The sequence below is a fragment of the Ovis canadensis genome, chromosome 1 (assembly GCF_042477335.2).
Source record: "Ovis canadensis isolate MfBH-ARS-UI-01 breed Bighorn chromosome 1, ARS-UI_OviCan_v2, whole genome shotgun sequence".
Classification (NCBI taxonomy): domain Eukaryota; kingdom Metazoa; phylum Chordata; class Mammalia; order Artiodactyla; family Bovidae; genus Ovis; species Ovis canadensis.
The window spans coordinates 210849078-210970973 of NC_091245.1; the positions used below are offsets into that span (position 1 = coordinate 210849078).

The 121896-nt window shown below is 38.4% G+C and overlaps 2 protein-coding genes across 5 annotated transcripts; one reads left to right on the top strand and one right to left on the bottom strand.

Moving 5' to 3' along the window:
• The first annotated feature begins 5418 nt into the window (after positions 1-5418).
• GNB4 (G protein subunit beta 4) lies at positions 5419-76010 on the top strand. 3 transcript variants are annotated; one of them, XM_069579760.1, is made up of 11 exons: positions 5419-5721; positions 6050-6401; positions 39704-39800; positions 54120-54158; positions 54695-54801; positions 57533-57596; positions 58986-59148; positions 60155-60221; positions 60329-60530; positions 67982-68198; positions 71552-76010. In XM_069579760.1, exons 3-11 carry the CDS (start codon positions 39744-39746, stop codon positions 71656-71658), a joined length of 1023 nt encoding a protein of 340 aa, XP_069435861.1. In that variant the 5' UTR covers positions 5419-5721; positions 6050-6401; positions 39704-39743; the 3' UTR covers positions 71659-76010. The 3 variants fall into 3 exon arrangements, with proteins under 3 accessions (XP_069435861.1, XP_069435851.1, XP_069435871.1); XM_069579750.1 differs by lacking the exon at positions 5419-5721 and having other exon boundaries at positions 5798-6401; XM_069579770.1 differs by lacking the exons at positions 5419-5721; positions 54120-54158; positions 54695-54801; positions 57533-57596 and having other exon boundaries at positions 6060-6401.
• A 371-nt stretch (positions 76011-76381) lies between these two features.
• MFN1 (mitofusin 1) lies at positions 76382-112357 on the bottom strand. Of its 2 annotated transcripts, XR_011255025.1 has the most exons (19): positions 111879-112355; positions 108406-108521; positions 106695-106830; positions 104944-105106; positions 101307-101431; positions 98912-99020; positions 97473-97580; positions 94759-94912; positions 94575-94642; positions 89297-89418; positions 87512-87638; positions 87235-87339; positions 86835-86937; positions 86457-86686; positions 84529-84681; positions 82658-82854; positions 80570-80704; positions 79341-79524; positions 76382-78521 (listed from the first exon to the last, which is right to left on the bottom strand). XR_011255025.1 is itself a non-coding variant. In XM_069579738.1 (18 exons), the coding sequence occupies exons 2-18, from the start codon at positions 108515-108517 to the stop codon at positions 78440-78442; spliced, it is 2229 nt and encodes a 742-aa protein (XP_069435839.1). In that variant the 5' UTR covers positions 108518-108521; positions 111879-112357; the 3' UTR covers positions 76382-78439. The 2 variants fall into 2 exon arrangements, 1 of the variants encoding a protein (XP_069435839.1); XM_069579738.1 differs by lacking the exon at positions 79341-79524 and having other exon boundaries at positions 111879-112357.
• Positions 112358-121896: the final 9539 nt, after the last annotated feature.

Genomic DNA, 121896 nt, shown 5'->3' on the forward strand with positions numbered 1-121896 from the left:
GTATAGCCCAGGGAACTATATTTAATATCTTGTGATCAACCAAAATGAAAAAGGATCTAAAAAAGAATGTGTATATGTAAATAATTGCGTCACTTTGCGGTAAAACAGAGATTGGCACAAAATTGTAAATCAACTATACTTCAATCAAAAATTTTTTTTTCTTAAAAAGAGATTTATGTTCCTTTGACTTGAATTTGTGACTATTCAGACCAAGAGAGAATGCTGAATGCTACACTATGTGCTTCCCAAAGTTGAGTCATAGAAATTCTATACATTTCCTCATTCTCTTAAAAGACTTGCTCTTGGAACCAAGCCACTGTAGCGTAAGGAATTCCAAGTAGCCCACAGAAAGGCCTAACTTTAGAGGAACAAAGACCCTGGCTGCTCTTCTAACCAACAGCTAGCCCAATAGTGCCAGCCATATCACCCAGCCATCTTGAACGTAGAGTCAAACTAACTGACACTGTCCAGAAAAGAGCAGACAGCGTCAGCAGAGCCCTGCCTAAGTCGGCTTTTGTGAGCAATATAAACAATTGCTGTTGTGGTAATCCACTAAGTTTGGAGAAGGCTGGTCACACAGCATGCATGCATGAGTGCTAAGTCGCTTCAGTTGTGCCCAACTTTTTGCGACCCCATAGACTGTAGCCCACCAGGCTCCTCTGTCCACGGGATTCTCCAGGCAAGAACAGTGGAGTGTGTTGCCATGCCCGTCTCCAGGGGATCTTTTGGACCCAGGGATCAAACTCACATCTCTAAATCTCCTGCATTGGCAGGTGGGTTCTTTAACCACTAGCACCACCTGGGATGTCCCCCACTAGTGCTACCTGGGAAGCCCCCTAATTCAATGCTTTTTCTCACTTATAAGCCAGTAGATCAGAGTGCCTTCCTGGTGCGTGGTACAGGTTACCCCCACTATTCAAAAGCAGAACCTTCTTAGGAAACCATTTGTAAGCCAAAATGGTCTAAAGTGAAGAAGTAATTATGTCAGGACCAGTCTTGCTAATGGAAGCACAAAATAAACCAAGATAAAGCCCAGATGTTCACAGACACAGTTCAAAGCTATGGAGGCTGGATGCTGAGTGTGTTTCTCAGGAAAGGAGCTGGGTGGTGCCGCGCTCCCTGCTGCTCTGGGTGTGCACTCCCTCTGCCAGGGCTGTTGGAAAACAAATGCTGAATGCTATTTTCGCCTTTTGCCTTTTTTCCCCCATAAAAGCAAAAATCATTCTTGGATTTCTTTCAGTTAGTAAAAAAACAGATTCTAATATATGTCTTTCATAAATGTGAAGTGGTATTAACTGTTGAAAAGGTTGGGGGATACCTGTATTCAGAAGAATTTGGGGGATGGTAATGAGGCTTAGAGGGAAAAAGTCCTTTTCTGATTAGTGAAATTATATGTAGGGCACAGTACTGAGTGATGGCATCACTGCTATTTGCCAATCCTGTTAAGATCCAGCACTCCCATTTTGTATACTGAAGAAGTCAGAATGCAGGCAGGTTATGACCTGCTCACACGGATATTTAGTACAAGAGCCAAAGCTCTAAATCAGGTCTTCTGATGTGCAGTTTAGTATTCTTTCCACTTTGCCTGTCCATTTTCAATAACAGATTCCAGAGACATGAACCATAGGACCTAGTGCGGCAAATATACACTTGGGTGATCCTGTTTCCCCTCCTATGCCTGAGACAGACATTATTAATCAAATACAGTGACTAAGGTCACTGATGTGCATATAGACAATAGACCCAAATTGCCATTAGAGAACCTGAGAAGAAAGATGCAAGAGCTTTAACTTATTTGTATTAGGAGAACAGATCAGAAGAACACGGTAAAGGCGGGTTCAAAATATAAACTGTAAAAAGAGCTGATATCAAAATGCAATGTGTGTGAGCAAGAGGGAAGGGTTTGGACATGACTGCCCAGGATTAAGGATGTCCGAGACAACACATCAACTCACTTCTTAGAGACTAAGGATTTGCTTCTTACATCCTTAAGGAACTCTGCTGCAAATCCTATTAAAAATTTTCCATTAACATTTTTGAACTATTTAGTTGTAGTTAGAAGAAAACCTGTTACTTTAGTTCTATAAAGTATATGCCATTTATAGAACTTGGTGTCATCCTGAATACAATATTGGAATGTATACAACACATACAACAGTCCTGTACTGGGATATTGTACACTTTGACTGTTGTGTTCTTCATAATGTACTTGGCATTGTCTGACAGCAAAGTAGGCTCAGAAAAAAAAAAAAAACTAGACTATTTCTAAAAGGCAGAGGAACCAGAAATCAAATTGCCAACATCCATTGGATCACTGAAAAAGCAAAAGAGTTCCAGAAAAACATATATTTCTGCTTTATTGACTATGCCAAAGCCTTTGACTGTGTGGATCACAATAAACTGTGCAAAATTCTGAAAGAGATGGGAATACCAGACCACCTGACCTGCCTCTTGTGAAACCTGTATGCAGGTCAGGAAGCAACAGTTAGAACTGGACATGGAACAACAGATTGGTTCCAAATAGGAAAAGGAGTACTTCAAGGCTGTATATTGTCACCCTGCTTATTTAACTTCTATGCAGCGTACATCATGAGAAACACTGGGCTGGAAGAAGCACAAGCTGGAATCAAGATTGCTGGGAGAAATATCAATAACCTCAGATATGCAGATGACACCACCCTTATGGCAGAAAGTGAAGAACTAAAGAGCCTCTTGATGAAAGTGAGAATGAAAAAGTTGGCTTAAAGTTCAACATTCAGAAAACTAAGATCATTGCATCCGGTCCCATCACTTCATGGGAAATAGATGGGGAAACAGTGGAAACAGTGGCTGACTTTATTTTGGGGGGCTCCAAAATCACTGCAGATGGTGACTGCAGCCATGAAATTAAAAGACACTTACTCATTGGGAGAAAAGTTATGGCCAACCTAGACAGTATATTAATAAGCAGAAACATCACTTTGTCAACAAAGGTCCATCTAGTCAAGGCTATGGTTTTTCCCGTGGTCATGTGTGGATGTGAGAGTTGGACTATAAAGAAAGCTGAGCACCGAAGAATTGATGCTTTTGAACTGTGGTGCTGGAGCAGACTCTTGAGAGTCCCTTGGACTGAGATCAAAGAAGTCCATCCTAAAGGAAATCAGTCCTGGGTGTTCACTGGAAGGACTGATGTTAAAGCTGAAACTCCAGCACTTTGGCTATCTGAGGCTAAGAGCTGACTCATTTGAAAAGACCCTGACGCTGGGAAAGATTGAAGGCACAAGGAAAAGGGGATGACAGGATGAGATGGTTGGATGACATCACTGACTCAATGGACACAAGTTTGAGTAAGCTCTGGGAGTCGGTGATAGACAAGGAGGCCTGGCATGCTGCAGTTCATTGGGTTGCAAAGAGTTGAACACGACTGAGTGACTGAACAGAACTGAACTGAGGGTATGATTTAAAAGCCGAGGTTATGAACCTATGCACTGTGGATTCTACCGTAGCTTGCTGAGAATGGGTTTCAGATTCATCCAATATAGAACCAACAGCAGAGCTTCTCTGAATTTGATTATAAGCGAGCAAAACACCCTGCAGAGGCAACGACAACTGAACTCCCAGAAAAATAGTGATCCCTCTTCTCCTTTCTATGATTCTGAGTAGGGGCCTGAGGAGGCAGGTATGAAGGCTGAGTAAAAGAAGTAGCCAGGTGCCTTTATTTATTCATTTGTCCACCGTGTACTTAGAATCTACAAGGTATTCTGTTAAACATCACAAAGAACACAAGGATGAAACAGACAGGAATTTTGTCTTCCAAGGTTCTCTAGGGGAGACCCCCTCTCCATCCTCTTTTAATAGAATAGGATTTGCCAACATGGGCTTAATGAGTTAGAAACCTAAATACCAGCCAGTGGAATCCAAACACAAGAACACTGGATTTAATTATTAGAAGCAGGCAGGATACATCATTACACAGTTGTCTACACAAATCCACAGGCTTGAAGAATATTAATAATACCTACCTTTCTTTCTCTCTCTCTTCCTTCTCTCTCTCTCTTCCTTCTGCCTCTCTTTCCTTCTCTCTCTGTCTTTCTACATGGATTACATTAGCATGTGAAAGATTACTAATTGCTGGATCAGTTAGATGTATCGCTGTGTTTTTAGAAAATTATTCCTGCTAAAGAAATTCTTTTCATCATTTCCACTTTCAGATTTATAATACAGGCTTGTCCTTTAACAAGTAAGTATTCTTTTCAGGGAAATGTGCAGCAGATGTGGCAAAACAAATGTAATATTCTTGGACGTGGACTAGTTTGGATAATAATTAAACTTTTCTTTCTTGTACTTGGACTTTATTCTTTCAGTAATTTCTCGGTCCACATCAAATTTTCAGGAAGGTTGAAGTGATCATTTTATGTAGCTTATTCATAAATCTCCAAATAATTGGCAATAAAATTCTTGTAACTTTTTTTTTTCAGGTTTTTGTGTTTAGGAGCTGTTGATTTATATTTCCCCTAATCTTTCCTGGAAGAGAATAACTCAGTATTTTCCATTGGGTTTTCCTAAATACCAGTAACTTGCTTTTCAACTGATAATCTTAACCCAACCACCTCTCAAAGAACTATAATATCTGTTAAGTGCCAGTGCACAGGCAGGGGACAGAAAAGAATCTGAAAGAAGGTGGGCATTGGAGTCGATCCAATCTGAATTCCATATAAAGTCTGTGACACTGTGTAATTCTATATAAATTACTTAATCTCACTGACCCTTATGTTTTTTTTTGATCTGTAAAACAAAGATAGACTGCACATTGAAAAATTAGTATGAGAATTAAGTACAATTCTCTAAGTACAAAAGAAAGCAGGGAGCCTGGTACATAATAGGAGTTCCTTAAATAATAATTTCCCTTTGCTTCCTCTTAAACATGACAATGATAATGCTCAGGATTTGATTAATAAAACATAAATAGTTACGGCTGCAAACTATTCAGGTCCCAATCAACTTTTCAGACACATATATGTAGAAGATTTGGCATGTCTCCTCCTTTTTCTTAATGGAAACAAGCACCCCACATTAAGGAAAATAAAAATCTGGTGGTGGGGGGTGGGGAACCACCTATAATTTCATCGTCCTAGCACCACAGCTGTTTCCATTTTTGTCATGGTCTGGCTTTTCTACAAAGCGGTCACATCTCCACTGCTGCAGTCAGGGTGTGCTCATCATGAAGGTACTAAAAAATTTATTTCAGGGAGCTGCTGAAGAAGAAATCGAAGGCTGCGGAGGTGTTAAAGTTCTCTCAGGATATTGTTCGAACGTTTCTTCACAGAAACTCCACAAAGAACTCCTCTGCAGTTTTCGCTACCCGGGGCTGTTTCTTTAAATTGTTTGACGTCAGAGAAGGAATGCTATAGCAACAGTCTGTCAAACTGGATTTAACTCAGAAGAAAGATGGGGGTGGGGGGAGAGGAAAATTGCTCCCGGGCGGCACTGACTTCAGAGGAAGCAAACTGGGTAGATGCATTCATTTTATGACATTTTAAACATAAAACAGCCCTAGAAATCTGGAAAAAGTCGGTTGCATGTGGTTTAACTCATGCAGAGATGAGAGAATTGACAGGGTTATCTGGAAGGCCCGGTTTCATCAACGAGAGCAGTAACAATAACTTCCAAGCGTTGATCATTTATTCAGAGGCAGGCTCTGTGCAACCGTTACCTCATTAAAAAATTTCGCACCTTCACGAGGTAGGTACACTAGCCCTACTTTGCCCACGATGAAACAGTCCATGAGACGGTACACGGTCACACAACTAGCGACAATAGAGCTGGGATCCCAAGGCAATTTTGGAAGTCTCAGGGCTTCAGTTCACAGAATGTGAAACCTAAATGGAACCTTGAGGTCTCCTAAGTCAGCCCCTCTATCCAGCCCAAGAGCAAGCTGAGGCCTGCGCGGTGGCAGGAAGGAAACTGGCCACATCACTTGGGCGCTCCTCAGAAGTGTGCTCCGGAGTCCAGGCGCCTCACCAAGAAAACGAAACTGCCCGGGGAATTAATGTTTTTCTTCTCCTTCTAGCAGGAAACGAGAGAAAAAATAGGAAGCAAAAGCTGCGCGCCGCGCCAGCAGCTTTCGCCCCCCGACCCCGGACGCGCAAGCTCCAGGATCTGCGCGCGCCCGGGGCGCGTCCCCGCCGAGTCCGCGCGCCTCGTGCCTCGTGCCTTGCGCCTCGAGCCACGTCCCCGCCCCGGCCCCGCGCGCCGCGGAGTTGGCTGCTGGGCGGCGCGGGCCTGGGTGTGGTCGGCGGATCTTCGCGGCGCTGGTCTTCGCGGTGCACTGCGCTCTGCACGCTGGCTTCGCGCGCCAGGGGCTGCTGAGCGCCCAGCCGACCTCCGCACCCACAGTCTACGCGGGCCCCAGGTCCCTCCAGGTAGGCGGCGGCTGCGCGAGCTGCAGCTCGTCGGTGCGTCCCGCTGGGGCAGGAGTCGCCGCGGTTCCGCTCTGGCGGAACCCGGCCCGAGAGGCGGCGCGGGGCCGCCCGGGCGGAACCCGGCTCTGGAAGGCGGCGCGGGGTCGGCGAGGTCCCTCCTGACTCGAAGACTGGGGACTCCGGGAGGCGGACCTTGCCTGGGAGGGACGGGGCGGGTGCGCCTCGATGGCACTCTGCTCGGGTGCGGGGACCGCCGCTCGGCCGCCGCTTCAGGCACTTCCTGGGCGGCTCGGACCGCTGGCTCTGGGCAGCGAGGGGCGGTCAGTGGTCCTTGGCCTCCAGACCCCTAGTTTCTCTCCGCGCCCGGAGGCCCCTCCAGGGTATTGGAACGCGAGTTCTTGTTTGTCCCGAGAATAGCGGTTATTCAGGGCTGCCCAGAAGGGTTATTGGGTGGTGAGCGCTGGGAGAGAGGAAAGTTCTCTACCGAGTGCTAAAAATGAGTCCAGTATTTTCATGTTAGATTTATTTTGAAAAGGATGTGATGATCAATATTTGGTGGATATTTGGTGGAGGTGGAGATTAAGGATTTTGAATACTTGTAAGTTCAGTACATGATAAAATGTTTTTTCCTTTTCTCTCCGTAGTCTTTTTCTGCTTGGCGGATTCATGTTGATGTATGGCAAAACCAATACAATATTGTAAAGTAATTAACTTCCAATTAAAACAAATAAATTTATATTTAAAAATAAAAAAAGATTGCCTTGTAGTTTTATTGCTATTTGGTAGAGGAAGATAGAATTTCCCAAAGTTTAAGAACAGACTTTCATTTGTTTATGGAAGCAGTGCTTTGTTATTGTGCGTCTCTCTCTCTCTCTTCCTTTTTTTCCCCACTCCTTCCTTTTCTCTTAGTAAAGGGTGTGGATGCGTCTTTCTCCCTCCACAAGCAAAATAGCTCTGTCTGTGGATTAGCACCCTGCTGGAAAGTTTTCTTAAGACATTCTGCATTGCGTTGTTGATGCATTCTAATCATCTTAGTATTGCAAATTGAGATTGTGACCTTTAAGCGCATCTTCTAGAACAGAAGTAGACCACACACCGATTTACTAAGATGAAAGAGAAATCATTACTAGTTGTCAAGGAAAACGACGGTCTATAGGATAAAATTGTATGCTTTGAGTCTCATTGCCATTGCACATATTAAGACTCTTATGTGGGGCTTTGGGGTTATTACTGATTCTAGGCACTGAAAGTTTATTGTATTTTTCAGTATTTAGTTAAAGGTCATTTAAGACTTTCCATGTTACATTTTGGTTTGTAGATTACTTTGAAAGTAAAATAGAAACTTAGAATACTGCTTTATTCAGTGTCCTTAATTCTCTTGTGTGTATACGAATTTATAAAATTATAAGATTGGGTAATATTGCTTGTAATACATTTATGTTCATTTCTTTGTGAGCTGTAGGCATTCCTTAGTTTACTCTGAGTTATTACTTTCTCCAGCTTTATTGAGATATAATTGATACAATTAACATATAACATTGTGTAAGTTTAAAGTGTACAAAGTGATCATTTGATATATAAATTGCAAAATGATTGTGGAAGTTAAGGTTAGTTAATACATCTATCACCTGCTATAATTAGCTCTGTGTGTGTGTGTGTGTGTGTGTGTGTATAGGATATTTAAGATCTGTTCTACGGAGCTTTCAAGTATGCAGTGAAAGTGTTAGTTGCCCAGTTGTGTCTGACTGTTTGCCTCCCCATGGACTGTAGCCCACCAGGCTCCTCTGTCCATGGGATTTTCCAGGCAGGAATGTGGGAGTGGGTTGTCATTTTCTTCTCTAGAGGATTTTCCTGATCCATGGATTGAACCTGGGTTACTCCCGCATTGTAGGCAGATTCTTTACCATCTGAACCACACTGTAGTCACCATGTTGTACATTAAATGCCCAGAAGGTATTCATCTTATAACTAGAGGTTTTTAACGTTTGATCAACATCTCCCTAGAATGGTTTCTTTTAAATCACTGGCACTTTAGTATGTCAGCATATATTTTTATACCTTTAAAAATAGATTCTGGGACATTCTGAAAATTGAGAATTGGAATTACGTGGACATTTTTTTTTCTCTTACCAAGTACCACCTGCGTATGTGCATGATCAGTTGGGTCCCACTCTTTGTGACCCCGTGGACTAAGTAGCCCACCAGGCTCCTTGTCCTTGGAATTTTCCTGGCAAGAATACTGGAGTGGATTACTATGACCTCCTCCAGGGTATCTTCCTGACCCAGGAATTGAACCCAAGTCTCCTATGTTTCCTGCACTGCAGGCGAATTCTTCACTGCTGAGCTACCCAGAAAGCCCCAAATACTGCCTGAGATGGTGTGATTTCACAGATTCCTTTCAGGCATGTTATTGTAGCACTTTACGTTGTTAATCTGCGTTTATCATAGGAACTACTTATTAAACATATGTTCTGGGCCAGGTGCAAGAGGCACAAATTCGATCCCTGGTTCAGGAAGGTCTCCTGGAGAAGGAAATGGCGACCCACTCCATTATTCTTGCCTGAAAAATTCCATGGACAAAGGAGCCTGGCATGCTACAGTCCATAGGGTCACAAAGAGTTGAACACGCCTGAGTGTGCGCACTCATCTGGGCCAGGGGCAGTGCTGTACGTTACTCTGTTTATGTCCTATGTTAACATGGTAAAAAGGACATTATCCATTTCTACAGGTAAGAAAACTGTGGCTCTGAGATGTTAAGTAATAACTTGCCAGTGGTTATGTAGCTATTAGGTAATTCATTTGGGATTTAAGGCCAGACCTCTCTGTGAAGTTTATGTTCTTCCCTCTGTGCCACACTGATAGCATCATGAGGAATAACCCTGTTACTCATTAGCATATAAGTAAAATTTCCAAGATGTTCCTAGAGATGTGAGCTTATTTTTCTAGTGCGATCATTGTTGTCTGTCAGTGCTATTATACAGGTCCTCGTCTTAGCCATTCTCTTCTCACCTCTTTTCCTCTTAAATGTCGTCTTAGCCATTCTCTTCTCACCTCTTTTCCTCTTAAATGTCTAGCTCAAGTTTGAAACTTCCCTCTTGCCAGGGCAGAATTTCTCCTACTGCCATTGATAGGTTGTAATTGTTTAGTTGCTAAGTTGTGTCCAACTCTTTTGTGAGACTCCTCTGTCCATGGGATTTCCCAGGCAAAAATACTGGAGTGGGTTGCCATTTCTTTCTTTAGGGGATTTTCCTGACCCAGGGATTGAGCCCATATCTCCTGCATTAGCAGGTGGATTCATTATTACTGAGCCACCAGGGAAGCCCAACATTAGTAGGTAGGGTTAGCTTAATTATCCTTCTAAATAATAACCCTATTTTTATGTGAGTTCTCTAGAGCCATAGATATTAGTAATTTGGAAGGTTTCAAACAGTATGGCAGTCTATTTTGGATTATGGGACTTCTTCGATGTCCCTCAAATTAAGCCAGAAAGAATTTTGATGGATATTTCCTTCTGTAATTATCCTGTCCCTTCTACATCTTCACTTTCAGTTTCTGTGGAATTATTTACAAAATAATTCAAACATTCTGTTATGTCTTCCATCTTAAAATTCTTTCTTGATCCAGTATTCTGTCCCATTTCTCTGTTCCATATGGAGAAAACATAATATTTTGATATAGCAAAAGTAAATAGAGAAGAGATAACCGTAAATTAATTAGTTATCTGTGGGAAATGGGTAAGAACAGAGTAAAAGGGATGGTGGAGGGAGTGGCTATGCTCTGTCACACCTTTTTGTGTAGTTATGAGTTTTGGAAACTTTTTAATATTTTATATATTTCTTAAATGAAATTAACAAGGTTGGGAAGGAAAAAACTTCTAAAACTGAATACAGACAGCAGCAGATGAACTGACTGTACTTTAATAACAAATTCTCAGAATAAAAAGAAAATGAATCCAAGTAAACTTTTAACACAGAATTTGATTAGATACCTTTAACCTAACATAAAAGGACTTACAAAAATAAAAACAAGAAATCTTGAACCAAGTGTAGTAGGCTGTTATGTATAGTGGTAGAGAAATAGCAGTTTTACAATTGTTCTGTGTGTATTGTAGGACTGAGCAAATGAGTAAATTCCTTGCTATGTTGGGAACTAGGATTTTCACTATAGAAGAAGGGAAATAAAAATAGGAAATAGAAGAGGGCAGTGAAGACCTCGGCAATGTTGGATGGGAATTAGAGTTATCCATATGAACTTGTGATTAAAATATCCATTCATACAGACATGCATATAATTGCTAATTCTGTGTAATGAAAGGGCTAGAACTAATGACACCCTAGTAGCAGTGAACGCAGCTAGTTTGCCCAAAGCTAAATGGCAAATTCTAGGGCTCAGTTCAGTTCAGTCACTCAGTTGTGTCCGACTCTGCGACCCCATGGACTGCCAGGCTTCCCTGTCCGTCACCAACTCCCAGAACTTACTCAAACTCATGTCCATTGAGTCAGTGATACCATCCAAACATCTCATCCTCTCGTCCCCTTCTCCTCCTTCCTTCAGTCTTTCCCAGCATCAGGGTCTTTTCAAATGAGTCAGTTCTTCACATCAGGTGGCCAAGGATTGGAGTTTCAGCTTCAGTATCAGTCCTTCCAATGAATATTCAGGACTGATTTCCTTTAGGATGGACTGGTTGAATCTCCTTGCTGTCCAAGGGACTCTCAAGAATCTTCTCCACCACCAGAGTTCAAAAGCATCAATTCTTCAGGGCTCAGCTTTCTTCATAGTCCAGCTCCGACATCCATACATAACTACTGGAAAAACCATAGCCTTGCCTAGAAGGACCTTTGTTGGCAAAGTAATGTCTCTGCTTTTTAATATGCTGTCTAGGTTGGTCATAGCTTTTCTTCCAAGGAGCAAGCCGTCTTTTAATTTCATGGTTGCAGTCACCATCTGCAGTGATTTGGAGTCCCTCAAAATAAAGTCTCTCATTGTTTCCATTGTTTCCCCATCAGTTTGCCTTGAGTCATGGGACCGGATGCCATATTAGTTTTCTGAATGCCAAGTTTTAAGCCAGCTTTTTAACTCTCCTCTTTTACTTTCATCAGTTCAGTTCAGTTCAGTTCAGTTCAGTTGCTCAGTTGTGTCTACCTCTTTGCGACCCCATGAATTGCAGCACGCTAGGCCTCCCTGTCCATCACCATCTCCCGGACTTCACTCAGATTCACGTTCATCGAGTCAGTGATGCCATCCAGCCATCTCATCCTCTGTTGTCCCCTTCGCCTCCTGCCCCCAATCCCTCCCAGCATCAAAGTCTTTTCCAGTGAGTCAACTCTTCCCATGAGATGACCTAAGTACTGGAGCTTCAGCTTTAGCATCATTCCTTCCAAAGAAATCCCAGGGTTGATCTCCTTCAGAATGGACTGGTTGGATCTCCTTGCAGTCCAAGGAACTCTCAAGAGTCTTCTCCAACACCACAGTTCAAAAGCATCAATTCTTTGGCGCTCAGCCTTCATCACAGTCCAACTCTCACATCCATACATGACCACTGGAAAAACCATAGCCCTGACTAGACAGACTTTAGTCGGCAAAGTAATGTCTCTGCTTTTTAATATGGTGTCTATGTTGGTCATAACTTTTCTTCCAAGGAGTAAGCGTCTTTTAATTTCATGGCTGCAGTCACCATCTGCAGTGATTTTGGAGCCCCAAAAAATAAAGTCTGATACTGTTTCCACTGTTTCCCCATCTATTTCCCATGAAATGATGGAAACGGATGCCATGATCTTTGTTTTCTGAATGTTGAGCTTTAAGCCAACTTTTTCACTTTCCTTTTTCACTTTCATCAAGAGGCTTTTTAGTTCCTCTTCACTTTCTGCCATAAGGGTGGTGTCATCTGCATATCTGAGGTTATTGATATTTCTCCTGGCAATCTTGATTCCAGCTTGTTTCTTCCAGTCCAGCATTTCTCATGATGTACTCTACATATAAGTTAAATAAGCAGGGTGACAATATACAGCCTTGACATACTCCTTTTCCTATTTGGAACCAGTCTGTTGTTCCATGTCCAGTTGTAACTGTTGCTTCCTGACCTGCATACAGATTTCTCAAGAGGCAGGTCAGGTGGTCTGGTATTCCCATCTCTTTCAGAATTTTCCACAGTTTATTGTGATCCACACAGTCAAAGGCTTTGGCATAGTCAATAAAGCAGAAATAGATGTTTTTCTGGAACTCTCTTGCTTTTTCCATGATCCAGTGGATGTTGGCAATTTGATCTCTGGTTCCTCTGCCTTTTCTAAAACCAGCTTGAACCTCAGGAAGTTCATGGTTCACGTATTGCTGAAGCCGGGCTTGGAGAATTTTGAGTATTACTTAACTAGCGTGTGAGATGAGTGCAATTGTGCAGTAGTTTGAGCATTCTTTGACATTGCCTTTCTTTGGGATTGGAATGAAAACTGACCTTTTCCAGTCCTGTGGCCACTGCTGAGTTTTCCAAATTTGCTGGCATATTGAGTGCAGCACTTTCACAGCATCATCTTTCAGGATTTGAAATAGCTCAACTAGAATTCCATTACCTCCACTAGCTTTATTCGTAGTGATGCTTTCTAAGGCCCACTTGACTTCACATTCCAGGATGTCTAGCTCTAGATGAGTGATCACACCATCATGATTATCCAGGTCATGAAGATCTTTTTTGTATAGTTCTTCTGTGTATTCTTTCTATCCCATCTTCTGCTTCTGTTAGGTCTATACCATTTCTGCCCTTTATTGAGCCCATCTTTGCAGGAAATGTTGCCTTGGTATCTCTAATTTTCTTGAAGAGATCTCTAGTCTTTCCCATTCTACTGTTTTCCTCTATTTCTTTGCACTGATCACTGAGGAAGGCTTTCTTATCTCTCCTTGCTATTCTTTGCAACTCTGCATTCAAATGGGTATATCTTTCCTTTTCTCCTTTGCTTTTTGCATCTTTTCTTTCTCAGCCATTTGTAAGGCCTCCTCAGGCAACCATTTTGCCTTTTTGCCTTTCTTATGCTTGGGGATGGTCTTGATCACTGCCTCCTGTACAGTGTCACAGACCTCCGTCCGTAGTTTTTCAGGCACTCTGTCTATCAGATCTAAGCCCTTGAATCTCCTTGTCACTTCCACTGTATAATCATAAGGGATTTGATTTAGGTCATACCTGAATGGTCTAGTGATTTTCCCTACTTTCTTCAATTTGAGTCTGAATTTGGCACTAAGGAGTTCATGATCTGAACAGTCAGCTCCCGGTATTGTTTTTGCTGACTGTATAGAGCCATCTTTGGCTGCAAAGAATATAATCAATCTGATTTTGGTGTTGACCATCTGGTGATGTCCATGTGTAGAGTCTTCTCTTGTGTTGTTGGAAGAGGGTGTTTGCTATGACCAGTGCATTGTCTTGGCAGAACTCTGTTAACCTTTGCCCTGTTTCATTCTGTACTCCAAGGCCAAATTTGCCTGTTACTCCAGGTGTTTCTTGACTTCCTACTTTTGCATTCCAGTCCCCTATAATGTCCAATAATGAAAAGGACATCTTTTTTGGGTGTTAGTTCTAGAAGGTCTTGTAAGTCTTCATAGAACTGTTCAAGTTCAGCTTCTTCAGCATTACTGTTGGAGCATAGACTTGAATTACCATGATATTGAATGGTTTGCCTTGGAAACGAACAGAGATCATTCTGTCGTTTTTGAGATTGCATCTAAGTACTGCATTTCGGACTCTTGTTGACCATGATGGCTACTCCATTTCTTCTAAGGGATTCTTGCCCACAGTAGTAGATATAATGGTCATCTGAGTTAAATTCTCCCATTCCAGTCCATTTTAGTTTACTGATTCCTATAATGTCAGTGTTCATTCTTGCCATCTCCTGTTTGACCACTTCCAGTTTGCTTGATTCATGGACCTAACATTCCAGGTTTCTATGCAATATTGCTCTTTTCAGCATCAGACTTTACTTTCAGTTCCAGGGCTGGAGAAGGGAAAATACAAGATGAGGATGGAACACAAAGTAAGGAAGTGTTTTTTAAGAAAATGGGGGCATGTCAAATCTGAGAGAATTGGGGCATCACAATGAGTAATATCAGTAATGGATTATAACTGATTGAATACAATCAGAATCCCCAAGTCCATAAAAATAAATAAGAAAAAGGGAAAAATTCTTCCTGGTGGACAGCCAATAAAAACTGTAGAAGGAACAGTAGGTAGAAAAGTCACTAGTTTGCAACCATTATGGTAATACTGAGTCAGGCAGATGTTACTAGTGGAGGAAGTTGGATGGAGGAAAGGATATCACCAGTTTCCAGTGGACTCTCTTGAGATTAATGACCAAGGGGGATACAGTAACTTCACAGTGGAGAAGTCTGTCAGGCATCAATCACCACAACCAAGTGATCAAAATTAATATCACCAGTAGTGGGAAAAACATGTTCTTCTTGACGCACTTGAACTAGGGAATGGCGTTACTTTCCTGTGGTATTTATAAAATGCATAACCAAAATCTAATCACAAGGAATCAATAGACGAATTTTAATTGAGGATTGTTCTAAGTAACTGGCTTGTACTCTTCCAACATGCTAATGTTGTGAAAGACAAAGAAAGGCAAAGGAACAGTTTCAGATTAAAGGAAAGAGACCTGCGAATTAAATTCAGTGCAGAATCCTGGATTGGATCTTGAATTGGAAAATCCACTCTAAGAACATTGTTGGGTTGTTGGCAAAATTTGCATACGTACTGAATATTAAATAATAGGATATCAATGTTAAATTTCCTGAATTTGTTCATTGTACTGTAGTTACAGGGCTTCTCAGGGGGCGCTAGTCATAAGGACCCCGCCTGCCAATGCAGGAGACGTAAGTAACGTGAGTTCGATCCCTGGGTTGGGAAGATCCCCTGGAGGAGGGCATGGCAACCCAATCCAGTATTCTTGCCTAGAGAATCCCATAGACAGAGGAGCCTGGTGGGCCACAGTCCATAGGGTCACGAAGAGTCAGACACAACTGAAGTGACTTAGCACAGCACTGTAGTTGCATAGGAAAATGCCCTTGTTCTTGGAAGGATACACAGTGAATTATTTAGGAGTAAAGGGTCAAAATACCTTCAGTTTACTCTCAAATGAATAAGCAATAATGATTATTACATATAAAGAGAGCAATGAAGCAAAGGTGGCAAATGTTAACGGTAAATCTAGGTGAGTGGAATAAGAGTGTTCACTGTGGTAGGTGGTGGTTTAGTAGTGAAATCAATGTCTGACTCTTTCTGACGCCATGGGCTATAATCCACTAGTCTCCTCTGTTCCATAGGATTCTCCAAACAAGAATACTAGAGTGGGTTATCATTTCCTCCTCCAGAGGATCTTCCCCATCCAGGGATTGAACTTGAGTCTCCTGCATTGCACACAGAGAGTGAGCCACCAAAATTTTTCGACTTTAAGTTTGAAATTTCAAAAACAGGCAAGTTAAAACTTCGAAAACTAATAAAGCTACCTTGTGTTCAGAACTTTTTCAAAGGTTGCATTTCGCCTGTGTCTGCTTCTCAACTCCTCACTTCCCATTTTCTTCTGAACCTGTTCCAGAGACTTTATCTTTCCTGTGCCCCAGAACCATTCTTCTCAGTGTCAGCAGGGGTGGCAGATCTCTGAACCACGCAACTCCTTCCTTGTAGAAACATTCTTTCCCTTGACTTCCGGGACACTAATTCTGATCTTCATCTGGCCTCACTGGCTATGGCTTGTAATTCTTTTCCAGCTCAGTTAATGGTATCACCGTCCACCCAGATGCTCAAGTTTAAAACTCCTAAGAGTAATCCTGATTCACTCCTCCTATGTTTATTGGCAAGTATTATGGGCTCTATCCTAAAGAAAATCAACCCCGAACACTCATTGGAAGGACTGATGTGGAAGCTCCAATACACTGGCCACCTGATGCAAAGAGCTGACTCATTAGAAAAGACCCTGTTGCTGGGAAAGATTGAAGGCCAGAGGAGAAAGGGACGACAGAGGGCAAGATGGTTGGATGGCATCACCGGCTCAATGGACGTGAGTTTGAGCAAGCTCTGGGAGGTGGTAAAGGACAGGAGAGCCTGGCGTGCTGCAGTTCATGGGGTCACAGAGTCAGACATAACTTAACGACTGAACAATGGGCTCTAACTTAAAAATTATTCCAAATTTGTCTTATATTTTAATCACTTCCACTACCACCATCCTTGTGTCAAACCACCATCTTTCCTGGCCCAGACAACTGTAGTAGCACCTAACTGGTCTTTCAGCTTCCAGTCGTGTGTCTCCTGGCAACCAGCACGAACTTTAAAAGGTATGAGTCAAATTAGATTGTCTCCCAGTTATCAAAACCCATTAGTGTTAGATAAAATATGAAGTTTTTATTATGGTCTAGAGGCCCATGTATCATGTAGTTGGCTCCTGCCTACCTCTGTATAGCTTCTGCTTTGTTCAATCCCCTCCAGTCTTCACCCCTGTCTCCTGTGGATTCAGCTTGCTAAATTAGTTTCTACCTCAGGGCCTTTGCATTTTACTGTTTCGTGTGTTTGGAGTGCTTTTCCCCTTTTAAGGCATGGCTCATTCACTCATTTCATTCAGGTCTTTAAAGATTAAATTATTTAGAAATACCCTTCCTGGTCATCCTGTAGCTTCTTTTTCCCCCCTGCACAGTGCTTTACTTGAAATTGTTATTTATTCACATGCTTTATTATCCTCTCCTGGGCATATGTAGAATAAAGCTCCATGACCACAGGAAACTTCGTTTTGTTTACGGCTGAATCCCTGGAGCCTGGAATGTGCCCTGCATGTGGTTGGAACCCAGATATTTGTTGATGAATGAATAAATGCATTAATATTGCCACCTTTCTGGCTGTAGTTTATTTAACGCTTTTGCCATTGAAGACTGTCTCAGAAAACATCAGTGCTGTTTAAAGTCTTTTGGTGGCATCGCTCAAGATTCTCTGGAAGCGAATAAGTTATCAGCTTTGTATTTCACGACTTCATCTTTCTTTTGTCTGCCCTCTGGTGGAGGGAATACTCATAACCAAGAGATGAGTAGAACAGGTAGGAAGAAGTAAAAATGGACCAACCTTGATTACAAGCTGGACAATTAATTTTTAAACTACAAAGATTTGAAAATTTTAAGTAAGCCTCAAACTTAACCATAATAAGACTGGAAAGAATGAAAAGAAAATAGGCAATAGTTAAAGAAATATCTGGCTTAGGATGAAAAATGAAACTAGCTCCAAAATGGTTTGATTACTTAAAATAATTTCTGCTTAAATATACTTCCTCTCTTAAAATATTTTTAACATTTGTCCATCTTTAGTTCAAAGACATCTTTTTTCCAACTGTGCTAATATTTTCAGCTAACCTTTGTAAACTTTTCCAATTGTCAGTAAACATGTGCTAGAGGAAAAGCCATATTCAAATCCGAACAGCTGGGTACTAGAGGCAGCGCTTTAACTACTGTGCTTTGCTACAGCCACCCTACAAATGTCCTGTGAATGGTGCGGGTACCAAAGACTTTCCTTTGGTGTAATAGTTACGAACAAAAAAATGCTTGGTAAGTTCACAGCTTGTGTTCCTCAGTACCGTTTTCCTGGTTTGCGTTATGGGGAGCCTCCTCTAGAATTGCTGAGAATTTTATCTTAATTTGTTTTGACATAGAAATCACATTAAAAGAGTTCAACACTTTGAACTTTAGGAACTGTTGACTTCCTAAAATAATATGAAGTTAATGTCCATAGTTAATATTTAAGGCAGTATACAGCTTAAAATGTTTTCCCAGTTTTGCCTTTGTCTGGCCAGTTGATTTATATTTATAATTTTGGGTTATATGAACAGTTGGATAATAACTGTCTGTAAACATTCGTTCTTTTTCTTGTTTTAATCTTTGTTGCTGCACAGGCTTTTCTCTAGTTTGTGGTGCTTGGGGGCCGCTCTCCGGCTGTGGTGTGCAGGCTTCTCGTTGCGGTGGCTTCTGTTGTGGAGCATGGGCTCCAGGGCGAAAGGGCATCAGTAGCTGCAGCTCCTGGGCTGTAGAACAGAACAGAGGCTCAGCAGTGATGCGCGCGCTTGGTTGCTTCTCACAATGTGGGATTTTCCTGGACCAGGGATGGAACCTGTGTCTCCTGCATTGGCAGGTGGGTTCTTTACCCCTGAGCCACAAGGAAAGCCCTAAACATTGATTCTTAGTCTTCAAAAATGCCATGTTTTTAGAAGCTTTACTCTTTCTTCTTCATCTAACTTGTAACACATGTTTAGCTATAGAGAAATAGAATCTGTACCATAAAGTGCACACTCTACTTTGGGAGGGACAAAGATGAGAATAGTGGTCTCCATGCCCAAAGAACTAATAACCTCTGGGCTCTTCCATAGGAATTTTTGGTGTTTTTTGTTATGATGACTTTTACCAATGGCTTGAGTCAGTTTTTATGAGTTCCCCACCTAAACACCTTTACCCAGGAACTGTTTAAAATACAAAAATTGGGTATTAATTCCTTGGTTTGTGAAATTAAAAACCCAGTAATGCAACTAAAGCTGAATGAGGCTTTATTTTTCCAACTGGTATGTGACATAGATGATACATTGTATTTAGGATAATTAACATGGTTTATGGTGACCAGTTTTTATAAGAAAATGATTTTGAAACATTTTTTACTTTCTGGGCTTCTTTAAATGATTTTGAAACATTTTTTACTTTTTGGGCTTCTTTAAATGTATTTAAATGGAAAAATGGTAGACAGCTGATTACTTAAGGAAGTTGAAATTTGTCAACAGGGGATCTTCATTATGTGCATTGGTTACTAAATGGGCCTCTAGGGAAGCTGTTAGGAGGGAAAAGACTTTTTCTTTTTTAAAAAAATTTGTTTATTTTTTAATTGAAGGATAATTGCTTTACAGACGGGAATAAACTTTTTGAAAAATGTAGTCTCCTTGTCATTTGATGTAAAAACAAAAGCAGTCGATATTGTAAAAGTTTTAAACTTAGACATTAGTTTTCATGGTTATGTGTTAACCTTTACCTATGGGAATTAAACTTCACCAACAAAGGATTTCATTATGTTTATTAATAATTAATGTGCCACAAGGGAAGATTTGGGGGAGGGAATAACTTTAAAAACACACACACAAAGACTCCTCCATGCCTTAAGATACAAGAAAGGAGAGAAATGTTTGTATGTAAATTCCCCCCATGGTATAACTAATGTTTTCAAGAGGGAGCAACTTTATATATTTCCGGGGATGAGAGGTTATGATGAGATGGTGAAGCACTAGGAATGTGTGTTTCCTTAATGCTGCTGAAGAGCAGTATTGGTATGTGTGATGGTAGGTGTGGCAGGATGAAAACGTCCATAGACAGCAGAGAAGTAGAGTAAAACAGAGTGTGGCTGCGATGTAAATGTAACTAAGAGCAGGATATAGCGTTGAAAGCACTCGGTGGAGATAAACCCTGTATTGACTGATGGATTTTGAAGCCATTTTGTTGTTTAGTCACCAAGTCATGTTGGACTCTGTTACAACTCCATGGATTGTAGCCCTCCAGGCTACTCTGCCCATGGGATTTTCCCAGGCAAGAATACTGAAGTGGGTTGCCATGTCTTTCTCCAAGGTATCTTCCTGACCCAGGGATTGAATCTGTGTCTCCTGTCTAGGCAGGCAGATTCTGTACCACTGAGCCAAGAAAAGCCTTTGAGGATGTTACTTGGGATGGGGAACTGGGAATGGAGTGGAGTTCCAAAGAAGCTAATGTAGGTTATAAATTAGCTCTTGGTCTAAACCCAGGACAGCAATCATACGACATTTTGGTGAAGTATGATCCTGAAGTAGCATTGGTAACCAGTATCATATAAGTATACTTGCCGTTTTGTTTGTTTGTTTGTTTGACCATGCTGTGTGGTTTGTAGAATCTTAGTTCTCTGACCAGGGATCAAACATGTGCCCCCTGCAGTGGAAGCGTGGGGAGTCTTAATCAATGGACCACCAGGGAAGTCTCTTAATTAGTAAAACTTCAATGTTTTATCTCGTGGGTAGGCATAATAGTTTTGCATGCGTCATGCTCAGTCACTTCGGTCATTTCCAACTCTTTGCAGCCCAGTGGACTGTAGCCCACCAGGCTCCTCTGTCCATGGGATTCTCCAGGCAAGAATACTGGAGTGAGTTGCCATGCCCTCCTCCAGGGGATCTTCCCGACCCAGGGATCGAACCAGCATCTCCTGCAGTTCCTGCAGTGCAGGCAGATTTTTTACCGCTGAGCCACTGGGGAATGAAATCTGCACTGGGAGGAAGATACTGAGTGCTATACTCATATTTCTACCTCTTATTGGAAACTTTTAAGAGATTTTATGTTTATAACTCTGAACATATGGAATTGTAGCTACCTGTCTATGAATATGTTAATTAAACAAATCACATTTTGTGCTCTCCAGCCAACTCAGCAAATGAGCTAGATCGTGATTGATGTATGTTGCTGCTGCTGCTGCTAAGTTGCTTCAGTCGTGTCTGACTATGTGCGACCCCATAGACAGCAGCCTACGAGGCTCCTCTGTCCCTGGGATTCTCCAGGCTAGAATACTGGAGTGGGTTGCCATTTCCTTCTCCAGTGCATGATAGTGAAAAGTGAAAGTGAAATTGCTCAGTTGTGCCCGATTCTTTGCAACCCCATGAACTGCAGCACACCAGGCCTCCCTGTCCATCACCAACTCCCGGAGTTCACTCAAACTCACGTCCGTCGAGTCAGTGATGCCATCCAGCCATCTCATCCTCTTGTCGTCCCCTTCTCCTCCTGCCCCCAATCCCTCCCAGCATCAAAGTCGTTTCCTTAGTGGTAAGATTAATTAAAATTCCTTTTATATATAACCAAGAGTAATATGTAACCAAATCTGGTAAATTGAAGGTCTTGTTTCTGGTAAAACAAAAGCAAATTATGTGACTTTAAAGGGTGTAAGACTTTGTGAGTGAGTGATACAGAGATGAACGATGCATGTTCCTATTCAGAAAACCCAAGAGGTGATAACACTTGAGTGAAGTTATATGAGAAAAGACAGGCTGACAAGGTTATGATCTGTAATTTACATAATCATGATTGATTTTCCTAATATTTGGTTCACAAAGCCTTAAAAACACTAAAACTAGAGGAGTCTCAGTTTAGAGAAAATAGTTTGAGGACTAAATAAGAGGAGATACCCTACTAGTTTACATCACTGACAGTGAATTTACAGAACTAGTTACTTTAAGAGGTTGTTGTTGTTTGTTATTTAGTCACTAAGTTGGTCCGACTCTTTCCAACCCCACAGACTGTTGACCACCAGGCTCCTCTGTCCATGGAATTTCCCGAGCAAGAATACTGGAGTCAGTGCCATTTTTTTCTCCAGGGATCTTCCTGACCCAGGGATTGAACCCTGCACTGGCAGATGGATTTTTGATATCTGCGCCACCAAGGAAGTCCAGTACAGCTAAAAAATACAAGCATACTGAAAATGGCTTCAGAATGTATTGCATTAAGTTTAAGGGAAATCCTTAGTGTGTTGAGTCTAGTCACATTCTCTTGAAACATTTGGTTCTGGTGACATACACTAATTATGTGCCTGGTGGCACTTAACATCCTAATATAATTATTCTTAACTTTGTTGTGAGAAGATGAATTTTTCTGATTGGGGTTACTATGTCTGGCCCAGAGTAGATGTTTAATAACATGTTTGTTGAGTGGAAGAATAAATCACTTAATGGTTTGAATTGACAATAGTTGGAATAGTCTCATTTATTATACACTTAGGACTATAGATAAGAATATAAAAAGCAGGAAGAAAATCCTTTTTTTGAAAGTCTTCCCAAAAAGCTAACTGGAAAAAAGCTATACCTATTCATTTAAAACTTCCATTGTGTCTTTATATATGTATGTGGAAATTTGAAAAGGACACCCTGAGAGAATAGAAACATCCACTCTATATTTATTAATATAAGATGTACTGTGCATCAGGTTTTCCTGTAATACTTGATATTACAGTAATTTTGATTTGTGTTAGCTTTGCCTCAAGACTTCTTCCCCTTCTTTTCTATCTCCTTGATTAAGGTTAATTTTTTAATTAAAATTTTAATATAATTTTAATTTAAAAATTAAATTTAAGGAACTTAGGGTTAAATCCTCAGCTTTTATACACGACAAATAGGCTAAGACATTGCATATGTCACATACATTTAATTTATAACACGGATGTAAAAAATATGTAGGAATGAAACAAAAATCCATTTGCTTGTAATTCCATGAATTTCTATTCCTTTAAAACATTTTTATGCATGACATTTTATGGGGTCCTGGAATTTACCATCTCAGTTTAGGTTTCTGCAATGATCACGTAGCCAATTCGATGATAGAGCTGCAAATTGTGATCCAAAGTGTTCAGCCCAAGTGAATCTGTTTGTGACGCTTGGATAAGGAACTTGGTTTCTTGCTCCAGGCAAGAATACTGGAGTGGATAGCCATTACCTTCTCCAGGGGATTTTCCTGACTCAGGGGTTGAACCCTGGTCTCCCACATTGTGGGCAGATTCTTTACTGTCTGAACCACCAGAGAAGCCCCATTGAAAAGAGGTAATGGCTGCCCCCCAAAAAAAGAGAAAATCAAGATTTTGCCAGATGGATAGTTTCCCTTGAGGAAAAGGAAGATAACGCCTGAAATAGATCAAGAAATTGTTAATGATTTCTTTGTAAAAAATGTGTTAAGCTGAGAGTGTTGAAATAGGAAATCTATAGAGAAACTCCTGTTTCCCTTCTAGTGCCTCTTTTCTCACTCTCAGGTTGCCCTTCAGAAAAACCAAAAACATCTTCATGTTTCAAATATGGGAAATAGTTTTGCTCTATTTTAAAACCAATTGGAAGGGGAATTATTTCTTTATTTATGTATTCCATCTATTATCTTTATTTTTAAAAAAGTATTTAGATGTTTTGCTTAACCAGCAAGATAATATAAATGTCATAAGTGCTTTTAGGAACTTCTTCAGGCATGAACGCACATCCTTGAACTTTCCTCCAATCGAGGGGTTTTAGACGAGAGTTTAGACCTGTAGTTCTCAGATTCCAAGAGGTGTCAGAATCACCTGAAGTGCATGTTAAACACTGGTTGCTGGGCTCCACCCTCAGAGTCTCTGATTCTTCAGGCCTAGCAAAGGGCCCACAAGTTTGCATTTCTGGCAAGTTCCTCAGTGATGCTGACGCTTCTGGGCCTTACCTTTTGAGAACCAGTGATTAGGCTATTGGGTTAAATTAGTGGCTGTCAACCGCGTTTCTTTCCTTACACACCTCATGGATAAGACATTAATTAAAATCTGAAATGCCCCAATCTAGTAGTGACAGTATTGGAGTGGGATGGGCAAGGTACTGTTGGAGAGTCAGGTATTGAGATCTTCAGGAGGTGGGTGTAGTTAGAGGTAGCCCTTTAAAGGACTGAATGTTTTCTCTCCTATCCTCTCCCTCTTTGAACCTTTCCCTCCTCCACGCCTGTTAAGAGAATCCTGGTCTGTAAGTAAGAGTGCAGATGGGGTAGGAGTAATGTAGGTCCTCTCCCAGCAAACTTCCAGCCTCTGGAGTCAGTGAGGAAGCAGTGGTGCTTTTCAAGGGGTCGAGAAGACAAAGAAGAGGTGACATGGCAGGAGAATTGAGATGCTGAGGCCTTGAACAGAATTCTTTATGGTGATAATTTTATTTTCCTTCTTTTTTAAAAAAGTATTGTTCTATCTATTGACCCATCAGCAGATGTGAATATGAACCTGAGTCGTGTTTACGATTATAGAAGTGAAGTGAAGTGAAGTTTCTCAGTCATGTCCGACTCTTTGTGATCCCATGGACTGTAGCCTACCAGGGATCACTCTTTGTGATCCCATGGACTGTAGTCTACCAGGTTCCTCTGTCCATGGAATTTTCCAGGCAAGAATACTGGAGTGGGTTGCCATTTCCTTCTCCAGGGGATCTTCCCAACCCAGGGATTGAACCCAGGTCTCCCGCATTGCAGGCAGACGCTTTACTGTCTGATCCACTACGGAAGCCCTCCGATTATAGCTTCTTCATATATTTCCCTCGTTAGGCCAAATTAGCTCTGACTTAAAGTTCTAACGATGTTTGTTTATGTGTGTTATTTAATCCCTAAAACAATCATTTAGAGGTAGATACTAGTGTCTCCCCTGTACAGATGAGGAAATTGAGACTCAGAATTTAAAACAGTTTCTGTGATCACACAGTAAGTGTAATCAGACTCCAACACTTACGAGGTTGTGTGAACTGGGATGAGGTTCATAATCTCCAAAACATGTAGTTTCCTCATCTGTAAAATAAAGATGATATTAGCACTTACCTTCTGAGGTTGAATTGAGGTTGTTAAACGAGTTACTGTGAAGAGTTCTGAACAGTGTGTAAAACATAGTAAGCGCTCAGCAAATGTCATCTCTTAGTTGGCTAAATACTAAGGATCTTTTAAGTTCAGGGGTCATCCAGGTAATCTTTCCCCTATATACTATTACAGGTCAAAAATCTCTTAATCAGCTTACATGGTTGGTGTGCCATGAGAGTTGAGAATCATGAATCTAAATGGGTAGCTTGGCTTTTACAATGAGAAGGTGAAGGCTCAGAATCAGAATTTGGCTGCTTATAATCAAGAAGTTGATTTATGTTACTAGCCATGTGTCTCTCCCTCTCTCTCTGTCTCTGTCTCCATCTGTCTGTCTCTCTCGTAACTACCAATTTTGTAAGAAATTATTTGTTACACTTTAGTGGATTTGCTGTAACTTATAACGAGACAATATGCCAGTAAATTTGGAAAACTCAGCAGTTGCCACAGGACTGGAAAGGGTTAATTTTCACTCCAGTCCCAAAGAAAGGCAATGCCAAGGAATGCTCAGACTAACTCACAGTTGCACTTATCTCACATGCTAGTAAAGTAATGCTCAAAATTCTCCAAGCCAGGCTTCAACAGTACATGAACTGTGAACTTTAAATGTTCAAGCTGGATTTAGTAAAGGCAGAGGAACCAGAGATCAAATTGCCAACATCAGTTGGATTATTGAAAAAGCAAGAGAGTTCCATAAAAACATCTACTTATGCTTTATTGAATGCCAAAGCCTTTGACTGTGTAGATCACAACAAACTGGAAAATTATTCAAGAGATGGGAATACCAGACCGCTTGACCTGCCTCTTGAGAAATCTATATGCAGGTCAGGAAGCAACAGTTAGAACTGGACATGGAACAACAGATGGTTCCAAATTGGGAAAGGAGTATATGTCAAGGCTGTATATTGTCACCCTGCTTGTTTAACTTCTATGCAGAGTACATCATGAGAAACGCTGGGCTGGATGAAGCACAGGCTGAAATCAAGATTGCCGGGAGAAATATCAATAACCTCAGATATGCAGATGAGACCACCCTTATGGAAAAGAAACCAAAGAAGAACTAAAGAGGCTTTTGATGAAAGTGAAAGAGCAGGGTGAAAAAGTTGGCTTAAAACTCAGTATTCAGAAAACTAAGATCATGGCACCTGGTCCTATCACTTCATGGCAAATAGATGGGGAAACAGTGGAAACAGTGGCTGACTTTATTTTGGGGGGCTCCAAAATCACTGCAGATAGTGACTGCAGCCATGAAATTAAAAGATGCTTACTCCTTGAAAGAAAAGTTATGACCAACGTACACAGCATAGTTAAAAGCAGAGACATTACTTTGCCAACAAAGGTCCGTCTAGTCAAAGCTATGGGTTTTCCAGTAGTCACGTATGGATGTGAGAGTTGGACTGTGAAGAAAGCTGAGCGCCAAAGAATTGATACTTTTGAACTGTGGTGTTGGAGAAGACTCTTGAGAGTCCCTTGGACAGCAAGGAGATCCAACCAGTCCATTCTAAAGGAAATCAGTCCTGAATATTCATTGGAAGGACTGATGCTGAAGCTGAAACTAATACTTTGGCCACCTGATGTGAAAAACTGACTCATTGGAAAAGACCCTGATGCTGGAAATGATTGAGGGTGGGAGGAGAAGGGGACAACAGAGTATGAGATGATTGGATGGCATCACCGACTCAGTGGATGTGAGTTTGAGTAAACTCCGGGAGTTGGTGATGGACAGGGAGGCCTAGCTTGCTGCAGTCCATGGGGTCACATAGAGTTGGACCTGACTGAGCAACTGAACTTAGCTGAATTGAACTGAACTGATAATGAGACTGTGATTAATCACTGTATAATAGATTGTACTTACTGGAAAAGTGTTCCTTTCTTGGGAATGCCTCAGACATCTTTTAGATAAACTGTTATTTGCTTTTAAAAGAGAGTCTCTTACCCATAATTTGGAGATCCAAAATGCTTTGAAACCGCAGGGTTTTGTTTTTTTCTTATATCATTAGTGGCAAAACCGTATGTAATTTGAACTCATTTGATGGTACAGCCTAACTTGAACTAATGTGAAACTGTTGCTAGTCCATCTTTTCCCCACTTGATTGTGAAGATACTTATATTTTGCTGCAGAAATATTCCTTCTGGATTATGTGGGTGCTGCCACAAAGTCCAGTTGGGGTGTTATGAAATATGTGTTGATACAATAAGCTCTCAGATTCTGAATTGGCCTTTAGGGTTCAGGATAATGGATTATGGACCTAGGTGAATGTGCACTTAAATTGCTGTTTTCCCTCTTGGACTGCCGACTCCTGGAGAGTAATTCATGTGTAGTCTGGGTTCTTGGCATATAATAGGCATTCAGCAAATGGCTGGTGAGAAAATGAACTTTGCCAGGAATAGCAGTTAGGTGAAGGGAAACAGTGTTGAGAGCAGCATCTTATTTTTTCCTGGAGCACAGACAAAACAGACTGCCTTCAGTTTATAAGAGGCTGAATTGTGTTACTTTGGGGGCACTTATAAATGTTCAGTGTAATGAGAAATTTGGTAGCAAAATAAAAAACTCAGTGCCTGTATTGTGTCAAGCATCTCTTCTGTTTTCTTCTGTGATTCACTTGTCTCTTACAACTCTAGATTTTTGACTCATGAGGAAAGCCACATGGAGTATTTGTAATTGGAAGACTACTTGGGGTGGGTAAGCAAATATGTTTTTAAATTCCTTGGTGAAAATGATTATAAAAACTTCTGATTTTTATATGATTATATGAATAATTATAAAAACAAGTACCTTAACTAATTCATTATGAGCTTATGGGTTTTTTTAAAAAAAATAAAGTATAGGAGTTATGAATCAGGATTACAAAGAAAAGCAGAACATTAGAGAATTTAATTAAAAATAGTAAACTCCAGCCTTTCTGATAAACTCTAGTAAGTAAAAGTAGTTTATACTTAAAATTTTAAAGTACAATTTAAAATATTCTTTCCTGCCTTACATGAGTTTTTAAGATCCATATGAAAATTATTAGTAGCTAAGAAATACTTGTATGTCTTTGTCTCATGTGGGTTAAAATAGCTTTTTGCTAACAGAGCAGTATAATTGTACAGTCTACATAATGCCTTGCTTTAGTAAAAATTCTGTGGACATTTTAAGAAATGGAGAGAGGAGAATGTTTGAATTATACAACTATGTTTTTTTTTTTTTTCATTTCCTTTAATAAATTGGCTTGGGTACAATAACCCATTGGTATTTTTTGATATTTGTTACTGGTACAGCTGAACTTTTAAAAAGATAACTGACAGGCTGCCTTCTGCTCAACTAACAGTGCTTTCACTGTGTGATCAAGTAATTTGAAATGTGTTAAATGAACCAAATATTCATGTTGAAAAAGAACTTAGTCAAGAAGTTATAGTAATTGAAAGAGCACTATGCTTATATCAAACTAATTGCTGTTAAATTATTAGTTTCAAATTGCTTTAGTAACTTCAGTACCATTTCAGAGACTGTGATAAACAACTCTGATTGGACCTTGACCAAAAATCAGCATTAGTGAAATTCCTTGACCATAACCTTCTGATGATTTTTATGTGTTTTTGTAAAGGAAGGTAGAGATGGCTCCTATGTATCTCATACACTTTTGTAACTTCCCTTCCTCCCAAGAGGGAAATTTCTTAACAGTTGGTTGAGGATAGATCTGGAAAAAATAAGTATTTAAGAAATGAATTGGGGAGTGGGGGCAGGAGGGACGAGTCCGCAGTGATGCAGAGAAGGAATAGTCAGTCAAGTACTAGGAAGATCTAGGAAGTGAAGAGTCTGGAAAGCTATTGAAGTAAAGCTTGAATAAGAAGGGAGTGTCATTAGATTCAGCGGAGAGAATTAATGAAATGCCCTTGCATGGAGTCAAAGGAGAGTGGTTAAGACTGGCTTCCAGAGTCACACAGGCTTGGATTCATGTCCTGACTTTGCTTCTAATCTTAGGCAAATCGTTGAACCTAATCTCAGCTTCTTTTTGTCTTTATTTTTATTTCATTCCATTACTTTTATTATTTCACAGTGGACTTAAGGTGTGTTAAAAAGTATAACTGAGTCATACTGAAACGTTTAAGATTATTTTGTTTGTTCTTCTTTTGAGCAAAAATCGATTTAGATTGGGTACTGCCAAACCAGAAGTGGTTAGAGGTGCTCCGCCACCCACCTATGGAGGCAGGGTTAAGACTTGTATAGAGAAGAGGAGGAAGGGGAGCAAGGGTATTATTTGATTGGCTGTAGCTTCTATGGTTTTTCCAGTAGTCACGTATGGATGTGAGAGTTGGACTATAAAGAAAGCTGAGCGCCGAAGAATTGATGCTTTTGAACTACGGTGTTGGAGAAGACTCTTGAGGGTCCCTTGGACTGCAAGGAGATCCAACCAGTCCATCCTAAAGGAAATCAGTCCTGAATATTCATTGGAAGGACTGATGCTGAAGCTGAAACTCCAATACTTTGGCCACCTCATGCAAAGAGCTGACTCATTTGAAAAGACCCTGATGCTGGGAAAGATTGAAGGCACGAGGAGAAGGGGACGACAGAGGATGAGATGGTTGGATGACATCACCAACTCAATGGACATGAGTTTGAGTAAGCTCCGGGAGTTGATGATGGACAGGGAGGCCTGGCGTGCTGCAGTCCATGGGGTCGCAAAGAGTCAGACATGACTTAGCGACTGAACCGAACTGAGCTTACATGGTTGCCTTATTTGGTAAACTAGTTAGCTGTAATTGGTTGTCCTTAGGTTTCGATTTCTTAACCTTGAGGCATTTATATGCTTAGGTTTCAGTTTGCTTACACAGGCTGCTTCCCAGGTGGCTCAGATGGTAAAGTGTCTGCCTGCAATTTGGGAGATGTGGGTTCATTCCCTGGGTCAGGAGGATTCCCTGGAGAAGGAAATGGCAACCCACTCCAGTACTCTTGCCTGGAAAATTCCATGAAGGGAGGAGCCTTGTAGGCTACACTCCACGGGGTCTCAAACAGTCAGACACAACTGAGCAACTTCACTTTCTTTTTCTTCAGACAGGCTGCTAAGATATTAGAATCACCTCAGTCTAATGGCTTCCTTGTTTGATTGAACTTGTCCAAGAGTTGTATTAATTGTAAATATATTCATGGATCCATGTATGATTCACTTTTATGTATTTATATTTGCTTGTTTGTTGATAATATAGAAACACCTATAAAGCAAATACCCAACTCAGGAATTTGTAAAATAACAATTGCTTGCAACTACTTGTGTGTTCCTTCCTCCTATTTTATCATTCTCTTGCTTCAGAAAAGTTTTATTGGATATGTATACACTCCTTGGAAGAAAAGTTATGACCAACCTAGATAGCATATTGAAAAACAGAGACATTACTTTGCCAACAAAGGTCCGTCTGGTAAAAGCTATGGTTTTTCCAGTGGTCATGTATGGATGTGAGAGTTGGACTGTGAAGAAAGCTGAGCGCCAAATAATTGATGATTTTGGACTGTGGTGTTGGAGAAGACTCTTGAGAGTCCCTTGGACTGCAAGGAGATCCAACCAGTCCATTCTGAAGGAGATGAGCCCTGGGATTTCTTTGGAGAAAATGATGCTAAAGCTGAAACTCCAATACTTTGGCCACCTCACACGAAGAGTTGACTCTTTGGAAAAGACTCTGATGCTGGAAGGGATTGGGAGCAGGAGGAGAAGGGGACATCAGAGGATGAGATAGCAAGATGGCATCACTGACTTGATCGACGTGAGTCTGAGTGAACTCCGGGAGTTGGTGATGGACAGGAAGGCCTGGCGTGCTGCGATTCATGGGGTCGCAAAGAGCTGGACACGACTGAGCAACTGAACTAAACTGATAGACTCCTAAACAATGTATTATTTAGTTTTAGTTGCTTATGCATTTTGTAAAAATTGTTACGCTGGTATGTGTCTTCGGGAACTTGCTTTTTTCCTCTTAGCAGAATTTTTCAGATTTGTCTATGTTGTATATACCTATAGCTCATTCATTTTTACTGCAATGTAATAAATCACTGTAAAAACAGTGTAGTTATCCATTTCCCTATTGGCAGGTATTTTATTGCTATTATAGGTAATGCTGTATAAATCCAGCTCTTGAGCACATGAGTATATGTACTTAAGTTTCTTTTAGGGCTCATCTATCCAGAAGTGGAATTAAATTATCAGATTGAAAGGTACACATATCATCACCCATGTTAGATATTGCCAGATTGCTTCCCAAAGAGCTATTCCGTCAGAATGTTATCATTTTCCCACAGCTTTGCCACCTCCTGGATGAGGGGGAAAAATTTTTGTTAATCTGAAAGGTATGAAGTTGTTTATTTTCATTTCCCTCTTAACTTGAGGTTGAGTGTCTTCTTGTTTGTATATTGGCTTCTACTGGTTTTCCTGCTGTGATCTGCTGTTTGTATCTTTGCACATTTTTCTTTTGGGTCGTCAGTCTTTTTTATTACTAGCTTGAAGGAATTGCTTTTAAATTCTAGGTGCTGTGGATGTAAAACAGATTGACTGCCAGATATTTCCCTAAGAGGAGTTTTTTGGATTTATTGTAGAGAATTGCAGTTCAGGGTGTGTAACCTTGGCAAATCATGTGCCAGTCTCACCGGGCAAGGAAAGGGGAACTCTTTTATGGAGTTGAAAAGGAAGTTGAGTAGGCTGTAGTAAACAGAGTCCTTGGCTTTCCATTAGCTGTGTCCTTGCCGGGAAAGAAGAATGCATCTTCCTTGGGGGTTCTGTGATGTCACAGGGTGCGAGAGCTCCCTCTTGCTGTCTCCCAACTCTCCTCTTGCTGTCTCCCAACAATTACTAAATTTCTGTTTGTTAATTCTTTACAATGCTAATCCTTTAGTTAAATTTTAGCTTGCAACTGTCCTTTCTCACTCAATCTATGTCTTGGTTTTTTGTTTTTTTTCTTTCTTTCTCTTTGGTGTAGAGTCTAAGTTCTTCTCATCATGCACACACTGTACTTACACAACTGAAGAGGCTAGCTCTTGTAGCTGACCTTTCCTCCTCTCCTCTGTGCTTTTGTTTATAAAGGTAATTGTTAAAAGCATCGTCAACTCTGTGTGTGTGTGTGTATGCATCAGACTGTTAGACTGTTTAATAAGCCTGGAGGGTGATTCTACTTCCATATGTTGGGAGCTGGTTTTTTTTTTTTTTTAAGTGGTGTGTTTGATTCCTCTTTGTCTTCAGTTTTGGGGCTACTTGCCAGGTCTGAGTCTCTAGGAGAAGCTCTACTCAATTTTCTATTATACATATAACCAGTGGAGATGATATATTTTAATTTCAGTCTATAATCACTTTTTTTTTTTGGTCAGTAACTCAGGAAAAGTCTTATGAGAGAATGTTTTTGGTTTACTCACTTCTCAGGTTGGGATCTTGATTATTTTAAATACTTTAGATTTAAATTATTTTAAATACTTTAGATAAGACTTTTCCTTATCTATTTGTTGTTATTCAGTCACTCAGTCTGTTTAACTCTTTGAACTGAAGCACGCCAGGCTTCCCTGTCCTTCACCATCTCCTGGAGTTTGCTTAAACTCATGTCCATTGAGTTGGTGATGCCATGCAACCGTCTCATCCTCTGTTGTCTCCTTCCTGCCTTCAGTCTTTCCCAGCATCAGGGTCTTTTCCAATTAGTTGGCTCTTTGCATCAGGTGGCCAAAGTATTGGAGCTTCAGCATCAGTCCTTCCAAAGAACACCCAGGACTGATCTCCTTTAGAATGGACTGGTTGAATCTCCTTGCAGTCCAACGGACTCTTAAGATTCTTCTCCAACACCACATTTCAAAAGCATCAATTTTTCGGCGCTCAGCCGCTTTAATGGTCCAACTTTCACATCCATACATGACTAGTGGAAAAACTTTCCACTAGCTTTGACTAGACGGACGTTTGTCGGCAAAGTAATGTCTCTGCTTTTTTAATACACTGTCTAGGTTGGTCATAGCTTTCCTTCCAAGGAGCAAGCATCTTTAAATTTCATGGCTGCAGTCAGCATCTGCAGTGATTTTGGAGCCCAAGAAAATAAGGTCTGTCTCTGTTTCCATTGTTTCCCCATTTATTTGCCATGAAGTGATGGGACTGGATGCTATGATCTTTGTTTTTTGAATGTTGAGCTTTAAGCTAACTGTTTCACTCTCCTCTTTCACCTTCATCATGAGGCTCTTTAGTTCCTCTTCACTTTATGCCATAAGGGTGGTGTCATCTGCATATCTGAGATTATTGACATTTCTCCTGGCAATCTTGATTCCAGCTTGTGTTTCATCCAGCCCAGCATTTTGCATGAGGTACTCTGCATATAAGTTAAATAAGCAAGGTGAAAATATACAGCCTTGACGTATTCCTTTCCCAATTTGGAACCAGTCTGTTGTCCCATGTCTGGTTCTAATTGTTGCTTCTTGACCTGCATACAGATTTCTCAGGAGGCAGGTAAGGTGGTCTGGTATTCCCATCTCTTGAAGAATTTCCCACAATTTGTTGTGATCCACACAGTCAAAGTCTTCAGCATAGTCAGTGAAGCAGAAGTAGATGTTTTTCTGGAATTCTCTGCTCTTAGTCTGCCTAGCTATACCCAGTGAAGACCTTTTCTTTAGTGGATGACTATCTGACTGGTTTTCCATCTCCTGTCATTATTTTCCATATTTTTCTTTTCCCCACATGGGATTCACGATGCTTTATAAAATGGTTTGCCACTTACCTTATTTCTGTCCTTTATTAATGATTGTGGGTGCAAAGGACTACAGGAGGGCAAGTAGTCTGATAACTTTGTTTTCTCCCAACCAAAATAAATGCCCATAGAGACTTTGCCTCTCTGCTTTTGAGCATGCTGTTAGGTGTATAGTTTGAGGGAGCTACTTAGTAAATTATGCCTCATGCAACAATATTGCCCTCCAGAATTCACAATTTTTGTAGCTATATATCCATAGAGCCATTTCCAATAACCAGATTGGCCACTTCTTGAGATCTTCCTCCTTCAAAGCATTTTATTAGGATTTACCATATTAGGTTTCATCTGAGGGTATCCTTTTGCCTCTTTTTACTCTTATCAGCCCCTGGACTTGTCTGGAAGTAGTTTATAATCCACTAGTCTCTTCTGGATGTAGTTTTTTGGTTGGGGGAGGTATATTCTCAGGAATACGACAGTTGTCAGATGAGACAAAAACATCAACAGAAAGTCTGTTTAATCAAAATATTCTCCCTCGTTAGTGACAGAACTAATAAAAATGGATCAGGTAGGGGCTCTCCAAGAAACAGAATCAGGCATGACTTTCTTAACAGAAGAGAATCCACTTTGATCTAAGCCATTTTGTGCTTGAACAGGTCTCAGTAATTGATGCTCTAAGGGAACAAAGTGGTCATTTATGGATGTGAGAGTTGGACTGTGAAGAAAGCCGAGCACCGAAGAATTGATGCTTTTGAACTGTGGTGTTGGAGAAGACTCTTGAGAGTCCTTTGGACTGCAAGGAGATCCAACCAGTCCATTCTAAAGGAGATCAGTCCTGGGTGTTCTTTGGAAGGAATGATGCTAAAGCTGAAACTCCAGTACTTTGGCCACCTCATGTGAAGAGTTGACTCATTGGAAAAGACTTTGATGCTGGGAGGGATTGGGGGCAGGAGGAGAAGGGGACATCAGAGGATGAGATGGCAAGATGGCATCACTGACCTGATGGACGTGAGTTTGAGTGAACTCCGGGAGTTGGTGATGGACAGGGTGGCCTGGCGTGCTGTGATTCATGGGGTCGCAAAGAGTCAGATATAAAGGAGTCTGACACGACTGAGCGACTGAATTGATACTGAACTGATAATGGAACAAATGGCAACCCACTCCAGGTATTTTTGCCTTGAGGGTTCCATGGACAGAGAAGCCTGGAGGGCTGTGTAGTCCACAGGGTCACAAGAGTCAGACACTTAGTGACTAAACCAAGGGAACAAAAGAATGTCAGGCAAGAGAAGTAGCAATAGCAAAGATAATGTATCAGTTTTAAAGACTACCAGTTTTGTTTCATTGGTGAAGATTAGCCCAAAGGGCTCGAGATCAACTAGAACCTAAGGGATGATGATATTGACCTTTTCTGACCCTTGTGACTTTAGTCAACTAAAATTTAGTCTCTGTAGACCAGCCAGGCCCCTTCATGAATCTGCATGAACCCTTAGCTTAAAACTGCCTTAGTTTTGCTGCTGGGGAGATAACTGCTTCGGGAAAGATCCCCTGTGTTCTCCTTACCTGCTGTAAGTAGTAAATCTTCCTTCCAGTTTTTAAGTTGGTTGTGTCTTCTGGTGCAACACCCACCAGGAGGTGAACCCGGTTTTCAAGTAACGCTAATCAGTTTTCATTAAAGAACGAAAAGTTCTTGTTTTTAGCGACAGGCTTGAAAGGCAGGGAAGGCTGCTGTGATATTTTTCAGAGATGAAAATTTTGTGGTTGTTGTTTAGCAGAAGAAAAGTAATTTTCCCTCTTACCTTTCTGAGCTCTCGGCTGGGATGTCCTGTAATAAAAGATGAACAGGAGGAAAACAGAAGTATATTGTGAGATACCCAGGGAAAAATGAGTAACGCCCTGAGGTACCCAGGCCACCAGCTTAAATACCATCTTCAGCTAAAGACAGAAGGAAGTTTGGGAGGTTAGAGGGTGGAAACCAGTCTTGAGAGGTTCCTAGGAAAAGCAAGGGTAAGGTTTGATGTGCAGATTGAAGACCTTGCCTTCTCCAATGATAAGACTTGTCATTTGGAGTCATCCCTCACTTATGATACCAAGAAGTACCCTTAAAGTTGGAGATTCCCTTCGTAGATGTTACTTTCCATTTCAAAGGGGGTAACTTCTACTGTTGTTTTCAGAGTTGCTCTCGTGTCTGTTTTTTCTCAAAATAATCCTCCTGCCCAAGAGGCATATTTTGGGGTGGCATATTTTGCTACCCTTCACTGGGTGCAAGCATCACAAGGGTTCTGATTTTGCTGTTGGGAAATTTTCTCAGAAAGTCCATTGCCTTATAATTGCCCCCTTATTTTCTATTATGCCTTAAACTTATGCTTAAACTTAGCTGAAGTTTAAGTTTTCTATTAAATAGAATATGAAGTTTACTATTAAATATGAAGTTTTCTGTTATGCTTAAACTTAGCTGAAGTCATTGGGCATGAGACTTGAGAATTCAGAATTCCGTATGAGGATATAGACTCAGATAAAGACAAGTCTGTTTGAAAGTTCCTCAAAAAAGGTCTGTAAGTGATGGTGAAACATAGAATCAGGGAGTTTTTTCTTTTTTTTTCTTAAAGGGAGAGACTTGAGTGTGTAGCCCCTAATGGAACGGATGCAGTTAGAAGTGAAATGCTCCCCACAGGGTGTTTGTTGAATGAAAATGAGGATGTATGACTTTACAGTAGACACACTAGCTTTCAAAGCCTGAATACACTGATCAATCGTAGCTTCACTAATAGCAGCATAGACAGTAAGTTCATTCTGATGTAATATGAAGTCTAGTCTCACCTAAGAGTATTCTTGCCAAACACATTTAGCTTGAATATCATCTAGCCTGTAGATGTAACTTCTTCCAATTTATAGATATTACAGAGGATAGAGAAGTGATACCATGAAGAAGTTAACAGAATGTGAGATGTTCTACAGGATAGGTCTCTCCAATAACTCTATTATCATAGAGAAAAAGGAAAGCAGGAGATGGATTCTTCTAGATGGAGAGATTTAGGAAATATAACTAAATGTATTATAGAGTCCTTAGTTGGATCTTGATTTGAACAACTCTGACATAAAAGACCTTGGTGTGATAATGGGGGAAATTTGAAAATGGACTGGGTATTAGTTACTAGATAATTGTTAATATGGGAGGTTTGTTACTGGTATTAAGGTTTAGTAGGAAAATGTCTTGATATTTTTGGAAATGTGTACTGAAATATTTTAAAGTAGTTTGATATCTGTGTTTTAAAAAATTTATGGAAGTATAAAAATTTATTTTATTTATATTTGATTTATAATGTGTTACTTTCTGCTATATAGCACAGTGATTCAGTTATACACAAATGTATATATTGTTTTTCATGTTCTTTCCCATTATAGTTTATCACAGGGTATTGAATATAGTTCCCTATGCTATATAGTAGGACCTTGTTGTTTATCCATATATAGTTTGTGTCTGCTAATCCCTAACTCCCAATCCATCCTACCCACGCCTCTCCCCTTTGGCAGCCACAAGTCTCTTTTCCTTGTCTGCAAGTCTGTTTTTGTTTTGTATTAATAGATAAGTTCATTTCTGTCATATTTTAGATTCCATATATAAGTGATATCTTAAGGTATTGTGATATCTTATGGTATTTGTCTTTCTCTGTCTGACTTATTTCACTTAGTATCATAATCTCTGGGTCCATCCATGTTGCTGCAAATGGCATTACTTTATTCTTTTTTTGGCTGAGTAATATTCCACTGTAGATATGTAGCATATTTTCTTTATCCATTGATGTCTGTGATTGACTTTAAAATACTTCAGCAAAAGGAACAAAAGTTGGAACAAATACAGTAACAATATTAACAATTTGTAAACCTTCATGGTGGACATTATGGATGTCCGTTATACAGATTTCTCTGCCTCTTTCTGTGTTTGCAATTTTTCTAAATAAAAAGACAAAAACAGTTGAGAAAAGTGAGAGTTTCATGAACTAGGTGAAAAGGGATAATCAGAAGTATAAGGTTACTAAAAAGATAGGGATAGATAGAATTTAAATCTCAGGGGGAAGAATTGACCCAAATGACAGAAAACTCAGCTCCTCTATCATGAGGAGGAGGAAGCTCCTTCTGTTAAGGAAGGAAACTCCTTTTGTTAAGCTTCTATTAAAGAAGCTCCTTCTTCCCTTCTATTATGAGAATCGTTGATACTGAGCAGACGCAATGGGTGAAAAGCTGCATAGAGTAGCCAGCTAAAAAGCTTGCTTGTATAAACTTGTAGTAGAACTAATGTGCCCTCCCCTGTTTGACTTTTCAGTCAGTGTTTGGTGGTTTGAGCGCTGACTGAAAGAAAGGAGGGTGTTGGGGTTGTTGAAGCTGTGATTTTTGTCTGTTGAATGTGACCAAATAGAAGGGCAGGGGAAACTAGGGTGCTGGCAGAGTTGTCCGTGAAGTGCTGGACCTGGAATCTAGCCTGAGTGAGAAGGAAAGTGCAACTTGGAACTCGAAGATGAGAAAGTTCTAGAGATCTAATGCACAGCATAGTGATTGCAGTCAGCCATGCTGTGTTATGTACTTTAAAGCTGCTGAGAGACTAGACCTTAAATATTCTCTCCATAAAATAGAAATGATAATTATGTGATGCAAGAGAGGTGTTAATGCTTTGGTGGTGATCATATTGCAAAATACCAAATCAGCACGTTGTACATCTTAGATTTACACAAGGGGTAAAGGGGTCCAGTTGGGTGCATATGTGCTATCAGTGAAGGTTGTTCTGAGAACTAACATTTGAATCGAGGTAAAGGTGCAACAAATGAAAATATCAAGGGCGAGAGGCTTCCAGGCAGAGGTAAGAGCAGGTGCTGAGACTGAAGCTGGAGCCTGCCTAGTGTGTTCACTAAGAAAACTTTGTAATGTTAAGAAGGCTTTTGCGTGTCTGGACCAGAGAGAGGGGGAAGAGGGAGCAGAGATATCATGTTAGAGGGATATATAACAGATTGTGTAAGACTCTGCATTGATGTTGTTGTTTAGTTGCTAAGTTGTGTCCAACTCTTTGTGACCCCATGGACTGTCTCCCACCAGGCTGCTCTGTGCATTGGATTTCCCAAGCAAGGAAACTGGAGCAGGTTACCATTTCCTTCTCCAGGGAATCTTTCTAACCCAGGGATTGAACATGCATCCCCTGCATTGCAGACAGATTCTACTGCTGAGCCACCAGGGAGGCATAAAGCTTTGTAGGTCAAGATAAACAGACTTTACGCTGAGTGGAGTGAAAAGGTATTGTAGAATTTCAAGCAGAAGAGTGACTTGTATTTTCAAAGGATCACTAGTTTGCTGTGTTTAGAATAGACTGGAGAGTGGGCAAGGGAGATAGGAAGGAGACCCGGTGAATGATAGTGGTGACTTAGACCAAGGTTGGAGAAGGCAATGGCACCCCACTCCAGTACTCTTGCCTGGAAAATCCCATGGATGGGAGAGCCTGGTAGGCTGCAGTCCATGGGGTCGTGAAGAGTTGGACACGACTGAGCAACTTCACTTTCACTTTTCACTTTCACGCATTGCAGAAGGAAATGGCAGCCCACTCCAATGTTCTTGCCTGGAGAATCCCAGGGACGGGGAAGCCTGGTGGGCTGCCGTCTATGGGGTCGCACAGAGTCGGCCACCACTGAAGCGACTTAGCAGCAGCAGCAGACCAAGGTAGAGTAGAGGTAATCAGAGTTGGTCAAATCCTGGATGTTTTTTGAAAGAATGCCTGACATGATTTGCTGGTGGATTAGAGGTAGGATATAAAAGAAACCGAACAGAGAAGTTAAGGGTGACTCCCAGGTTTTTGGCTTAAACAATTGAAAGGACAGAATTGCCATTTACAGAGATGAGAAAGACTTCAGGATGGTGGGGGGTTCACTTTTGAAGTAAGTTGAGGTGCCTTTTAGGCATCTAGGTCCGAATGTCTCTTGGTATCTTTGGAACTGTTGTAAAGTGTTTCTCACTGGACTCAGTTCTAGTACTAATTGTCTGTAATTTAGTCTTGAATACTACTACTCAGGGTGTCTCTTCCATCCTCTCATCCCATTCCTCCATAAAATCTTTAGTAAATAATCTAGGTCTGTATTTACTAAGCCATTTTAAGTTCTAGTAGTAATGATTGAATTTGAGATCAGAAGAACCAATTATATGTCAGTATTTAAAAAGTAGGTTAATATGTAAACAGAGAAGTGAATCAGTCTTCCTCTTTCTCTTTTGTACAGGGCTTTGATTTGCTAGTTTCTACCGTGAGGAAATTCAAGGATGAGTGAGCTGGAACAACTGAGGCAGGAAGCCGAGCAGCTACGGAATCAGATCCAGGTAAGAGCAAACTTTTTCATTTTGAAACTGTATTAACACTTTTATGAACTACTAGTGATGAACAGTGGAGAAGGCAATGGCACCCCACTCCTCCTCTTGCCTGGAAAATCCCGTGGATGGAGGAGCCTGGTGGGCTGCAGTCCATAGGGTCGTGAAGCGACTTAGCAGCAGTGATGAACAAAATTTGAATATTAGTTTGCATATATTAAATAATTTTTGAAGTGAGAAATGGTCACTTTGTTTTTATCATGCCTCTAAAGAACACCCCAAAAGTCATTTCTAACAAATACCTATGTGGACCAGTGACCTCTCTGTCCCTAAGAGGTTAATATTGTACATGTAATCCCTGCTGACATCATCCTCTTCTACTCACCTAATTAGTGCTTTTGAACTGTGGTGTTAGAGAAGACTCTTGAGAATCTCTTGGACTGCCACTAAGTCACTTCAGTCATGTCCGACTGCAAGGAGATCAAACCAGTCAATCCTAAAGGAAATCAACCCTGAATATTCATTGTAAGGACTGATGCTGAAGCTGACGCTCCAATACTTTGGCCACCTGATGTGAAGAGCTAACTTATTAGAAAAGACCCTGATGCTGGGAAAGACTGAAGGCAGGAGAAGAGGATGACAGAAGATGAGCTGGTTGGATGGCATCATCAACTCAATGGACACGAGTTTGAGCAAGCTCCAGGACATGTTAAGGACAGGGAAGCCTGGAGTGCTGCAGTCCATGGGGTCTCAAGGAGTCGGACAGACTGAACAACAACAATACAATGAGGCAGATATTATATTGTAATATACTACAAAATTAATCTCTAAAATGTTAGATTGCAGAAAAATATTAAAAGTAATTAGTGGCCAAATGCTGCTTCTAAGTCGCTTTAGTTGTGTCCAACTCTGTGACCCCATGGACTGTAGCCCTTCAGGCTCTTCTGTCCTTGGGGTTCTGCAGGCAAGAATACTGGAGTAGGTTGCTGTTTCCTGCTCCAGGGGATCTTCCTAACCCAGGAATCAAACCCGTGTCTCTTTTGTCTCCTGCATTGTCTGGCGAGTTCTTTACCACTTGCGCCACTTGGGAAGTCCAGTGGCATAATAAAGACAAGTCTGTCTGCTTTACTCTTGGAAGTCAACTCAAAACAGTAACGAGCATGAGGAACAAATACAACTTCATCTTTAACAAAATTTAAAAACACTCAGAACTTCAACCCTAATATAAGGAGGGAAAGTCATCAAATATCAGGGTGTGGACAGGCTCTAAAAGGAGAATTCTGAGGCTGTGAATCTTATATTCCCACAGGGACAGCATCATTCCTTTCTTTTGGAACAATGGAAACATGCTTCTCTGGACTGAGGAATAGCAAGGAAGGCAGAGATAAAAAGGAAAGGGTATAGACATGCCATCTTTTAGGAAGCTCTTGGTGAGCAGGGTAGAGGAGAGACTAAATTGTGTATAGTGTGGTGCTACCTACTTTCCACAGGGAAAAGTAAGAGTTAACTTGTAAATGAAGAACCTCATTATGAAGCAGGAAGAATCCAAGTTATTAGTAACTTGGAACACTCCTGTGATCCTCCAGTATGAGCGATATGAATCTTTTGCAGCAGTAATTTCAGAATACTTACCTAATTTAAAAGTTAAGATTTAAAAAAAAAGGAACAATTATAGGATCTATGCAGAGGTATTACAGGAAGGAGAGGAAGGGAGTAGAAAAAACAAGGGGTGGGTAAAGAACAGTCAGCAGAAAAATGTTGATATGAGTGGATTAAAACTATAACCAGTCTTCAGTTCAATTGCTCAGTTATGTCCGACTCTGCGACCCTGTGGAGCGCAGCATGCCAGGCCTCCCTGTCCATCACCAATTCCCGGAGTTTACCAAACTCATGTCCATTGAGTCGGTGATGCCATCCAACCATCTCATCCTCTGTCATCCCCTTTTCCTCCCGCCTTCAGTCTTTCCCAGCATCAGGGTCTTTTCCAACAAGGCAATTCTTTGCCTCAGGTGGCCAAAGTATTGGAGTTTCAGTTTCAACATCAGTCCTTCCAATGAACACTTAGGACTGATATTCTTTAAGATGTACTGGTTGGATCTCCTTGCAGTCCAAGGGACTCTCAAGAGTCTTCTCCAACACCACAGTTCAAAAGCATCAATTCTTTGGTGCTCAGCTTTCTTTATAGTCCAACTCTCACATCCATACATGACCACTGGAAAAACCATAGCCTTAACGAGATGGACCTTTGTTGGCAAAGTAATGTTTCTGCTTTTTAATATGCTGTCTAGGTTGGTCATAACTTTGCTTCCAAAGAGCAACCAGTCTTATTCCCAGGAATTCAGGAAGTTAATGATTTAGGTGTGAATGAGAACTCTGAGTGGATACCTTAGGTGTCTAAACAAAGCTGTCAAAGGGGGATTTATTTTGCCTGGGATGATCAGAGAAGGCTTCATAGGCTAATCTGTGAGTTAGATGTTGCTGCCACCACCAGAATGGATTTTCCAGCATCTCTTTATCTCACTTGTTCCAGATCCTGAGCAGGAATGACTGACTGGCCAAGCATATTGGTCATATGGCCATCTCATTTTTTAAAATTCTGTTCTCTGTATCTGTAAGCTTGGGTGTTTTTTTGTTTGTTTGATTGAGCGTGTGAGATTGTATGGTATTTGTCTTTCTCTGTCTGACATATTTCTCTTTTAGTGTAATGCCCTCAAAGTCCATCCATGTTGTCAGCACAAGTGGCAAGATATTCTTTTTTATGGCTGAGTAACATTCCACTGTGTGTGTGTGTGTCCTTTCATCTGTCAACAGATACTTGGTTGTTTCCTTATGTTGATTATTATAAATAATCTGCAGTGAACATGGGGATGAGTATATCTTTTTAAGTTAAGGTTTTTGTTTTCTTTAGATAAATACCTAGAAGTGGAACTGCTAGATAATATGGTGGTTCTTTTTATAATTTTCTGAGGAACCTGTATACTAATATACTATTTTCCATAGTGGCTGCACCAATTAACATTCCCTAACTAACAGCACTCAAGTTTTCCTTTTCTCCACATCCTCATTGACACTTGTTATTCTGTCTCTCTTTAAAATTTTTTTTTGTTTTTCTGTTTTTAATTTTTATATTTTGGCTGCACTATGCAGCATGTGGGCTCTTGGTTCCCCAGTCAGGGATGGAACCCATGCCCCCTGCATTGCAAGCACAAAGTCTTAACCTCTGGACCCCTAGGGAAGTCCTTCTCTTCTTTTTGATGATAGCCATTCTGACAGATGTGAGATACTGTCTCATTGTGGTTTAAATTTTCATTTCCCTGGTGATCAGTGATTTGAGCAAGTTTTCACCTATCTGTTGACCCATCTATATGTCTTTTTTGGAAAAATGGTGTAAGATAGTGGTCCAGTTTCATTCTTTTGCATGTAGCTGTCCAGTTTTCCCAACACCACTTATTGAAGAAACTGTCTTTTCCCCACTATATATTCTTGGCTCCTGAGTTGTAAATTAATTGATCATAAATGGGTGGGTGTGTTTCTGTGCTCCCTATTCTGTTTCATTGATCTGTGTGTCTGTTTTTGTGCCAGTATGATATTATTTTGATTACTATAGATTTGTAATATGTTAATGCCTGGAAATCAAGGCATGTGATACCTCCAGCTTTGTTCTTTCTCAAGACTGCATTGGCTGTTTGGGGTCTTTTCTGGTTTTATACAAATCTTCGGATTATATGTTCTGTTCCTTTGAAAAATGGTATTGGGATTTTGATAGAGATTGCATTGGATATAGGTTGTTTCTGGTAGCATGCGCGTTTTAACAGTATTCTTCCAGTCCAAGAGCACAGAATGTCTTTTCACTTATCTGTGTCACCTTCAGTTTCTTTCTCAGTGTCTGAGTTTGCGGGGTACAGGTCTTCTGTGTGCTTAGTCTCTCTGTTGTGTTCGACTCTTTGTGACCCCATGAACTGTAGCCTGCCAGGCCTCTCTATCCATGGGATTTCCCAGGCAAGAATACTGAAGTGGGTTGCCATTTCCTACTCCAGGGCATCTTCCTGACACAAGGATTGAACCTGCATCTCCTGTGCCTCCTGCATTGGCAGGCGGATTCTTTACCATTGCACCCTCTGGGAAGCCCACAGGTCTTTACCTTCTTGGATAAATTTAGGTGATTTATCCTGTTTGATGTATCTGTAAATGGGATTGTTTTTTTAGTTTCTCTTTCTGATGGTTCATTATTAGTGTATAGAAATGCAGCAGATTTCTATATACTTATTTTGTATATTTCTGTGTAATTGTATGTTTATATATTTTTATATATATGCAACTTTACCAAATTCCTTTATTAGTTCTTAGTTTTTGATTGAGTCTTTAGTGTTTTCTGTATGTAATATCATTTTATTTGCAAGTAGTGATAGTTTTACTTCTTCCTATCAAGTTTTAATGCCCTTTGTTGTATTTCTGTTTGGGTTTGCAATACTATGCTGAATCACAGTGGCAAGAGTGGGCATCTTTGTCTTGCTCCTGATCTTAGAGGAAAAGCTTTAAGCTTTCCACCATTGAGTATGATGTTATATATGCATGGTGCTGTATACGTCATATTTATCATGTTGAGGTACATTCCATCCATGTCCACTTTGTTGAGAGGTTTTTTTTAGCCATAAATGGATATTGAATTTTGTCAAAAGCTTTTTCTGCATGTGTTGAGATAACTGTATGACATTTATCCTTCATTTTGTTAATGTAGTTATATCACATTGATTTGTAGGTGTTGAACTGTACGTACATCCCTTGAAGAAATCCCATGTGATCATGGTGTGTGATCCTTTTGATGTATTGTTGAATTCGGTTTGCTAATACTTTGTTGAGGATTTTTGAATCTATATTCATCATGGATGTCAGCGTGCAGTTTTCATTTCTTGTGATGTTCTTGTCTGAAGCGCTTGGCCGATTATTTGGTCACATGTCAATTTCATTTAGTTCTCGTAGCGACCCTGTGAGGTAGATGGTCCTACTTCATTTCGTAGTTGAGGAAACTGAGCCTCAGTGAGATTAAGGAACTTGTGAAGGTGACATAACTTTGAGGTGGTAGGTTCAGGACTCAAGCCAGGTGTATTTTGGTTCCAGAACCGGTGCCATGGGTACCACTATGAACCTGCCTCCCAGCCGGGTCTAACGTCTGGCTTTGTAGCCTGTGCTATAGCCACATGAGTTTCTTGTCATTCCCTGAGCATGCACAGCTCTTTTCCGCTTTCTTGCTTTTTTCCAAATCTTTTACTTTGCTTGCAATTATACTTCCTCTGCTCTAATTTTGCTCCTGGGGCTTCTATTCATTGAATCCTAGTCTTCCTCTAAAAAGCCACCTCAAAGTCCTCCACTTGTATTTCTTTTTCTTTTGCTGGAAGGCAGCATGGCCTGGTGGAAAAGTGCATGGATTCCGTCTTTTAATTATTTTGTGATCAGGACATATTTACAGATTTTTTGATGCTCAGTATCTTTGCTGTAGAGTATGAATACTAAAGCCTGCTATGTAGGTTTATGGAGAAGAGTGAAACAAATGACACGTAAAGGATTTAGACCAGTGCCAGTAAGTGGCAGTTCTTTGTACAGCTTTATAGATTTGTGTTATAGGGTTAATTGCAGCTTGCTTTGTATTATAGTTCCTTGTGCATGTTTGCTTCCACCACCTGTGTCTGACTGGAAAATTCTGTGTCTTAATCATCTTTATATCTCACCAGCATCCAAGTAGAATGTCATGAGCATATAGCTCACTGAATCATCTTACATGATTTCAAGTAACCACATATATGTAAAATACCACATACTTTTCAGTTTAATGTCATGCTATAATTAAAAATCCTTTCTTCCTTCTTTCCTTTTTTTCTCTCTTAATTCCAGAAATATAACTTAACTGTATGTTTAACTAAGATATAAACACATGATGTAATAGAACTGTATGCTATTTGGTACAGTACATGATTCATTAAAAAAGTTTGTGTTTTATATTTGAGTATCATTGATTAACCGTGATTCATTTTAAATTGAAAAAAACAAATAGAAAAAACATAGATTTTCTTTTGTAATTTCTGCTTGTTTGGAGTGAGAAGCAGCACTTTTCTCTTACTTTGCACAAAGATGTTAATATCAGAGCTTGCATTTCTTAAGATGAACAGTAAGAAATTCGGCTGTTAATTGGGAATGAACCCCTTATATTCAGTTTTATAGTGAATATAACTGTTCATTAGACCAAGTTCAATAATGTTCACTTGCAGTGTTTTAATTGTGTTGTTAATATTAAGGCTAGCTCTGTGAGGGCAGGGATTTTTGGTCTGCTGCTGTTTCCATGGTACCTAGAGTAGTACCTGACACAGTGTACAGCAGACATTTTTTATTGAATGACTGAATTAAGAAAAATAACCTAAACAATGATAGTTCATTTTCATAAAGCTTAAAATCAGAGAGTTCTTTTTATAGAATTTAGTCTTCAACTGCACCATTTTTGGACATGGCTCAGGCCATCACTGTCATTTCTGAAAGTTCTTTTCATTGTAGGAGAGTGGGCTAAATTATTCCCTGCCAAATCAGGTTTCTAAACCCATAATTAAACTGAGAATGAGAGAATCAAATCATATGTTTGTGTAACTACTTATGAACACCTTTATATAGAAATATTCTAAGTGTTTATAAATAGGTCAAAGGCCACCAAAAAGATCATATATCCATTTAGCCTTTGTTGTAGGTGATAGGTGGCATTTTTCCCCTGAATGAATGGAACAAGTTGTCCTTTGGGGACATTAATTCAACAAATAGTGCCTGCAAAGCACAGTGGGGAAAAACAGAGTTGAAGACAATACTACCCTAACCTTTAGGGGAAAATGTTTGGAACAAATCTAGTTGGAAAAATGAATTGTGCTCCCCCATGTATATGGGGCTTCCCTGATAAAGAAAGTTGGTAAAGAATCTGCCTGCAATGCAGGAGACCCTGGTTTGATTCCTGGGTGGGGAAGATCTGTTGGAGAAGATCTGGGTTTGATCCCTGGGTTGGGAAGATCCCCTGGAGAAGGGAAAGGCTACCCACTTTAGTACTGGTTGGATCTCCTTGTGGTTCAGGGACTCTCAAGAGTCTTCTCCAACACCACAGTTCAAAAGCATCAATTCTTTGGTGCTCAGCTTTCTTTATAGTCAAATTCTCACATACACAATGACTACTGGAAAAACCATAGCCTTGACTAGACAGACCTTTGTTGGCAAATAGTAATATCTCTGCTTTTTAATATGCTATCTAGGTTGGTCATAACTTTCCTTCCAAGGAGTAAACATCTTTTAATTTCTTGGCTTCAGTCACCATCTGCAGTGATTTTAGAGCCCCCCAAAATAAAGTCAGCCACTGCTTCCACTGTTTCCCCATCTATTTGCCATGAAGTGATGGGACTGGATGCCATGATCTTAGTTTTCTGAATGTTGAGCTTTGAGCTAACTTTTTCACTCTCCTCTTTCATTTTCATCACAAGGCTCTTTAGTTCTTCTTCACTTTCTGCCGTAAGGTGTCATCTGCGTATCTGAGGTTATTGATATTTCTCCCGGCAATCTTGATTCCAGCTTGTGCTTCATACAGCCCAGTGTTTCTCATGATGTACTCTGCATAGAAGTTAAATAAGCAGGGTGACAATATACAGCCTTGAAGTACTCCTTTTCCTATTTGGAACCAGTCTGTTGTTCCATGTCCTGTTCTAACTGTTGCTTCTTGACCTGCATACAGATTTCTCAAGAGGCAGGTTAGGTGGTCTGGTATTCCCATCTCTTTCAGAATTTTCCAGTTTATTGTGATCCACACAGTCAAAGGCTTTGGCATAGTCAGTAAAGCAGAAGTAGATGCTTTTCTGGAACTCTCTTGCTTTTTCAATGATCCAGCGGATGTTGGCAATTTGATCACTGGTTCCTCTGCCTTTTCTAAAACCAGCTTGAACATCTGGAAGTTCATGGTTCACATACTGTTGAAGCCTAGCTTGGAGAATTTTGAGCATTACTTAACTAGCGTGTGAGATGAGTGCAATTGTGCAGTAGTTTGAGCATTCTTTGACATTGCCTTTCTTTGGGATTGGAATGAAAACTGACCTTTTCCAGTCTTGTGGCCACTGCTGAGTTTTCCAAATTTGCTGGCATATTGAGTGCTCAAAGCATCACCTTTCAGGATTTGAAATAGCTCAGCTGGAATTCCATCATCTCCACTAGCTTTGTTCGTAGTGATGCTTCCTAAGGCCCATTTGACTTCGCATTCCAGAATGTCTGGCTCTAGGTGAGTGAACACACTGTCATGATCATCTGGGTCGTGAAGATCTTTTTTGTACAGTTCTCCTGTGTATTCTTGCCACCTCTTCTCCCCACTAGTAGCCGCTAATTTGTTCTTTATTTTTAAGTCTTCCTTTTTGTTGTATTCACTAATTTGTTTTATTCTTTAGATTATACATATAAGTGATATCATGCAGTGTTTCTCTGGCTTATTTCACTTAGCATGATACCACCCAAGTCCATCCATATTATTGCAAATGGCAAAATTTCATTCTTTTTTATGACTGAATAGTATTCCATTATATGTGTATATGTGTGTATGTATTTTCTTTATGCATCTTCTGTTGGCGGGCATTTAGATTGTTTTCATATCTTGGCAATTATAAAGAATGCTGCTATGAACATTGGGATACATGTATCTTTTTAAAGTAGTGTTTTCAGGGGTTTTTTGGGATAAATACTCAGGAATGGAATTGCTGAGTCAAGTGGTGTGTCTGTTTTTAGTTTCAGTTTAATTTTATTATTGGGGTATAGTTGATTTACAGTGACCATGTTAATTCCAGGTATATAGCAAACTGATTATCTTTCTGTCAGGTTAGTTTTTTTCTCTCCCTCTGTTCTTATCTCATTGCAACACAAATTTAGAATGGTAGACTAAGTGGTTTAAAACAACAGGCAAGTTACAGCTCAAGCAGACAGAACTTTTATTAAACAGACACTCCCTAGACATGGGAGCAGGCTGACCCCAGAGTCAAAAGGCTTCCCTTTTTTATACTTTCCCTCTCCTCCTTTTGGTTCTGCCCAATGCAAAATAGGGCTTTAACCACCACCAGTCAGGAAAGGGAATGCAAATGGACATATTCAAGTCTGATTGACAGTTGCAGGCTATATAACAACAGGCTTTGTTGCACATGTCTTCCCATAATTCAGTCTGTTGTTACCAGATGTATGTATGTATGGAACATTAAGTTCAGTTCAGTCCAGTCACTCAGTCGTGTCCAACTCTTTGAGACCCCATGACTCGCAGCATGCCAGGAATCCTTAATGGCTTCCTAGCTGCCTAAGGTTACTTAAGTAAGCCCCTGTGGTTTTTTTGTATCCACTGTGTGCTTAAGGCACTGGTGAGAAGTTGGAAAAGTCTCTGTGGTTGTTTTTGTAGGATATCTGTGAGCTCCCTTGGGCATGTCTGCGATGGGGTTTAAAGGTTAGCTTGCATCCTTTTCACCTAGGCCGCCCCTCATCACTCATGCCTAACTTCCTACCTAACGTATCCAATCATTTTAAGATTCTTTTCCATATAGGTTATTACAGAATAATGAGTAGAGATTCGAGTGCTATGCAGTAGGTCTTTGTTGATGATCTAGTTTATATATAGTAGTGTGTATGTATTAATCTGAAACTCCTGATTTATCCCTCTCCCTTCATCTTTTCTGTTTGGGAAGCATACTTTTTTTTTTAAAGTCTGTGAGTCTTTTTCTGTTTAGTAAATAGGTTCATCTGTAATCATCTTTTTTTTTTTTTTGGGCCAGGCTGTGTAGCATGCAGGATCTTAATTCCCTGACCAGGGATTGAACCCATGTCCCCTGAAGTGGACAATCAGAGTCCTAACCCCTGGACCGCCAGGGGATTCCCTGTAATCTTTTTAGATTCCACGTATCAGTAATTATCATACAATATTTGTCTTTCTCTGTCTGACTTACTTCACTTAGCATGATAATCTCTAATCTCTGGGTCCATTGTTGTTGTTGCAAATGGCCTTATTTCAGTGTTTGTTATGGATGCATAATACTCCATTGTATATATATGTACCATCTCTTCTTTATCCATTTATCTATTGATGGACATCTAGGTTGTTTCCATGTGTTGGCTGTTGTAAATGGTGCTGCAGTGAACATTGACATGCCTGTATCTTTAAAAAAAATTTTTATTTATTTTTGGCTGCACTGGGTCTTTGTTGCTGTGTGCAGGCTTTTTCTCTAGTTGTGGCGAGCAGGGGCTGCTATCTAGTTGCAGTGCGTGGGTTTCTCATTGTGGTGTCTTCTCTTGTTGTGGGGCATAGTGATAGCTTAGGAGAACGATGTCGGATTCTTGATCGCCGAAGATTTAGCTTCAGGACCAGGGACCAGGCTTGATCACTCAGGAACTTTTGTGTAGCAGACTTTAAAAGTATAAAAGGGGACAGAGAAAACTGACATAGACATCAGAAGGGGGACAGAGAGTGCCCTGCTTCGCCCAGTCTGTGCAAGGGAGCTTTATACCTTGTTACAAAAAAGGGTTTTACCAGACCCACTCCCACAGTATAAAATAACAGGATTAGAACTAACAATAGAAAGATGTTACCAGACCCACCCCTCCAACATACATCTTAACAAGATTAGTCAGAAGGTCCTTGTTAAGGAGAAACGTGTCCTTAAGCAAGATATGTTGTTATACTGACTAATACAAAGCAATGTAGAAAAAAAAGCCCTTTTCTCCTCCTTGAGAACCTCAGACCCCTTTCTCCTATTCAAGAGCCCTGGACCTTTTCCTCCTCAAGGGCCCCAGACTACTTATCAACCTACCTAAGGATGAGCTTTGAGATTGGAATGAAAACTGACGTTTTCCAGTCCGGTGGCCACTGCTGAGTTTTCATTTCAATCCCAAAGAAAGGCAGTGCCAAAGAATGTTCAAACTACCATACAGTTGCACTCACCTCACATGCTAGTAAAGTAATGCTCAAAATTCTCCAGGCCAGGCTTCAACAGTACATGAACGATGAACTTCCAGATGTTCAAGCTGGATTTAGAAAAGGCAGAGGAAGCAGAGATCAGATTGCCAACATCTGTTGGATCATCAAAGAAGCAAGAGAGTTCTAGAAAAACATCTATTTCTGCGTTGTTGACTATGTCAAAGCCTTTAACTGTGTAGATCACAACAAACTGGGGGAAAATTCTTCAAGAGATGGGAATACCAACCACCTTACCTGCCTCCTGAGAAATCTGTATGTAGAACTGGACATGGAACAACAGACTGGTTCCAAATAGGGAAAGGAAGGAGTACGTCAAGGCTGTGTATTGTCACTCTGCTTATTTAACTTATATGCAAAGTATACCGTGTGAAATGCTGGGCTGAATGAAGCACATGCTGGAAGTAAGATTGCTCGAGAAATATCAATAACCTCAGCTATGCGGATGACACCACCCTTATGGCAGAAAGTGAAGAGTTAAAGAGCCTCTTGATGAAAGGAAAAGAGGAGAGTGAAAAAGTTGGCTTAAAATTCAACATTCAGAAAACTAAGATCATGGCATATGGTCCCATAACTTCAAGGCAGATGGATGGCTAAACAATGGAAATAATGAGAGACTTTATTTTGGGGGGCTCCAAAATCACTGCAGATGGTGGCTGCAGCCATGAAATTACAAGACGCTTGCTCCTTGGAAGAGAAGCTATGATCAACCTACACAGCATATTAAAAAGCAGAGACATTACTTTGCTGACAAAGGTCTGTCTAGTCGAAGCTATGGTTTTTCCAGTAGTTGTGTATGGATGTGTGAGTTGAACTATAAAGCTGAGCACTGAAGAATTGATGCTTTTGAACTGTGGTGTTTGGAGAAGACTCTTGAGAGTCTCTTGGACTACAAGGAGATTAAACCAGTCAATCCTAAAGGAAATCAGTCCTGAATATTCATTGGAAGGACTGATGCTGAAGCTGAAGCTCCAATACTTTGGCCACCTGATGTGAAGAACTGACTGACTCATTGGAAAAGACCCTGATGCTGAGAAAGATTGAAGGCAGGAGGAGAAGGGGACGACAGAGGATGAGATGGTTGGATGGCATCACTGACTCGATGGCCATGAGTTTGAATAAGCTCCAGGAGTTGATGATGGACGGGGAAGCCTGGTGTGCCACAGTCCGTGGGGGCGCAGAGAGTCGGACATGACTGAGCGAGTGAACTGAACTGAAGGATGAGCTCTCTCAGTATGGTGCACTAGCTTCAGTAGTTGCTGCACGCAGGCTCAGTAGTTGTGGCATGCAGGCTTAGTTACCTCTTGGCATGTAGAATCTTCCCAGAGCAGGGACTGATCCCATGTACCCTGCAGTGGTAGGTGAATTCTTAACGGCTGAACCACCAGGGAAGTCTGTGCATGTATCTTTTTGAATTACAATTTTCTCTGGATATATGTCCAGAAGTGGAATGCTGGATTATTTGCTAGTTCTATTTTTAGTTTTTTAAGGAACCTCCATACTGTTCTCTATCGTGGCTGTACCAATTTATATTCTCACCAACAGTGTAGGAGGGTTCCCTTTTCTCCACACCCACGTCAGCATTCATTGTTTGTGGACTTTTGCACGATGGCCTTTCTTAACTCGTGTGAGGTGGTATCTCATTTTAGTTTTGATTTGCATTTCTCTAAAAATTAATGTACAACAAATGAGGCAAGAATATACAGTGGAGAAAAGACAGCCTCTTCGATAAGTGGTGCTGGAAAGACTTGAAGAGCTACATGGAAAAGAATGAAATTAGAACATTCTGTAACACAAGTGAAACCTAATTAAATTTAAGTTTTGTACAGCAAAAGAAGCCATAAACAAAATGAAAGACAACCCGCAGCATGGGAGAAAATATTTACGAATGAAGCAGTCAACATGGGATTATTCTCCAAATTATATAAACTGCTCTTGTAGCTCAATATGAAAGAAATAAACAACCCATGCAAATGGTGAAAGATCTAAATAGAGATTTCTCCAAAGAAGACAGAGAGATGGCTAAAAGGCACATGATAAGGTGGTCAACATTGCTAATTATTAGAGAAATGCAAATCACAACTACAGTGAGGTATTATCTCGAAACAGTCAGAATGGCCATCATCAAAAAATCTACAAATAACAAATGCTATAAAAGTTATGGAGAAAAGGGAACACTTCTACACTGTTGGTGGGAAGGTAAATGCTCCATAAATATCAGTTAAGTCCATTTGATCTAATGTGTCTTTTAAGGCTTCTTTTTCCTTATTGATTCTCTGTCTGGATGACCTATCCATTGCTGTAATTGAGGTGTTAAAGTTCCCAATGATGATTGTGTTACTGTCGGGTTCTCATTTTATGACTGTTAGCATATTTGGCTTATTTGTTGAAGTTTTCTCATGTTGGGTGCATTTATATTTACAATTATTGTATCTTGTTCTTGGATTGATCCCTTGATCATTATGTAGTGTCCTTCTTTGTCTCTTGTAACAGTCTATATTTTAAAGTCATTTTCTCTGACTTAATACATGATACCATAATACTCCTGCAAGACAGCATGGGCAAAATATTCTCTGACATAAATCATAACAATGTTTTCTTAGGTCAGACTCCTAAAGCAATAGAAATAAAACCACAAATAAAGAGATGAGATGTAAACATAATTACCATATGACCCACCAAGTCTATGTTTAGTTGTATGCCCAGGAGAACTGAAAACATACATACACACAAAAACTTGTATATGAGTAATCACAGCATCATTAATCATAAAACCACAAAGTAGAAACAGCATAAATGTCCATCCAGTTAATTAATGGATAAGCAAAATGTAATATATTCATACAATGAAATATTAGTCATAAAAAGGAATGAAATACTGACACATGATACAATATGAATGAACCTTCAGAACATTACATTTAAATGAAGGAAGCCAGACACACAAAAATCATGTATTGTATGATTCCATTTGTGTGCATTGTCCTGAGTGGGTAAATCCATTAGAAAGTAAATTAGTGATCACCTAGTGGTGGGGGAAGAGGGAATTGGAAAGTATAGGGTTTCTTTTTTGGGGCGTGATGAAAATGTTCTGTAGCTAGGTAGTGATGATGGTTGCCCAACATTGTCAATATCCTAACCAATCCAGCTGCACACGTTAAAATGATTAAAGTGGTTAATTTTATGTTACGTGAATTTTCTCAATAAACCAAAGATTGTGTAGTACACTAAGGAGTGTATTTCAAATCTACATTTCCAATGAAAACCTTATTTTAAATCATATCTAGGGATTTCCATGTCTAAATGTATAATCATCTTTATTTCAGGATGCTAGGAAAGCATGTAATGATGCAACACTTGTTCAGGTAAAGTTTTCTTCTTCCTCAGTTTCTTTTACTAATTGGTATGAAATAGCTTGACAACGATGCAAATGACAGATTCTATTTATTAGTATTTAATTGAAAGAAAAATGAGATCTCTATTAAAAAGGCTTTGTGATTTGTCAGATGCTGTTCAAGAGCCTTTTAAAACATACTTGTGAAAATGAAAGTCTGTGAAAAAGTAAATACTATAAAAATACATAGAAAGTTAAGGATATTTTGTGTGCTATTTAAATGAAAAATTGGCTTTCTTTAAATGGTTAAAATTATAAATATTTTACTATATGATCATATATTAGCTTTTTATTTGTGGCTGTTTTTTTTTTACTAAGGTTGGACGGTATGTCTATTTTTTTACTTGTCTACAGAAGATGTTCTTATTGGAAGGTGTGCAAATAAATCATACGTTTTCTTGAGCATCATAGGAATTATTTATATTAAAATATCTTCAGTAACTGTCCATTTATTTTATGTCTACTTTAGTGCCAGCTAAAGAATAACATTCTCATTACTTCCTAAAGATCACGTCAAATATGGATTCTGTGGGTCGAATACAAATGCGAACGAGACGTACGCTGAGAGGTCACCTAGCTAAAATCTATGCTATGCACTGGGGATATGATTCAAGGTTTGTACCTGCCATTTTCAAACTGCCTGCAAAATTATTTTCTTGACTCACCACTTGCATTGTCCATTAGAAACAACCTGTATCTATGAAGTGTTTGAAAAAAATGCATCTAATATGACTGCCTAGCTCTTAATAAAAATATTCATTGACACTTTAAAAGTTTAAAAACCTTTAATATGGAAAAGAAATTGACCTCTCAGAAATACCGTTTATTGAATGATTTAGGAAAAGTGTTTAGGATTTCTTTTCTTTGCAGTGGGGTATTATACTTTGTTTATTAACATGTCAAGGTAGTTTTATTGCATAATAAACATTGAAATTTCAGGTAATAAGGAAATAGTTGTTGAATATTGCTGTACAAGTTACCAGATATTGCTATAATTTATTCATTACCTAAATTCATGAAGGATGGAATTACAAAAAGACATTTCCATTGAACACATCTTTTATTCCCCAGCCACACCCTGCAAGTGTGCGTAGTGAGAGTCCATGTGCACACACACACAGCAGCCATCTGGATTGCAGTCGAATGGTTGGTCATGACTTGTTCACAGGGTTACAGTATGGTCTGTGCTTTTTCCAGAGTATCTGACAATACTACACAGTGTCTGACCCTGCTTCCATAATGGTTGACTTGTTCCTTTGATTTGGTCCATCTAATTGGGAAAACTTCTTAATTAAGAAATTATTTTGGGGGACTTCCCTGGCGTTCCAGTGGCTAAGACTCTGCACTCCCAATGCAGAGGGCCGAGGTTCGATCCCTGATTAGGGAAGTAGATCCCACATGCTACAGCTAAGAGTTCGCATGCCACAGCTTAAGAGCTGGCATGCCGCCACAAAGACCAGAGATCCCCGGTGCCACGGCTAAGACCTGGCGTAGCCAAATAAATAAACAGTTTTTAAACTAATTTTAAAAAACGTATTTATTTGCCATTGTCCCTGGCTGTGCCGGCTTGTTGCTGCCTGGCTCTTCTCCAGTGGTGGTGCGCGGGGCTCCCCTTCACTGCAGTGTGTGGGCGCCTCACTGCGGTGGCCTCCCATGCAGAGCACAGGCTCTAGGGCACGGAGGCTCAGCAGTTGCAGCTCTCAGGCTCCGGGGCACAAGCTCAGTAGTTGTGGTGCGTGGGCTTCATTGCTCTGTGGCCTGTGAAATGTTCCCCGATCAGGGATTGAACCCATGTCTCCTGCATTGGCAGGTGGATTCTTTACCACTGAGCCACTGGGGAAGCCCAACCAATTAGTTTTTAATAGGCGTTGCACATGTTTTTTCTCTTCTTCCAGGAGAATCTAAAAATGTTGCTACCTGTTCCTAATGGTTCCCACATCTCAGTATAAATAGGATTTTTGAATACAGTAATATAGAACTTCTGCCTCTTCAGAGGGGATAAATGAAAGTATATAACTAACAACCGACATAAAGCTAGGCCAAATTTTTTTTTCTCTTAAATTTAACATAAGAAGTAATCTAACCATTGAGATAGCAAATACATAACTCACAATACAATCACTTGAAAATGTTAATGGTTCTTACGTAAAATTTCCTCAAGACTATTAATCTTCATAGAACACAGAGTGTCAGCAAAGCACCTGTCTCCCCTTGTCTTTCTACCCATTCTGATTATCAGCCTGTTACTTAACTTTTTTCTCAACTCAGTGCTGATGATACCAGTTGTTTTTAAAAAAGCTTTAGTTCCATCCCATACCCTGTGGTTGTAGCTGCCCTTTCATGAAACTTACAGTGATTACTACATAAGAACCTGATAACGTTATTTGCCTATAGTGAAGGGAAATGGGTGGCTGAGTGATAGGAACACAGAACGTGATTCTTTTCTTTGTATATCTATCCTTTTGTATCTTTTGAATTTTATACCAGAGTGAAAAATAAAATTCCAAAAGAAAACAAGAAATCCAGTGGCCTATAACTTCAGTCAAGAGTTCCTAGTTAGCCTGGCAGACAGAGCTTTCTGCTATTTAAGCCCAGTCTGCTTTTCCCAGCTGTTTATTCTATTTCTTGTGAAGTCTGTGTAACTGGGAAATTTTGAAACACCCATTGTATTTTTCCGCCTCTTGCCATGGAACTTGCCCTCTTTATAGAGTACAGATTTCTCCAGCTTTCAAAATTCTGCTTTTCAAGACATGTTTTCTTTCGCCAGGCTACTTGAGTAACTCAGTAGTTATCTGTCCCTCATTTGTTTTCCTGTGGCCTTTATTTTATACTACTCCTTTGACTATTTTCACTTACCTAATTTATTTTAGTAAATGTCCTATCTCCACCAGATGGTAGAGGCCCCAAAGGTAGGAGGTATCGCCTATGTTGTGCCATTAATACAGCCTTTCCATCACAGGCTCTCAAGTGATATTTTTAGATTGAATGAAACGTGGTTGTTAGACTTACATGTACTTCATTGTCATTATATTTAAGTCAGTACATTCTAAGCCAGTCAACTAAGAGCTACCAAAATCGTGAATAATACCTAGAATGTTGTCACCATGAAAAAGTTGGATTATAACCAGAGACATTTTTAGTAAAATCTCTTAAAAAATTTTAATGTTGACAATTTTTGGCATGCAGAATATATTTTTTTAAGTTGAGAATGTTTCCTGGTATCAAGTTTTTTATTAGAAAAATTATTTGTCTTTTCTGAACTGTTCTACATTATTGCAATGCATAATTAATTTAAACTACTTTTTTCCTCTAAGTGTCACATTATTTTTGTGTTTGCTCCTCTAGGCTACTAGTCAGTGCTTCCCAAGATGGAAAATTAATTATTTGGGATAGCTATACAACAAATAAGGTAGAATTTTTTAATCATCCTCTTATATAACCTTTTATTTGGTTTGATAAACCAGTTCTTTCCTTTATTCTATTAATTCAAGGTTACAGTTTCTTCCTGGGATAAATTTATTCCATTAATTTTTACTTAGGTCCTCTCTTTAGGCCTAGTATTTACTTTTAATATTTAGCCCTTTTTTTATTCCCAAAGACAACTCTAGGAATATAGTTCAGTGTGTCTTGAGTCCCATATTTCATACTCAAATATTAAAAGATAGTGTGCATCAGTTTTATATACAAATGATTTTTGTAAAGTTCCCATTTCCTAATGTGACAATGACCTATAGTTTTATTTTTAGTTGTGGATAAGCTGGAATGTTAGGCATTGATTTGTGTTTCTGGGCTGTTCAGAAGATTGAATAGGTTGGAGGCAGATTACAACTTGTTTAGATCCCTTGGTGGTAAAAACTAGTGGGTTCTTCTGATGTCTCCTGGAAAGAATTCCTGATGTAGAGGTGTTGCGTGGTAGTGGAAAAGCTCTGAGAAAACGCTCACAAGTCAAATACTTTTAGATTCTACGTACACTTATACCACTGTTTCCATTAAAGATTTAGAAGTACTATTTTGTGAAGCAAACAGTAACTTCAGCCTGCTTGAGAATTTGAAAGCTAGCTAGGATAGATTTGTAATAAAATAGTTTTCTTAGTTTTTTGGTGTCAATTAATGACTTTCAGCTATATTTTCCTAAAATGAAAAATACTCTTTTGGGTTAAGTGAGAGCATAGTAATCACACAATATATTGACTCTGTGTCTGGGCCATTTAGCCTTGATGTTCCCATTCACATTAAACTGTGCTACCTGATTTGCAAATGCTTGATGTTGGGTAATAAGACATCAGACAGTGGTGTGAGTAGATCAGTGCAAACTATTACCATTGTTCAAATTCAAGCCCAGAATACGAGTCATTAGAAACACATAGTTCTTCGTGGAAGGACCATTCTGTTCAGCTCCAGTTCTTGTATTGTTCACTGTTCTGTTGTGGGAAATTCCTCTTTTGAACACTACGCAAAAAGCCAAGAATTTTATTGTTTTTTTTTTTAACATTTTACACTTAATATTTCAAACAGCTCTATTAGTATTGAAACATTCTCTGTCTTTGTTCTTCCTAAAAGAATACTTTCTGAAAAGAGCACTTAAGTCCAAATGATTTGCAATATGTAGAAAATATAACAGGCATTTTAGTGTGCGTTGTTTTTTTTTATTCAGTTTCTCAGCTCATTGTATTCTTTAGTTTACTTGGCTTATTTTTAAGCTGTATTTACGTTTGAGTGATATCTGCTTCACTGTAAGTAGGTTTGAAAAATCCATGACTTTTGTAATATTAGTTTTGATGCTGTGTTTGTTCTGCAGATGCATGCTATCCCTCTGCGGTCTTCCTGGGTGATGACCTGTGCTTATGCTCCCTCTGGTAATTATGTCGCTTGTGGAGGACTGGACAACATCTGCTCTATATATAACTTAAAAACCAGAGAGGGCAATGTGAGAGTGAGCCGAGAGTTGCCAGGTCACACAGGTAAGCTTCGCTGCATCCTGTCCTTTCCTCCCAAATTTGACTTCTCTGAAGATCAAGGAGAAAGAGGGACAAAAGGGGCTCAACTGACCAAAGGATGCATGTTAGTCAAGTGAGAATGGAAATTACTATCAATCTGAGAAGCACCGACTTTTGATAATTATTCAAATGATGACTCTACTTCTATTTATCTTTTAAAAATAGTATTGTTTTATAAAAATTACTTATTGCAAAAAATTCAAACAATAATGAATACAGAAAGAAAGCAAATATGATTTTCTGTATTCTTTGCAAACCTATGACAATTATGACATTTGGATGCTTCATTAGGTACTTGAAAGTGTGTGTCAAGATACATTTATGAAGTATTTTTTCACTGTGTGATAATGCATTGCTTTATTAGTGTGCACACCATAGTTCATCAGTATTTGGCTAGCAGTGTTCATAGGAATTTGTTGCCACTTACCAGGTTTCAGCCTCTCTGAATTCTTGGAAGTACTGTTTGGCTATAATTTTTATAAAATTTCTATAATGGTATTCCTCCTGCTATTTCCATATTTTGAACAGCTGGTGAATTCTGAGCATTCAAATCCGCCTCTCTTTTTTTGAGTCCACCTTTTTAATGAAGCTTTCACTGAGATTTTTAAAGTATTTCTCCAAGGTACTTAACCCAGTCTGCTATAGATTATAGATAATATTTGTATTAAGGCATATCCTTCTCCTAGGTAATTGTAGTAGGTGGAAGGGACTGGGTCTTTTACTCAAGTTTGTAACTTTCAGAGTCATTGACATAGTAAATACCTAAGAGAGGGTCTGTTGGTAAAATAAAGTTGAAGGCAGCATAGAATTGGAAGTTATTAAAAGTAGAACTAAAAAAAAAGTAGAACTATAGATTTTTCTAACAAACACTTGTTGCCCAGGTATTATATTTTTTAAATACATATTACTGTTTTATATGGTAATCGAATTAATCACTGATAACCTAACATTTGTTATCTCTATGCTGTAGGCTACTTGTCCTGCTGTCGGTTTTTAGATGATAGCCAAATAGTTACAAGTTCAGGAGACACAACTTGGTAAGTTTATTCCAGAAGATTACTAATTTGAGGTTGAGCGTGGTAGTAGGAATTAATGCAAGAGGGGAGAATAGTCATTAATGATTTCTGTCTGTTTTTGACTATAGTGCTTTATGGGACATTGAAACTGCCCAGCAGACCACCACATTCACTGGGCATTCTGGAGATGTGATGAGTCTTTCCCTGAGTCCTGACATGAGAACTTTTGTTTCCGGTGCTTGCGATGCCTCTTCAAAATTATGGGATATTCGAGATGGAATGTGCAGACAGTCTTTCACTGGGCATTTGTCGGATATTAATGCTGTCAGTGTAAGTGAACAGCATTTCTAAGGAAAATTTATTGTGCATATAAAGTGTTGAACTCCATAGTATGATTTTAACAACAAATTCCCTTTAAGGATTCTATAAATAATGTGTTCTTAACAACATTTAATCCCCAAATAATAAGAGTTTGATTTTTTTTTAATGGAAAGGTTTTAATAGGTCTAAGTCTTCATTTTCAGGGGAACAGGAATAAATTTAATTTCTAGATTTACGGGGCAAGATAATCTTGAACAAAAAAGTGGATCCAGAGTATCAGCTGTGTTCAGAGGAGAACAGTGTCCTGTATCTCCACAGTCAGGGGAACAGCCCCAAGAGAGAGCAGTCAGGAAGACAGAGGTGGCTATTTAATGTAGAGAGCATAGCTTTTGAAATCCACCAGACCCTGGATTGAATCTTAGTAATCTGGGAATCAGCTGTGTGAGATCAGGTGGGCTACTTAACCTCTGTGAGCCACACTTTCCTCCATAGGAATAATGCTACCGTGGTGTGGAAACTAAATGAAACGAGATGGATGCTCAGTAAATGGTATAAATTATTTATCAGCTCCTTCATATTAAGGAAAAAACAATTCAGACATGTAGCCACAAGTAGATTAAGCCCAATAATAACTCCATATATATGAGAGTGACCTAGACATACGTGTATAAATTAAAGCCAAAAGGCATTTTGAATGACAATCAAAATGGTTTATCAGTCAGGATTGAGGGGAGGGGTATTAGAAAGTGGGATACTCCTTGACTTAGGTAAATTGTACTATGCAGATCAGATGTCAGAAAGTATACAGGTGACTAGATTTTCCAAAAGTACTGTAATTGCTACTGTATATATGTATAAGATGTACTCTGATTTTGCACTAAGATATTTTGGGGATAAATTTTATTTATCATGTACATGTTGAAAGTCACTTTTATATCATCTTTTAGAGAATATCAGAGAAAGTAAAGGCTCTGTGACCTCCCCTGCTATTAGGCCAGCTTAGCTTGCAGAGTAGAATCTTAGAGCAGGCACATCCAATCCTGTCCATCTCACATCCCACCGCCTTTATCAAGTTGATGATCTCTTCTGTTCCTAGTTTGCTGCAGATTTATCAAGAATGAGTGTTGAAGTTTATCAAATGCCTTTTTTTCATCTGTTGATATGATGATGTGGTTTTATCTTTTTCAGTCTGCTAAATGGTGAATTTACATGAGTTGAATTTCAAATATTAACCTAACCCTACATTTAGCCTCACTTGCCTTTCATACATAATCATTTTTTATTTACTGGTGGATTTTGATATGTTGAAATTTTAAGATTTGCATCCATATTGATGTTATGATATGACTTTTCATTTCTTGAGAAATTTTGTTTCCACTTTGGTATTAGCTTAATGCTAGACTCATAGGAGGAGCTGGGAAGTTAACACTTTGTGTGGAATTGATAAGATTTCATCCTTAGTTGTTTGGTTGACTTTGCTGTCTGGCCAAGGTAGTTTTCTTGTGTGAGAAGAAATTTAACTAAAAATTTAATGTCCTAATTAGATATAGGCCTACTTCAATGGCACCACACTCCAGTACTCTTGCCTGGAAAATCCCATGGATGGAGGAGCCTGGTAGGCTGCAGTCCATGGGGTCGCAAAGAGTAGGACACGACTGAGCGACTTCACTTTCACTTTTCACTTTCATGCATTGGAGAAGGAAATGGCAACCCACTCCAGTGTTCTGGCCTGGAGAATCCCAGGGACGCTGCCGTCTATGGGGTCGCACAGAGTCGGACATGACTGAAGCGATTAGCAGCAGCAGCAGCAGGCTATCCGTTTCTTCGTGAGCAAGCTTTGGTAGAGTTTGCCTTTCAAGAAATTTGGCTCTGTAACCTGTGTTGTCAGATGTGCTAGCTTACAGTTGTTCATAATATTCCCTTAGTTTTCTTTTGATAGCTATGGAATCTATAGGGTATCTCATTCATGATATTGGGAATTTGTCTCTCAGTTTTTTCCTGATTGGTCTTGTGGGTTGAATTGAATACCTCTAAAAATTTACATGTTGAAGTCCTAAACCCCAGTACCTCAGATTGTGACCTTATTTGAAAATAGTTATTGCAGATATAATTAATTAGTTGAGCCATCCTGGAGTGGTGTCCCCCTTAATCCAATATGACTCTTGCTCTTAGAAAAGGGAAATTTAGAGACAAACACACACTGTTAACAGTGTGACGAGACATAGGAAGATAGCCAGCCCATCTGTAAACCAAGGATATTGGCCTAACAGACCCTTTTTAGGCCTCAGACACCTTGATTTCAGACTTCTACCCTCCAGACCTATGAAATGATAAATTTCTGTTGATTAAGCCATTCAGCTTGTGTTCCTTTGTTACAGCAGGTCTAGCAAACTAATGCATTTGGTTAAAGGTTAATCGGGGCTTCCCTGGTAGCTCAGTTGGTAAAGAATCTGCCTGCAATGCAGGAGATCCATCCAGGTTTGATCCCTGGCTGGGGAAGATTCCCCTGGAGAAGGAAATGGCAACTCACTCCAGTATTCTTGCCTGGAAAATCCCATGGACAGAAGAGCCTGGTGGGCTACAGTCCATGGGGTCACAGAGAGTCAGACACAACTTCATCAGTTTTTTAAATTTCTCTTCTCTAAGAACCATTTTTGGCATCAAAGAGTCTCTGTTTTCTGTTTGATTGATTTTTCACTCTTATCTTTATTTCTTTTCTTCTGCTTACATGGGTTTTGTTTGCTTTCCTGTTTCTCATTTCTTAAGGCAGAAGCTGGTATCGCTGGTTTGAAACCTTTCCTCTTTTCTAATATTGGAACTTAAAGTTATAAGTTTCTTTCTAAGCATTGCTTTTTGCTACATTCCACAAATTTTGATTCATTTTCATTTAGTGAAAAATTCTTTATAATTTTCCTTTTGATCTCTTTGACCTATGAAGTTATTTAGAAGTAGCTTCTATAGTTTTGAATATTTGTAGATTTTTAAGATATCTTTATTTTTGTGTTTCCCTGATGATTAGTGATGTCGAGCATCTTTTCGTGTGTCCCTTTGCTGTTTGTATATCTTCTTCGGAAAAATGTCTATTTAGTTCTCCTGTCTGTATTTTAATCAGGTTATTTGGGTTTTTGATACTGAGTTTTGCAGATTGTTTGCATGTTTTGAATATTAACCTTGTTTTGGATATATTGTTTGCAAGTATCTTCTCTCACTTAGGAGGCTGCCTTTTCCTTTTGTCAATAGTTTCTTCATTTTTTCTAGTTTGGTTTAGTTGCATTTGTTTAATTTTGCTTTTGCTTTTCTTGCCTGAAGGGACAGATCCAAAACAAATATTCCTAAGACCTGTGTGAAAGAGCATGCGTGTGTTATTGTGTGTTAGTCACTCAGTCGTGTCCGACTCTTTGTGACCCCACGGACTGTAACCCACCAGGCTCCTCTGTCCATGGGATTCTCCAGGCAAGAATACTGGAGCGGGTTGCCATTTCTTTCTCCAGGGGATCTTCTCGACCCAGGGGTCAAACCCTGGTCTCCTGCATCACAGGTAGAGTCTTTACTGCCTGGGAATTCACTGGCAGTCCAGTGGTTAGGACTCTGTGCTTTCACTGCAAAGGGCCTGAGTTTGATCCCTGGTCTGGGAACTAAAATCCCACAAGCCACACAGTATGGAAAAAAAGAAAAAAGCATACTGCCTATGTTCTAGGAGATTTATGGTTTCAAATTTATAAATCTAAGTATTTAATCCATTTGAGATTATTTTTATATATGTGGTATGAGAAAGTCATCCAGTTTGATGCTTTTGCATGGAGCTGGCCAGTTTTCCCAACACCATTTATTGTCTTTTCCTCATTGTATATTCTTGCCTCCTTTGTTGTTGACTGTGTGTTTTTGGATTTATTTCTGGGCTATTCTATTCCATTGATCTGTGTATCCGTTTTAGTGTCAGTAACATACACTTTTGATTCCTGTAGCTTTGTAGTATAGTTTGAAATCAGGGCCTGTGATACCTACAAAAAATTGCTTTTTTTTTTAATATAAATTTATTTTAATTGGAGGTTAATTACTTTACAATAGTGTATTGGTTTTGCCATACATCATCATGAATCCGCCACAGGTATACACGTGTTCCCCATCCTGAACCCCCCTCCCTCCTCCCTCCCCGTACCATCCCTCTGGGTTGTCTCAGTGCGCCAGCCCAAAGCATCCAGTATCATGCATTGAACCTGGACTGGTGATTCGTTTCATATATGATATTATACATGTTTCAATGCCATTCTCCCAAATTATCTCACCCTCTCCCTCTCCCACAGAGTCCAAAAGACTGTTCTATACATCTGTGTCTCTTTTGCTGTCTCGTATACAGGATTATCATTACCATCTTTCTAAATTCCATATATATGCGTTAGTATACTGTATTGGTGTTTTTCTTTCTGGCTTACTTCACTGTATATAATAGGCTCCAGTTTCATCCACCTCATTAGAACTGATTCAAATGCATTCTTTTTAATGGCTGAGTAATACTCCATTGTGTATATGTACCACAGCTTTCTTATCCATTCATCTGCTGATGGACATCTAGGTTGTCCTGGCTATTATAAACAGTGCCTCTATGAACATTGGGGTACACGTGTCTCTTTCAGTTCTGGTTTGCTCGGTGTGTATGCCCAGCAGTGGGATTGCTGGGTCATAAGGCAGTTCTATTTCCAGTTTTTTAAGGAAATCTCCACACTGTTCTCCATAGTGGCTGTACTAGTTTGCATTCCCACCAACAGCGTAAGAGGATTCCCTTTTCTCCACACCCTCTCCAGCATTTATTGCTTGTAGACTTTAGGATCACAGCCATTCTGACTGGCGTGAAATGGTACCTCATTGTGGTTTTGATTTGCATTTCTCTGATAATGAGTGATATTGAGCATCTTTTCATGTGTTTGTTAGCCATCTGTATGTCTTTGGAGAAATGTCTGTTTAGTTCTGTGGCCCATTTTTTGATTGGGTCATTTATTTTTCTGGAATTGAGCTGCAGGATTTGCTTGTATATTTTTGAGATTAGTTGTTTGTCAGTTGCTTCATTTGCTGTTATTTTCTCCCATTCTGAAGGCTGTCTTTTCACCTTGCTTATAGTTTCCTTTGTTGTGCAGAAGCTTTTAATTTTAATTAGATCCCATTTGTTTATTTTTGCTTTTATTTCCAATATTCTGGGAAGTGGGTCATAGAGGATCCTGCTGTGATTTATGTTGGAGAGTGTTTTGGCTATGTTCTCTAGGAGTTTTATAGTTTCCGGTCTTACGTTTAGATCTTTAATCCATTTTGAGTTTATTTTTGTGTGTGGTGTTAGAAAGTGTTCTAGTTTCATTCTTTTACAAGTGGTTGACCAGTTTTCCCAGCACCACTTGTTAAAGAGATTGTCTTTTCTCCATTGTGTATTCTTGCCTCCTTTGTCAAAGATAAGGTGTCCATAGGTGCGTGAGTTTATCTCTGGGCTTTCTATTTTGTTCCATTGATCTATATTTCTGTCTTTGTGCCAGTACCATACTGTCTTGATGACTGTGGCTTTGTAGTATAGCCTGAAGTCAGGCAGGTTGATTCCTCCAGTTACATTCTTCTTTCTCAAGATTGCTTTGGCTATTTGAGGTTTTTTGTATTTCCATACAAATTGTGAAATTACGTGTTCTAGCTCTGTGAAAAATACCGTTGGTTATATATTTTTTAAAGTAAATGATATTAGAAGGAAAATGATAAGCTATATTTGCCACAAAGAAAACAAATTTATTCTTCATTTTATTCCTGCAGATCAATAGGTCCTAAAAAAGCAATACAGACGACCAGTAGATATATGAAGAGAACTGATTTCTTCTTTGTAAAAAGTGTTGAGTAGTGCCACAATATCTGAGAAATGAGATTCACAAACTAATAATGCATAGTTTTTTTCTGTGTGTGTGTGTGTGTGTGTGTGTGTGTGTGTGTGTGTGTTTGCATGTGCGCACGTGAGAACGTTTAGTCTACTGCTGGCTTCACTTCATAACCTAGCCTAACTGGATGATTTAAGTTCTCTTTTATAAAATGTTTCTATTTATTTCTTATAATGAGGTTTTTGGAACATGTCTTTGAGTCCACATTCATATATGCTAAGTTGCTTCAGTCATGTCCGACTCTGTGCGACCCCATAGACGGCAGCCCACCAGGCTCCGCCGTCCCTGGGATTCTCCAAGCAAGAACACTGGAGTGGGTTGCCATTTCCTTCTCCAATGCATGAAAGTGAAAAGTGAAAGTGAAGCCACTCAGTTGTGTCCGACTCTTTGCGACCCCATGGACTGCAGCCCACCAGGCTCCTCTGTCCATGGGATTTTCCGGCAAGAGTACTGGAGTGGGGTGCCATCGCCTTCTATAAATACTATAACTAGTAATATTTGATTTAAATGTTTTAGTAAAACATATGGAGGATCAGAGGCTTCCCTGGTGACTCAAGGGCTAAGTTTCCACCTGCCAAAGCAGATGTGGGTTGATCCCTGGGTTGGGAAGATCTAGAGAAGGAAGGATTTGCCTGGGAACTTCCATGGACAGAGGAGCCTGGCAGGCTCCAAGTCCAAGGGGTTGCAAAAAAGTGTCTACAACTCAGTGACTAAACAACAGAGGACCCGGAGCCAGGATTTATTGAATATGTGTCTTGTGCAGAACAATGGGTTATGGGTCCTTTGTGTGTGTTATTTCACTCTGCCCTAACCAACATGCTAAAGCTGAAACTAAGGCTTCCCAGGTGGCACTAGTGGTAGAGAACCTGCCTTCCAACTCAGGAGACATAAGAGATGCCAGTTTGATCCCTGGGTCAGAAAGATCCCCCAGAGAGGGGCATATTCTTGTCTGGAGAATCCCATGGACAGAGAAGCCTGGTGGACTACAGTCCATAGGGTTGCAGAGTCAGACACGACTGAAACGACTCAGCACGAAGCATGCATAAGGCCCAAGTGTTCAGGAATCTTCAGGGATTAAAATCACTCACCTGACCCAAATCCTAGTTGAAATTTAAATCTAGGTCTGTCTTACCCACTCCTGAGAGTCCCTTGGACTACAAGGAGATCTATCTAGTCCATCCTAAAGGAAATCAGTCCTGAATATTCATTGGAAGGACTGATACTGAATCTGAAATTCCAGTATTTTGGCCACCTGATGTGAAGAACTGACTCATTGGAAAAGACCCTGATGCTGGGAAGGATTGAAGACAGGAGGAGAAGGGGACAATAGAGGATGAGATGGTTGGATAACATCACTGACTCAATGGACAGGAGTTTGAGCAAGCTCTGGGAGTTTGTGATGGACAGGGAAGCCTGGTGTGCTGCAGTCCCTGGGGTCATAAAAAGTCGGACACAAATGAGCTACTGAACTGTCTTACCCCAGAGTCCATCATTACACTGCCTTAAATAACTTTTGTGTACTTATATGGAATAAGTGTTTGTTGCTTTTCTTTCTAGTTTTTCCCAAATGGATATGCCTTTGCCACTGGCTCTGATGATGCCACTTGCCGGCTCTTTGACCTTCGTGCAGACCAAGAGTTATTATTGTATTCTCATGACAATATCATCTGTGGGATCACTTCCGTAGCTTTCTCAAAAAGTGGGCGTCTCCTGTTAGCTGGCTATGATGACTTCAATTGTAACGTATGGGACACACTCAAAGGAGATCGTGCAGGTCAGTAAATTGATACACATTAGTTTTTTGTCAGGAAACATGAAGTTTCCTATCAGTTGTTCTTGAGGTCTCCTGGATACCCTGGGGAATGGCAACCTGGCAGTTTTCATTCATGGCTGTTGTTAACCTTTGAGTTCAGTCACAGTTCATAAACCGCATTTATGTTTCTATTTTCTAAAGAGTAATATCTGATTATATATTTTCATGTTTGCTAAGTTTTGACATAAAGATGAACAGTGAATATAATTTAGTGTGGTCTTCCAGATTACAGTTTGCTTATAATCTGACAGGAAACAGTGTAATTGCTGTGCATCCTCTTTTTGGTTCAGATCTTGTCTAGGAAAGGGCATAGAATCACTGTCTCCTCTTAATCTCATACTCTGAGTTCTCCCCTGCAGCTTCTGAAATTCTAGCATCAAGTAATACTGGGGACTGTCATTAATAACAAATTACCGAGTGACTTAAAATATTTTTTAGAATCAAAATTATATGCAAAGAATCAACTAGGTCTAATGGGTTATTACTGAAACACAGCAGTCTTCTGACCTCAGCCCATATTTTCTGCTCCTAGAGGTAGCTACTTTTAAGTATTTATTTCTGTATCTTTAAATAACATACCTGTATTGATTTTTTTTTAATTAACATTTAGGCATTATCTCTTGAGGTTTGGCTTTAACATCCTTCCTCCTACCTCAGCTTCCTTCTTCCGATTTTTCCCATGTAGTGAATTGTTTAGAACATCAGTCAGTGTTTATTACACACTTATGAATTTTTAAAACAGTACTTACTGCTGAGCAGTGACGTATGTATGTGACTTCTTTTGCGATGCAGATTCTTAATATTCTCTAGGGTCAAATCATTGGACCTTCTAATTTTTTGGCTCACATTCTTACTTTTGATGTGCTTCTCATTACTCTTCAAACTTTCTGCAAGTTTTGCTATGTCTGGAGGTAGATTCATTTCCATCTATCATTCTGAGTATTCAGTGGACCTTTTCGATCTTGAAACATATACTCTCTAGCACTGGAAAGTTTTAGGGGGCTCATTTAATCAGTTGCACATTTTTCTCCTTTATCATTCTCTTTGTAGGACTCCCATTATTCTGATGTTGGACTTCTTGGACTTTCCTTTGACTTTCTTAGTTTCTCTATTTTCTATCTGTCTTTTTTATGTTCTGGGAGAAATCCTTGCTTTTTCTTTCCATGAACCATCTGTTAAGCTTTGGTTTTCCATTTTTGCTGCTATCTGAGTTTCTTTTTAAGGGCATTCTTTTCTTCATGAATAAGTCTTTTGTTTCTGTAGGGTCATTAACGAAAGCCTCTCTTGAAGTTTTCTTTAAGCATAATCTTTTGTTTTCCAAGTTGCCTTTTCTCCCCCTTATTTTTTTTCAGTCTCCTGTATAGTGTATTTCCTTGAAACTCTGATGATTTTTAGCCCGACTCTCTGAGATCCCATGGACTGTAGCCTACCAGGCTCCTCCGTCCATGGGATTCTCCAGGCAAGAATACTGGAGTGGGTTACCATTTCCTTCTCCAGGGGATCTTCCCAACCCAGGGATCGAACCCAGGTCTCCCGCATTGGAGGCAGACGCTTTAACCTCTGAGCCACCAGGGAAGCCCTAATTATCCTTAAGATTGAGGCATTAAAACTGTCTAAAAGCCCTCTGTGTATGCTTGGGGTGTACTGGCAGTAGGCCTCACTGAACAATGATCTGGCCAGGCTCTCATTAGGGACTTTCTGATATGTCTTATGACCTTTTCCCCCTTGGGTCTGCTGTGTTCTCTGATGTGGGTTTTTCCAGTTTTCTACCTGGAATCTCTCTGACAGTTTAGGGGCTGATTTCAGGAAGAAAGCTGGAGTGCGAAACAGGAAGTAAACTTTCCTTATTCCCCAGCTTTCAGTGGTTGCACTGATCTCAGCTGTGCCTGTTTTCTTCCAGTTAAGAGACCCTCTTGTTCTCTCTCTAGCATGTCTCTAGTCTTGTGTTCTGGGCAGGATGATAAATCATCTGACTCTGCAGAGTGAAGGTAGAGACCTGGAGAGTCTAATCGATGCCCAGATGTTTTCTAATGCAGTCTTTATTTACCCCATCTTTGCTCCTGTGGTTCCGGAGATACTTGGTTCCACTAGTTTCTGACCCCTTTGGAGCTTCTGCAGTCATTTTTGTTGTTGTTGTTGGCTTATCAGATCATTTGAACTCAGCATTTAGGGTCCATTAATAATCACCAGCAGCATACAGCTCACAAACAGGGTGTGTCCTTAGCCTTTTAAATTCCTGTACAGTTTTAAGGTTTCTGAAGTAGAGGCAGTGTCAGCATTACTAGGGATAATTTTCTACAACCTCTTAAGAGACTGCAGAAGAGTTCATGGTTTAGCTGATTAGTTTTTTGAGGTATTAGGTGGGTTTTGCCTGGATTGAATCAGTGTCCATAACAAAATAGAAATGTGTTTGTTTTCCATATTTTTTAACATCTGCTTGAGATTTAGTTTTGCTTTGCTGATAGTTGTTTGGTTTCAGGTTGACTCAACTGGCTACTTTCACCTTAAAATTGAATTGTGACATGAATTGCTAATTCATTCTTCTTTCCAATATGATCTGGAGTATTTAGTCACAGTGGTCATTTTTTGTTACTTCAACCCATAATGGTAAATTTGACTTTTTCCAAACATTGCTATACAGAAGGTACTGCAGATAATATTAAAGAGTCATACAAGATTAACTTCTGTGCCTGAGATTGGGTGAAAATGATATGCTTAATTACATGTGAGAGATATTGCAAACTCAAACAGTATGTTAAAGAAAGATTGAGAATTTGATATAGTCCGATTTTTTAATCTTTACATCTCATTTTCCTCCCAAACAGTTGGGAATATTTAATTTTATCCTGTCTGGTGGTCAGAAGATCAGATAAGCTTAATATTCAGAATAAACTAAAACTAGATGAGTTTGATGGTTTCACAGAGTTATGACCGAAACATTCCAGTGTTAGTGGTTAAAAGAGTAAATTATGTTGGTATTTTTGGTGGTGTATTCTTATGTTTCTGTTGTTCTGGTGGTAAAAGTTCATTGAACTTCATTTAAAATTATTACCAAAATTCAGAAGTATCATGAACTTATTAGTGACATAAAAGTCTACATGTTTTTGAAGAGATGATTTTGAATATAAGAAAGCATAGTTATACATTTTTAAAAAATGAAAAACAATTTGATGCATGTCAGAAATTCCTGTAATACAAAGAAATTTTATTTTATATACATGCCCATAAGTACCCATCTAAGATCTTTCTGCATACACTTGTTTAATCCTAAAACTTGCCCATCGCTAACTTTTCATTGAACTTTTGTCTTTCAGGTGTTCTTGCTGGTCATGACAACCGTGTCAGCTGTTTAGGTGTAACTGATGATGGCATGGCTGTGGCAACAGGGTCTTGGGACAGTTTTCTTAGAATCTGGAATTAACAACACATGCAAATTTTCCATTCTCCACTGATACCTGGAGAAATCAGTACTACAGCCTATAGCTGTGAAAAAGAATTTACCTTATATTTGCAGGTGAAGATTTTTCTATTGAGATTATTATATACAAAAAAGAAGCTTTCAGTAAACTACAAAATAAAAAAGGTGAAAACAAGGTAAAGGTGCTTGCTGAGATCAGGACCAGTGTATTAATCTGAGGAGTTGAGCTCATTTAACCTTGATGAATTCTTGCTTGTATTGTCTAATTCTTTATTTTGTGTAGACAGAAATGTACACATTACAGCAGCCTATCATGTTAGAATGTCTGTTTGCATTTCTTCAGAGTTACATTTTTAACTTTATATAGAAGCATCGCATTTTTGTGTTCTGTAGTGGAGGAACAAGGCACAGTGATACACAGAAGTGAGACCATTCATGTGTGTATTGTTTAAGAGAATATCTCCTTGAATTCCAGCTTTCTTTTTGATCTGGAAGAGATCCTGGTTGCTTATTGTTTAAGAATGCTGACAACAGGGACCTACTGTATAGCTCAGTGTTATGTGGCAGCCTGGATGGAAGTTTGGGGGAGAATGGATACACGTATGTGTGGCTGAGTCCACTTCGCTGTTCGCCTGAAATTATCACAGCATAACCAGCTATACCCCAATACAAAACAAAAAGTTAAAAAAAAAAAACTGCGTCAGACGTAGGTACCGCTGAGGGGAGTCTGTGTGAGTATCAATAGTTTCTGTCTCATCCTCTGCCAGCTTATCAATTTAAGTAAGTGCTTATGTTGAGTCCTTTAAAGGGGACATAATCTAAAGGCCAGGGAATGTCACTCTGGAATTTGAGACGTACATAAGAAACTCATATTCTGTTAACAGGTAGATAGCAGAAATCACATGAATTGTTCTTATTTTTTAAAGTTAGATATGAGTGAATGACATTTAGCATTCTAAATAGGCTTTCCTACTGATTTCATCTTCTAGAGGTGCGTTTGCAGGGTGCACTCTCAACATTTGGACTGTCTTTGCATCTGCAGCAATTTTCCCAGTGTTTCCATCAGTATGTATCTAGGAAGGACACAGTGTGTGAGGGCATGATGATTTAGAAAGAAGTATACAATCTAACAAATCTGTTACAAATAGTTACAATGTAAGGTTGCTTTATGAATGTTCATATAAAATCTGAATTGATGTCAACTCTGTGTCTTCAAATATTTAAAAAGTAAACATTCAAGCTTTTTGATCTTCTGTACCATTTCCTCCCACTAGGACAAAATACTGGTTTCTAAGTGGTTTTGCTTCAAAGGATACCTAGATCAAAGTGATCCCCACTTTAAAGCCAAAAGAAAATTCCAAGAACAGTTCTTAAAGGAGTCAGAGGAAAATACTAAGCCATTTCTCTGCTTGACAATGATATAATGTGTTTATTACTAGAATGAGCCCCCTTGAATTTAAACAAAGATACTTTTGCTCTTGAATTTTCTCTTACAAATAATCTAAATGATTGACAATAGAAGATTAAGTCTTGCTTGATAGTGAAGTCATGGAGTTTTTCTAATATAGAGGTGCATTGTTTTGTACTTAGTAAACTGTGTCAGTTATTGTTGAGCTAGATCTGTTAACTTTTGATCACCTGTAATCCTAAATACTCCCAAATTTTACTTGTAAATTTCCATTTTAATATTGTGGATATGCTAATAAGTACATCAGCCATAAGGAATTAACTGTTTTAGGATACTAAAAAGAGAATAAAATGGAAAAAGGAAGTTAAGATATAGGACCAAAAAAAAAAAGACTTGTAGATGGCAGGCATGAATGTATATACATATAACAGGATTTCTGTGAATTTCTGATGTTAATGTTTGTGGACTATTTAAAAAGTGATATAAAAAGCCGCTCTTTGAGATAAGGCAAGACAATTTTTAAGGGACAGTCATTTCCAAAAACAGGAGTGAGGATTATCGTGTAGTTCAGCAATTTATTCCAAAATCCTGTTGAAGCAAGCACTTGTAGCATGTGCAAAATTGCCTTCTATATATGAAGAGTATCTCCACTAGTTTGAAAATGATTCTCGTAACAAGATAATTTAGAGGCACAGACTGTACGGATTCTGTGGTCTTAAACATGTTAATAAAAATGACAATATTATTAAACTTTTTGTAGGTGGTTAAAAGGCAGTTATCGTAATTAAACATGTACTAGGCTACTGAAAATTAACCACTATCATGGCTGATTATACATATGACCAAATGGTGATACCATATTAACTAACTTACAGGTTAAAACTTTAGTTATCTAGTGATTTGGGTCCCACTTGCTAAATTTGTGTACTTGCAGTCTGAGTTCATCTGATTGTGTATTTAAAACTTCCTGAAATGGGTATATTTTATAGACGCACAGTACAGCTTGAATCTTAGTTTTTCCAAACTTAAAAAAGGCCAAATGTAGTTTTAAGGAATTTGCATCAATATTGCAGTTCTGGTGCCTGATTTTTTTTCTTTTTACCTAAGAAACATTTAAACTTAATGTGCCTCAGTTGGGTTTATTTGTAGATTCTCTAATCATTGCATAAAGAACAGTTAAGATATGGCAGTATTTTAAAGGCAAATATTCTTTTCTGAAAGAGGGGTGATGGCCTTGTGTTCAGCAAATCAACCCATAAACCTCAAAAAAGCACTTCATGCTCTCAGCAAGGACACTGCCTCCACTTTGATGGACCGGCCTCATTTTTGGCAGCTGTGCTATTAGAGATTTAGACTAAATATTCAAGTTTCTTCCCTAGCTCAAATTTTTATAGTTGTGAAACCATGGTTACAACAGCATATTGAGTTCCATCTTTAGAGAGGCAAAGATTTAGGCTTAATATCTCAAGAGATACTTAAGTATCAGATACTTCTTAATTCTGCAAGAGGGCTTACCTGGTAGGCAGTCTCCTTGTTTTAATTTAGACTCATCTGAACTGATTAATATTGCATGATGATAGTAAATTAGTCTCTTTACATAATGGAGGTAGGTGCTTCGGGAATATGTTAAGTAATTTTAAAGTTAACCTATGAAAGAGAAACCTTGGCTTCTTCAGGTGACAAACTGAAATTTTTGAAGTTGCTAAAAAAAAAAAATACTGTGCCAATATTATAAAACTAACTTTCTCCAACACTTTTGATATTTTAGATTTATAAATTACATTCTGTTTTAAAAATGAAGATGTTCAGGGAAATTTATGCTTATTAGTGAGTGTCTCACAGTTTAAATTATAACAGTTGAATACTTGTGGCTTACCTGTTGATGTGTTTAAATGTAATGGAAACTGATTAAAAACAATCTCCCAAATGGGCCTACGATTTTAGTAATAGATTCTTTCTAAAATCTTTAGGGTGTGAGTTAGGCTTAAAAACATTTTCAAATTATTATGTTCAGTTTCTAATTTCCCTTTTGCCATCGTGGAAAGCAAAATTTTAAACTATTTCTTACCTCATTTGAATTTTGAAAAAAACCCACCAGTCAGAGACTATCTTGTGAGAAATGGTAGCACAGTGGATAATACTGGTATTTTAAATTAGACTAAATAGAATGTGACGCACCCTTCGTATTTACTACTTCTCCCATTGTTCATTGTAAGTTGCCTTAAATTCAGTGCTATATTTAAAAGTATTGGTTATAATAGGTACTCAATAAAACGGTCTGTAGTTGAATGTCTAAGCTAGCATTGCTTTAAAAAGTAATTTATTAATCAGAATGATGGTACAACTTGTGTTTAGCAAATTTGTTTGCATGTTGATAAAATTTCCTAAGTCTTTTTTCTTAAAACCAGTTATTGAGCCTATAAAATAGTTGACTAATGCAGCATATGGAAAAACCGGTTAAATTTTAGTTTCAATTGATGTTAAGTGTGCCCGACAAAATCTTACATCATACAGTATTTTTTAATTAATAGAACTTCAGTGATATACTTGGTAGATATTCAAGCCTTTTCTGTCTCTTACACAATGGTGCTCTATCTATTGTTTTCTCAAAGAAGCATCTGAACACTTGCATTTGCATATTCTTATCCAAAGGCATTCACATCTAATGGATTTTTTAAGTTGATTAAAATGTTTTTCTTCACCTAGAGTGGTTTCTACAACACTTGTGGCCAACTGAACCTGAATGTCAGTAGTCTGTGGGAAAGGTGAATGTATTAGATTAAAGCTCTTAGAAAAAAGCTTTAAACCAAACTATGTACTTGTATTATGACTTAACAGTATTCTTGAATCATTCTTGCAGTAATTCATTCCTTTATTTGTATAGTAGCTCTGTGAAATGATGTTGCTGTGAATTGATATTGTAATCAATAAAGTGCTTTTAACCAGATTTCACGTGGCATGTTTTAAATCGTTTTTAGTAGGATTACTTTTTTAAGTCTCACAATTAGAACTCCAAGCCCAGCAGTTCATGCTCAGCTCTGATTCCATTATCTAAGCATTCTCATCATGAAAAACGCATTGGCTGCCAGAAGCAAGGAAGAGATTGGTGGTCCAATGACCTATCCTATAGTAAGTACTGTTTACGCTGGCCTACTGTTAAAAGGCCACAGATTTTAATTAAAAAGCAGAATTTAAGTCATTCTTCCCTTAAAGCTCCCTTAGGATAAATACAAGCCAGTTTCCCCAAGATAGCTTATATCTTGCGGTAAAAATCATCAAAAATAAAAGATTAAAACTCACTAAATGCCAGTATAAATGTTCTATTTATCAACTTTCAGGCAAACAAGTTTTATTTTCACCTTGCATATTATAAAAAGTCTAGGTTTGTAAAAAGCTGAAGGTTATACAAAGTTTATAAATAATCCTGCAAACACACAAGTAAATGTGCAGTAACTTTGAACATCAGCTATGAATCACAATTCTTTATCATTCATGGGCTTGGTCATAGGTGAACTTACCCCAAGCATAAAGGTGGGCTTCATTATTTTAGTGTCCCACTTCCAACATTCATATATTTTCAAACTTGATCAGGCAGAACTGGATTCAAGCTACTGATGGAAAATTTAGTATAAACTTACTATAGTAAAACCACTATTCCACAGTTCCCAAATTTTGGCATGCATCAGCATCACCTTCAGGGCTTGTTAAACCAGAAACTGTTGATCCCCAAACCTAGTATTTGATTCAGTAGGTCTAGGATGAGCCCCAAGAATGTAATTCTTACAACTTCACTAGTGATACTGTTGATTGAGGGACTGAACTGTGAGAGTCACTGTACTTAGCACTCATGGGCTAATACCAAACCACTGTACTATTTCAGAAGTTCAAGTACTGGTGTATAAAGATTAAGGCCTTCAACTTGTAACCTTAATTAGCAGTACCCAGTCTTAAACATCAGTTTTTTCTGTTGCAGCTGTTACTTAGTCCCACTTCTTGGTGACTTGTATAATTTTTTGGTTATAAAGCCACAATGTTAGCTATAAACGAGTATCTGGATTTGAATATTGCATTCTAGTACCTGATCTGCATAAACAAACATTAAAGGCTTCTATGGCCTAAATAATTTTATTTTCTCCTTAAAATAACGTGAAAAAGTGTTGCACCTGTAATGAAAAGACTGAATAGTATCCAAGAGACTTAAACATACAGAAAAAGTACTGAGTATTGAAGAAAAAAAGCCTGAAACATTATCCCTTCCATGGAAGAGCACCATCAGCTCTACCAGCCAAATGCGCTGTCTTCTGGGATTGTGGATTCCTAACATGCACCTGGTGATGTTGATTCAGTGGGCCTCAGAACTATTTTTGCATAGCAAAGCCTTAGACCAGTTTTTCATGTTTCCATATAAGTTTCTATTAGTTTTTTAACATAGAAACAAACACAATATTTTAACTCAAACATTTTCATTAAGGTAAAAAATAAAATCTTTAACCATGCCTTGTCAAATTCATACAATTAAATAAACATAAAAATCACCGTGGGGGACAACCCAGAAGTATCCTTGGCAAATACTTTTCGAAGAACAGCATTTTTGACTGTAGCCACCCAAAATTCAGATCTTCCATCTCTTTGGCTATTTTTATCACTTCAAACTTAACTCTTAAAATAGAAAGCTTTCCTTACTGGAATCACAGCTGAGGCTGAACGTGTTTCTTGAGAAACATGAGCAGACTAGACCCAAATACTTTCATAAAGGACTTTTTCTAATAACAGACCTATACACTGCTTTACATCAGTTTCAGTGGGAATAAAAGGGAGTAAAAATAGCATTGTTTATTAGTGGTTTACATACCTGTCAGGATGGCAAAAGTGATTGTAACCTGCATAAATAATACACTCAAGAATATTCCACACTCCTTTATGGTTACAGCAATACAAACAAAAATAAAACAAAAATCTGATTATCCCCATTAAAGTCAGCATCAAAAATTAGTTTTGAGAAAGAAGGTGAAAGGAGCATTCTCTAACTCCTGGATGCCAGGAAGCAGAGTTTTTCAGAATCAAAAACAAAGAGAGCCCTAATTAAGAGCAAGGCCCCACCCCTCAGGGGTCACAGAGTTGTTTCTTTTGCTTTAAACTAATTCATCATTTTCACATATCAAAGGATTTTTCTTTACCCAAAATTATAGAGACACCATAACACTCTTCAGAAGTGCAAACACCCGGAGATAGATCAATACCAGGATCTACTCAAGGATTTGCTATTTAGGGGTATAGTTAGTATAATTCATACTTAAAATCACTTCATAAAAATAACCGTCCAAATCTTCCAAACTCCATTTTCTCCTATGATGATCACCAAAGCAATCTCTATTGTTAAGATTCTTCTTCTCTGCTTGAATGCAGAAACCGCTTAGTAAAATTCTCCAGCTGGTTTTCAAGTTGAACAGCTTTATTTCTAATTAAAAAAAAAAGAATAAACACCAATCTAATTATCATAAAGGTCAATGAGAAAAAAATGCATCCCATCCAAATCTTGAAAAAAAAAATCACTAGTTAGCTGTTGCTACATTAATCTGAATTCAGATCCACTCTTAAAAAGCATTTACTATATATGCTACTATAACTTAGTAATAAACACAGACTCCACTGGCCAGGAAAGATATACTGAGATAAAATTTTTAACAAGAATGAAAAGCCTACACATACGTATACCCATGGCTGATTCATGTTGAGGTTTGACAGAAAACAAAATTCTGTAAAGCAATTATCCTTCAATTAAAAAATAAATAAACTTAAAAATTGAAAACAAAGAAAAGCTTAAGAGATAGTGGAGTCACACCACCTTACAAAGAAATTTATCCTAAGTCACATGAAGACTTAATTGTTCCTGAATTCCCTTTAAGTATAAAACATAGAATAAGTGGTTTTCTGTATACATACAGTAGCTGGCAGATGTCAGGACCATAGTTGCCAAAAATATATATATTTTTTTAATATTAAAAAACTGTATATAAAGAAACCAAATGCCCATAAAAAGAAAGCAGGTCTGTGTCTCCCATTCTCATAATGTGCCATGGTGTACACACATACTTAAATGAGTCTCTCTTTCCTTCTTGGTCTTGTTTTGTATGTTGCTCAGTGGATATTGTCAAGGTCATATAATTTAAATGTGCTCCACTGTATATTTCTTCAGAAAATGCTCCTGAGATACCTAAGTACCAATAATCTATCATTTTTTTTTTAACTATAGCAAGATGAAAAAATAAAAACATACCTCAGTTAAAAATTGTTTTCTATTGGATACTGTTTCACCAGATTTGAAAGGTTGTATTTGGGATGATCTAATTTAAAATAGGAGCAATGGATCACACGAAATTCGCTTGGGTGGCAGGTGGTGTGTGTGTGTGTGAGAAAGGATGCTGGGGTCTAAGTCACAGGCAGTCACGTTTCCAGAGACTCTGAAACAGAAACGCGATGTGAACGTGACCACTGATGAGACTCAAATATCATGCATGGACAGATTGTGTGTGTGTGTGTGTGTGTGTGTGTGTGTCTGTCTGTCTGTCTGTCTGTCTGTAAGGATGTTGGGGTCTAAGTCACAGGCAGTCACGTTTTCAGAAACTCTGGAACAGAAACGCAATGAGAATGTGACTGGTGATCAGACTGAAATACCATGCATGGATAGATTGTGTGTGTGTGTGTGTGTCTGTCGGTAAGGATGTTGGGGATAAGTCACAGGCAGTCATGTTTTCAGAGACTCTGGAACAGAAACACGATGAGAATGTAACTGCTGATCAGACCAAGATACCATGGACAGATATGTGTGTTCCAAAATTCAGGTCACAAGGACAGCCTCTCCAATTTGCAGACATTGCAAACTGTTTTTATACAGGCAGCTATATGTAGCATGTGCCCTGGTAAGTAGTAGCAGAAATGAAATGATGCTTAGTGATTCTCTCAGACTTGTAGTTGAGCGAGCTAATGCGTAGCAAGTTAAGAACCGTCAAGAAGTATAGACCTTGTGCTAATACTTCTAGTCTTGACTCCCCAAAGCAGAACTTATTTAGGGTCCAAAGAATCCATGACAAATCATATTAAAACCATAATTCCACTTTATATTAGGATATCTTGTTTACTTCTGCTGCTTCAAATTTAAGTATACTTATGAGTCCCCACTGAGATGAGAAGTTATGAATCTTGGATACATAGGACTGAAAACTCATAATTTTAATAACAGAACTGCTCTAAAAAAGGACAAATATAGCTTAACACAGGGCTCTAAGTCTGGATCTAAAAAAGTCGCTTTAATTCATACTTTTTTGCTGTTGAAATTAGTTTTCACTGAAATTATAAAACCTATGGAATTAAATATGGAAAATTATAATTAAGCCAATGCAGAAAGCCAAAAATTTTAACATAAATTTGCTAGCAATTTTACATAATTGTATTTTGGTAATGAGACCAGTAAATGTTCATATTATTGAAAAGAAAAAGTTCAAATACCTTAAGAGCTTTGAATTGTTTTGTATTTTCTCCAATTGATCTATTTCTTTGGACAATCTAGCAATTTCTTCTTCTAGATGACTTTGTGTAATATCAACTTGTTGGCACAGGCGAGCAAAAGTGGTTGCCATTTCCCTTAAAATAAAAAACAATTTTATCAGCAGTCATGAATGTCTTTTTAAAATGAATAAGCTTTAATTTAAAGCTTACATTAAAAAAGTCACAAGATTAAAAAATCCCTAAGACATAAGGTATCAAAGAACATTGCTAAGAATGGTATGAGGGAGGGTAGAGTGTATGGTACTTGTAAGCTTAATATGACTGTGGGCTTGATTTCATCTGGCCTCAAGACAAATGCTCAACAGGTAGTAACTACTCTGCCATTTTGTTGTGAATGTGAATAATCTATAAAAAGGCAAAGGTTGGGTATATTTCTTCAGCAAATATTAAGCCTTACTTTCATCCCCTACCAATAAGAACAAATTACTGGAAACAGGAAAGGAAATTTCATGAACTTCTGTGACTTAGTCAAAAATACTTTATAGCAACATTTAACTACATTTCTAGAGTCAAAGGGTGTATCTGTGTGCTAGTTAATATGTTAACTTTGGCAAATATTGTATATTTGCTATTGGGAGCAAATGCCTAGTAGGTGTGTACCACTGGACTTTGATTGACTGACTTGTTTTTCTCTGCAACTCTTCTCCTATTCTCTTGCCCATCTTCATCTTTCCCATGGTCTTTTCCCTCACCCATCTCTCCTCATCTGACCAAATACCAAGATTAGACAAATGAAGCATCTATTTTAACATTTTACTACATTAATATTTGGCTAGTATTATTTTATTTAACTGGAATAATTATTTGAAGTTGCCTCTGTTAAAGTGTAAAGTCATGTAAGAAAGAATACAACTTTTAATTTACCATAACTTCTAGCTATAGTTATTGTCAGATGGTAGGTGATTAATGTTTGATAATGATGAATGGAAAGCTTCATTCTGTTTTTATGAAATGTGAACCTCAACTGATTTCTTTCGGAGGTCTACATCATCCTCATTAATATAAATAAATCAAAATTAACACCATTAAATAAAATAGGAGCTCATAAATATTTGGGAAATGAATGGACTAAATCACTGGTCTCAATTCTGTGACCTCGTTGTTTCCGTTCCCTACAGCTCTAAATAGGTTATTACAGGCTCTGATCTTGTGTCTGAAACAGTTCAATCTTCTGGCAGTTTTTGTCTCCTGAGTCTAAACCACTTTACACACTATACCACTGCCAAGTTACCTGTTTTAGAGCTTAATATTAATGATGTCACTCCCAAGATTCCTGATTATCCAAACCTGTCCTATCGTTAGGCTTATACTCCAATGGACTCCTCTTATGTACACATCTGCCACACTGAAATTATCTCATGTTTCTGAACACATTCCCTTTCTCCCCGACTTCTTGCCTTTAGTTTGGGCTCTTTTCTCTGTCTGCCTCTTTCTATTCTGCACATTCAAATCTCATCAGGCTACCTCTCCTCCAGGAAACCTTTACTGATCCACTGTCCTTTATGCTTTAAGATTCTAGAGCCTCACATTATGAAGCTCTCATTACCTATCATTTTCCATCTTTTAAAAAAAAATTATGTAAATGTTGCTTCTTCTACTAAATTGCAATTATCTTTAGCTCAGAAAACGTTCTAATTCAGCTGTCAGTAGCACCCTAATACAGAATATTATGCATCGATTTGACTGGGGTCCTATGTATTTTTACTAAATTAACAATAAATAGTTGAGATACATAAAAGAAATTCAGAGGACCCAGGTGTTTATTATTATAATAAAATTCTCTTGGGTTTTTAAAAAAATCATGCCTATAAATCTGGGCTGTAATAGTAAAAACAAATTACATTCACCACCATGCATTTATTTTGAGCCCACTGTTTGATCATTCTATTTTTTCCATTTTGGTGGCAATTATAAAATATGTCCACGTTGTGATAATTATTTGAGTTGTACTCTTATTCATGCATTTCTGCACGTATGTCATACTTCAGTAAAGCTTTAAAACAAAAACAGATGAATCTTTCAACTTACTGTTGTACTTGATGGCTGCAGTTTGCGCTTGTGAAGCTAACAATCATTTGTAGTTTTTCAGTTGCATAATTCACAAATTGCTGTTTAAAGGCTCTCTCCTTGGCACGGGTGGTCCAAGTGAGCCTTTCGTAAAGATACAAAGCTCCATACATACTTAATGAAACAGATATGAGTTTCCAACCTACAGTTTTCCAAATCTGTAAAATAAATTCACAGCTTACTTTGAGAAAGACACTACTAGGGAGACTACTCAAAGGCATTTTAGAAAATGCACTGGCTCTGTACAGATCCTTGAGTTAGATCCATTTTTTAAAAACATTATCTTCCTTTTCTATAAGATAATATGAAATTACTGAAAATCAAGCTGAAAAAGGAGCAGCACAGAAACAGCAGGCAAGAACTTTTATAACCTGCCAAGTATTTGGTAAGTTGATTCAACATGTCTCAAAAAGGGATGTTAATTTTTTCAGGTCAAAAGTTTAAAAAATCAAAACAAACTACATATAAAATAGACTTCCCTGGCAGTTAAACGGTTAAGGTTCTGCACTTCCACTGCAGGGGATACGGGTTTGATCCCTGGTCAGGGAACTATGGGGACTTCCCAGGTGGTGCAGTGGTAAAAGAATCCGCCTGCCAATGCAGGAGACACACATTTGATCCCTGGGTCAGGAAGAACCCCTGGTGTAGGAAACGGCAACCATCCCAGTATTTTTGCCTGGAATATTCCACAGATAGAGGAACCTTGTGGTTCTTCATGTGGCTGCAGAGGCAGATTGCGCGCACACACACACACACACACACACACACACGGCAACCATCCCAGTATTTTTGCCTGGAAACACACACACACACACACACACACGGCAACCATCCCAGTATTTTTGCCTGGAATATTCCACAGATAGAGGAACCTTGTGGGTCTTCATGTGGCTGCAGAGGCAGATTGCGCGCGCGCGCGCGCACACACACACACACACACACACACACACACACACACACAGAACTGTGATCCCACATACCATGCAGTGAGGCCAAAAAAGAAACAAAAGTAGCCAACAAGTACCTACTTATAGCACAGAGAACTATACTCAATATTTTATAATAACCTATAAAAGAATCTGAAAAAAGCTATATATATACGTGTGTAATGTGTGTAAACAATCACTTTGCTGTACATCTAAAACATGATATTGTAAATCAAGCTACATGTCAATTTAAAAAAAGGAAAACAAGTAAACCTATGCTGTTAATGACATAAAAAAAATTTTTTAACATGTAAGAACTACTACAAAAAATAACATTTAATACTTTAAGGTGATCTCTTTGGTATTTGGAGAAGGCTAGATAAGGGCTCTGGATCACTGTTATTCCAATGTATAAGTATTGTTTCTTTGTGTGCTGTGATGGAAATATTACTTAAAAATGTATGTTGTGATAATCATTTCACAATACATACATACATTAAATCCTGTGGTACACCTCAAACTAATACAATTTTATATGTCAACTATTTTTTAATATAAAAATAAATATTTAGGGTGGTGGGAGGGAGGCTTAGGAGGGAGGGGATATATGTATATTATGGCTGATTCACACTGTTGTGTGACAGAAACCAACACAACATTGTAAAGCAATTATCCTCCAATTTAAAAAAATTTAAAAACAAATAAAAATAAATATTAAAAAAATTTTAAAGATTAGGCCCAGTTCACTAATTTTAACCTACAACTTTTCATATCATCTTATAGAACCTGGAAACAGAAGTAAACATATCTTTCTTTTCCTGATCTAGCAGGTAGCTTTGCAAAAATTTCAATTTTAATTACACCAAAAAATACTGTTTCTAAAAAAAACAGGTACTGTTTTCTTACCACTCCTCCAACAACGATGATGCCCATAGACGTTCTAGATGTAAGAGAGGCTAATGTTGTTATTAGGGTAACCATGAGTTCTTCCTGTGATGCATTATCCGGCGTTGCTGGGTTGGAAGGAGCAGTGGGAGTAGAAGCTAGAGATCTAGGGAGCTGATAAGGTTGAGGGGTGAAGAATTAATTCAATTAAACAGCTATACATGGAATAATCATTTACAAAATTCTGTTCTATTCTCTTTTAAAATTATAGCAGTAAAACTACAAAAAGAATGACTCCAACTAATGAGTTTACCATAAATACATGAAGAAAATAAAAATGATCTGAAACCATAAAGAATAGATTTTTATAATATACAATGAGTCTGTCTGTAACAATAGGCCCTCAAGTCTCAAGAGAAATTAAAACTGCATATCAAATTTTTTCACACCAAAAACAGTCTTTTAAAAAAAATACTGGGCTTCAAAATTAAAACCTTGAGAATTTCCTTGTGGTTCAGTAGTTAGGACTTCACACTCACTGCCAAGGGCTTGGGTTCAACCTATGGTCAGGGAACTAAGACCCCACAAGCCATGCAGCCAAAAATAATAAATAAATAGAAATAAAAAATGAAAGCATAACAAAATAAAACTTAAAACCTTTACACTTTAAAACATACCATAAGAAAATTAAAAGGCAAGCTACAGACTAGAAAAACATAAATATTTTGAAATCATATATCTGATAAAGACTTACATCTGGAATATATGTAAAGGACTCTTAAAAGTCAGTAAGAAGTCAAATAACCTAATTTAAAAATGAGCAAAAAATTTGAATAGACATGTTACAAAAAGAAATACAAGAATAAGCATATGAAATGATGTTCAAAATCATCAGTCATTAGGGAAACACAAATCAAAACTATCAATACAATGAGATACAACTTTGTATCTGCCAGAAAAAAAAGCCTTGATTAGAATGTGGAGAAACAGAATGTTAATATATTGCTGGTGGGAATGTAAAACAGTGCATCTGCTTTGGAAAACAGTTTGGCAGTTCCTCAGAAAGTTAAACATGGAGTTACCATATGGCTCAGCAATTTCATTCCTAAATACTCAAGAGAAATGAAAACACATGCCCACATAAAAACAGTATATGGGTATTTATAACATCATTATTCATAATAGCCAAAAAGTACAGCAACTCAAATGTCCATCAGTTGATGAATGGATAAATAAAATGTGTGACAGCCACGGTGGAATATTATTCAGCGATACAAAAGAAATGCTGAATACTGACACATGCTACAACATTCATATAGTATGATGACAAATCTTGAAAACATTACACTAAGTGAAAGTAGCCAGTCACATTTTGTATGATTCCATTCATAGGAAATGTCCAGGAAGAGCAAAAATAATAGCTAAAGAAACCTGACTAGCAGTAGGGCTGGTGGTGGAAATGAAGCCTGACTGCAAATGGGCACAAGCATATCCTCAGGGGTGACAGAAATGTTCTAAAACTAGATTGTGGCAATGGTTTTAAAACCCTGTAATTTTCCTGAAAAATTACTGAGTTGATAAATTCAAAAAAGTTTTTTTTTTAATGATTAAGATTAGAAAATTTACAAAATAAGAGTATCAAAAGTGAATGCAGAGTAACCTACAACAGTATTGAATGAAAATCTGGGGATTGGCTTTCCCTTAAATATAGTAGTATACCTAATTCTAAAATGGCTCTATATCATAAATATTACCGTACAAAAAAGCAAAGCTGACACAGCTAATTCTACAGAGAAAATCACACAGATGAAATAAAAAGAGACTCTCAACTGGTAGAATCATATACATACCTGTACAGTATAGCAATAACCACCTAATAAAAAGCCTACTCAAATAGAAAATTAAAAAAAAAAAAGCCTACCAAAAGATATTTATATATAGATAGATACCTGAAAGATAGGCTCTGATAATCCTAGAAGCACCCGCTGAGCATTTGTAGGGCCCAAGAAACGATGGACAAGAGAAGACCAGCCCAGAGAAAAACGAAATACAATATCCTCTTGAAAATCTGAACATAACTTGTGGCAATTTAGGTCATAGCTAAGATCAAATTTCTTGCAAGGAACCAGTGTATGTAGTTTATTCTGGATACCAGCTGGAAGTAATGGCTTCAAATTTTCTAGAAAGAACCAAATTATGATACTTTGGTTAACAACAGTAAATTATATTTTACATTTTATAAGATACCTAAAAGATATTATAATAAATCTTTTATCATTGAAAAAAAGAGAAAAAACTACATATGAACTTGCAGATATAAATATTACCAATAATTTCTTGCTGGGATTGAAGCATTGAAGCGTTGACTTCATTGGTGCACCGATCAGCCAAATTTCTTCCCATTCCGTCTTCTATGTGCTTATTTAACTCCTGTTAACAATGGTAGTAAGTGTCCACATTATTTTCTTCTCTAGAACATACACAGACTTTATAGAAATGCTAAAACAGTAGTAAACACTAAAATGACTTTATTCTTTTGAAGTGGATAATTTTCTTATGTATTTTATAATTTACATTTATTATAAGAATGCATAGGAGATCTAACAGTTTAATCCTGTACTGATTGCCATGAGGACACTAAAATGGCCAAATCACTAAAGAGTGGAATAAGACTCAGTAAGATAAGTAAACTGTATCTGAATAACATTTAACAACAATGTAACTTACATTTTTATATACTTTCAATACACTTGGAGTAGGATGAAACTCAGAACAAAATTCATCAACCAAAACAGAGAGTCGACAAATTTCATCTGTCATTGCACATGAAACCTGGAAATACAAAAAAATCAGAATTAGAAAATTTAAACAAGATGACTGACTACTCAAAAAAATCAAATTGAAAAAACTTAATATTCTTTAAAAGTAACAGATGGATGATATTTTTAGCACTATCAAAAGTATTTTCATTCCCAGATATTATCACAAAGCTAACGTTACCCACCTTATTTGCAACCTCCTCTGTAACCTCCCTGATTTTTTTTTTAACATCCAGTGTTAAAAGGTTCATCTGGTTTCGGATAAAGTCCAGTCTATCAATTTGGTCTTCCCTCTCTTCTATTGAATAAACCCTATTATAGTATGAAGAGTAATTAATATTCAGGATACATTTTAGTTCTAAAGAAATTAAGGAGACACTCACATATATTGAACCATCTGTTAGTATGATATAAGAAAAAAAAACACCTTGTATTTCAACATCTAAAAGGGATTCAAATAACATTTCACTCATAAAATGTTTTACAGATGACTGGATAGAAACTGCTCTCTCTCTGCTCCTGTGGTACCTGAATCCTAGAAAGTATTAATAAGGATTCTAAATCTCCACCCATTTCACAGATACAAATATTCAAAACAGAACTAACTCATTATTGAATCTACTTAATGAAGCACCCTGCAAGCTCAATCCAGCCAGCTGCTAGTTTTTGTTAGTTTCCTTGGAATACAGTCACATGCACTCATGTACCTATTGGGTGTAATCGGCTGCTTTTGCTCTAAACTGAAGAACTGAGTAGCTGCAAAATAGACAGTATGGCCTCAAAAGCCTAGAATATTTACTATCTGCTAAATTTGTTAACCCTTGGATGACACAGGAAAACAGAAGCCTGAGATTCCTTTTTTAAATACCTTTAGCTAAAAGAGTTACAAACCATCCTCAATTCACATCTGTTTTTTGGGCCAGGTTTATTTCAATGTTTATATTTTTATAAAAATTAAGGTCAATCCAGTGGACCAATACTTACTTTGGCTACTGTAATATAGCAACTGAGTTCAATATACAGAAACACTGTGACACAGCAGCGATCAGACTCTGGGTTCTGACCCTTTTGTTTATTATGCTGCAAATTCTCTAATTTTATACATAATGCATCCTGCAAAAGTGCCAAAATTAGGCAACAGACCTAGATATGAGTGGAGGTTTCTTCTCAGCAAGATCAAATACATTTAAAATTACCAATTTTATATCATCTTGGATTTAAAATTACCAATTTTATATCATCTTGGATTTAATCTTAGATGCTTTATATCTTTCCATCCATTGGCTTAAGTCCACTTAAAGGTTCAGTTGAGGCTTAACATCATTATGCTTGTAACATCTAGTAACATCTTGATCTTAGTTTCAAGTGTACCAAGTTTGTGAGAACTACCCTTTTCTTTGAATAGTGCTGGTTTCTGTATTTGTTTTCATCGTTATCAGGCAATAAATGAAATAAAATACTGTACTACAGTATGACATATGGAGTAATGCTTACCAAATTCACCTTCTGGCTGGCAGGTAGTACAACCTTGATTGTTTACCAGCTGATATAAAACCACAACTGGCATAAAAGAGTGATTTCAAGGTTTTAACATACGAATAAATAAAAGATGACAGGTTGAATGTAAAAAAAAAAAGTCACCTGTTTTGAACTTTGAAAAATTCTGTTTAAAGAAATGGTTCTACCGCTTTAAAGGTCACTGAACATTTAAAACTCACAACTCACACACAAGAATACTGAGATCGTATTCTGAGAATGTAATACTGAGAATGTAAATAATGTGTTCAAGGTTGTAAAAAAAAATGCTTAACAGTTTCAAATATTCATTAAAAAACAAGCAAGTAGGCATCAGCTAAACCTATTAGGCTGATGTTAGTGTGAAAGGTATTCAATAATGATAAAAATTTTAGATCAGTCTTTTCATATTGACACAAAAATAATTTTTATTTTGCAATAAAATGAATTCATACCTTTTCTCTGCTGCTGCCACGTTTATTGAATCCATTATGTTTTTCACAGTTTCTAGTATCTGTTTAGCTCTGATAGTGTGCTGTTCAAACTTTGTTTTCACTGCTGACTGCGAGATACACTCCTGCGAGGGGCCCAAGCCATAACACATTACTGTAATTCCATCCAAACATTTTCAGGAATTTAAACACAAAAACTTGCTGTTCATAACATTAACCAAAACAGACATAAGGAAAGAAAATAAATGAAACATAAACACAACTTAAAGTTATAAAAGTTAAAAAAAGTCAAGGATTCAAAAGTAAAAAAGCTTTAACAGCAAGTTCATAGCTTTGTGTAATTTTACACAGTAATGTGCAATGGATCTTTGACTATACTATCTTCAAAAACAAATTAAAAAGGGTACTATTTTCAATGTTAAAAAAGATTTCCTATTAGATTACTAATTTTACTTGGATCACCTTTAATCTATTTCTAGTTCATCTATCTTGATCTTTCTCAAATTTGTAATTGATAATCTCATAAAGTTCTTAAGCCATGCAACCAGAATTCTACATTGAAAAAAATTAGTCGAATGATGCCACATAAAATTCATAAAAGAACTTCTACAGATTAAAGCCTGAACAAACTGGAAAGTACTCTTTTAACAGTACACAACGTAGTATTTTAAATTGTTTATAGAAAATATCTATAGCTATTTCTAAGATAATGCCATTATTGTCATGGGACAATATAGCATGTGCATACAGGTCAGAAGGATACATTATCTCATGTTTTACTTTCAAGTTAACTGCAGCTCTTAACTTACTAACAGTTCTACAAATCAGTGATTCATGACGAGTATTTTTTACACAGAGAATAATACAAGAAAATGCATCACATATGATCATGGATGTTTCTTTTGTGAAATTGTTTCAATTTCAGTATGTGTGCATACTGCTTGTTATTTAAAACACTTAGTGTGATTCATCACTTAAATCTTAGCAAAATTATTAAATTGAAATTGACCTTTCACTTTTACTTCATAGAAAGTCTAATTCTGAAAACAACTTCAAGCATCTATAGAGAAATGCTAGCTGGTCTTCAAACAATCAAGAAACACTCATCTGGGTTACAACATCAATACTCAAAACAGATGTTCTGTAGGACATCATGTTTATTTTTTACAATAAATTTTTAAAAGGATATACCTTCCAACTCTCTAATATTTCCATGAATTTATTTTCTTGAGCTTAATATAAAACTGGTACAAACTGTGATAATTACTTCCTAAAGTAATACTATCCTTTATCAAAATAAATAGCTTTCAAGTTTTAAAGGTAGTCAGTACCCTAGCACTGTTATTCATTACCTTGAAATCATTGGTATACATTTAATCAATGTCCTATTTATAATCTATATTAAGCCTTTACATTTCTAAAATGATTATATTGTTCACTTCACTTTACAGAAAGTGAAAGCACTCAGTCATGTCCGACTCTTTGCGACCCATGGACTATACAGTCCTTGGAATTCTCCAGGCCAGAATACTGGAGTGTATAGAAAACAAAACAGATTCATTTCTTTAGCTCCAGGGTACATGAGGATAATTCATTTAGCTAACAGTTTCCTTAACTCAGAGCCCACTACTTTTTTTCAAAGCATAGTCTCATTTTTGCTCGTCAAGTTCATTTATAAGTTTCTCAATTATCATTAACCTTGAAAAGATTAGTGTTAGGAAGTTAAGAGTATTACTGTTTTGTACATGCCAGAGCAAAAGCCACTAAAACTACATAATATCAACCATAATATCAACCGCTTATTTTTTAATGACCAAAACAAAGCTTTGATTTTACTTTAAATAACTGTCTCATTAATTGCCAAATTAACCTTTACAAAACTATAAAAGAATAAGAATAGTTTTAAAAGAAAAAAAGTTAAAAGAAATTCTATGTTCCTCGATGAAGCAGATCTAGATATCAGCAATGAAGACCCCAAATTTGTAGATAACAGCACAGTATTAGAGCTAGACTAGACAAAAAGGAAAAATCTCCAAGTTATTACAAGTTATTCCCTGATTCAAAAATATACAGTAGTGAATATGTAGGAAGAAGAAAACAGGCAATTGTTTTCTAATTAAAAAGTATGCTTTTTAACTTTTTAACATCAGAACACTGATGTTCTCACTGATTAGAAAAATATCAAAAGTCAACTACAAAAGGAATACTCTATTCCAAATGAAGTACAGGAAATGCTAATTTAAATAAAGCTTCTTTACTGAACCATTTCTCAGAGTCCTGTATACACTAACGTACTTATGAATCTCCATGGAGGTCACATATAGCCTGCAAATAGTACCCAGACTTATTTCATCAGGAACTCTGCTTTCATAAGGTGAAGTTTAAAATACTACACCAGATGATTTAAATTCCATCTTGTCAGAATATGCCAGAGGCTGCTTGAAAACTTATTAAATTAGAAGCAAAACAATAATCACATTTCAGTTAAGATCTTCTGATTTTCTACTTACATCCAAAGAAAATAGCTTACAACTAGTCATATGTAGTTACAAATTTATAAGTATTAATATTTATGTGTAATTAAAACATAAAACAAATTTGTCAAGTCTTCTTGATAAAAGACCCCAAATACCCAGTAACATGCTATTTACCACTCCAAACGTGTTACTTGGAAATATTTTAAACTGACAGAAGTGGAAGAAAGAACACCAAGATACCATATACCTTTCAGCTTCTTCTAAATCAAATGAATCTCAAGAGTTCTATGGTAAAGATCAGATTGTTTGATAAAATGATGAACTTGGTACAGTTTTTCTTTTCACAAAAATTGTAAGACTACACACACACAAACAGAAGTCAATTCTGAAAACAGGAAATGGGCATTTAAGGCCACATGTTGTCATCATAACGTTAAAAAAAAAAATCAAGAAAAGTCATATGGGAAGAATCAAAATACCTGAATTTTAATAACTCCTGTATTGAGTAGGAAATGCCAAAAACTATAATTAAAAATTAATCAACAACGAAATCTGGATACTGAAAGCCACGGAAGACATCCAAAGCTACACTCACAGACAAATTCATTCCACTTTTATAATCAAAGCAGAAAAAAACTTTCTGTAAACATTAGTTGAACTGAATGACTAACAACCAAAAAATGCTATTTAGAAACTGATAAATTATTCAATTAATCTTTAGAGGATACAGCAAAGCAATAAAATCATTGACAAATCTCAATTAAGATTAAAATATATATATTTCTTATATACTTTATCTAATGATATATCTATATATAGGTATATAGACAAATATAGAAAATACAGAAATTTTTAAATAAACAATTTTATACTAAATTATAAATTCTCAGAAATGTATCAATTTATAAGAAATCATAAATTATCAAAATTAATTTTAAAGGTAACAAACTTGAGCTTTGGCCAACAGTTGAAAAGAGCTGTCAATGTAATTACCAAAAAAAGGTTTGGGCATCAAGACAAAATTGTTTGCCCATATGACTATTTCTTTAGGTAAATTCAAATCACTTTTAGCTAATTCTCATTTTATATCTATCATAGCTTTAAACAAAAATTTCAAACTCTAAAGCCTAACATTCTCTACAGCTTCATGGAAAAGCTATTGCTCATAAATAGTTTTTTCCAAACATAATTTTTAGATTCTCAAAAGAACTTGTAAAATAAAAAAGTGAAATATCAAGTTTCTTCTAAAAACATTAGAAAGAACAGTTCCCAACTCTTCCTGATTACTGCAATCACTTGGGGAGCTTTAAACATTTAAGAGATTCCTAGGTCCGTCCTAGCCCTACTGGATTAAGTCTCTGGGATAGGTCAGGAGCCTGCAGGTCTCTAAAGTACCTCGTGTGTTTCTCATCACCAGCCAGGTTTGGGGACCAGTGCTCTACAGCACATCTTTTATTCTTCTCATTCCCACCTCTTCAAGGAGATATTCTGGGAAAGCAAAAGCTGTACCAGGAACCAATATGAAAGAGGTATGAGTGTATAACTGAACAGTACATGATTTGGTAGGAGAAATCAAAGATAAACACATACAGACAAAGAAAGAAAAGCTCAATAAATAAGAAAAGATGAGGGAAACAACAAAAGATACTCTCTCCAATATTTTTCCCATGGATGAAATGACTGTTCCTGATAACAGTGGGTAGAGGATTAAATCTCTTATGCAAGAAAAGGGCAAGAATATAAAAATGATCTTTAATTAACTGGGATATCATGTATCCTACAGCTTAACTTGACAAAACACCTGTTGATATTCCAAGGACCTCTGAAGAATCAGAAACACCTTACCAAGGGAACAGAGAGTATGCTGTCTTAAACATTTTGTATTTGTCTACCTAATGGTCTTTTTTCTTCTCACCAAATTAAAAGTAGGGGATAGTGAGCAAATGATTAATTTAAAAAATTCTGCCAAGTACATTCAATATTTATGTCCTTAGTATTATTATAATAGTTACTACTTATAAGGAAGAATTATAGATGGAAGTTTTTTCAGTTCTGAGTATTTGTGTTCATCTGGGGGTGAGGAGATATGTAATCTAATAAATACAACTAGACAGAGCTAAATTAGAGCCAAGAAGATTAACAGCTGAAGTATTTTTCAGTCAATCTAGGATGTTTCAAGGTCTCTGAATAAAACACCTATCCCAAAATATAACAGGATCTTCTCTCTCCACTGGCACACACATTAGTTATCCCTGCACCTCAGTAGCTTAGATTCCCCTGAAGTATAGGACCTGTATCTTAATTATTCTTGCATCCGTTTGTTTTGTTCAGCACATTTGGCATAAAACGTGGAGAATTAACAGGTGGCAATACAGTTGAGAAATGTAACTAACTTTTGTCAAGTGGTGTTAACTATGTTCTATCAAAAGAAAAGAGATCTTCATTTTGCTCTATTACCCATTCCAACAGCAATTATATTTCTTTAATCTTGTCCCTAACTACTGAATATAGAGTATTATATTCATCACACAACACAATATTAGAAAATATGTCTCATTTAGATACAAATACATTTTTTAAAAAAGAATAAGAAATTACAATCTTTAATTCTCCATTCTTACAGATCATCCATTTCGCAGGGACCTTCTTTCTTCAAACTTTCCTTGCTTCACTTGCTCTGTCAGAAACTACACTAAATAACACCAAAGGTTATTAACAAGGACAGGTAATGAAAACAGAAGATTATGCTCACTTTCCAACCAATGCTAGTTTTATATTAGTCAATACATTCACAAAACTCCTACCTCAAAGATCTGTTCAAAATTCTGAAACTCTTGTAATCTTGCCTGAAAACCTTCTGCAAGTGCCCCACCTGTAATATTTAGGTGAAGAGGTTTAAAACCTGGTATATAACAAGATAAGATATTTGCATGCTACTTTTATAATCTATATTTATATTTCAGAAGGAAATCTATAATGAATACATACCACCTTCTGGCATCCCCTGTGCTTTCTGCTTTCTAGCACTAAGAACTTCCTTTGCAGAAACAAAAAAGATACGATTGCGTGCTTCTAAAGGATCCACAACTCTGAGCTCCTCCACCAAAAAATGCAGGCATCTTTCCATGTGCTGTCTGCGTACCTAGCAAAAAAAGAGGGTATTAAAAGAATTCTAATAACTAAACAAATATGAGTTACAGGGCTATACTAACTCCATTTATAGTGATATTAAGGATGGCATCACGACACAATGGACATGGTTTTGGGTGGACTCCAGGAGTTGGTGATGGACAGAGAGGCCTGGCATGCTGCGGTTCATGGGGTCACAAAGAGTCAGACACGACTGAGCAACTGAACTGAACTGAACTGAACTGATTACTATACTATGTAGTAACAGTTGCCTTATACGTTTTTTTATAACAATTTTTTTTCACCTACTTTTTAAAAAATTGGACTATAGCTGCTTTACAATGTTTTGTTAGTTTTGCCTTATAATTAACAAATAAATCTAAAAATTCTAATAAATGAAGTCTGATACTTGCTGATAGGAAATCTTCCTCTTAATGATTCTTCCTTGAACATTTAATTTAAAATTCTGATGGACCATCAAATACTACACAACCATTAAGAAATATATTGTAGCAAATACTAGTACTTAATGGCACAGGGAAAGGTTCTTAATTCTGTATTAAGGATATATGATGTGTACACATATTTATATAATTAATACGTGGCATACAGGCAACACTCACTAAAATGGGCGGCAATTTAATTTCTTCCTTAGGATTTTATTTTCTAAATTTTCTACAATGAAGCTATTAATACCTTTATTTTTTTTATTAATACCTTTAAAATTAGAAAATAAGTGCTGCAATCAATTTGCTATAATGAAGTTAGTTTTATTTTGGAATCAGAGCATAAACGGTATATTTTTCTTCCAAAAAACACTGGGAATTAAAATTTGGGAGAATGTATTAGCTATGGATTAGAGCTGTGACATTAAGTTTAAGATTAGCACTTGGGTATCTAAATTAGGAATAAGGATTAGAAGTTAGTTAGGGTTTAGTACCAGCATTTAACATTATGGCTATGATAAGAGATCTCCATGTTAAGACTTAATAAAAGTAAAGAGGCATGGAGAAGAACAATCTGTGGGTGCTATCTTCTGATTCTCTGATGATTAAATGAGAGCTTGATTTGAAAGAGTATGATCATAAAACAAGTTAATAACAGGATATAAGGTTTCACATTAAGCAAAATTTCAATTTGGGGGGGGTCAGGGGAAGAATGAAAGCAAATAATCTAACATGTGAATAGTGATGGGACAGTATAAATTTTATTTTTTTAATGTATTTTCTAAAGTTTTTTGTTTGTTTTTGATCAGGCCATGTGGCTTGTGGGATCTTAGTTCCCTAACCAAGGACTGAACCCATGTCCCCTGCAATGGAAGCATGGAATTCTAACCACTGGACTGCCAAAGAATTCTCCATAAGTTTTCTTTAAAAAAAATAATAAATACATACTACTATTAAGATCAGAAATACCATCAAGCAAATTAAATATTACTTGTACACTAAATGCCAGATTCTTCATCCTTTCTAAAAAGTTTCTAAAATCACCAGCGTGACTAAAATGAGAAACTAAAAGCAAAAAATACCAAGCACTGGCAATGACACAAATCAAGCACCACTCTCAATGTGGTGATGGAAATATAAACCTATATGAGCACTTCAGAAAGCTCTTGGGCTGCATTTATTAAAATAGCATTTTCTTTACCTATAATCCAGGAATTCTACTCCTCAGTCTATACCCATGGATTACTGATTCCTACGTTACTGACACTGTGAGTTGGATAAATCTGGTCTGGGGGCAAGAGCTATTCTCTGTTACAGGTTGTTTAACAGCATTGCAAGCTTCTCCCCACTAGATGCCAGTAGCACACAACCCCTCACAGCGAGAACCACTGGTACATATCCAAGAGACATATACACCAGTGTGCAATAAAAAGACATACACAAGAATATGCCCAGCAGCATTATTCGTGATAGCTAAAAGAAGGAAATTTACCCAAATGCCCATCACTAGCAGAATGAAGAGATCAACTGTTATTCACAGGATGAAAGAGTATACCACAACGAGAATGTACTTCATCTATGCACGAAAGAATGGATATACGTCACACGTTTAACGCTGAACAAAAGAAACCTGACACAGAAGGGGACACTACATGGTTCCATTACACAAAGTCGAACAACCCAAAAAATTAATTCAGGCTATCAGAGACACAAGTGGTTATCCTTTGGTAGGAGGGTAGAGGCTAGAAAAGCAGGATACTGGGGTGCTGGAATGTTCTGCTTCTTGACCTGGACCCTTACAAAGGTATTAAATTCGTAAAATTCACTGAGCTGGACACCAGTGATTTGTACACTTTTCTGTTATGTTATACTTAAACAAAGAATTAAAAAGGATGTTTCAAGATCTAAAATGATTTGACAGTACTGTCATAATACAACTTTATTTCAAAGTAGCTTACTATTCTGTCTACTTAGCACATATCCACTTCAGGTTCTGTACAACTATACTCTTTTCTCAAGCAAGAGAATAGCTGCTTATGATGTTCTACTCTATGATGTGTACTGTTTGCTCAGATACCAATGTACATTACTGTATTTCAAAACTTGAGGGAAAAAAATGTAACTTACATCGTCCATATATTCTGGCTCTGATGCAGAGGCATCCCAACGATTATTCAGGATAAAAATATTAGGCTTGGAAAGTCGCTCATTTACCTTGTGAAAAAACTGTTTTTCCTGAAAAACATCCAACACCCAACAGTATGTTCACTTTTAAAGCTACTTTATTTCTATATTTATACGTGAAACCTTATTTGAATCTAAAAGTTTGAACCATTTAACAACAGTGAGAACACCCAGAACACCCACAAAGATAAAAGATCCCAAAGCACTCAGAACATTAAACTTCCAGAGATGACAAAATTAAAATATAAGAAAGCAAAAGTTAAGGTTTTCCTGCTTCTCTCATGAGTACTGAAATTCAATTGAACAAATATTTATCTGTTTCTACTACATGCAGGACATAAGATACTGCTAGATATGATAGTATATTTAAAAATCTACCTCAAATCTTCTTAAAGATTTAGACTAAGTAAATTAATGTAAAACACATGCATCATAATAAACAATAAAAGCTATGTGCCATAAATGCTATAAAATCCAACTAAAATTAAGAAATGATCTATAAAGGAGGAAGTGGTGATAAAGATGGGCTTGATGGTACCGATAATGGCTTTTTGAAGGATGGAAAATTGAGAGGGGAAAGAATTGTGAGCCAAGAATAACATAAACAAAGGTACCAAAGTCAAGATGTATATCAAAGTTTGTTTATCTGACACCTCAAGAATGGAGTTACTCTAACCCAGATTTTAAACATTTACCTCTTTTTTATACCATCAGGTTGTAAACAGCTGTCAGTGCTGTCAGAGCAACAGGGTTTATGATACAGTCGGGCCACATAAACACTGACAACACAGTGACAAAACAGGACTTGGTGGTAACACCTAGGTTTTAATAGTGTTTAGCCATTTATATGCTTCACTATAGCTCTGGATAGTAGATATAAAAACTCTGGAAAGTTTATTTGAGATATGTCTGGTTCTAGACATCCTGGATAAATACTCTTCTGTGTTTAACAGCAGCTTAGAGTGTACACAGGTAAGTGGAAATCTACGGTGTACACAGGTAAACCTTTGTGAGAAAGTTGACAAAACTCAAAATATGAAAAAAGCTTTGCCTGCCAGACAGGGAGGTGAGGTGGGAGTGTTATATCTTATTTAAAATACTTAAGTCAACAGCTTAACAATTCTGGTGTCTGTTCCTTTAGAAACCTGCAAATAACTACAGTGAATGCCAACAACACACCTTGGACTCAAATACTCACTACAAGCTAGAACCATCAATCCAAAATCAGTCCTTCTAGTCCCACAGAAATGCAAACCCCTTCATTCACCCGTGATATTACAGCTTCCTTCTAATGTATGATTTGGATTTACCTTACTTTTCATAATCAGAAAGGATATTACTTCATATTCTATCACTCAAACAAAATAATGATTAGATCCTACCGTGTTCATTAGAGTTGATTCGGAATTTGCAACCAAAACGAAGACATCAGCATCTAAGCAAAACTTATCAATCCAGCTATCCAGCTCTGTAGTGACATCTGTGCCCGGACTAATGGGAATAAAATAAGAATTATACTTTATATATATATATATGTACCTATATATTTTTTCTTTTTGCCATGTTGCACAGCATGTAGGATATGAAATCCCCAGTTCCCTAATCAGGGACGAACTCACACCCCCTGCACAGAAGCGCAGATTCTTAACCATTAGACCTCCAAGGAAGTCCCTATACATTCTTTAAAAAGAAAATTTAGATTACAGAGAGATAATTTTTTTTTAACTTTTAAGAATTAGTCGAAGTCTAAAGGATAGATTTCTACCAATTATCAGTCTGAGGCCTAGGAGATTTAAATTACTTTCTCACCTATCAGAGAGCAGTTGTAGAAAGTTGAGAATTGTACGCTATATATTTCTGTTCTGCTGACAACTCCCAGAACCTATCCAACTGACAACTAAACAAATGTTAAAAATGTTTATTTATTAAAGAGAGAAAACTTCATGATTTTTGACAAAACAAGTAACATGAGGAATATTTAAGATCTTTATGCTTTAATATACAATATTTGTTGTTCTCTTTCTGACCTACTCTACTCTGTGTGTCAGACTCTCTAGATCCATCCGCATCTCCACAAATGACCCTATTTCCTTTTTATGGCTGAGTAATATTTCACTGTATATATGTGCCACTTCTTTATCCATTAATCTGTCATTAGATATTTAGGTTGTGTCCTTGTCCTGACTACCTTAAGTAATGCTGCAATGAACACTGGGGTACATGTGTCCTTTTAAATTATGGTTTTCTCAGGGAGATTAAGACTGATATATGTGTGTATATACATACATATATATATATATACACACACACACTACCATATGTTAAAATAGATAGCTAGTGGGAACCCGCTATGAAGCACAGGAAGTCCTGTTTGGTGGTCTGTGATGACCTAGACTGGTGGGGTGGCGGGAGGTCTGGGAGGCCTAAGGGAGGGGACATATGCACATATATAGTTGATTCACTTTATTGTACAGCAAAAACTAGCACAGCATTATAAAGCAATTATATTCTAATAAAAAAAATTTTATGCTTTAGGAGGCTGAAAATAAGCACTAGAAAAAAAATGAGGCTAATGCACAATTTATACTATGAAAAGTATAGTCCAACTGTACATACATTGGCTTGATGTATCCTGTGACCAGCTGGCAAGATAAACAGGTTGGGGTCATGGATACAGTCTGGCCATGAAGTAAAAGAAAAATTAAAACTATTATATCTAAACTAAATGCTTTTAGGCGATTTCTCTGGCAGTTCAATGGTTAGGGGGTGTAAGTTCAATCCCTAGTTGAGGCACTAAGATGCCATATAACACATGGTATGGCCAAAAATTAATTATTAAAAAAATTAAAACATAAAAAAATAAACTCAATGTTTTTATCTCCCAAGTACCTTTTCTCTCATCGAAGCTATTTCTGTTGATTACTTGAAATACTCTTTCAATCAAAAGGGAAGGCCCTCATCAAATTAAAAATAAAATTCCATAAAACACTGAAATTTTAACTTAAAAAAGCATACCACAATTTTTAAAAAATCATTTAACTACTTTTTTTTGGTTAAGGACTCTGCTAAAAGGACACACCGTTTTATTAAGAATCAATGTAGCTGGATGATTTTTAAAGAATGTATCAAATGCAGGTTAAACAGAAGAGCTAGGAATAAATTACAAAAGCATCTGATTAATTCTTGAACAACGAAAAGCTGTATGAACTGTCCAGCAGTTATTTTGGGAAGCTAGGTCTCAAGAATGATTACTGATTAAAAACAATAACTGGTTAGAGTTATCTATCAAAGATATCTGGGCTCCCAAGGATGTTGGTTCAATCCCTGGGTCAAGAAGATACCCCAAAGAAAGAAATGGCAACTCACTACAGCATTCTTGCCTGGGAAATCCCTTGGACAGAGAAGCCTGGTGGGCTACAGTCCATGGAGTCAAGAGTTGGACACAACTCAGCGACTAAACCACAATAATCAACATATCTAGAATCAGACAGTCTCTAAGGCCCAGCTCATTATCCAAACTACAAAGTCAATCTGGTGAAAAAAGTGGTCAGTTCTTGAAATTTCCTGTACTAGAATCATACTGGTAAATCAGCACTTTCATGTAACCATTAAGAAACAAAATAAAAAATAATACCTTAAATGTTCTGTTACAATCTAGCAAAGCAGAAAAAAGCAGCACAAAAATTAAAAATTTTTATGTAATGCATTCTACACGCAAGCAACATTTCTATTAAACAAAACTTTAACAATGAGAAAACACTTCATATGTAATTTTACCTGTCTACTAAAACCAGGTCATCTCTCAAGAGGGCACATTTTGCCTTTGGCCAAAACACATGCACAAGACACCCAGCTTTCAAGTCTTTGTCCATATGAAGGGCGTGGGCGAGCTGATTAACTGTCTAAAGAGGGAAGGGAAGAAGAAAAAAAACTACTTGTAACAAAATACAAGAAAAATTTTAAATATTAGGACTTGCTAAGCTTATTTTTGCAAAACATGTAGAAAAAGTAGAACTTTATATAATTTGAAATAAAACCATCTGGGGAAATCTTGAAAAACCTGAGGTTAAAAATTACCAAGTAGGAAAAAAATAATAGCCATGAAAACAGTTGACTCATACCATCGTGCCAAACAATGTGGGCTGGAAACATTCTAAATGCCCCAACAAATGGCATCCTATGCAACACCTGAACTTGATTAAACTGTATGTATGAAAAAAAATCTACAATATATTGAGGGAAAAAAAGCAAATCAGAAAATAGCATATAAAACCATTTTCTTTTAAAACTACAGAGAAACACCAATTTCACTCTATACCAAAGTATTTCCACTGATTTTGGAAGTGTGTGAGTTGTGGAGTTTCTTTTTTTCTAATTGTATTTCCTGACTCTTCTAAGATGAATTTATTGCTTACTAATCGGGGGGTAGGTGCGGGTAAAGGAATGTCACTAGGCAGTATTCACACAAGCATGCTTTAAAGTTAATGACTATGCCCACTCGCTGGGCTGGATGAAGCACAAGCTGGAATCAAGATTGCCAGGAGAAATATCAATAACCTCAGATATGAAGATGACACCACCCTTATGGCAGAAAGCGAAGAACAACTAAAGAGCCTTGCGATGAAAGTGAAAGAGGAGAGTGAAAACGTTGGCTTAAAACTCAACATTCAGAAAACTAAGATCATGGTATCTGGTCCCATCACTTCATAGCAAATAGATGGGGAAACAGTGAAAACAGTGACAGACTTTATTTATAGAAAAGGAAAGGGAAGTGAGGTCACTCAGTGGTGTCCGACTCTTTGCGACCCCATGGACTGTAGCCCTACCAGGCTCCTCTGTCCATGGGATTTTACAGGCAAGAATACTGCAGTGGGTTGTCATTTCCTTCCCCAGGAGATCTTCTTGATCCAGGGATTGACCTGGGTCTCTGGCATTGTAGGCAGATGCTTTACCATCAGAGACACCAGGGAAGTCCACCAGGGAAGTTATTTTTGGGGGGCTCCAAAATCACTGCAGATGGTGACTGCAGCCACGAACTTAAAAGACATTTGCTCCTTGGAAGAAAAGCTATGACCAACCTAGACAGCATACTAAAAAGCAGAGACATTACTTTGCCAACAAAGGTCTGTCTAGTCAAAGCTATGGTTTTTCCAGTAGTCATGTATGGATGTGAGACTTGGACTGTAAAGAAAGCTGAGCGCAGAAGAATTGATGCTTTTGAACTGTGGTGTTGGAGAAGACTTTTGAGAGTCCCTTGTACTCCAAGGAGATCCAACCAGTCCATCCTAAAGGAAATCAGTCCTGAATATTCTTTGGAAGGACTGATGCTGAAACTGAAACTCCAATACTTTGGCCACCTGATGGGAAGAACTGACTCATTTGAAAAGACCCCGATGCTGGGAAAGATTGAAGGCAGGAGGAGAAGGGGACGACAGGGAATGAGATGGTTGGATGGCATCACTGACTCAATGAACATGAGTTTGAGTAAACTCCAGGAGTTGGAGATAGACAGGGAAGCATGGTGTGCTGCAGTCCAGGGGGTCACAAAGAGTCAGACACGACTGACCAATTGAACTGAACTGACTGATGGCCTCTCTTTCCGTTTAAGCTCCCTAAAATATTTCTACTCCTGAAGATGACTTCTGATATACATTCATTTATTATCTTTCATGTATGTGTTAAATTAAACATACAATTAAGTTCAAAGGGCTTAAGACAAAATTAATAATCAAGGAAAGGGCATCAGCACACATACCTCTGTGATTCTTTTGCAATCTACATGAAACTTTAAAAGGGAAACATCTATTATCAAATGGCCACAGTAGTCCTGATCAGGGTTGAAGTGAATTTCCACAGTGACAATGATAGGTAGTGTTTTTTTTGCTTCCTTTTATAAACTTTCTGATAGAATTACAAACCTGTGACTCCTCTGTATGGCTTAAAAGTTTGAATATTTTCATAAATATCATCTCATTTATTGTTCATAAATAAATACTGAAGGGTATTAGACCGATTGAGTTACCTGCTGTGATCAAACAGCAAACTCACAGGAGGATGACTAGACCTATGAATTTGCCTACAGTTTAGTCAAAACTAAAATGGCATGGATCTTCACATACTGAACTTCTGTATTTGTGGGAAAGCTCTTATGACTGAAGTGAATATAATGAGAAACAGTGCCTTTTCCACCTGCTTTCATACCAAAGCAAACACCTTGCATCCTAATTGTTTTTTCTTTTTGTTTTGGCTGAAAAAACCTAGTGCCACTGAATTCCTTAAGAAATTTATACAAGGTAGGGAACTACCGGAGAAGGCAATGGCACCCCACTCCAGTACTCTTGCCTGGAAAATCCCATGGACGGAGGAGCCTTGTGGGCTGCATTCCATGGGGTCGCTAAGAGTTGGAGACGACTGAGTGATTTCACTTTCACTTTTCACTTTCATGCACTAGAGAAGGAAATGGCAACCGACTACAGTATTCTTGCCTGGAGAATCCCAGGGATGGGGAAGCCTGGTGGGCTGCTGTCTATGGGGTCACACAGAGTCGGACACGACTGAAGTGACTTAGCAGCCGCAGCAGCAGGGAACTACCACTGGCCTTTATCTGATAAAGTATAGCATTTAGACATGAATTAGCTTACCAAATATTCCAAAGGCAAAAACAGTTTCTAAAGACACAGATTTGGGTCAAAAACAGATTCCAGAGCCCAATTTTTTAAACAAAGTTTTGTTCAGAAAGACAAGATTTGTGATTAAACAGCGATGACACACTTCAGTAATGTTCTTTTCACTGGGAACAGCACTTTAAAATTTTTATAAACTTTTCATTCTAATTTATCTTCATTTTAAGTTAAGGACAGGTTTGATTCTTCTAAGAATTTAGCTCTGAAGCAAAAGTACTTTAGGAAATCCAAAATATTACTGATGGTTTTAAAAGCTATGACCCTGTATGCAAGACAGCAAAAAAGACACAGATGTGTATAGTGGACTTTTGGACTCAGAGGGAGAGGGAGAGGGTGGGATGATTTGGGAGAATAGCATTGAAACATGTATACTATCATGTAAGAATCGAATCACCAGTCTATGTTCAATGCAGGATACAGCATGCTTGGGGCTGGTGCACGGGGATGACCCAAAGGGATGTTGTGGGGAGGGAGGTGGGAGGGGGGTTCATGTTTGGGATCGCATGTACACCCGTGGTGGATTCATGTCAATGTATGGCAAAACCAATTATTAAAAATTTAAAAAGAAAAAAATAATAATAAAAAGAATTAAAAAGTAAAAGCTATGAAGAGAAATACTAATGGTTCTTCCATCTCTAGCAATGCAGACATCTTGTAAAAAGGCTTTCCAAAAGAAAAAGTTAAGGACATTATTTCAGGTGCATTATGCTACTAAAGGTCAAACAGTATACCTTCACACTCTTTTTTTCATCTGACCCTTCTGTCATGAGATAGGCTTTATCTCCATCGGTTCCTTCAACACTCAGGAAGCAATTGGTTGTATGGCCAATCCCACTAGGGAGGACTTTATCCCACAACATGGCATTGATAACAGAACTCTTCCCACTGCTTGTCCTGAAGAATGAATACACAAAATCACGACAAAACATAATGATAAAAATTTTGTTCTTTCACTGGGTCAAAGGCCAACTTTTTTAGAATGCAAATTTTGTACAAAAATTTCACCAGCTTCCATTTTTTATGAAAAAGTTGACAACTTGATTTACATAACTATTAGCAACGTACATTTCAGAAAAATAAAATGGAGGAAAACAAATCCTACTCCCATAAAGCTATCCTCCCTTACCCTTTTTATCTTTCTTGCTTTTTGATTCCCATCACAAGGTGTTGTCTAATATCCCAAAAATCTGGGCGGGACCTTCTTCACATGCAAAACCCATTCCTATTTCTTCTTCTCAAGTAGGACAACTGAGTCATCACTTCCCCAACAAGCCTCTTCCCTCCGACTCTGACTCCTACTCCACCCTAACCTGAGGTAGGATCTCCTTCATGGACTTACTTCATACTGCTGTTGCTGCTGTTGCTGTGTTGCTTCAGTCATGTCTGACTCTGTGCGACCCCAGAGACGGCAGCCCAGCAGGCTCCGCCGTCCCTGGGATTCTCCAGGCAAGAACACTGGAGTGGGTTGCCATTTCCTTCTCCAATGCATCAAAGTGAAAAGCGAAAGTGAAGTCGCTCAGTTGTGTCCGACTCTTAGCGACCCCATGGACTGCAGCCTACCAGGCTCCTCCATCCATGGGATTTTCCAGGCAAGAGTACCGGAGTGGGGTGCCATTGCCTTCTCCTTACTTCATACTAGACTCTGCATAAGGTCAAGCGGGTAAACCAAATAAATAAAAGACAAACAGAAACAGAGCTTGAAGAAAAGTTTTCAAGGACATAAACAAGGTGGTTTAGTAGAGAATAACTGAAAAGGAATACCTTAGATAGCTTGATCTGGAAAGGTTTCTATAGTATCATTTAGAATGAGACTTAAAAAATGCAAAGGAGTCAGACACTGAACAAGACACAGAGAATTCTATACATAGGCTACCACCAAGCACTAAAGCCCTAAGATGGGAAATAGCTTAGAAGGCCTACGAGGTTAGCTTAATGAGTAAATCAATTCCTCCACTGATACACAACACATGATATCTGAACAACCAAGTATGGGCCTTGTCATTTGTCTTTGCATCTCTAGTGCCTAACAGAGTGACTGGTACATAGACAGTTAACAAATGGTCCCTAAATTAATGTATGAGCTGTGGCAGAAACCATTCTTTTCACTCCAGAATTTCTTTAAGGCATGGCATGTCTTATTCTTTCTCTGGGAATCATGGAGCTGAAAACCTTTTTGGAAGACACACTTGATAATCAATAGAAACTTAAAAGAGTGAGTCACAAATTATACTTATCTGTTTTTCTATTCTTATAATTGGCTAAGAAGCCAATTCTTAGAGATGAGCACCCTTAAAAAAGAAATGACTTTCATAAAGCTTTATTTTATACCAGGAACTAAAATGAACAAATTCTTTTACATGCTAATAGCTTTAACATTTAATATTAGCAGAAACTGCTGTAAACAGGAGGAGAAGGAATACCCTTGCTGAAACATCAAAAACAAAGCTGCAAACTATCCTTGAGAGGAATAGTAAAGAATTACCTGCCAAAAAATGCCACCTTCATATGTCTCCGAGACAGCACCTCACCAATGATGGAAAGCTTGTTTCTATACCTCTGTATTTCTATCAGATCATCCTCCGTAGCTACTCGGTCAAGTTCTGGATTCTTATATGTTGCTGCGAAATTAAAATGGTGTTAGACTAATACAGATGAATATTAAGTTAATTATAGGGCTTCCCTTGTAGCTCAGTCAGTAAAGAATCTGCCTGCAGTGTAGGAGACCTGGGTTTGATTCCTGGGTTGGAAAGATCCCTGGAGTAGGAAATGGCAAACCACTCCAATAATTAGAAAACAGAATACTTAAGATGTACATACATTTCAGTTTTGTTCTATATTAACATGACATTTGAAAATAAAAATAGCATGGTATCTGAATATTTGGTAAATGGTGAATGCCTTGTTGCAACGGGTCATTAAGAATACTGCTCAGAATTACAAGATTATTAAAAATTACAGAGGTCCAGTCAAAAGGGTATTTATTTATTTTTAAAATGTTTACTTGGTTGTACCATGTCTTAGTGCAGCATGTAGGATCTAGTTCCCTGACCAGGATTTGAACCCAGGTCCTCTGCATTGAGACAGAGTCTTAGCCACTGGACTACCAGGAAAGACCCCAAAGGGTATTTACTATTCATCTAATACAAAGTACCCACCTAAGACCAAAACGCATTTCTGAACAGAGTAACTAGAACCTAATATCCACCAATTATAATTTCATTCTGACAGGAGCTTCAAATCTTGAACTGAGAAAAGGGATTCACATGCTAAGAGTGAGGTCTGAATAGGTAATGGTTGTTCAGTCACTAAGCTCTGTCTGACTCTTTGTGATGCCATGGACCATAGCATGCCAGGCTTCCCTGTCCTTCACTATGCTCAAATTCATGTCCATTGAGTCGGCAATGCTATCTAACCATCTCATCCTCTGCCATCCTCTTCTCCTTTTGCCTTCAATCTTTCTCAGCATCAGGTGGCCAAAGTATTGAAGCTTCAGCTTTAGCATCAATCCTTCCAATGACTATTCAGGGTTGATTTCCTTTAGGGCTGACTGGTTTGATCTCCTTGCTCTCCAAGGGACTCTCAAGAGTCTTTTCCAGCACCACAGTTCAAAAGCATCAATTCTTTGGTGCTCAGGCTTTATGGTCCAACTCTCACATCCATACTTGACTACTGGAAAAACCATAGCTTTGACTATTCGGACCTTTGTTGGCGGAGTGATGTCTCTGCTTTTAATACAATGTCTAGGTTTGTTACGGCTTTCCTGTCTCACTTTTCACTAAAATAGATCTGAGATGTTGACTTAACTGTTGAGTTGACAGGGAGATAAGTATAATGGCTAAATGTGGGCCGCTTGACTTTTTAGTCTGGGCATTTACAAGCTGTGCGATCTTTGGCAAGCTGCTTACCTTTTCTGTGCCTTAAGTCCTTTATCTTTAAAATGAGTGATTAAAATCTGCCTCAGTGTTAAGTATTAAATGAGCTATCATTAACTGCTTAGAACAGGACCTCACACATACACTTCTTAGTTGCTATTAATATAATTCAATCATCCTCCTTTGGTCAGTAGAAATGGGTTTTCTTATGGTATCTCATATAGCACAATGCTCTGGGTGTGTTCTGTATCCAAGGTTGAAAGAATAAAGGATCTTTATATATTTTCAAAGTAATTATTTTAAAAACTTAGAGAAACTAACCTTCAACAAACTGTGATCCTTCTGTAACAAACTCCAGTAACTGGTCGAAGATTGCTGTAATTGTCTTCTTAGCCAGCACGAAGTGCTTCAATGGAGAAGCAGTTTCTGCCATTATGCTGAAAATAAAAAGTTAGAAAAGTACGAGTTAAAGACACATGAGTTAATGACACTTTTCAGCAACACTGACTCCCCAATGAAACAAACTTCCAAAATATTTATTTGGCTCTGCTGGGTCTTAGTTATAGTTTGTGGGCTCTTCAGCTGCAGCATTCAAGCTCTTAATGGTGGCATGTGGGATCTAGTTCCCTGACCAGGGATCAAACTCAGGCCCCCTGCATTGGGAGTGTGGAGTCTTAGCCATTGCACCACCAGGGAAGTCCCCCTAAATAGTCTTATGTAGCTGTTTTTGGGAGAGAAGTGATTTACTCAGACAATTAAAGACTACTTTTGGGCAATATTCCACTAAAATATGTGAAGTCTATTGCCCAAAATTTGACTGCAATTTCTACTTTAGTTCCCTTAATTCTGAGTGCATGTGACTCTATTTTTTACCCCAAAACTTTAAACTTTTTATTTTGTACTGTTAGTTAGTTCAGTCGCTCAGTCGTGTCCGATTCTTTGCGACCCCATGAATCACAGCATGTCAGGCCTCCCTGTCCATCACCATCTCCCGGAGTTCACTCAAACTCACATCCATCGAGTTGGTGATACCATCCAGCCATCTCATCCTCTGTCGTCCCCTTTTCCTCCTGCCCCCAATCCCTCCCAGCATCAGAGTCTTTTCCAATGAGTCAACTCGTCACATGAGGTGGCCAAAGTACTGGAGTTTCAGCTTTAGCATCATTCCTTCCAAAGAAATCCCAGGACTGATCTCCTTCAGAATGGACTGGTTGGATCTCCTTGCAGTCCAAGGGACTCTCAAGAGTCTTCTCCAACACCCCAGTTCAAAAGCATCAATTCTTCAGTGCTCTGCTTTCTTCACAGTCCAACTCTCACATCCATACACGACCACAGGAAAAACCATAGCCTTGACTAGACGGACCTTAGTTGGCAAAGTAATGTCTCTGCTTTTCAATATGCTATCTAGGTTGGTCATAACTTTTCTTCCAAGAAGCAAGCGTCTTTTAATTTCATGGCTGCAGTCACCATCTGCAGTGATTTTGGAGACCAAAAAGATAACTGGGGCATAGTCAATTAACAATGTTGTGGCAGTTTCAGGTGAACCTTGAAGGTACTCAGCCGTACATAGGTGTGCTAAGTCACTTCAGTCGTGGCCAACTCTTTGTGACCCCATGGTCTATAGCCTGCCAGGCTACTCTGTCCATGGGATTCTCCAGGCAAGAATACTGAAGTGGACTGCCATGTCCCCCTCCAGGGGATCTTTCAGACCCAGGAATTGGACTGGTGTCTCCTGCATTGGCGAGTTCTTTACCACTAGCACTACCTGGGAAGCCATACATATACATGTATCCATTCTCTCCCAACCCTCCTCCCATCTAGGCTAGCATATAACATGAAGCAGAGTTCCATGTGCTATACAGTAGGTCCTTATTGATTATCCATTTTATATATAGCAGTGTGTACAAGACCTTCTCAAAGTCCCTAACTATCCCTTCCCCTGGCAACCGTAAGTTCCTTTTCTATGAGTCTTTTTCTGTTTTGTAAGTTTATTTGTACCATCTCTTTTCAGATTCCACATACAAGGGATGTCATAGGATATTTCTCCTTCTCTGACTCATTTCATTCAGTATGACACTCTCTAGGCCCATCCATGCTGCTGCAAATGGTATTATTTCATTCTTTTTAATGGATGAGTAATATTCCATTGTGATATATGTACTGCATCTTTTTTATCCAGTCCTCTGCAGACAGACATTTAGGTTTCTTCCATGTCTTGGCTATTATAAACAGTGTTGCAATGAACACTGGGGTGCATGTATCCTTTTGGATGTTCTTTTGCAGATCTATGCTCAGGAGTAGGATTGCTGGATCATATGGTAGCTCTATTTTTAGTTTTTTAAGGAACCTCCATACTGTTCTCCATGGTGACTCTATCAATTCCCATAGTGACTATTACATTCCCATAAGCAATATAGGCTGAAACTCCAGTACTTTGGTCACCTCATGCAAAGAGTTGACTCATTGGAAAAGACTCTGATGCTGGGAGGGATTGGGGGCAGGAGGAAAAGGGGACGACAGAGGATGAGATGGCTGGATGGCATCACCGACTCCATGGATGTGAGTTTGAGCGAACTTCAGGAGTTGGTGATGGACAGGGAGGCTTGGCATGCTGCAATTCATGGGGTCTCAAAGAGTCCGACACGACTGAGCAACTGAACTGACTGAAGCAATATAGAAGGGTTCTTTTCTCTCCACACCGTCTCCAGCATTTGTTGTTTTTGGATTTTTTGATGACAGCCATTCTAACTGCTGTGAGGTGATATCTCATTGTAGTTTTGATTTGCATTTCTCTAATAACTACTGAAGCTGAACATCTTTTCATGTGCCTATTGGTCATCTGTATGTCCTCTTTGGAGAAATGTCTATTCAGGTCTTCTGCCCATTTTTTTGAATGGGTTATTTGTTTTCATGCTAAGTGCATGTGACTCTTAACTACATCAGGGAACAGGATGAGTGAGATGAAGCCAAGTTCACCAACACTAAGTTACTGTCTCTCAATCTGGACCTCTAGGTGGGTGGAGGTAGACAGGTAGAGTGAGTAAATAAAACTTCAACATCATATTAACGTTTGACGCAATACTAACGCTTAGAAATTAATTTTCGTCGCAACAAATAAGGAGGCAAGCTTTAAAAAGAGCAATACTAACGTTTAGAAAGTAGGAGTTCTCATCGCAGCAAATAAGTAGACAAGCCTTATAAAGAGTATCAACATTTCCAGCCAAAGTAACAAGAACTTCAAGGAATTTAAGTTAAGAAAAATAATTTTTGGTGGTAGCTTCTCATAAAAAGCACCCAACAAAACCGATCACACACCGGTCTAATCCTCGTGTGCATGTGTGTAATATGGAGCAGAGCAGCCATAAAGAAGGCTGAGACTTCCAAGGGGTCAGAAAATGACTGACCGAAGGGCTGCATGAGAAAGCACGGTGAGAGTAACCACCCGGTTCAGCCGGTTGTGAACGCCTGCCTTGGAGAAAGGCCTTTCCCGTCCTCCACACCAGGCGCGGGAGCCCCGCCTGCGGGGCTCGGGGCCAGACCCCACCCCCGTCCCTCGAGCCTTTGCCCGGGCCCGGCCGCCCGACTCCCTGGGCTCTGACCTCGCGGGGTGTGCGGGCCCGACCCGGGCGCCGGCCCCACTCGCAACCCCTACGGCTCGCTCCTTTGCCGCAGACCCGCGGCGGCGCCTCTTCAAAGAGCGCCCCGCGCACGACTCCCCGCCCCCTGTTCCCCGGCAGGACGAAGGTCACCCGAACAAAGTGAACCGATCCGCGGCCGAGACAGCGGGCACTCACACAGTCCAGGCTCCGACTTGTCACCCAGTAACCGCACCTCAGCCACAGCCCTCAAGCAGCCTCATTCTCCCAAAACATGCTGGGAAACTAAGACGGGGCGGGAGAGGCACGAGGGCGGTTACTTCCGGTCTCCTGCCCTCCCGGATTTTGTTTGGCTCCATGACCGGAAGTGCGTCTTCGCAAACGTCATATTTCTTAAGGGCAGAGAGCAAAGAGTTTTTGTTGGCAGAGAATGCTGCTACAAGAATGCTTTTCAGTTCCCCTAACTTCTGCTTCGCCTCCGTCTGCCTTCAAAATTTTCAAAGCTCTGCCCAGCCTCGGCGTAGCTAGCTGCCAGCGGTTGGTGTAGTGAGGGAGAGCGAAAAGGAGAGGTGCGGTGAGATGAGGTTGGGTTGGGTGCCAGACAAGGAACCTGCTTGCTCGGCCCTCAGCAATAAAGAAAAACCTTTTGACTGATAGACTACCTTAGCTCTGTGTGTGTGTGTGTGTGTGTGTGTGTACGTGTGCGCGCGTGCGCACGCGCGCCCTCACTTACTCGTGTCCAGCTCTTCGTGTGTCCAACTCTTTGCGACCCCGTGGACTCTAGCGTTCTAGACTCCTCTGTGTACAGAATTTTCCAGGCAAGAATACCTGACAAGGTTGCCATTTCTTACTCCTGGGGATCTTCCAGGTCCAGGGATCCAACCTATCTCCCGCCTTTGCAAGCGTATTATTTATCACGGAGCCACTCCTTGACTCAGTTCAGTTCAGTGTTGTCCCCATGGACCGCAGCACGCCCAGCCTGCCTGTCCATCACCAACTCCCGAAGTTTACCCAAACTCATGTCCATTGGGTCGGTGATGCCATCCAACCATCTCATCCTCTGTCCTCCCCTTCTCCTCGTGCCCTCAATCTCTCCCAGAATCAGGGTCTTTTCAAATGAGTCAGCTCTTCACATCAGATGGCCAAAGATTTGGAATTTCAGCATCAACAACAGTCCTTCCAATGAACACTCAGGACTGATCTCCTTTAGGATGGACTGGTTGGATCTCCTTGCAGTCCAGGAACTCTCAAGAGTCTTCTCCGACACCAGTTCAAAAGGACCAAGTCTTCAGCGCTCAGCTTTCTTTACAGTCCAACTCTCACATCCATACATGACTACTGGAAAAACCATAGCTTTGATTAGAGGGACATTTGTTGACAAAGTAATGTCTCTGCTCTTTAATTTGCTGTCTGCGTTGGTCATAACTTTCCTTCCAAGGAGTAAGCATCTCTTAATTTCATGGCTTCAGTCACCATCTGCAGTGATTTTGGAGCCCCCAAAATAAAGTCCCCATTGTTTCCCCAGCTATTTGCCAGGAAGTGATGGGACTGGATGCCATGATCTTAGTTTTCCGAATGTTGAGCTTTAAGCCAGCTTTTTCACTCCTCTCTTTCACTTTCATCAAGAGGCTTTTTAGTTCCTCTTCACTTTCTGCCATAAGGGTGGTGTCATCTGCATATCTGAGGTTATTGATATTTCTCCTGGCAGTCTTGATTCCAGCTTGTGCTTCATCCAGCCCAGCGTTCCTCGTGATGTACTCTGCGTATAAGTTAAATAGGCAGGATTAAAATATATAGCCTTTTTCTATTTGGAACCAGTCTGTTGTTCCATGTCCAGTTCTAACTGTTGCCTCCTAACCTGTGTACAGATTTCTCAAGGGGCAGGTCAAGTGGTCTGGTATTCCCATCTCTTGAAGAATTGTCCACAGTTAGTTGTGATCCACAGAGTCAAAGTTTTTGGAATGGTCAATAAAGCAAAAATAGATGTTTTTCTGGAACTCTCTTGTTCTTTTGATGATCCAGTAGATGTTGGGAATTTGATTTCTGGTCCCTCTGCCTTTGCTAAATCAGCTTGAACATCTGGAAGTTCATGGTTCACATATTGCTGAAGCCTAGCTTGGAGAATTTTGAGTATTGCTTTACTAGCGTGTGAGATGAGTGCAATTGTGCAATAGTTTGAGCATTCCTTGACATTGCCTTTTTTGGGGATTGGTTTGAAAACTGACCTTTTCCAACCTGTGACTAGTGCTTCTCAAACTTTGTACTCAGGAATTTTGTACTTGAGGATCTTATTAAACTGCAGATTCTGATTCATTGGGTCCAAGTGTCCATTTCTAACATCCCTGGAGTATTGCTGCTCCTGGTCTGCACATGGCTCAAAGGAAAGTCCTGGGACTTTCTAGAGTTGGCAAGTGACACAGTTTTGCAATTAAAGCCACTTCATCCTTCTGAGCCTCAGGTACTTCATCCACAAATGCAGAATACTAATACCTACTTCATGGTAAGAGTGAGTATCCAATTATTCAACCAAACACTAACCCTAGGTATTTTGGGGAGATTATTTGTGATTAACATCTATAATCAGTTGACTATGTAAAAGATGGAGAAGCTCTATACAGTCAGCAAAAACAAGATCGGGAGCTGACTGTGGCTCAGGTCATGAACTCATTGTCAAATTCAGACTTAAGTTGAAGAAAGTAGGGAAAACCACTAGACCACTCATAGACCGTTCAGGTATGACCTAAATCAAATCCCTTATAATTATACAGTGGAAGTGAGAAATAGATTCAAGAGATTAGATCTGATAGACAAAGTCCCTGAAGAACTATGGACGGAGATTCATGACATTGTACAGAAGGCAGTGATCAAGAACATCCCCCAAAAGAGAAATGCAAAAAGGCAAAATGGTTGTCTGCTGAGGCCTTACAGCTATGAAATGAAGAGAAGAGAAAGGCAAGGGAACATTTCATGCAAAGATGGGCACAATAAAGGACAGAAATGGTACAGACCTAACAGAAGCAGATATTAAGAAGAGATAGCAAGAATACACAGAAGAACTGTACAAAAAGATCTTCATGATCCAGGTGACCACAATTGTGTGATCACTCACCTAGAGCCAGACATCCTGGAATGCAAAGTCAAGTGGGCCTTAGGAAGCATCACTGCAAACAAAGCTAATGGAGGTGGTGGAATTCCAGTTGAGCTATTTCAAACCCTAAAAGATGATGCTGTGAAAGTGCTGCACTCAATATGCCAGCAAATTTGGAGAACTCAGCAGTGACCACAGGACTGGAAAAGGTCAGTTTTCATTCCAATCCCAAAGAAAGGCAATGCCAAAGAATGCGCAAACTATTGCACAATTGCACTCATCTCACACACTAGTAAAGTAATACTCAAAATTCTCCAGGCCAGGCTTCAACAATACATGAACCATGAACTTCCACATGTTCAAGCTGGATTTAGAAAAGGCAGAGGAACCAGAAATCAAATTCCCAACATCCATTGGATCATTGAAAAAGCAAGAGTTCCAGAAAAACATCTACTTCTGCTTTATTGACCATGCCAAAGCCTTTGACTGTGTGGATCACAACAAACTGTGGAAAATTCTGAAAGAGATGGGACTACCAGACCACCTGGCCTGCCTCCTGAGAAATCTGTATGCAGGTCGGGAAGCAACAGTTAGAACTGGACATGGAACAACAGACTGGTTCCATATTGGGAAAGGAGTATGTCAAGACTATATATTGTCACCCTGCTTCTTTAACTTATACGCAGAGCACATCATGAGAAACGCTGGGCTGGATGAAGCACAAGCTGGAATCAAGATTGCCAGGAGAAATATCAGCAACCTCAGATCTGCAGATGATACCACTCTTAAGGAAGATAGCAAAGAAGAACTAAAAGAACCTCTTGATGAAAGTGAAAGCAGAGAGTGAAAAACTTGGCTTAAAGCTTGATATTCAGAAAAATAAGATCATGGCATCTGGTCCCATCACTTCATGGCAAATAGATGGGGAAACATGGAAACAGTGAGAGACTTTATTTCCTTGGGGCTCCAAAATCACTGCAGATGGTGACGGCAGCCATGAAATTAAGACACTTGCTTCTTGGAAGAAAAGCTATGACCAACCTAGACAGCATGTTAAAAACCAGACACATTTGCCAACAAAGGTCTGTCTAGTCAAGGCTGTGGTTTTTCCAGTAGTCATGTATGGATGTGAGAGTTGAACTAGGAGAAAGCTGAGCGCCGAAGAATTGATGCTTTTGAACTGTGGTGTTGGAAAAGACTTTTGAGAGTCCCTTGAACTGCAAGGAGATCCAACCAGTCCATCCTAAAGAAAATCAGTCCTGAATATTCATTGGATGAATATTGATGTTGAAGCTGAAACTCCAATACTTTGGCCAACTGATGGGAAGAACTGACTCATTTGAAAAGACCCTGATTCTGGGAAAGAATGAATGTGGGAGGAGAATGGGATGACAGAGGATGAGATGGTTGGATGGCATCACTGACTCGATGGACATGAGTTTGAGTAAGCTCCAGAACTGGTGATGGATAGGGAAGCCTGGTGTGCTGCCGTCCATAGTGTCACAAAGAGTCGGACACGACTGAGGGACTGGACTGAATGTAAAAGAGGTTAATTCAGGTAATCTAGGTGATCCAATCAATCAAAAGATTTTAGAGCAGAGCTGATATTTCCTTAATAAAGGCATTCTGCCTGTGGACTGCAGGATCAACTGTTAGTTCCTGCTGAAGCCTTACTGATGACTTGCCCTAAGTGCTTTTTGTTTTAAACAAAATTTTAATTCTCTCACAGTCATATGGAGGCCATATGTCTACAGTCTAAATGTCTGCAGGACTAAGTTCTCTCTGGAGGCTCTAGGGGGAGGTACCTTCCTTGCCTGTTCCAGTTTCTAGTGGCTAGAGGCATTCCCTGGTTTACATCTCCTGCATTGCAGGCAGATTCTTCTACCATCTGAGCCACCAGAGAGGCCCTGCCTTAAAGATACATGGCACCCATCCATCTCTGCCTCTCTCTTCATACGACCTTCTGCCCTTGTCTCAAATCTCTCTCTCCTTCCTTTTATATGGCCACTGGTCAGTAGATCCAGTATGGGAATTGGGATCGTGGGTCCTAAATCCAGGTTGATCTCATCTCAAGATCCTTAACTTATCTTCAAAGGTGCTATTTCTGAGTAAGATCGCATTCACAGATATCAACAGTTAGAACTTGGACACATATTTTGGGGAGATACTGTCCAACCTATTATTACACTTGTATTTTCTTTAGACCATGGTTTGCTTTTTCACCCTTTAGAAAATTTTGAAAAGGAAAATCTTAACTATTCTGTGGAAGAACAATCAGACTAAAATAAGGGAAGACAAATGTCATGCTCCCTTCATGTCAGACCTTTCACAATGTGCATTGTGCATCTACAAACAGACCTTCTCAAAGCAGGAGGTTGAAATCACCCTGTGAGAAAAGGTTGGCCCCTTTCTTCACAAGACAGAATTACATTGTAATTCTATATTTAATGTATTTTTTTCATCTCAGACAAGGGTACAAGGGGTGGCACTGACCAAAGCCTTGTCTGCATATGTGTAATTGAAAAAGAAAAAATACTTGGTTGATTGAACTACTTATCAATACAATGCTAACCTGTCAATGTGTTATATAATTTGCCTCAAAAATCTATAAAACTGCATCTCTAACTCCTGAACAATGGAGCAATTCTTGGAGCTTCTGAGAATTTGTTTCCTGGGTTATAATCCTCAATTTGGATGGATTAAATTCTCTTTTCTTCTTAGCTTATTTTTTTGTCAACAAATTGAAGTTTAATTGATGTATGATGTTTTGTTAGTTTCTGGTGTATAGCAAAGTGATTCAGTTGTATATACATATATATACACACATCCGGAGAAGGCGATGGCACCCCACTCCAGTACTCTTGCCTGGAAAATCCCATGGATGGAGGAGCCTGATGGGCTGCAGTCCATGGGGTCGCGAAGAGTCAGACATGACTGAGCGACTTCACTTTCACGAATTGGAGAAGGAAATGGCAACCCACTCCAATGTTCTTGCCTGGAGAATCCCAGGGACGAGGGAGCTTGGTGGGCTGCTGTCTGTGGGGTCACACAGAGTCGGACACGACTGAAGTGACTTAGCAGCAGCAGCAGCAGCACACACATACATATACAATTCCTTTTTCAGGTTTTTTCTATTACAGTTTATTACAAGATACTGAATTATTGAATATAGCTCCCTGTGCTATACAATAGGACATTTTGTTTATCTCTTTAATAGTTTGTATCTGCTTATCCCAAACTTCTAATTTATCCCTTCTTCCCTGCTCTTTTCCCCTTTGGGAATCATAAGTTTTTTTTCTATGCCTGTGATTCTTTTTCTGTTTTATAAATAAGTTTATTTGTATCATTTTTTTAAAGCTTTCACATGTAAGTAATATGATATTTGTCTTTCTCTGACTTATTTCACTTAGTATAACCTCTAGGTGCACCTAAGTTGCTACAAATGGCATTACAGTATTTCATTCTTTTTATGGCTGAGTAATATTCCAGTATATGTATGTTTATATAATATATATGTATATCCCTATATATTTTGGATATATCTATATATTTATATCTATATATAAATATATATGTCTATTTATGTCTATATCTATATATTTATGTCTATAGATATTTATATCTATATATAGATATATATTTACCCCTATATATTATGGATTTGCCTAGCCAGCAACCCTCAATTCCTTGCAATAAATTTCTTATCCTCTGAACCCTAACTGACACACACTGTAACCCAGCTGACATGGAAGTAAGAGACTATGCTTGGTCTTTGTTGTAAAGCAAATTTTGATAGAAGTACAATTCTAAGGATTCCTAGCAGAAATAATTAGCATACTGTTATGTAAACATTTTGTTTATGGTGTAGAGAGGGAGGTTAGGGAAAGAGATAAAGAATTAAAAAGCACAAAACACTCTGAAATCAAAAGACTTCTATTGTACTTCCCTGACCAATAAGTACCATAATTTAAAATCATGTTAAGGCATTAAGCAAAAAGGAAGGAAATTTTAAGGATGAATTTCAAGCATCAACCAGCATGCGAAAGGTGAAAGCTGTTATCATCCTGAGATTTTCATGTTTATTCAACAAATATATATTGAAGAAGAAATCTTTTAAAGAGCGAGCATGTAACTTAATCTGAAGACCTTGAAAGTGAAGTCACTCAGTCGTGTCTGACTCTTTGTGACCCCATGGACTGTAGCCCACCCGGCTCCTCCGTCCATGGGATTCTCCAGGCAAGAATACAGGAGTGGGTTGCCATTTCCTTCTCCAGGGGATCTTCCCAACCCAGGGATCGAACCCAGGTCTCCCACATTGCAGGCAGACGCTTTAACCTTTGAGCAGACCTTAGTTCGTATCTATACTATGACAGTTAGTAGCTATTTGAAATCATGCTGCTGCTGCTAAGTCACTTCAGTCGTGTCCGACTCTGTGTGACCCCATAGACGGCAGCCCACCAGGCTCCCCCGTCCCTGGGATTCTCCAGGCAAGAACACTGGAGTGGGTTGCCATTTCCTTCTCCAATGCATGAAAGTGAAAAGTGAAAGTGAAGTTGCTCAGTCATATCCAACTCTTCGCGACCCCATGGACTGTAGCCTACCAGGCTCCTCCATCCATGGGATTTTCCAGGCAAGAGTACTGGAGTGGGTTGCCATTGCCTTCTCCGGTGTGAAATCCTAAACCACTCAAAATCAGTTTTGAACACAGGGAATCTCAAAGGTAACTTTTGCTTTATTTATATTATTTGAATTTTTAAAATCATAATAGTATCACTTTACAAATAACAACTACATGTTTAATATAATTACTGTATTTCAAATAAAAGTGACATTACATGTTATAGATTATAAAAATAAGTGTTTTCATATAAGTAACTTAATCCATCATTTTTCTTATTATGGAATACTCATAGGCAAAAACCACATGAATAAACATAAAGAAGAAAGGAGAAAAAAATTAAATATAAAGGCTAAATAAAACAAATAGAGATGAACAAAAACTAAAATTCAATTATTTAAAAACTTATGAAAAACTAGTAAGTATTCAAAAAATTGAAATGGCAATTTCCCATATATAACAAAAACAAGCCAGCCTAAATGACTTTAGAGATAACCCTTTACTAAATCTTTCAAGAAAAGATTAATCTTATCTCATACAGGTTTTTGTAAAGCATAGAACAAGAGAAAAAAACAGCCCAACTCACTTATAAGACTAGAATAACCTTAATACCACTTATAGGAGGTGTAAGTAAGGAAAATCACATGTATGACTATAGAGGCAAATATCCTGTGTGAAATATTAGCTAACTGAATCCAACACTGTATTAAAATTTTTTTTCTACAGGTACAGTTTTCCTAGAAATACAAAGATAATTCAATATTAGAAAATCAACCAATGAAATTCATATTAGCAGACTTATAGCAGAAAGCCCATGTTTATCTCAATAGCTATAGAAAAAAATCACTGCTAAAGTTTAATCCTACTTACAATAAAAAGTCTTCAAAACTAAGAAAACTGCTAAAGGCAACTAAAGAATCTAGTTATTGACTAGAAAATATACTTGACAGGGAGATTAGAGCAGTCTCACACTTAAGGCTAGGAACAAAAAAAGGAATGCCTGCTAATGCTATTCCTGCTGTTTATGGGAGTGGAGGAAGTGACAAATTCTGTGATAAGAAAAAAAGAGCCATTCGGGACTCGCAGACTAGGAGTAAAAAAACAAGTATATAATTTATGACAATTATATGATGATTTACATTAAAAATTAAGGAAAGACAGCTATTAAAACTAAAAAGATTAAAACCCAAACATTTCTATATGCAAAATCAATATTTCAAAATTCAGAAGCTTTCCTGTAAACATGCAGTAACCAATTAGAAAACAAGAAAGCATGTCAAAGCAACCAAAACTAAAGAATCTAGTTATTGACTTAAAAAAAACTGCATACAACCTTTATGGAAAAAATTTTAAAGAACATTAAAAGAGACCTAAGTAAATGGAGAAAAATACAATGTTTATGAAAGCAAAGATTTAACACTATAATGATGTCAATTCCCTCTAAAATGATCATAATTGTAATGCAATTCCAGCAAGACTTTAGATAGAATTTGGAACTGATTCTAAATTTACATGGAAGAAGGAAAAGTCCACCAATTGCTAAAACAATTCTCAAAAGAAGAGCAAAGAGAATAAATTCACGCTACCTGATATTAAGGCATACTGTACTGAGCTGCACACTACTTGATATTAACACATACTGTACTGAACTGAGCTTTCTGTGCTTTATAGCAGTTTCCACTAGCTATTTATTTTACACATGGGATGGGGATTGGGGAGTGAGATCCAAAAGGGAGGGGATATATGTACACATAGAGCTCATTCATTTTATTATACAATAAAAACATAACATTGTAAAGCAATCATACTCCAATTAAAAGAAAGACATACTGGAAAGCTATAATGTTTGAAGTAACTGTTAAAACATGTGATACAATTGCAGGAACAGCTAGGAATATAATGAGTACAGACACAAATTTGTATGCCAATTATGCCCATGGGGAGTGATATACGGTCAAATTGTTATCATGAATCACTGGGAGAAGAATGCATTATTTAACAAATAGTACCGATGAAATTGGCTCACTTGAATGAACAAAAAACTTGAATCATTCTTACATACAGAGAAATTCAGACCTAAACACAAAAGTTACAACCAGAACATTACTAGGAGAAAATGTAGGAAAACAGTTCTGTGACTTTGGGTTTACAGAGGAGTTTGTTAACAAGACTGTAGAAAGCACAAGGTTGTGCTTTCTAACAAGGTGGTAGAAAGCACAACCTGTAAGGTAAAACGTGATGGATCTATCCACATGAAATGTAAAGATTTGTGTTCAACAAAAGACATCAGCAATGGATGGCAATCTGGGAATCTATTCTTTGCAGTGTGTATCATCAACAAAGGACCAATAATTAAAAATTTTAAAGAGCTTCTCAAAAGTAACCAGAAAACCCAATAGAAAAGCAGACAAAGGGCAATTCCCTGGTGGTCCAGTGGTTAGGTCATTGGGCTTTCACTGCAAAAACAAACAAACAAAAAAACAAAGCATATGCAGAAGCACTTCATGAAA

Excerpts from the sequence above, each read along its gene's own strand:
- GNB4 (XM_069579760.1), top strand. The coding sequence starts at position 39,744 with ATGAGTGAGCTGGAACAACTGAGGCAGGAAGCCGAGCAGCTACGGAAT. Across the intron at positions 54,802-57,532 it reads CACTGGGGATATGATTCAAG|GCTACTAGTCAGTGCTTCCC; the intron begins GTTTGTACCTGC and ends TTGCTCCTCTAG. Across the intron at positions 59,149-60,154 it reads AGAGTTGCCAGGTCACACAG|GCTACTTGTCCTGCTGTCGG; the intron begins GTAAGCTTCGCT and ends TCTATGCTGTAG.
- MFN1 (XM_069579738.1), bottom strand. The coding sequence starts at position 108,517 with ATGGCAGAAACTGCTTCTCCATTGAAGCACTTCGTGCTGGCTAAGAAG. Across the intron at positions 97,581-98,911 it reads AATCAACTCTAATGAACACG|GAAAAACAGTTTTTTCACAA; the intron begins GTAGGATCTAAT and ends GATGTTTTTCAG. Across the intron at positions 94,643-94,758 it reads ACAGGGGATGCCAGAAGGTG|GTGGGGCACTTGCAGAAGGT; the intron begins GTATGTATTCAT and ends TAAATATTACAG.